The sequence below is a fragment of the Cottoperca gobio genome, chromosome 21 (genome assembly GCF_900634415.1).
Source record: "Cottoperca gobio chromosome 21, fCotGob3.1, whole genome shotgun sequence".
Taxonomy (NCBI): domain Eukaryota; kingdom Metazoa; phylum Chordata; class Actinopteri; order Perciformes; family Bovichtidae; genus Cottoperca; species Cottoperca gobio.
Window position 1 is genome coordinate 14,503,494 of NC_041375.1, and position 144,179 is coordinate 14,647,672.

Here is a 144,179-nt window from a genome sequence, read left to right on the forward strand (position 1 = left end):
GTCACAACAGCAGTCTATATAAAGCAGGAGTGTATTAGAAAGCTGTGAGCTGAGGGCAGTAGGAATTGAGAAAGGTTATCTGTTTGCAAGTGATGAATCCTGACATTACATGTATTGCTGTTGCCTGAGTCTGGCCTCGGTAATGTATGGCCCATATAAAGGCTCCTCATCATGTGGCTGACAGACACTTATTCAAAATTCCCTGACCTGTACTTCTGTGCACAAATATATTCTTCAGGGTTTTTTCCATATCAGCTGCTACAGTCTCTAACCAGCTCAACATCTATAAATATTAGGGTCTAAAGCTTCTCAGCATGCAGCAGGAAGCCTCCCAGGAGCGCAACATGTTTCCCCGCATCGTGTTCACCTTCCTGCTCGTCCACCTCTTCCATTGTTTTGTTTTATTCATGTCTCATATTGAATTTCCTCCCATCATCCAGAGATAACCTAAACCTGTGATTGCTGCTTGACTGCAGCATCTAACACCTTTGTGTCAGACCCAGAGTTAGCTGCACTAATTTTGTTTCAGTTCTTGTTTTTTTTCTCTCTCTCTCTCTCTCTCTCTCTCTCTCTCTCTCTCTCTCTCTCTCTCTCTCTCTCTCTCTCTCTTATCCACCTGTTTCTGTCCAGTGCTTTCCCCTGAGGTGAAGAAGATGTTGTCTCCCATCTGGCTGACTTCACAGCAGACTGACAGTCCTCTTGTGACTCCCTTGTGTATAGTGTTCAGCCCACTGCCGAGAGCCCCACTGAATTATTCCAGGCAACCACTGACACGCACCTAGTAACATTTTGAGGAAGAAAATACTTTGTTGCATTGAAAAGAGGTTCTATTCATTGTGGTATATGAAACAGCATATTGCATGCTGACTGTTTTTGAATAGACCATTTTATTAAGTGTCTGGGATAATGAAAAATGTTAACTGAGTGTTCAGTGCAGTGTTTTCCCTTTGAATCATCTCGTGTGCTTAATCGCTTTTTAGCGTCAGTGACTGCGGGGAAGAAATGTGACACTGATATTACCCCATTGAGATAATATTCTCTTCAAATCTGTGCCTACATTTAATTTGTTTGCCCCCACCACCCCGCAACATCACATTGGGATCCACAGTTTTACAAGTGTTTCTGAAATCCTGTGACTAATAGCTGAGCATAGCATATAGCAGTAGTAAATGTTTTCCCTCAAATATTCTTAAAATGCATGTTTTCTTTTAAATTTGTTGTGTTGTTGCCATGATCCAATTAAGAGGATTGCAAAATTAGATATATTTAGTATGAGCGTAGATTATGTTGAACAGTTTCAGGTCAAAATATTAATAGTAGATTCAGGATAATAAGGCTACTTTGAAATGCAACCCTGCAGTATGTCTTAATTAGCCATTATGAGGCACATATCCTGGACCCGGACATGCCTCGTGTTAATGAGCCACCTCAGCTGTCCACTGTGGTTACTTTCAAGACCATGTGGTTCTCTTTGGGCGAGGATAAAATGGAAACGAGAAAGCATGAGTCAGCAGTGAGAATTTGCAACGAGGTGATTAAAGGTAGTAGTGCAGTCCCTTTCTGGGAGCAAAAGATTAAGATGATGTTACGTTCTCATCTTCCTCAAAGCCAGAGTCATTTGATGTGGTCCCTACAGGCTGCTCGTCCAGATCCAGCATTTCTTGGCAGCCGATCACAAAAGAAAATACACATATTCAAATGTGTTTTGATGAGAGTGGCTATCATTAGACGATAAATTGAAAGATTGGCCTGGCACATCACAGAGTGCATTTTAAATTCCTTCTGCTGAGGATCTGGCGACAGAGAACATTTTATGTGTCCGAAGCCAAATATTTGCAAATATATAATGTACAATAGTTCCTCTGACACTGGTGTATAAGACATGTGTTTAATATGTGCATTTATTACTCCAGTGAACAGTGAATGGTGAAAACATATAATTACAGCTTAAATGATAAGTTTTAATCAATCATTTCAGTCATATAGCAACAATGTCAAATACTCTTTTGTTCCAGTCCTTTTAAATGAGAGGATTTGAAGCTTTTTTCTGTTTTAAGGAATTATGTATGCACTTTAGCCTTAATGTTATTGTTTTGTATTGCATTTTCAATCCTTTTAAAAAATATATATATACTAACAAGGCTGACAATGTCCTAGCAACATGATTTATATTTCCCTGGAGGATTGACAATGTCCTCTACCCATTCACATACAGAAAACTACTCTTTGTTGAAAACCTGTGGACATAAAAGCAAAACAACTTAAAGTTAAAATGTTACATTTGTCTTAGAACATGCATAGTACAATTACATGCACAATGTTCTGAGTATTTCAACTTATTCTATAAATAACAATAGGACGCAGACCTGACTGAGACATTTAGTGGCCCTGTTAAAAGGCTGTAAATGAAGGAAGTTTTTCAAAAAAGCCTAAGGTTAATTAAGTGTAAAAAGAGACAGGAAGCAGGCGCAGAAAAGGGGCTGGTATACAACAAAGGTTCATGGCAGGAATATAACCAGGGGAATTGCAATTACATGGTATCTCTCTTAACCACTTGTCCAAAAGGCCATCCCTACTTTTTTCTATTTCATATCATCATTATCATATCATGGTATTTTTGGGGGGTTTTGAACTGTTGGTTGGACAAAAGAAGCCGTTTTAATACATTGCTCTCCGCTACGGGAACTTGTGCTCGGCATTCTTGACTTGGTTTATCTTTATTACACACTTCCTGGGGTGACAGACCTCAAACACTCAATTTTTCAACCCGTCTGTTGAAGGCCTTTTCCCTATATGGTGATAATGTGTACCGTATCAGAGGAAGGTCAGAGAAACTTACACAAGCAGCTTCCTGAGACGGCTTGTTTGTGGAATTCTGTTCCATTCTGGTTTTGTGATCATAAAATGCGTATGTACTTTGTGTGTACCATACAGTATGAGAGTGGGTGTACTGTATGTGTTGATTTGCATGTTTCATATTGAATGAGTGTATGAAAGAGCAAATGTGCCTGAAAAGCTTATTACATATTGCACTTCCATATGTGACTGATTTCTCAAGGGGATAATCTTATTAGAGTGAGTCACACTTGACTTCCCTTCGAGAGGATATAAATAGATAATAAATACTGTTGCAGTGTGGTCAAATTGCTGATGTTACATACATGTCATATGTACTGTATGTTTGGACGATAACATGTTGAAATTGTGGTGTCCTTTAATTTATGTAATTTATTTTAGAAGAAGAATTATTCATGGTCATTGACAATGTTTGAGGCGATGGAGCAAATGATTTAGATAAAAGGTTTTCATACAGCCACGGTCTCCCTCCTTCATTGCTTTCACTGATTTCCTGATGTAGAGATGGCCATTGTACTGTACCTAGATGATCCCATCAGCACAGATACATTAAACATGAGCCATGAGCCGGCACTGGAATAAAGTGGAACAGATGGTAAGCATATTTTGAGCTGAGCCAGAATTAATAATTTCCCCAACTGATGACACAGCAACGCCATCAACAGCTTTGAAAACTCCTAACTTGTTGTGTGCAAAGTTTTAGTTTGTATATCATAGTCATCTTTTTTTTGTCGCTATGTTACAAAACTTGGAATGACACATCTTGAGAGAATTTTTTTTTTTGACAAATCTTAAATGCAAAAACATGACAAAGTTCGAAACATATAATAAATAAAATACTATAAAAAATTAAGAATCCCAACACCCACAAACTTGTTCTTAAATATAATCCCTTACGTTTGCACTCCCCTTACTGTGATGCTCTTTGGTTTACCTTTGTAGACAAGCTGTTGCTGTGTGTGACATTCTGCTTTTACAGCAGCTTAGCTTTCCAGGTTCAGATGCTGGATGTTTGTCCTTGAGGGGACAGTTGCCCTCAGACCTACCTGTCAGTTTAAATAGGAGGTGGCAGAGGATGTTTCGGTACATTTCATGGGAGCACTCAGGGTATAATCCATTTCCAAAAGGTAATATGCCTTAATAGAATCTTTACTGCAAAGTGAGGTTAATGTTTTCATACATTTTTCATATAAAACCCTTTTTATTTATACCTGGCTTTGACAAATGACTTCTTCAGGGAGTCAGCAAAGTGTCAGTGACATAGTAAAGCATATTATGTGTTGGGTCAGATTTTTTCCACATCAGCTCACATGTTCAGCAAAGGCCCTGGTTTCAATCACTCCAGTCACTGACACATAAGGTTTTGACATTGAAATTTTAACCATTTGCTGTCCATACATTACACTTTAGTTCATGGCACTGGCGAGCATCAACATTAACTTCACCTAATTGCTCATTGTTCAAGTCTTGTTTTGTTTGCACAAGCTCACTTTTTTTTATTCCTTCTCAATGATGACGAGCTTTGACATTTGATGTTAAGGCAGCTGCACCAAACCAACATGGTCATTATTCCACCAGTTGCACATTTCTTTTGCAGCAAAGTTTTGTTTGACTGCATTATGCATTACAGTTGCTGAATGATTTATTCAGTCTGACAATTTGGCCATAATTGAATGTAGCCTTCAAACGCAATGCAGTGAAAGCTATCACATTCACCCACGTTCGACTTCATTGCCTCCAGGAAGCATACTCCCAATTCTATCCCAATTAAGATGGTTTTTCTGTGTTATTACTTTCAGTATAACTCTCGAATAATGGCATACGGGACACAAGAAGGGTCAAATGCAAATTTGAGCAAACCAATTAGGTGGTGTTTTTATGCAGCAACACTTCTCATAAGAGTTTTGGTCTATAATAGATGGGCAGGCAAGTCATTCAGTTGTCTGGACTCAAACAGATGAAGTGTTTGTTCCACTTCTGTGTGTTTGCAGAGACTCTACTCACCCTGACTGTGCAATAGAAACAATTATCCTCTTTAATCGGGAAACTATTGATGTGCTTAACAACAGTGTTTTACACCTCTGAAAGTTAAATTAAAACACTTTGTTGAATTATGTGAGGCAAGTTTTCATTTTCATGCACCTCACACACGTACAGATTTCTTTTTGTGTCGAAATTGACCTTACCTTCTTCCACCTTTCTCTATCTTCATTGTCCTAGTCACCTATTGATCTCACCAGTCCTTCAAAATAACAGCAGGGGAAGGAAATTAAGCTCCCTTGTGCTTACATGACCCCGACAAAAGAGTAAGACAGAGAGGGAAAGAAAACAGTGCTTCTTTCTGCAACATTTAGTCCAATCAGCTCCCTGAGGCTGAACGCCGACGGGAGGCTTGGATCCTGTGGTGAAAGAAAGTGGAGGCTGTGAGCATGCTCTATTTCTCTATTGCATCAAAAATGCATGCGTGTGAAGCACATGATGAATTACAGGAGTCTAACAAATCCATATAGTCTGTAAGCACTGACTGACTGGCATATTCATCATAAAGCATCCAGCGTGGATTAATAATGGTCTGAGTCTGATCAAAAATTCAAACCGAAGGGACAAAAAAATAGGACTTTTATTGTTATATACATGTTTGGTTGCTTGACAACAATGTATGCACAAGCAGAACAGGTTCTTCAAAATAGTGATTTCACATTGTTTGTGATTCCTGTATCTGTTCATCTGACATTCAGATATTATTATATAGTGTATAATATGTTGATATTTTAGCAAAATATCAACTGTGTGTAAAACCTTTGTTGTTACTGCAGTTAAAGAAATGGGTAAAGATGCCAACATCCTGTTGTAATTGCATATTAGCTAACGGCCAAGTGTTTGTGAACAGAGTTTTTTGGCAGTTTGTAAACACCTGGCTACCTGGGGAAGTGTCCAACACTGTTTACAACCAAGGATGTTACAAATAGAACGCAATGTAGACTGCTGAAATATTCATCCCACTGCCACAGCAGGCACTCAAATGGCAGAGAAAAGACAACGATGAAGTGAATGACCGTGGGACAGACGAGTGAAACCACCTTTGAGTTTTACTCCTGCTGCTCAAAATATAGAGAGCAAAGCCATGGATCAAAACACCTCCCTCATATAGCAAACATACAGTGCACATAATGAATCTACGTTTAAATAAAAATAATGTGAAGTCCTGACAACATGCGGATGCAATGTATTCTGGTTGCAGTTGCTAGGTAACAAGTGCTTCAGGGGGAAACCCTCATTATGAAGTATTTAAAACGTGTCATTAATTGCTAATTTGGAGATAATTGTATTTGAATACTTATCTTAAATACTAGTATCCACATCAGTAACAGCTTGTGTGCATTTAATTTCAATTTTGTACATCGTTCTAAAGCAAAGCATTGCTCTGGAATTGCATTTCTGAACATTTGATTTGTTTTTGGATGTGTACAAACGGCTGGATGGGATAATGTGTTGTACTGTAGCTGGATCAAAAGCCTTCATGTGCTGTATGTCACGCTTGCAGAGAAACAGAGGCACACAGTTATGTACAATCTCTTTCTCATAGCTCCACTCTTATCAAGCAGTTGCCTCCACAGCCAGAGCCGGGGATGCAGCCGAGAATCCGCAACCCTCGTCTGCAGGCTTATTTTTAGCAGGCATGGATTGTGAGAGAGCACTTGTTTTATTTCAATCCTACTGGCTCTGCCTGAAGCACCACAATTATTTGGTGCCCTTTGAGTATGAAGAGTCATTTTCCTCAAGCGCACATCCACCACATGGATGAACAAAAGGTGGTAGGATTTATGAAGGTTCACTGCAGCTCAGAGAAAAATTCCTCATGGCCATGGATGAGCCTGGTTTTTGCTCATTCTGTAATATTCCATCAGTAAGTTAATGATGAGGTAATTTGTCATAACTAGAATTTAACTACTTCACAAATGTATGTACAAAAAATGTATTCTTTCCGTTTAAATGCACAACACAAAAGGGAAATAAATCATTACACACAAGAAATTAGATTAAACCATAAATCATTCTTCTGTGCCAGATTACTATACTAATAAGTGTCAAATCATTTTCTGCTGAGGATCACATTCTCAACCGGATGACATGCAGTGACTTTCCATGGCTGGAAGAACATATAGATCCTGCGCTGCCTGTCTCAAAGAAATACTTTTGGAAAAAGGACGGCGACAGTTGCTTGCTGATCTTAAAGAAAACATGAAATGAAAGTGAACAGATAAAGCGAGCATCAGGCAAACAGGCTCAGTATTCAACAGAGAGAGTGGGCTCGGTGTGATGTGTCCTCCTCAGCTCTTTTTTCCCTGTGCTGTTGGCGACTAAACCAGAGATAGATTTTGACTCAGGTGCAAACTGAGCTGTTTTGCAGACGCCCACACCAACCCGTTATCGTACAAATACAATACACCAGAGACAAGGCATCTGTTGTGGCTGTGTGTGTGTGTGTGTGTGTGTGTGTGTGTGTGTGTGTGGTGTGTGTGTGTGTGTGTGTGTGTGTGCGTGGGTGTGTGTGTGTGTGTGTGTGTGTGTGTGTGTGTGTGCGTGTTAGGATGTAAAAGTATGCAGAGATGTGTTTTTTTGTGTCTGTGAGTATATTTAAAATGATAGATTTTTCTTATATCACTTTCAGTTACCATAATGATGCATTTCTAACAATGAAATGCAAAAATGAAATATAAAAACGAGGGATTGATCCCTGTGTAAACTTCAAAAGCATTGCTTTGTGTTGTCTTGATGGCAGTTGCATGAGGTGCAGCAGCTGTTTCCACACTGGATTGTCCAACCTATTTGCATTTTCAGGAGTAGAGCTAAGGGATGAAGATGGATACGTGTAAATGTAGAACAAGTCATGACAGAATCTGACAAGAGACAGACATTTTCTCTCCCCCCCTCTGGTGTTCTCTTTTACACTCCCTTAACCATTTTAATCTCCCCCTTAATACTATCCCTTCCAGACTCAACTTTGATCACTGTCATTTTGCAAACTTACAGGATTGGAAGGATTGAGACAAATGCATTATTCATCCCACACACCAATTTGGGTTTCCTCTGCTGTCTGTAATGCACTTCTTTCATCTCTCTGTCACTTTTTGTCTTTTGTTCTGTTTGCTCTGTCGGAGGACGGCACTGATCTTTGGGGATCTGTAATGGACTAAAAGTATAAACCAAAGGAAAATATAGTGGAATCACACCAGTTAAAAGAATATGAACAAATATTACAATTATAATGTGTTATCTTATATGTATTGGCTAGTGTATCTTAAAGATCACAGTGGTTGCATATTACTAGTGAATGCTTGTTTTAGTAAATATATCGCTTCACAGAATTTCTGAATTTCATTCTCAGCAGTATTACACATGTCTAGTAATGTGGCTTCAGTTTATGTTCAGTGTCAAAAGGCATGTCGAACAACAAACAATTATACCACCCTCGTATTTGTTTCATGGTGCAGATATTGTCTAACCACCATCATGATCGCCTTGAGCTGGAGTGAGCACTAAGAATCCCGACCCAACCTGCGCCTCAGTAAATCACACCCAGAGCTCATGAGTCAGGAGCCACTGCAATAAAAATGAATTGGAAATCACTACAGAGGCCTTGAAAGGTTGACTCACTCTTCAGTCTCCAACCAGGTGGACTAAAGACTAATCTTGACACTCAAAAAGTATGTGGCAGAGACTAAATCTGACTGTCAATTCAACAAGGTTACTTTTATATCCAAACAGCGGGGCTCATAGAAGATGACTGACTAATACTGCATTTTGTGATAAAACACAAACAATGATAAGGGTGGGAGGGTATCTGAATTCCCCATGGTGATGTTTGAGGGTGAAACAATCATTTTAAAGGAAACAAATCCGATAGTATACAAAAGATTCATCCATTAGTAGGGTGTAGTTTAAAGAAATAATCTAGGCACTCAATTGTCCCTTGACCCTTAGTTACTGTTGCTAGCCTACGCCTGTTAAGGTTGCTGTTCACACACAGCATGTAATTAATATTTTTCCAAACAATGGGACCTTGATTTCAGGCATAGATAGACAAAAGAAGGCTTCTCATTCTTAACCAGCAACTATCCATTTAGTCAGGTAAATGTGAGAAGCAAATAGTAGGCTATCAAGTGTAGCTAGCTAGCTACCGTAAATAAGCTAATATTAACTTCCTGAGTTGGTAGTAGCATATTACTGTCTTTGGCTAACTTTTTAATGTTGTCAACTGATTCCTTTTAAAACGAGAATCCTTTAACAGGGTCTTAAATATGCTCTTAATAGCTAATTACCCTATATTTTGGTAAATGACAGAGGCTAAAGGCGCTAGTAGGCCTATAGCCTACTCAATCCTTCTTGAGAGGTTGAAGAGCGTCTGAACCTAGAGGGGATAATAGGGGAGGCTGCAACCCAAGATTTATGTAACTTTGCGAAACTGTCAAATTGACATGCATGGCCACTTCATGCAGTAATGTGCAGTGGTGAGAAATTATGAGTTTTTTTCTCCTGTTTTTGCATCTATTTCTGTCACTTTTCATGTGTAAAACAGAGTGGAATACTTCCAGGAAAGACACAGGAAAGTGTGCATGGTTGTCCGCATATTCAAATAATTATTGTGTGCATCTCTCCCACGGCCGACTTTTCACTCCACCTTTTAGTGAAGCAGTTTGAAACAGCCTTTTTAATATGAATATTTTAAATTCATATTTAAATACAAGTGCTCTCTTATAAATGATGTACGCCAATGAATTTGACGTCCAGTGCATTGTGAAGTTTCTACTAAGAAGCCTTTTTAGAATTGAATGTGAAAAGAAACCAAGGACATGTCATATTGATTTTAGACGTCACCACCCAATGACTGCAATTAATGGACAAGATGTTGCGATTGCTGAGTCTTACAAGTATTTCGGCATCATAATTGACAAGAAGATGACCTTTGATAGGAATACAGATATGCTGAGTAAGAAAAGGCAGCAGTGTCTTTTTTGTCTGAGGAAGCCAGATAATTTCCAGGTTGACAAAGTCATCAGGGATGTGTCAAATCTTTTATAGTCAGTCTTCACTTTTTCATTTATTTGCTGTATTGCATCTCTCAACCTCAAAAACAAAAACTCATTACCAAGGGTGAGGGTGACAAAAGTAGGAAGCAAAATTATTGGCACTCTATCTAAAAATCTATCCAAAATGTACAACAAACATTTGTTAAAGAAGGCAGAATCCATTTTATCTGACGTTACCCACTCGCCTTAGAATGTAATGCCCTCTGGTTCCCGCCTCAGACAACAATTAGCCAAAATTAACAGATATGAATTATATTTTTACCCTCTGCTCAACTTTGCCACAGCAGGCAGGACCAATTTATGGTTTATGGTTCTTCTTTTTGGTATGTTCCACTTTTAACATTACAGGTGAAAAGCCTTTAAAGCTGTGTACTAACCAATGTGGCAAAATAATGTTATATCAGATAACAAGTTTGGTGTGAGTTGCTCAGTGCGGACTGTGAACTTCCAGGACTGAGCCGCTAACGTTAGTTGGTTAAGGAGAGGGAGAAACTAAAGTTACATTCACAGCTTGACAGGCCCGCTATACCCTAATATGGTGGCCCAGCTGATTGATTGATGATAGGCCAATAACTGTTTGTGGGGATAAACTGTCATTTGCCAATTAAAAAGCCTTTAATAAATATGGGCTAAATACCTTGTATGTCTGGAATTGGATAATTCATGCCACACCTTAAGAAGACTTTGTTTTCCCTTTTTAAAATGATATGATGATATGATATCATTCATATGCTGCATCTGAAATGGTAGACCAGGCTACGAGGGAAACACAGCAAACCCCCTGTAATGGTGGGAGGACATTTGTCTTGTTTCGCAGCATGTCATGCAGTGCAAAGTCGGCAACAGCTCGGTCTTATGTTGCACCATTCTTCATATGTGATGCGTCATGTATCATCTTGACAGTGACACATAGTGATGTGGTGCGAGAGGTGAAAGAAGTGTTCAAACAGTCGGCAGGCCATATTTAAATTTGGATTGCGTCACTTTTTTTTTTTACAACCACAAAGTAGTTATATAATTGCAAATGTCTAGCATGGAAAACTGTATTTCGGATAGATTTGATTGCAGGAATCATTTGGATTCAATCAAAGTTTTGAAGGGAAATAGAAAATGCTGATATTTCAGTGCAAAATTGTGTCTCATTTGTCCTGTAATCAGCAAGCAACGGCAGCTGTTTTTTTCTTTGCCACAGGCTGAGTCTGTGTCAGACATTATTTGTCAGGAAACCTGATTATGGAAATTATCAAAACATCTCTCAAAGAATTAAATTTTTTATGGAATACTAACAATATTTTATACTCTGAATAACCTGTTTCATGCCACCTACTACAATCCTCCCACGTCTTCCAAATACAATTGAGCCAATAATATTAGTATTTAAATGCTATTTCTGTAGACATTAATCGCCCTGCTGGAAAGACCTCACGCAACAAAAGACCCCAAAGTGACATCTACAGCAAAGATCTCCTTGGTGATAAAGGGCAATTGTTTTCTGGCAGAGTGCCTGCTGATTTAAGGTGGCCTTAAGGGGCTTTTCTCCCAAACTCCAAGGACTCAGAGGATAATGCCTTCAACAGTTTTGATATTCTGATCCATCCCATGGGTTTATTTGAGATATTCAGAAGAAAGGACTTTCTCAAGATAAAGACTTTACCCAACTGCCTGTGATACCAACAGTCATGGCACTGACTTTATCCCCACGAGTCCGATAAGGTATCTCTTGAAACACAGTTGTTACGTACACAACGTATTTGACAGCAACGAAGGGTTGTTCTGTGAAATATGAACAGCAGTAACGATTACACAGGGTACGATCAAAGCAATGAAAGCACAAGACTTCTTGCAGTGACACTGGCTCTGTGTCGATGTGGGATCCTTTATGTGGCACAGTTTTGCTCCAGATTTAGAAATAGATCACATCAATTTGCAGTCCTGCACGTGTTGTCAATAAGACAAATTAAACATACAAAAATAGATTGAATCCATTGAGAATCTAGTATTTGTTGTGTTTAAAAAAAATGTCTGCAGATTGTATCACTGACTCTAAAAAGATACAATTGTCTGTATCTCTGCCCCTGAGATGTTTGACAGGGTTTTGGTCCAGTTATCTACTAGAGCATATGTTCAGTATCAGTCAGCATAGAAATTTGTAGTTATCATCCAAGTATATAATTGTTACCGGGGTTTTTGTCTCCGTTCCTTAAATGTATGAAGAAGCATTGTTGCTTTCCAACAAAGAATTGTATCGTTTTGAAATTAGGAGGAGATGGATACCCAGCTGGTTAGCTTAGCTTAGTATAAACACTGGAAACAGGGGCAAACAGCTAGCTTGGCTGTGTCCAAAGATAACAAGATCGGCCAATGAGCATCTCTGAAGCTCCTTATGTTTGAACGATAACATAAAAAAAGGGGGTTATGTGTTGTTTTTAAACTTTGTTTTTTGTGCAGATTAAAACCATAAATAAGACATGCTGGGTTTTTTTTTCACCTTTGGACAGAGCCAGGCTAGCTGCTAATTTAAGCTAACTGGCTGCTTGCTGTATATACATATTTTTATCTGACTCTGATCAAGAAACAGTCAAAATTGTTCCGTGCACAGTGATTTGAAATGAGCTTCGGGCGAAGATCACACTTATTATACGTTGGTAGATGCACCTGCAGAGGCCTATGCCAGCTCTTTACATTGAGGTAATCTTGTTGTTGGTCTTCCATCATTTTGACCACCCCCTGTTGTAAGTTATATTAATAACATTTTATTGATTTGAACGGGTAAAGCATGCATTACATCTAGTCAAAGTAGCAAGATGCTAAACAGTTATGTTAGATCTTTATTCCTGAAGAGATTGGGTATCATACAATGTCTTTGATGCATTTAGAGAAAACCAGATTTCATGGCATGGATTCAGTAAACAGAATGAATATGGGGCTGTGGTAGACCCTGTGGCTATATAAAGATTATAGTCATTATAATATTATTGCTTTCATCACAGAGGAGGGAGATTATGGGCCCTTAAGACAAAGGTTATGATTTCCTTACAGGCCCACCTCTAAATGTAACCAGTAACACCTAAGTTGAAAATCTAATGGAGTGCCTTGCATGACCACACAGGCCTACTGAAGATTAAGTTGATTTAGTTATATAATGAAAAGAAATGATTGTTAAGTACTGAACTACTGTCTTAAGCAGTTGATTAATGACAAATTGCCCATACATGCTTTCTAATATCACAGGGTATTAAAAACTGATTGCTCTGTGCTTATCAACTAAAAGTATTGACTCTTTCAACTTAAGTGTTACTTTAATAAGCAAGTGGAAAATGTGTAGCATTGTGCCGGGTTCAGACAGGTCATATGATGGCAATAATGCATTTTCAAATGTAAAATGCATCATCTAGCAACATATTCTGTATTTGATCAACTAATAAAGTCATAAAATTGCACATGGTAAAATAGTCTATATATGAAATACCAAAAATCCAGCTGTGAACAAACATGAAAATGGAAACAAGGTAATATAGTTAAGGCTAAACATCTTTGTCTATTACCTTTGTATAGCTAAGTCAATAAGAGGAGCATGCAATCAACATAACGTTGCCACAATTTTACATTAAACAACAAAAGCAATCAACTCAAAACAAATGTATGTGCCTTTTGTCACCACAAATTAGAACCATGTAATGTAGGTTTTCCACGTCGTAAAATCATATGGCTTTGTGCAATTGTTCCACTGTCCACTAAATTCACTAAAGAAACTGTTTTTGTAAAATAATATATCAATAAATGTCATGCCAGAAATTATTGAGATTCTGTTCTACATGCGTTGTTTCTTACATGCCAGATTGTGCTAATTGTACATCATCCTAAAAAAAATATCAGAGGTCTTTCGTCATAGCATGTACATTTACATCCAGTGACAAGTGTGCTTAAATCCATCACCCTACTTTATATAAGGTATTTGTGCACATGTTCTACATTTCTTTTTATATAAGAATATTGTCCATTAATAAATTAGGGATAGTACAAGGACTTCAGGTAGGGAAATAAAGGTGGATGGCGTAAGTTAAAATATGTTGCCTGCTCTATGTAAAGCGATCGGAATTCATCTTTCTGAGTTTGGGCGGCAGGTGTCCGTCCATCCTGCCCCCTCCTCCCCCAGACAGTCGCTGCAGCTTGGGAGGTAAGTCCGCCACTGACTTACTCATGGTCTCTGTGATCTTGGAGGCCTTACCCATCAGCTTATCATCAGAGACACCGGGAACAGAGCTGATTCGCTGCAGCTTCATGGGCAGGTCTCCAAAGTTGTAAGTCATCTCTGAGGTGGTGGAGCTCATCCTTAATAGCTTCTTGGGCAGGCCTTCCCGCCCTGTGATCTTCTGGAGCTTGGTGGGCAGCTTGGTGGTGCTGTCATTGTCTTCCAGGGTCTCCAGGCAGTCCAGAGAGCTGTTCTTGTCTCCACTGTTGCACAGAGACGGAGCCATGAGGGGCGAGGAGAGGAGCAGAGCCTCTTCCTGCTCCTTCACGCTGTATGGAGGGGTGGGCACCTCGAATGTGGCGTGGAACTGAGAGTAGTCCACCTTAAAGAAGCCTTCCTCCAAGGAGATAACCGGGTAGAAGCGGTGTCCCCACAGAACCTCATCCTCGGTGTAAGACGTTCTCGCTTGGCAGGTCATCCCTGTCAAAAAGAAAAAACATGAAGAAAAGCCAATTGAGTGGATGCATTGTCTGATGTTTTTTCAAAAATGATGGGAAATGATGTGTCATTATTGCCACAGCCAAACCTTTGAATATGACTCTGGTCAATAACAGAGCCCTGATTTAATCATATGTTTGCCGCCATTCCATAAGAATCAACAACACGGTTTTCACCAGGATTCTTGACGTTTCACAAAGCAAACAATATTGCAAACAAAAATGCCTAAGTACTCAATAAGTACTTAATGTATTACAGAGCCAGCTGCCTAAAAAAAAAAGCATAATTGATTTCTTCAGTTTCCACACGGGATGTTTATCAGCAATTTCCAGCTTAAACTTAAAAGATCATTAAAAGTGAGTTATTTGCTGTGTACGTTTTGTAAGAATAGCTTATTATTTAATCATAAAAGACTTGATTCATTTTGACATTACTGTTCATAAAGAACTGCTAATGCACTTGTACATTTGATATCGATATACCTTTTTATAGTATTTAGTTATTTCTGTTTTGTTTACCTGAGATTTCACATTAATGCAAACAAAACAGGTCAAGCCCGACTGAAGACAGCAACAACAAAACAGCTTTTAGTAAAATTAAAATAAAAAAGGGCTCCTCCACCATCACCTCTTATGCTACTTAACAGTTCAGTCCACACTTTAAGCTTGGCTAGTAGCTCCAAAAGATAAAGGATTAATATAATCAAATTGCTGGAAACCCACAGGAATAACGGCTGCAAAGGCTTCAAGAGGTGTAGCTCACATTTAAGTTTCTTTGTAGCTTTCTGACACAAGAAAAGGAATCCAATTTAATCCAAAACACAAAAAGGCTACATGAAGTATCTGTTACATAACAATGTTCAGCTGGAGAAAAGCAAAAAAAACGTTTTAGGTAAAGCGTTGAATTATATAATTTGGAGAATACAAATGAAAAGAAAATATCCTATTTAGCATTTTCTTAATTTGTGTGTGTACCCGTTAACTATCAGCACGCGATAGCAGAATATGATACACTTAGAGCAAATGCTCCCTCACAGGGGACTCTGAATTAAATCCCTGCTTAAGAACTCCCCTCGCATCCTCGGAAACAAATTAATGCAATTAGCAAAATCATGAGCTTTGAATTAATGATCAACTATTTATTTGTTTCATGCAAAGTTATTGGATGCTTATTAGTGATTACTCATCGGCACTATTCAGCAGCTGCTATCATAACTGCCTGTGCATTATATCATACTACACTGCTCACAGCAAAGCCCCATTCATCTTGGCATAGTTAATATTCTGCTGAAAAAACAACTTTCATTTCTTACTATGAGTGAGCATAGAAAATCTATAATTAGGTTTACATCTGAAACAAAACACTAAATTGGTTATATCAGTCCAAAAAGCCCTTATTTTAGCATAGAGGAATGGCTGGGGGCACTCATGTTAAGACTTGTTGAAATCCATTAGGAAATCAGCGACGGCAGTAGGTTATTATCACATGTTTTAATTACCAGCTTAATATTGTTCTTGCAGCGACTGTTGGGTCCAAACTAAGACGAAGCGTTAGTTCACAGTGAGACACCGCTGCTGATTGCGAGGATGTCATCATCGAAACTGGAGGCATCTGTGATTCTGCCCGATTCCCAAGGTTATAAAATAATTCACTGATAACAGCTCTGTACACAATGGCAGATGTGCAAGAGTCTGAACATCAAGTGCGTTTGGGGTATTCAAAGTATTACTTCTGCACTATTGCTTCAGAGTCCCGGAGCCTTTGGGCATATGGAAGTGTGCTGCAGTGAAGCAGGCAAAGCTAATGAGAACTTTAGGGCTAAAGCGATTGAGAGTTAAGTGTGAATGGAAATCTTATTGCATTATGAGCCTTTTAAACCGCCTGCAGCTGAAACACAGTCACCATCAACAGGCTTACTGAGAAAACTGTGGTGTAAAATGCTCTCTGTTTTGATTTTATAACAGCTACTTCATCACCAGCAGAAGTCAGTCGTACCTGCTTTATTGAATAGTTGTTGATGCTGCGATGTTAACAGGACATCCATGCAGTAAATACAGGACTCGAACATCGAGAGCAACTTTAGCGGTGAAATGAAATTGTGCCTGAGGCAAAACAAGTTGCTACAGTAATACTCAAGTCCCAAATAGCTTCATCTTACATCTTTTAATAATGCTTGATTGTCCGTGCAGATGGTGTAGGAGTTACTGTAAGACCTCAATCTCTGGAAACACATGAATCCTGCATGCCTGGGGCTGAATCCCTCATTCTGGAGCCACTCAGCCCCATACAAAAGAAAGTAGAAGAAGAAATCTCACTGGTGTGGATGGTCTAATTAGCTATACCGTTCTTCAAAAACTAACTACGGCACTAGACTTAATCACGGACGTTAGTGCATTTAATTTCCATAAATTATTCAAGGAGTGATGCCTGAGCTGTTGCATAATTACAGACACAATTGGAACACATATGTACAATTGTGTGGATAAAGACCAGCTATTCTGCAACACCCACATTCATATGGCATGCAGCGCAACAGACAGCAACGGCAATGAACCGTGTGCCTTGACTTCACTCGGGACACGACACAGTTCTAATCGTGACGGAAACTGACATTATGTAGAGAAACATGTTAAAAAGAGACCTCAAGATCAAACAAAGAACAGTTAAACATCTAAAAATAGCACGAGTATAAAATAATAATAAACATATTTTTATATTTTGCCCAGCTACTGAATGTAATTCCTAAAAATAGGAATCCAGTCAAATTAGAATACCCATAGCGGTGTGTATTTCGTATTACTGGTAAAGGCTTATGTAACTCGAAAAATACACGCCTGCCTGGGACTCAGTGTTTCTATGGAAACAAAACTGTAGGAATGTGTGCATGCGACAGCCATAAACCTCTTCACTGCTGAGTTTGGTCAAAAGTAACAGTGACAACACAAAGCAAAAGTCTTTCTCTTAGATTACGACATCCAAACTGCTGAAAATTGATTTTCCATTTAGGGACGTGTCAAATCGTCTATATGTCTCCAGAGTCCGAGCAAAATGGTTTCACAGTCTCTGAAACAAGACGTTTTACAACACAAGAGGTAAATGATGTACTTTGATGACTTCTCATCAGTGAAAGCCGGAGCTCATATTACAAAATGTCATCTTTATTAAAGCAATAACAATTTTCTCTTTTTCTATTATCCATCACTCTCAACAGTATATTGTTTTATATCTGCGTCATCTTCATGGCACCACATTCAGTATCATATCAGCATTGCCTCATAAACACACACACACACACACACACACACACACACACACACACACACACACACACACACACACACACACACACATAGCAGGAGAAAAACAATGCTATCTAATCTCTGCTGCTGTTTGCCGCTGGGAACATGCAACTGTAGGACATCACAGCAGTGAGAAATAAATTCCGTCGGATGTGATGTGCAGTGTTTTCACAGCTAGTTAGAGGTGTCGGTAACATTAGTTAACATACAGTATGTCAAAAAAGTGAAACCAAACAAGCACACACACAGCTTCACAGTATTTTCCTGCACACACCTGGACTATATCATTTTCTTTTTGAGATTTTTCATGTTGTTTTGGCCTTTGGTGATATGTTTTCCTAGAATAGACCAGGAGAGCTGCAGTAACAATGTCTGCGTCTTTTACCACTCGACCACCAGGTCACTCCACACCTGTCTATATCCAGAATAATAGCAAATGACTATAACACAGCAGTATACTGGCCTGAAATGTCATCATAACATATGTCAACTTTCAAGCCATTTGGGTGCATTAAATCATTCACTTCTCTGAACAATTGAATCAATGATTTTTATTTGTTTATTGTCGGTTTCAGTTCTCAGTTTTTCTGCTTTTGTTATATTAGTGTTTGTCTGATAAAAAAACAAAACAATATGAATGTGTATGGAATATGTATTTGTGGTGGGACTAAAATATTTCTTTATATTTTATAAACCAAAAAGACTAATTGGTCTACAGAGGAAGTAATTGTCAGATCAATAGATGAATAAACCATCTTTTGTTGCAGCCCTAACCAGAATCAAACACAAACATCAATAACAAGCTAATGAACACATAAGCAGAATTATTAATTCTTCAAATTATTGACAACAAAGAAATACAGACACTAGCTTCTATTAAAGACGAGGGCAACAGGTCAAAACATCAGTCCAATCCAAGAGACAATTCCTCATTCAGCCCATTAGGATATAACGTCTGTGGATCCATTACACTTCTAATTTCAGTAAATGGTTATCTGTTCCCCTCTGTGACTCAGCATAAGCCAATACAATAAATCTCAAATGCTCAATGGAGTGGCCCTCCTCAATAATGTGATGGATCAAGATTATGTACCACGTCGTTACAGAATCTCTCTCAGGGTGAACATTAGTGTACTGCTTATTTTATCAATATTACAACATGTTATGTTTCATGGTCAAATAAACACACTGTTGTGAGTTATGTTGAGGGGCAGTTACTCTAACCTGAACACAGGACATCTTTTTAGCTCATTGTTTAGGTTTGACAGCATGCAAATGAACAATTTTGATTCACTCTAATCAGCGTCATTTCGAGCATCAACGGGAGCAAAAAAGCTCTGAAACACCTACAAACCCAAACCCAGCACAACACAGCAGACAAACACCGTTAGCAGCTAAAGAGCCAGATATTTCTCCTGAAGAGTTGCTGGAGAAAACATACATTCCCCAAGTGGCCAGAAACACTTTGACTGAATGCTAATGTTGCTCTGCGTCCGCTGAAGATATGATTAGCTAAATGCTTGCTGACACATTTGCTATATCAACTCTGTAAGGTGTAAATATAACAATGTTGTGTTTACAGCTTGTTCCGTTGCTCACAAATGCTCAACAACATCAATTAAAAACCACCATAAGTAACAGAAACAAGCATTAAAATATATGTTGGATTGTTGTATCAGAAGTCACACACTGCAGTTTTTACAAACATTATTTCTCCAATGTTGGGAATTGTCCTGCTTTCAGATGGATAAGGGTTTCTCATTTAACTTGAACGTTTCCTTTGTATCATATTTGTGACAAATTATTACAATTAAATCAAACAATAAAAGGGGAAGAAAAATATAGTTTTTTGGCAAAAACGAAAATTATACTAAACATGCTGTAGACAAACAAACATCTTAAATGCATGTAGTCTTAAAGTAAGGTTATGTAACGGCAACACAATTAGAAAATAAATGTTGCAAAATTGCTAATAATGTGACATGTCAGAGCTGTTCTGTGACATCCCCATCCAATCTTTCATAAAACCATGCCTTCAGTATAAAGGTTATGGGGTATATGATCTTTTCTGACTGGCCAGTGCAAATCTTAATCCTACACAAGTGTGAAATCCCTTCAGCAGTCCCTCGTCGCTGAATTTCACCAGGCAGTTTATTGCTTTCATACTGATTGCAGTATCCATGTGACAGCATGAGCGGCATTAGAATAATCCTCTGCTGAATCCACAAATTTAAGACGGATGAAAAAAAGCATCTCCTTAAAGGTAAAGCTCAGAAAATCAGATGTGTGCAGGTGTGCCACACGCTGAGATTTTTCTGCCATCTCAGCAACAATCTTGTTTTTAAATGAAATTTCAAGGCATAACCGGAAAATGAAAATGAAATGGAATAACTATACATCACTGAGATGGTCTGTCTGGAGATTACAGGTATCTGCAATGTACAGTATATTGTGCAATATTTCACTCCCAAATAATTATATTATGGACTAGGGGGGAAAAAAGGCAAAGAGGAAGGAAGTGTCAAGAATAAACTTTGAGATTTAAATGCCCAAAAGCCATCTCAGCTTGAGACTTTAAATAAATGCACTTTCCCTTGATAACACAGAGCTGGCTGCTTCTCTGGTCTAAGAAAGTGAAGCAGCCGTGCAGTCAGCAGAGTGACAGCGGAGATAAAATGGGTTCTTTGGGGGCTGGAATAGAAAGTACTGTAAACTCGAAGGCAGCCTGCCAGTGTTTCTTGATAGTAGCTGAAAGAAGCGCCAGCCTAAGTGGTATTCACAGACTCTCGTCTAAAAGAAGCTCATCCAGGTTGTTGAAGGATCATATCCGTTTGGTGCCTGGCTCAATCAGATTCTAAGCTGCAGATCTGCACTTGAAACGCTGAGGACAGAGTACAAAGTCAAGGGCCAGACCGGAGGGCACAGATCTATTTATTGCAGCTCTGTCAAAACAACTAGGCAGAGTCTCGATCAAGATCTTCTAGATCTTTTTTTTTGGGGGGGGGGGATCATTACTATTATATGAATCAACAACAGATCAAGCACCAAGCAAGTGACACTCAAAATTGACGGTGAAAATGAAGATTTATTCAAAGGACTTCTGTAGATGAACTCTCACAATGAGAGTCATTGAAAAATGAAGGTGGAGAGTCTTTCGCAAACCTCTTAATTAGTGACAATCCTCTCTCTCTTTCTGACTGCTTCTCTCTTTCACTAAGTCACTAAAATGGTCACACATACACACACACACACACACACACTCACTCACTCACGCAAACTAACTCATCAGTGCAGTGCTGTCAGCGAAGTCCCCTGACAGTCTATCACCGCTGTGGAAACAGCTCAAGTGTTATGTATGAGAAAAATGCTAGCAAAAACAAGCATGAGAATCTGGACGCTGCACACACAGAGCAACGCCACACAACGCCATCCAAGATTCACCCTGCTCTCATTGTCGGGCACGCTCTGCAGCCAAGGCTGTGCACAAAATGCCTTTGCTGCATCACTGGGTTGCGAGGAGCAGCAATTAATTTGAGACAATTATCCTGTTCTACATTTTTGTAAAACAGGAAGCAGAATTCCCCTTTGTCTTCTTTTAGGATCTGTGCTGAATGCAGTACTGGAAAGCTGAAGGAGAGGAGAATATAAGCACACTGGGTGGTGTGTGTTTAAGCTTACTGAAGAGAGGAAAGTTCAGTTCCTATCTAAATAATATGGCTTTTAGTAGTTTGGCTTTTTACAACTGGCCTCTCTTTTCAATGAAACCTAACAAAGGATAGAACAATTGTACCTATAATAGAATTTTAAAAATCTAATTTTGATACAGATACTGCTATTGTGGACAGAAGTCCTCTCTAATCATCTGTTTCTATGGTGACCACCATCAAGTGAGAAAGCGTAGAGAAATTCACAAGCATTCAGTGACCTGCTTTTCACAGTTTGACTTTTCAAAGATGAAAATAAGTCCCCTCTCTCCGTTAAATACTGTTTTCGTGGGTGATCAATTTGTGAAGGTGGCCTCCCAGTTGTTTGCAGCTCTGATGTGTATTCCACGCATACAGCACTGGCTGAGCAGTGACAACAAGGAGGAAGCTGATGGATGCATGGGAAGTGCACTGCTGTGGGGGAGGGGACAGCCTGGATGCTGAAGCAATTGCTTGAGTGTGGAGGCTCTTGGAAAGGGAAGGAAGGAAAGGGAATAGGAGCAGGGGCTGCCAACCATCTCCACACAAGGTGGGGTGTCGTGCAGGCTAGAGGAACATATGGCTGTAGGCTATTTACACAGCTAGGAGAGCACATATTACCAAGGGAAGGCAATCTCAATACTGTCGTAAAGGGAACCAATTGAGCAAAACGGCATTTGATGGATTTCTTTAAAGCCAAACAACCACTATAGGTCATATAGGAAAACTCCCTCTGGGAACGTGTCCAAACCAAATGGGGCTATGAATGATTTCCTCCTTATTATGTATTGAGCGCAGAAATTATCTTTCTTTTTATAAAACAGACACGAGTGAGAGCTGTAATCTCATATTGATCTCGCCTATTTGATCTACTTAAGTCATGAAGAGCTCCAGCTGACAGGGTGGGACACAAAAGAGAGATTTTAAGCCTAAAGAGATCTCAGGTGGTGCTAAGGAAGAATAACTCGCTGGTAAGAAAACATACGTATTGTTCTCCCAAATTCGTCACTTGAGTTTAAGAGCAGATTATTCCTGTACAATAAAGCATGTCTAAGTGACAAAAACAGAAAGAGAGGAGTCCCCGAGAAGGGTGTTGCTAAAAGACAAGCTTTAAGAACAACATATTCATGTGGTCTGTGTTTAGGCTGCAGGATTGATTTACCTGCACTTCAGGGACGGTCGCAGCCCCACCAATCAATGCTGCCAGTGACCAACACTGCAAGTGCATCACAACTTTCAACATTACCTCTTAAGACGAGTGGAGCGACAATATTATCTCAATTATGGACATGTGATAATCACCCCCGAGTGTCCATCCTGCAGCTAGACATGGAGGTCTACGCTTTGTTTTGATTACTGAAAAAGTGTACTCGTCACAACAGCACGTCTTCTGAGATGAAGGCGACCAATAGCAAGTCGATCATTTCTATTTCTTCTCAGCATGACGACGATAAGACTGAGGCATTGAGGGTGAATGCATTTCTGGTGCTTTTCATCAGTTCATCCCAGGTTTGTTACCACACCTCCTCTGCCAGTGATATATTGCCATCCAACATAGACTTGACAAATCCCTAAAGACACAATTACTGTGCTCCCCCTTGGGAAGCCAGCACAGTTCATCTAAAAGGGATAATGAATCCAGGATGTCATCGCTGGTTCGCTGCAATGCCCATTATGAGGAGTTCATCCCCAGTGCAATTACAATAGACATAAGAGGTCAATCTCACAGATGCGTTCCCAGATTACGCTTGTTTGTTTATCTAAAATTAGTAAAGCTAATTTCAAAATTATTCGATATAGCATGCGAGCTAAACCGGGCAGCCCTTGTGCTGGAGCATAATTAACGGTTCAACAGATGGCAATATAGAGGGGGTGGACAGAAAAACATGAACACCTTTATAATCAAATCCAACAGCCTTGCAACAAATCCTCGATGAAGCTTATAAAGTATATTTTAATTTCCTGACTATGTGAGGTATGGACTCGTCTCTATGGTGATTTTGAAGGTGATTTTTTTTCTTGTTGCTGTAATGAACTGGATTACATCGTCAATATAACCCCAATGTACAATATATGCAGTATAAAGCCTACTACAATGCTGTACAACAACACCGTAATTAAGACTCAGAAGTTGATTGACCCAACACCTCTGTGATTCTCCGACTCGTGAAAAGGAACATACGATAATATTGTAGGACTGTTGTAATAGATTGCATTAGATTATATCAAGCCTCATGCTCTGCCAAGCCTCTATCTATTCAATCTACCCATGCTACTTCTACCTAGAAATACAATCCTGGCACGTGTAAAAGCCTAGGGGTGGAAGAAGTATTCAGAAATATACCACAGTGTAAAAACACTCTATTACAAGTAATTACTTTAGACATCCTGTACTTTTCCAGGAAGATTAAATGGGAAGTGTATTAGCATATTATTCTATTCAGATCCAGACTTAATGTATCACTACACCTCTTCGTGACACTGCAAAAATTACCCATATTTCTTATGCTGAAATATTCAAGGCAGGTAGTTGAAAAATGTGTTGTTGATAAAGTCAAATGAAGCAAAAGCATGAAAAGCATTTTACCAAGAGAGCTGTAAGGTAAGGTACATCACGTGGCTTATCGCTACACAGGTGGAGCTCAGCAGGGACAGCCATTTCTCTCCTGAGTTCTCACCCTGAGCACATTAGATTTAATTGGAAACTCCCGCTCTCAGCGTTGACTCCCCCACTGAACCCACTTTAACCTTTTGACCCACAGGGCTGCAACAGGGAGCGCGACATCAGCATTAGAGAATGTGCCCTCGATGTAAGGACTCAGAATGAATTATGTTCAGTTTCTCCAGAGGAAGGCACAGTCTTGGTTCATATCCGGGGTTCACTTGCGCCGGTGTTTGCCTAAGCTCTGGGGCTTGTGATGTCAGGCGACCCCGGACGCCCGGAGCTACAGCCCCTTACTCATATGATTGAAACTATTAGGCCTCCGGTGCAACAGAAAGCTCTCCATTTTCATTTCAATTACTGCTGCTGATGATAAAATACAGATCGGGCCATGACATTGGCTGAGCTGCTAATCACTAGCAATATATGTTTCCAATTAATTATGCTGGCTTTACTACTAGACAGAGTCTGCATCAAAGTAATTTCATTTCTGAATATAAACTTTACGTTCATTTGTTGCACAACAGTAACTTAATTGAAGTGATTATTGTATTACAAAATTATTGTTAAGTCATGTAATTACTTTTTATATAACAGTCTCTCTAATGCCTTTTTATTAAGAATAAATAAATGTTTTTTTTTATCATATATCCATCTAGATGCATCAATGCATATACATTTCAATCATAATGTGTTATTTTATACTTTTATACGACACAGGTCTTGATACAGACTTCATGAAAAAGGGCACATTTGTACAGTTTTAAATATTGAGCACACAGGTAGGCGATTGATTATTCAAAGCTGTTCAGTCACATGCTGTACTGCATTTATGCACACATGAATAAACATTACCTGTTGATCCAGTCTATATGCAACTAACCCCTGCCACCCACACTTGTTTTTAAATGAGCAGATAGCTGAGATATGCTATTTTTTATTCTAAACCAGTGAATTAGAAGAAGGCAGTATGACAAAGAGGGGGCTGACAGATTTCTTCCAAAACAATCAAAATCAACGCAAGACTTTATCGAAGAGAGGACGTTTTTCATCTTTTTACCATCATTTGCTACATAACAAAATCAAGAGATGAAGTGCAACGCTGTGTTTCGTGTACATCACGCATTCAGTGGACAATCCTTTACAAATACGGGGAATTGTTAGTTAGTTCGGTAAGCACAGAGCATTCGCCTGCATTGTAAATGTGCTGTGTCACCAAAAGAGTGAAATAAAGTCTAACTCTCTGATCAAAAACAAACTTATTTGTAGCGTTTTATGCATTTCACAGGATGTGTAATGATTCACACATTTGCATGAAAGTCACATCACTCTAAAAAGAAAAGAGGTTTATGCTGATGATCCAGTTTACGCTCGTGAATTATTGTTTTTCGTAGCTGATGAGTGAATTTAAAAACACTTTGCGGAGCTTGTGAAGATCTGCTACCATGTCAGACCCCAATACTCCAACACATTTCAGGAATAGATTAATGTGCTCTCCAACCTCTTTCTGTTCTGTAATGAAAATGAGTTCCCCATGAAATAAATCATCCGCTTGTTTCTTATTTCTTATTTCTCTCATCTGCCTGGTTTTAGATTATATAAATACACATTAGATCTTCAGCACACAGGAGCTGCGGCATTCAGATAGGAGTGTTGTGGTGTAACTGCATCATGAGATGAATTTTAGTTGGAATACACTGATTAGTTTCATGGATGGAGGACCCTAAACGTCCGTTACTGGCAGATACAGTTTATTTTGAGTTCTCAAGAATCCGCTCCACTAATGAACAGATTGCCTAAGGCTTGGTTTTTAAGCCTTTGCAGTGTTGAAAAGCATTACTGGTGTTAATGGGACACTTAGCTAAATTTCTGATGTATTAAGACGGCATGTAGTAGTTCTGAATCAGCTGATGAGTCAAAGTCAGGTCATCGTCAAGCTCTGTAGTGGTACAGTGAAAAACATCACCATTGTGACTATGTCTTCATATCAAAATGTGTTTTTAAATTACTTTTCACACGTTCATGATAAACTTTATGTATTTATAAAAGGCCTTTTTCACAGGAGACATTTTGACATGTCACAGTAGGAAAAGCACAGGTGTAATGTATTGTAAAAACAAAATCCAACAAAGTGTGATGGAAACATACTTTGCATAAAAACATCAAGTCGTAAATGAAGCATGTGACTTAAAATTTCACTGAATCTTCAGACCCACGGAAGAGACAAATTTGGCGCTCTTTTAATTCTTGTTGCACCCTCTTCTACTGAAATGATTTAATGGCACCTGACAGTTTGGGAATCTTGTAGAGAGTTTTCTTCAGAGGAAACTTATTGTTGTCTGGGACTTGGCAAGATCAATCTCTATCACATCATGTTGCTCATCACATCCGCCCATCTACCTGTAATATCATTTCAAATGTGGAGCTCCAGGCTCCAGCCTTGTTATATATATATATTGTTTGCCCTCTCTATGGCCACAACACAGTGTGTTATAGGTGACATTATAGAGAGCTTATGGAGTCCTTACCCCTGAAATTATTTAGCATTTTTTGCACTTCCATTGTCTGTAAGTCAATGTTTGTTTGTTTTGCGGAACAAAACGTGTAAATATCATAAATGTGTGTTTGACACGAAGCTTCTTTTTCCTGCAATTATCCAAAATCTGATTGGCTGTTCAGAATACTAAAGCACTTTGGTTATTCCTGAGATTGTGTGTTTTTAGTCGCATGTTAATTACATTACAGGTAATTTAGCAGACACTCGCATCCAGAGCGACTTACATTGAACTAAGTATAGGGACGATCTCCCTGGAGCAACTCAGGGTTAAGCTCAGGGGTACAATGGTGGCAGCCTGGTATTGAACTCCCGACCTTCTAGTGTTTTGTTTGGAAGGCGTACCACTAAACATGTTGTATATTGTATTTAAAATTACTTTTGACTTTCCAATAAAATCCAAAGATCAAGTGCTTTAAGAGCTTAAACATGACCATAAAAAGTTTAATAACACCTTTGTCTTTAAGATCGGATATTATACCATATTGTTAGAGACGATATTGTGGTGTTAAAAAAATGACATGTGAATAGTTTGGGAAGCATTTCATTTCTTCCAAACATATTTGCTGTTGCAAATAAGTAGCATATTCAACATGATTTCTTTGTGCATATATAAACATATATCATATACATTTTAAAGAAACAATATTGAGATAACAAAATAGAAACTGTGATCATTTTGTCCTTCAGACTCCACCGACTGAGCAGATGTTACTGCACTGCAGAATGTGTACGCTTATTGTTCAACTGCAAAATCTGAGAGGTGCTTATTTCTTGTACACATTATATATATTATTAATTGGTATTAGCGCAATACACAACCAAGCATCATCAGCTAAACTGAAATCATTACTTGTTATTCACTCTAGCAGAGTTAAATTCATGCCTGCAATGCACAAAATAATGCAGGAGTAAATCTGGTGTTGTGCTGAGATTCACATAAACAAAGTAACAGGAGGAAGACACGCTCACACACAGAGCCTGACATGCACATTTGGTCGTCAATAAAATAACTCTATAACGATACTTGTTGGGAATTGATGCGGTTTGTGTTCCTTGTATTTATTGTTATTGTGTCAGACATTATCCCTGTTTGTGCTGTTAAATCAACCAAAACGTGTTACTACAGGCTCCTTGTTGGTGCCTTTCTTTCTTACAGCTCTCCTGTTTTGCAGGGCAAGCAGTCAGACGGCACATACACTACATTAATTTCAACGTGTTGTAAGGCCAATTCATCCTCAGCGGCAACAACATCTTCCCGCAGCCACATTAGAAAAGCAAACTCGATCCCGCAAAGCCACAACTGGCATTACTCCAGGAGAAAATCTGCTGCTACCAGACATCCTAGATGTCTCATTTGGAAAGTGCATGATACTGAGGTGGTGATTAAAGACACCTTGGGCTCCAATTCAAAAGGAATAAGGAATAGCTCAGGCCCTTTTATAGCATGTAGAGCTTGTCAGAGGTTACAGCTAAATGGAACAATTCTTAGCTCCTATGTGTTCCTGCTCTAAGATAGGTTCTTGTTCATTACCTTCAGTCAGTCCAAAATATCTTTTGTGGGATCCCAGAAAAAAGAAAAAAGGTCACAGTGTGTCAAAAGGGATACACTGTTGTGTCTGTTATTATCTAGTAGGAAGGACAAAACTTCAGTGATTGTGGAGCTTTAATCTGAAGTGGAGAGCATTCCAGACAAGGGTTTTCCACACACACACATAACAAACAACAGCATAGATCTGGGAAACTTCTTCACTAGTAAACAACAAGCCTTATAAATATTTCATCTTTTTCATTCTCTGCTGAAACACCTGTTCTAGCAACGCCTCCGTGTGCTCTTCATATTTCAGAAGAGATGCTCCTTAATACCAGGCGATGTTGTCAACAAAGTCATTTTCATTTCATGTTCAGCGTTGCATGTTTGCCTGTTTTATTACTGAAATTGTGTTATGATTCCTATACCATAGGAATCAAAAACCTAAGTTTAGGTGCAGTGCTGCAATCCTGAATACTCAAGGAGAGGTTGCCATGGAAACAGAGTTACATTGGCCAGAAATGAAAGCGTCTGAGGATTTAGACTTTCACTGTACATACATTTTTAACCACAGATTGTTTCTCATATTGATCGGCCTCCATGCGAAGAAAAATTGTCAAGTAAAAACAAGAGCATAACAATCCCAAAACATGAAGTCCAACCAGTTTAATTATAACTTAGATTTGAATATTATAAATGATACAATGACTCATGCGTCTGTGACTGTAATACTATTAATACCTGCTAATATATCAATGATAACACACTGAATATGTTCATACCCTAAAACCACAGCAGCAATATTATAATTACTCTCATAAACAACTTTAACATTTTGACACCGCGTGTTTACTGGTTATTGATTTAATTGTTCAATAATTAACTGAGAAGTAATAAAGAAAGAAATACCAGGCATTCAAACAGTGAGCAGCCCACATTATGTGCGATATACATTATCTAACACTATACCCAGACTGCACTGATACTCCATATTGTAATTAACATTTATGTGCACAATGCTTGAGAATATGTCAAGTCTCATCAAAATGACGTGAATGTTGCATGTCATAAACTGAAGAATATGGATGTCAGATACATCTCAGCTGCAGCGAGATGTATATAATAGCAACTGCACTAAATGATCTATTAGGAACGGAGTATCTTTGCTAATTGTTGCCTGCAGTGTCAGCCTCCCTGTCACATCTCCATATGCTGTTTTCCCTCAACCAACCTATAACAACTGCTCCTCTGTTCACTTTATAACACTGGAGGAGCTTTCCCCACACTACATCAGCTGTGTCAAATAAACTGTTGAATTCAAAATGACCACAGTGGAGAATTGTACTCGCTGCATAACTCATCTTGTGGAAATGGAATTCCCTAATTCCAAAGGGACCATATAAAGCAAATTAGTATCCCCTCTGAGAATAGCAGCCAAAAGGTAAGTGCTGTACGGGCACAAAGGCCAAGGAATGGAATTTGTTTAGGATGAGAAAAATAAAATATATATAGCGTAACATTGACCCTGCAGGAGTTTGAAAGTGTACAGCGGGTATGTAGCTTAAAACTTGGCTCAACTTCCCGAAAACCCAGAAGGTGTGTATGGATTAAAAGCAATCACGTATGATGGATTGTGCTAACCACTGCTATTATAAACTCGCCACAGTAAAAATCAATAAAATACAATAAATGGGTCAATAGTGAGTCTTTGGATGTCAGCTATTAACACTAATGATATAGCTCAATATTATTCATGAGATGTGTTGCAGAAATAGATATTGCAGCACTTCAAAAATATCTTCAGCTACTGTAGACCAGCATCTAACCTGCAGCCTCAACATGGAGCTCTCATTTCCAACAGCAGGCCTGTAATTAAAATTCATGTTTTGCAGTTACTCACCTGTAGTCTCTACTATTCCTTCTAGTATCACCACAATTTCAAACTGCTCTGTTTGCATGGACCTCTGGGAGAGTTCGAAGAAGGGGCTTTTGGTGTCAATCACATGGCAGATCGTGAGAGGTGAGACGAGGAAGAGCTGGTCTGCCCCAGTACTGAAACCCACGTCCAGCTCCAACTGATCCAGCGGAAGAAACTCGCCCTCAGGCGTCTGGCGAGACTAAGGAAGCGTACAGGAAGAGACAGAGACAGAGACAGAGATGTTTGGTGGGGGAAGGAAGGGGGAAGACAGACTTATCTACAGCACATCAAGAGCCTTTAACGGGAGCTTTTCACATTTCATATGCAATCAGAGTCACCAATCATCAGTCTCATCAGAAAAACAGCTATCCTTTTCTTAAATGAGGTTTAAAGAGGCATCTATTCTGCAAGAATAGTAATGTCAGCATGTTATTCGATACACACCTGGAACTTAAAATTGTGTCATGTTTTAAACGACTGCATCAAATCAACTGGTTTAAATGTCTGGATACTGTTGGATTCACCTGCCTTACACTCACCTGCAGTTTCAGGACATGGAAACTACAAATAATGCCAAATTGTCTTTATGAAAGAAAAAACATTTGAATAACTTGCTATGATGGATACGGTTGCAATGCATCTTTAGTCAAACTTACTGAGTGTATATCTACCTTCAACTTTACGGAAGCCTAGATTTAATCCCCTATAATATCACTGTATGTATAACCATGATAACTTTAAAACAGTTTTAAAAAATAAGGGATGTAGGGACATGAAGACCTCTTTGCAAACTTGATTGCTTACATTCCCCCATAAATGTGCAAAATGTGTCATTTGTGAAATACATAAAAGGACTTCTGTGCTATGGTTAAGTCTAACTAGTGGTCTTGGTGATTTATCTATTTGAATCATTGTAGTCTTTGAAGCTTTGTCTATTAAATGCACCATGACTTCATGTTGGAGTAGGCTTAAATGTCAGTGTGTAGGCCTGTCGGCATCAGTTTAAAAAACTGATAATAATACATGGACTTGGGCCATGACAAACAATGGGAATAGAATTACAATACTCGATACCTCCAGACTAAAAGTAGCATCACTTACTTTCAGCAATTTGCAGCGGATCTGTGCAGAGACCATATGGCTGTTACGCAGGTTGCCGACCCTGAACATGAGAGTTAGTTTTCCATCTCGCATAGAAATCACAGCATGTTCACTAAACATCAAAGTCTCGGCCCTTTTCTTGGGCTGAGACATCTTGATAAACATGCAGCCGATCAGAAAGGCATCGACGATCGATCCTAGGATCGACTGGAAAAGAAAGAGAATGATCCCCTCGGGACATTTGTCTGTGATGTATCTGTAGCCATATCCTATAGTGGCCTCGGTCTCTATGAAGAAGAGAAAGGCTGAGGGAAAGTTATAGACATTGGCCACACATGGCGTGTACTTGTCACTGTGGACTTTGTAGAGGTCTCCTCGGATGTATGCGATGCACCACCACATAGAGGCCATGAAGAGCCAAGCGACTGTGTAGGTGAGGATGAAAATAAATAGATTCCAGCGCCATTTCAAATCTACTAGTGTTGTGAATAAGTCTGAGAGGTATCTGCTGGTTTCACCACCCAGGTTCCCATGTTGGACGTTACATCGCCCGTTCTTGTCCACGAACCGCTGCCTCTTCCTCTTTTTCTCTGGGGGAGGCTGAATAAATCCAGACCCGCTAGATGAGGTGGTCACTACCTGATAATCGTCCCCAAATTTCTTTCGAAGTGCAGACATACTACGATGACAGCAGCGAAAGAAACAACAAAGGATTCAGTTATATAAAAAAAAAAGTCTGGGTTGTAGGCTAGTTGCTGCAGTCGTTAATGCCCGTGCGCAATGTCTCCTCTTTGGAAATAAAACGATAAAAGTGCGCTGTCTTCACCCCAGTTAGTCTTGCACCGTCCTCTTTCTCCACACGCTGCTGTTGCTACACTCTACAGCCATGAAATATCAATAGTGTATGAGTAGTTTACAAACCCAAAGACAGAAGCCATATGCAAAAAAAAATAGGCGACGCACAGGATAAGGTATCCAAACGCGCCAGTCGCAGTCCAGGCTTTACAGGTTTATCAGTTGCTGCGTCGTGGATTACTCATCGCCCGTGAAGGTTGGGGCTATATCGACCTGCTCAAAACTGTACTCACAGAGTAAGTTTTCATGCGAAAGTTCAAAATCATTGAACGGCCTATAAAACATCAATATCTCTGCGTAATTAGTCGCTGGAAAGGGTTTCCAGGATGAAACGTCTCTGTGCGCACTCGCGTCTGTGTTGGAGATTATTTGGTTTCCAGTCCTTCCTTTCTGATCTGTATACATAGGAGATGAATTGCATCCAAGCATATGAGTGTAAAAAATGACGAGATGGAGGAAGAAGATCACTGTCCCACTGTCGTCATTTTTGGCTGCGCGCATCGACGCTGTTTGCCAGGCTCTTTTCGGGCACCTATTCCCCTCTCTTAGAGAAATGTCGACTGGATTATCATGGTTCAGCGGTAGTGATCCACCAGATGCTCTTTTGGCTGCTTAGATCTTCTTCTTTCCCGTCGATTTCTCTGAGCGGCTCCTGCGCACTTCCACGTTTCCAGTGATACACTCACTGTTGCCTAGTGGTACTACAGTACAAAGACAGACAATTTGGAGGAGGAGAGAGGAGGGTTCGCCTGATTTGACAGTTTTGTTTTTTTCAAGTGATCAAATATGTGACACTGCAGCCAATATGTCATGATAACTTCCAAATAATCACACTGACCGCCACATTTAGCCTTAACAAGAGAACAAACAGGCATATTTGAAGCATTACCAAATAATATGATTATACAAATGGAAACAATGGAAATAACAGTATTTTAAACCTTTATCTCTATGTTGCAAAGCCACTGATATGACGATGAACACATATATTTCTATTGTTCACATAATTTTCGCTCCAATCTATCTTCAGTTCAAGTCCTCCCATCTGCAGTGGACATTTACAAATGCACCTTGTTTACCGGTTGTTCTTCTCGGTCACCTGTGCTAACAGCCACTGATGATGACCCCGCTCTCATCCCACGGGTGACTGCACCCACTTTAGGGAATGTCACACACAAAATATCTTAACAGAGTAACATGTTCTGCAGAAAAGCGGCTGACACTCGTAGGAAACTGTCTTAGATATCAGAGGGGACAAAGAGCTGCAACAAGGATGCATTGCAGAATTCACTCATCGCATTACCAAGATCATGGCCACAGAGGAATACACCCACACCATAGTTACCCAGGCTTACACGCTGTTGCTCATCCTGCCTCATGTGTAAACACACATGAGGCAGGATGAGCAACATACCACCACCTCTCACACACAGTTTACCTCTCCCCACACCTCTACCCTTTTATCTCCTTCTACATCAGATGTGTGATGTTGTGTTTGTCAGCATGTTCTCGCAGTATTTCTCCCTGTTAAGAGCACAATTACTGCATAATCAAGAAGTCACTCGCATGTGAATAGGACACACACTGTAGATCTTTTTTAAACTCTGCTGTCATGTCATGCAGTATCTGTTGTTCTATTATATGTCAAAATATACTGTAAATGTCTACAGCAGCTTGTTGATTTATTTTTCCCAATCATTTTTGGATCCATTGTCTGAGCTCACAGGGATCAATATGCAGTCGAGTCAGTCTGGTTCCAGGCAACATCTACCTCTCCTATTATCCTGCAGCTCCCTGTGGTTTATCGCATGATATTCCATGTTCAGTGAGCCCAGTGTGCCCTACTGTACAAATGGTAGCTTCTAAAAACAGCACTAAGGCCTGACATAACCGTTTCCAAATGAAGCGATTACATGGCAGCGCAGAGCAACGTTGATGTGCCTCCAAGTGTTGTCTGCGAGGCTCTGTGGTTCAGTCCTCTTGAGAGGGACAGACAGGGAAAGATCTCCCCATCACCAGACCGTCATAATTGCCAGGTGAACATTAGGTACAGCTTCAGCAGGACTCTGCTTTTATAACGAGTGCAGGGGGACACAGGTCACCCACCGTGCATTCTGGCCCTCATTAGGAGGAAAAGGCTATACACATATTTGCTGACCAAAAATAAGGCTATTAGTTTGGACTGGCCGTCAGCCAGCCAGACAGCGGCAGCTAAAACATTTTAATTGCTGTATTTCACAGATATACTCATCGAAACAAAAGTTTTCTCCACAACTCTTGTCAGATTGTCTGTCCTGCATTTAGAAAAAGCAATTAACTTCTAAGAATACAGTGCGGTGTTCGATGAAACTGCCTGCATTACTGTCTAGTTTTCTTGAGTGTTAAAGCCCCCAAAAAAACTTCAAATGAAAGTATTCCTCATTAACGATAAATATTTATGACTGAATATGCAACAATCAACGTTTGAAACAAACATCGTATTATTTATTAAGTGTTCAACACTCAAAATCTCAGCTAATTTGCTTCATCAGGACTGTGTGGATGTGATTACATTTGATTGACAGTGACCAAACAATCCATCAATTAGGATTCAAATGTTAATAAATCCTGATTGGTGCACGGTAAGTATGTGACATCACCTTTGTCTAATTAAGTCACGTCAACCCAGTAATAAGAGCGCATAGAAAAACAAATAAATGAATAACCAAAAATGTTCTAAATTTGCCAGAAGAATGTGTGCTCATGTAGGATCCAATCACTCACGTTAAGCAGTTGATTCAGAACACATTTTTCTCAGGGCCTTTAAGTGATACAACCGTAAAATGGATAATTATCACGTGCAGTTTCTTTTTCTTTTCAAACCTAGATGTTTTCATGTGTTCCAAATTAAAAGATACCATTACACAATAAAGCATGTCTCTAGAAGGATCAGCCATACGGCAGTCTATAGAAACCCTTATTTGAACCATTATTCACACACTCCCAACCCCCCAGTAACACTTTTCTATTTCTGCTCAACACACAGGCTTTGTCACTGACAGCGCAATACAAGAGGTTAAGGTCCGGGCTTGTTCTTGTCACACACCAGGCGGCAGCTGATGTGTAACACTGTGAACTAAATTGGAATATATGCAAATTAGTTCTTATTTTATAGCGGCCTAATTTGGAAGAGCTGTACACTTAGTTTTTACAAAGCAAAAAGGTTATCATCCCTGGAAACAATTGCTTTTTCCATAACGAAACACCATCTCCCATCATGACCAGCTTGTGGTTTGCACTTCTTGCACCGGCGCATGTCAAACTTCTGTTAGCCAATGAACAGAAATACTTTGATGATCTTCTGTAACCCATTTCATAAAAATAGACTGGGCAGAACCTGATGGGCGGGTGGGTGGGGATGGGATTGATTTATTAATCTAATCAGACCAATGTAGGGCATGAGATGCATTTGTCCTCCTCTCTGAATCAGCTCGGGTAGCACTTGAGGTCATCCTCCAAGAAGATCAGCCAATCACTTCAGACAATCTTCTCTAATTTTCCATCTTCCTTTATAATCTCTACAATCAGAGGCAGAGCAGGGAAAACCGCCTCAGCTTTGATGTTGGCTTTGATGCGTTTGTCCTTCTATTTTCCCTCCACAAATTGACAACTTCCTCCCAAAACATTTTTTCTCTGAAATCTAATTTTTCCGCTACAATATTGATTTCTTTAACTTTAAACGAACAATGTTCTCATGAAAGATTAAGATTAGGTTTATAACATGATACTCACTGGATTCTGAAGCACTAACAGGCTCTCGTCCATGCTTGGCATGTAATGTGAAGCGATGTGGTGTATAGGCAGAGCAGCATCTCTAAACCAGTGATTCCAAGTGGTTCATCAATTGGATCCAAATATGAAGCCTTCACAGGAGGTTGAGATTGTCAGCATCTTGTGGTAATCAACGGACATTACAGCTGTTCATGAGCGACTATAAGAAGCCGCAGCGTTAAACCACAGCATCTGATAATGACGAAGATACAGCCACACATAGTCATGTCAGATGAGGAATTATAACAGACACCCAGTACACTTAAAAATAAATGGAAGTATTGATCTGGTGTAGTCTGTAGTTTTCTTTCCACAGCTGAAGGAAATACCTTATTAGTTGTTGCTGTGGTCAAAAAACAGCATCCGAACAGGAGTGTTTTGTAGAAAAGCTCCTGGAGATTGATAATTGATGACTACACAATTACTGCTGAATGTAGCAGGGCCCCTGATCACTGCTTTCATCGCTAAAAGGAGATTATCACATAGAAGAAGCTTGTTAGAGGCACTTCCTCCCTGTAAATCAATGAAAATTGCTCAAGAAATTGCAAGCATACCGTGCCCTGCTACATTTAAATACAGGTACTGTATGTTATTCTGTGTGTAGATGTATGCCTCCTGCGTCAGTAGATCTGAACCCCACTGAGACACTGGCCTCAAACCATGTCTAATTAAAGCTGCTTTTCAATGCAGGCGCTCTGGAACTTCAGGTCGCCTCAACAATTAAGTGCAGGATTTCTCCTCTGGTCTCGAGCGAGAAGAAAAGGTAAAAAAAAGGTTTAGCTTTTTCTGAGTACAACAGCAGGTTGTCATGTTGCCTGGATTTACCCTTACCTTACCCTTTACCCTCGATGACTGGCATTTACCAAACACAAATCAGTCAGCACAAATGACCACAGACTACAGTACGGTACTTCAGTACAATTTTGAGGTTCTTGTACTTTACTTTATAATTTCCTTTATAAGCTACTCCACTACATTTATCTGATAGCTGTAGTAACTACTTTCCACAGGAAAACAGAAAAGAACACATGATAGGCGTATACAGTACAGTACAGTACAAAAGCCCTTACAAAAACACAGTCACCTTGTCACAGCGATACAATTTCAAAGAGTTGTTAGCATTTCCACCAAAAGGTGATTTCCCCTCAAAACTTAGTATTTTTATTTTATTTTTGTATTGGTAATTTCACTTAAAGTAATGGTTTTAAGTACTTATTCCAAAATAGGTAGTTGCGGTATAAAGCAACACTTAGAAATTCAATAGGCTTTTGTATGAATTGATTTTTAGTATCAGTGGAAAAGAAACAAGGAAATACGATTACATTTAATTTCAAAACCTGCATTAACTAATAAATAATAACCATGACTCATAACAACAGAAACACTATAACATTGTTAAAACAAATAGTTTGAGGAATAACTGTAGGGCTTAATTGAATAAAATAAGGGAATTATACAGCGTGTAATGGTTCTTAGTCTGTGAGGACCCGAGGTGTGTGTCACATAGCTACAATTAGACTTGTCCTGAGCTTGAATAAGATCCATGCTTTATTTAGTCAAGAACTGTGCAGCCTCCATGGTGGGAGGCTCTGACCGTATACTACCTTCAAGAGCCGCAGTCACCCGCAGTAGGCCACAGATAAGGCATCCATTAGGGCTGTTATTTTAAAGCATCTCACCCGTTAATGGACCCACTATCTTATCCTCTCAGGCCCAGTTTACCAGCCTGGGTTTGGCTTCCTACAGGTGTGAGACAGGGCCCCTGCTGAGAGTGTGGTGAGGCACTGATGTGTTGTCATCTCCACAACAACAACTATTAATGCCTCTCCAAGGGCTACCTTGGAGAGGTATTAATAGTAATATAGAATATTTATAAAAAAGCATTAATAAGGGAAATAAAAAAATAAACAATAATCATTATATATAGTTAGAGTTATTAAATCAAATCAAATCAAATGTAATTATATAGCCCAATATCACAAATTACACATTTGTCTCAGGGAACTTTACAGACTGTACAGGTTACGACACCCTCTGTCCTTAGACCCTCGTACCGCACAAGGAAAAACTCCCTTAAAGAAACCCCATAATTAACGAGGGGAAAATGGAAGAAACCTCAGGGAGAGCAGCTGAGGAGGGATCCCTCTCCCAGGACGGACAGACGTGCAATGGATGATGTGTGTACAGGATAGACAACATAGTAAAAATACAACATCCATGTGACAGAAATTATTGTGTGATTGAATAAAAAAAGATATTAACGTGGGCATCAGGACCAGGGCAGCAGGCCCAGCCACGATTCATGATCCAGACGTAAACTTTATCAGTGGCAACCTGTCACATGAGAGACACAGAAACTCCGGGGATGATGCCCCGGATGCTGAGTTAGTAACATGCATTTACATAAATGCATACAGACAGAGAGGGAGAGGAGTGAGGGAGGGGAGGAGAGAGGAAGATGAGGAGAGAGGAAGAGAAGGGGGAAAAAGGAGAGAGGTGTAAATCCCCCGGCAGTCTAAGCCTATAGCAGCATAACTAGGGGCTGGTCCAAGGAAAGTCTTTAGCCTGCTCTTAAATGTGGAGAGGGTGTCTGCCTCCGAACACAAACTGGAAGCTGGTTCCACTGGAGAGGAGCTTGATAGCTGAAGGCTCTGGATCCCATTGTACTCTTAGAGACTCTAGGAACCACAAGTAACCCTGCAGTCTGGGAGCGTAATGCTCTAGTTGGGTTATAAGGGACTATGAGAGCTTTAAAATAATCTGGAGCCTGACCATTAATTGCTTATAGGTCAGGAGAAGGATTTTGAATTCTATTCTGTATTTTACCGGGAGCCAGTGCAGAGCAGCTAATACAGGAGTAATATGATCCCGTTTCCTTGTTCTTGTCAATACACGAGCCGCTGCATTTTGGATCAACTGAAGAGTCTTAAGCGACTTTTTGGGACAACCTGATAACAATGAGTTGCAGTAATCCAGCCTTGAAGTAACAAATACATGGACTAGTTTTTACTGCATCATTTTGATCATCATATTTTGCATCATATTTTTGCAATGTTACGTAGATGAAAGAAGGCAGTCCTTGAAATTAGTTTTATGTGGGAGTTGAAAGACAGATCCTGATCAAAGATAACGCCAAGATTCCTTACGGTGGTGCTGGAGGCCAAATTAATGCCATCCGGAGCTTCTATGTCATTAGAAAAAGCGTTTCGGAGGCGTTTTGGGCCAAGTATAATAAATTCAGTTTTGTCTGTGTTTAATATCAAGAAGTTGCTAGAAGTTGCTAGACATCCAAGTGTTTATGTCCTAAAGACATGCTTGAAGTTTAGCTAATTGATTGGATTTCAACTGGTTTAATTGATAGATAGAATTGGGTATCATCCACATAACAATGAAACTTATAACATTACCCAAAGGAAGCATATATAAGGTGAATAGAATAGGACCAAGTACAGAACCTTGCGGGACTCCATGACTGAATTTTGCTGGCATCGAGGATTTATCATTAACACGTACAAACTGAGATCTCTCAGATAAATAGGACTTGAACCAGCTTAGTGCGGTTCCTTTTATACCAATATAATGTTCCAGTCTCTGTAATAAAATGACATGGTCAGCAGTGTCGAAAGCAGCACTGAGGTCTAACAAGACAAGAACAGAGACAAGTCCTTTGCCAGTAGTAAAATGTGTCATGTAGAATGTAAACTGCTTTTCTAAAAATGTTTATTTTAAACCAAAACCTTAAACCAATAAACGTATACTATATAATATCATATAATAATCAGTTTATAATGTTAAAATTATTAGTTGTCAAAGAAGTTTGACATTTTAGGAAATACGCTTAAACATCGTGTCGGAAGCTACAAGAAGCAGCTGGTTAGCTGAGCTTAGCATAAAGACTGGAAGGTGTTTTCACACTTTGGTTTTAGAAAGGGTAAAGCAAATAACATAAAACGTGTTAATTAGTGATTATTTGAGGTGCTGGTAGGCCAATTATTTATACCTTTCTACAGAGGCTAGCTGTTTCAACCTGTTTGCAATCTTTATGCTTTTTTGCTAAGCTAGTCTATCCACTTGCAGCTTGTAGCTTAACATTTAGCGTACAGACATTTAAATGGTATAACCTTGTCGTCTAGCTCTCAGTAAGAAAGTGTATTTCTCTAAATGTCAAATTGTTCCTTTAATTAATCATACATAGAGAGCAATTAATCAACACGTTTGAGGAATGGCTGAAATAATTTTCCAAGAAAAAAGGCTAAACATTTGTTGGTTCCATTCTCAAATGTGCGAATTTGTTATTTTTGCCTGTCTTATATCACTACAATATTTGGGTTTTGGACTTTTGGTTGGACAAAAGTATAGAGCAGGTAGTGTACTAATCACAGGTTTGGCAGTCCGTTCCCTACCTCCTCCTGTCCACATGTCCATATGTCCCCGGGCAACACACTGAACCCCAAATTGCTCCCGATGGTCAGGCCAGTGATATGCGTCTTAGCTTCCTGCCATTGGTGTGTGAGAGTGCCTGAATGGGTGAACGAGCTGCAAAAACCTTGTAAATGGCTTTGGATAAGAGCACTTTATAGATGTAAACAAAACAAGCCATTCATAAGATGTCAGCCTAAGCTGGAGGCCTGTCAGTCTTTCAGCATGGTGCACACTGTATGGGACCTGCAAGTCCTACAGCAGATATCCTCAAAGTTCAGAAGGGTATCGTATTTTTTGCTTTTCCGAAGCCAAAAGCGGAACAGGAAAAATGGCGTAAAAATTGACTAAACAGTGTGGAAGACCTCTCACAGGTGAATCCTTCGAAGATCAACAAAAAGTCCCTTGTTTGCTCCAAGGTAAGATGCTGACTAATGATAGTTAGTTAAGCATGTTAGCAAACGAAGATGGTTGAATATTAATTATTAATCACTTATGAGATCCAGTGTATCAAGCCCACGATGTGCGAGCAATATCCTGGCAAGGTTTAAAACAAATGGAAAAGCGGGATAAGTTAGTTTTGCAAGGCAAAAGGGCTAAAACATATATTAGATAAGGAAGGCTATAGAGAGTCATAACTAAACGTTAGCTTAAATATAAAACAATGTATTGACTGACCCTGTTGTGCAAGACCATTGTTGTTCCTGTGTATGTTTATCTTTCTCAGTGTCAGCTGGATATTCCTCGTTCTTCCTCTCCCTCTATTGACCCGAGCGCTCCTTTTATCTGTGTCCCATTCAGGATGAATTTTGCCTCTCAGGTTTGAACAAAGCCAGAATCACACAAAAGGTCAAGCTTTCCTCGCTTTCCTTGTACAGAATAATGTGTCAGAAGTGCCTTCATCAATGGCCGGCGCCTTTACGGATACTGGACAAAAGAGGAAGGTAGCATCCATTACATTTAGTTCTTCTAAAACCCTGTTGTGTGGATGTTGTCCTCTAACAGTCACCATGGAGGAGATGCTGCAATTTACCACCTTTAAAAGCCCACACACTGAACCCTGGTAATGAGATGTACGGGGTCTTAAAAGCTTCAAGAACAAGGTTTATTAAACAACTGATGTATTTAGTGTGATGCGTTTGCTTGACACTGAAATGAATGCAAAATATATGTTCAGTCAAAGTTTTTTTTTTCTTCTACAAAATAAAGGTACAAACAGGTAACATCACTTTGCAACCAGTACATTGAAACATTACATTCCTATTTTAACACCATGCACTTTGAGATAATGAAAAACAATAAATGTATGTGCATAATATGAAAGAAATGATTGAATTTTAGTCTGAATGCCAAGCAGGCACTTGGCAAGGACTCAGTATTCAAGCAGCATTGATAGTATTTCCCCATTAGTTGCTCCCTTATGTGCGCTCGCTTGAGGCCCTTCAGGTGGTCTGAGAATTGGTTTTGTGGGGCCGATGATGAATTCCAAAACACACCGCAATTTCAAAATCCAAGGTAAGCACTGGTTTTTATTACCACGATTCCACATAAAACACTGCAATACCTTGTGATCTTTATACCATTCAATGTCTTTTTTCTCAGAGGAGTGTTCAAGTTTTACAGCATCTTAGAAAAATAATTAGTTCTGTATGTACAACAAACAACAATGGTGATAGAAACATGTTAACAACATTATGTACAATAACATTTGTTGCCTGATCCTGATCAACAATGTAGTAAAAAGTACCTGTCACAGTTGCATGGGTGATGGGTGAGTGTTGATATACTGAATGTTGACTTTACTGTAACTAAATGTTTGATCAAGCATTAATATGACGGTGACATACTCATGAGATATGACAATTAATTTAATATCAATATGCAATGTGTTTGCAAAGATTTAACATTCTTCTTTTTCAACACCAAAATAAATCCACCATTTTCTAAAAACAATGAACCAAATACAAAACAACTTTCTAAAGGCACACGAAACTATCCAGCGCCAAGACGTCATGACTTCTCAAGATATCGGTGGCAGGAATCTGAAAACTTGCAGAAACTTGAGTAATAACACTATCAGATAGCCGTGATGACAGTGCAGTTTCATCATTTAGGGAAAACTTACATTCATTCAAAATCAATTATATCTACTAATAGCAGAGTCTTGATTACTGCACTCTGAGCTGCCTCACATTTTCATATAATTCCTGTTTCACTAATATGGAACATTATGCGATTAATCTGGGAGGATGTTATAGCTACACTATTTTATTTTTCTCATAAAGATCCTAAAGTAGCTGCCTCTTACTGTCTGTTTTACACCGTGTTGCCAGAATGATGACAGAAAAATTCCATTTCATGTAATGTAATGGACAACAAAGTTTTATCTTCACAACCAGAGCCCGACCAATAAATCGGGCCACATATGCTAATCATGGATGCATTATTATCTGCCTATATGTCAGCTGAAAATTACCAAAAGAAATTGCGGTAAAGAAATTCCAAAAATATGTTTGAGGTATTTTAGAAATAGTTTGTCCACCAGAGAGAACTGATAATCTTTAGTCAAACAGAATGAACAATTCAGTATCAGCTCACAACAGCATTATCAGATGTCATAATCCCTCCAATATCAACATCAGTATCGCCCTCACAAATCCAGTATTGGTCGGGCTCTATTAACGTCATCACTTCCTGTTATTTGAATGTAACTCAGACACTGATATGGAGAGAGGATGAGCAGCAGTCATGAAAACAACAGTCTTGTTTTAGATTGTACCTACAGTGGACACCAGTGCACTGCATGAACACAGCACAAGGAAGGTCGTTTACACTGCAGACCATCGCAGAGACGTGCCTTGCAATATTCTTGTTATAGTTGCTCTTATGTTTAATCGTTTGTCCAGCAGCTAAGCGGCGATCTGAGCAGCACAGTGGATGCACGGTTAGCAGAGTGAGTGCTTTGATTTCTCAAAAGCACAGACCTCACACATCGTTCTTCCTGTTCGGACAAGGCCAGGTCCCCAAAGCCACAGCTTGTCGTGTCGCCTTAACGGCAGGTGCAGCTTCTCTAACACCTGTGGCGAGCTGTAAAAGGAGATGCCATAATGGAAGATAAGCTGCTGCTGCCTGGATCTCTGTATTTGTTGTTACAGGGAGAGGCATATGGTGTGCTGTGGTAGGAACCACCTGGCGTGGGTGTGGAGGGCCCGGGCTGGTTAGGATGAGGACAGAGTGTGGGGGGGAGAGAGGTGAGACGAGGGATCAGACGCTCAGGGTCATATTTCGAAGCAGCCACTGCTGAGCGTGGCTGCCGTTGCAGTCTCTCAGGGTGGGGACCATCTTGTCCTCCTCAGACGGCATGTCCAAACACTGGTTGCTGTTCACATGCAGCAGGGTGAGTCGCTGGAGAGAGAAGGACGAAGATGTAAACACGCACACATTAACGTATAAACACACACTATGTTCTGTCTCTTTTGAGAGTTATTTATTGCTGAAGTTTTTCAGTTATCATTTTCCCTCAACCTGGCTTATTGACAGTACTTCACTTCTTCTCTGGAGAAAGTTGAATCCACCTGGATGACTAACATGAACCCGCACAGACACACCTCCAAATATTGATTTCCCATATTTCACAAAAAAGCCCTTTGACCCAAGTAAATGGCCTGAGTTACTGAACTCTGTAACTGTGGCAAGAAAAAAACAATAGGCAGGTTGTTCTGGTCGAGAAAAAGTGAGAGTTGTGCACAACATGCACTGAGGATGCTCGGAGAATTGAGGCTCTTGTCATTGGGGACACTGTTGTCATGGCTACTTTACAGGAAGGATTTCTCTGTGTGTGACTGTTGAGCGTCAGAAGTTGTCAAAAAAAGAGAAAACCAGCATTACGTAATATTTTGGACATTTCGAATGTGTCAAATGAGTTGTAGTCATTTAAATGGTTGCTAGTAGCGCCGATACCACTGATAGTCAACACCTCAGTCTGCAGCTCATAGTGGTGTTCTGTTGCTGTTTGGCTCAAAGTTTTAGTTTGGAGTTGGCAGGTCAAACAGAGAATACAATGCCAGCTGAGATTGGACACAGAGGTGCAGTCAGGTGGTGGGACAGAAGACTACAGTAGGAGCAGGCCAAATGTCCAAGTAGCTAAAAATATTAGACAGAACATATCAGACCAAGATGAACAGGACAATTTAACAGACATGTTCTAATCTTAACTCTGCAACAACTGATGTGTTGGACGCTTGTATTGTATTTAGATTTAAATGCTTGTGACCTCAAACATTCCCGTTCTTTTTGGCATTTACTCAGCAGTATACCACGTTCTCTCAAATGTATCTCACTCACTCTACACATTGTCCCCTCCCCCGTCAGTCCTGTCTGTTTACTCTTCTATCACATAAACCAGAAAAGGCAGAACAAGCTTTTTTAATGTCCGGAGTGGAAAAACACACCTGTCGTGATAAACTGAACTCAATCTGTGCTCAAAAGGCTCCAGAGATAACAGCCCCACTAACAACTGGAAGAGAACCCTCAATGGTCTTGATTAACCATTTATGTTCATTCCCTCAATTTTACACCTCACTTGAGTTGCTTTTCTCATCCTAATGATCGCATCCAAAAAAGTAGAGAAGCTGAAGTTTTTTTTAAGAAGAAGCAGAGGCTCTGCTGAGGAAAACAATAGCATAAGAGAAATTATGTTACAGAATAACATGTTAGGTGCTACTGAGACACCATTACGCTTTGTTATGTCTGTAAATGAAGGGATCTAAAAGAAAACTTGACCTCAGTTTCACTAGTCTGCACCCATTTGTCTTGGGAGTCATTTTCAAACTAAACAGCACAGCATGAAAGAAAATCCATGTGAACATCTCTAAACACAGTCTGCATGTGGCATTAAAACATGATTTATCTTGCGGTTGAAGTTAATTCTTTATTAAAACAAGATTGTGCTTTGACTGTTGACAGAGGATATTCAAACTAATGAGCACACAGAGACGCTCAGGCCATGTTTGATCTAAAGCTATAAAACAAAAGGGCCGGACATTTTCTGCCTGGTTACAAAGAAGTGCACACTCACACACACACACACACACTTACATCTTTCCTGAAATACACATCTCAGACTGCCCTGCAGGACACATTTGTTCAAACAGAAGAAGAACAAAGAGAGCAGGTGGCGTTCGACCTTACACACCTGCCAAAAAAACTAAGGGAAGGAACAACAAGGTAGCGCTACACTTCAGACTTTTCAATTAGTTTTTACGATTTTAACAGCGGCTAATTTTAAGAATAGGTAAAGAAAATCAGAAAAGTTCTCTAAATGTTTTGCCAATGACAAGCAGTATAATCAACAAATAAATCTGTAAAGACCTTTTCACACATGGAGGTAGATCTCATCTATAAATCATAAGAATCTGACAAAGGCAATAATGAGAATCAGATTTTTTTCTTTTCATTCAAAGATCCAAAGCAACTCTAGTCGCAGCGATGACAGAAGAGGAGTGGAACGGAGGAGGGTGGAAAAAAACGTTCCACAATTATTGAAAATACTAGAAATGTGGAAGTCTTGTCTTATACTCATAATTATTGTATGCCTCCTTGGGGGTAGAGAAAGCTCCCATCTCAGCCTCCCAACACACCAGCCATCCTCTCCGGAGCAAGTCGCTGAGTGTGTGCACAGCTGAGACCGGCTAATTAAATGGGGACAGTTTCTAACCGTAAGCCCTGATTGAGGAACATCCTCCTCTTTGTCACCAAGCAGCGCAGTGTACATGCTGAAAGGCAGAAGAGTTCCTGTTTGACGTGATGGTGAGCTGACTGAGAGGGGTGGGCTGCTTTTATTTTTTGTGAGAAATAAAAAAAACAACGGATTCCTTCAAGGCAGAGTCAGGCAACAGTCTCATTTGCTCTAATAGTGCCCTGCTCTTGTGTACGTGCTGTCCTCTGGTGCTTGCGAAACCAAGAGGACCATAGAGTGTAAACAGCAAATCAGGCCATCTAACAGCAGGTCTCTTTACTGCTGCAACTCTGACACACACCAGCAGCCGTGGGAGCTCCTTACCCAATTTACCCTGCTTGCACACAAAAACTGTGGCATGCTACAGTGAAATTGCTCTTTAGCTTTTTGAGAGATACAACAGTACAAGACTCTGAGGTGCAAACACCATTTACCTCCGCAGAACAGACGAGGCTACAGAGAAAATGACGGACTGGAAAAAGCAGGAAAAGCAGAACCCTGAAACGGACAGAAATGCTGAGCCAAACAAAATGTCCTTACAACAGTATGTAAATAAGCAGGCCGAGTGGTGAAAAGCACTGATAATTGGAATTCATTGGTTTTATAAATGTGTACATGGCACACAGTGTACACAGCTGCTTCAGGCCAATAGATGAGTGTCCTGAGAGGCCAGGGCCATGAAAGGCAGGTTCACAATGAAGGATCACTTCAAAAGAACTTATAAACAATGGTGAGGCCATTTCAATCAGCCCTGCATGCAGATAATTTGCTAAAAATAAACCTCCTCCATCTCAGGCACCATTCACCGAACGCAGGCAGGCCAGCGGACAGCCGGTGGATTTTCACATCAAAATAAAATATTTACGTTGGAAAATAAATGTCAAATGAGATCTAATTTAGCATGAAGACCGGCTAAAGGTCTTGTTGATAGCACATTATACACAGAACCATCTTTATGGGACATCTGTCATTCCTTGATGTGCGTCCGCCCCTGTCTTCAAACGGTCCCCCCTGAAAGGTCACCGGTAAAAGCTACGTAATGCTTCCTAAAACAATTTCCATGCACATTCTGACTAATACCTGAAACATGACAACAAGCTCTGCATTCATCTGCCCTTACTTACAAAAACAAGAAAAAATATATATTTTTAAAACAGAGACAACAATCAGCTACAAAAGGTGTCTATTAAAGCCCCAACAGGACAAACTAATCTACTTCTAACAATGCTAATGACAAACTACATCCCTACGCAGCAGCTAAAAGGACCAGCAGCTTGCCTCATTTGTACTAACCTGCTCACCTCATGCCCTACAGCTTAGAGAAAATAATCAGTGGGACTGAAGTAAAGGTGTCGAGCGACTTCCAGACGTGTGTAGTTGTGGAGGATCCAGGCCTGTAAGGGACTGTTGTTACAGTACTCCACTGTGGGGCCAAAGGTGCCGTCCTCCAGACGGCTGATGGTCAGACATGATTGGGTGATGATGTGGAGGAAGGTGTGCTTCTGCGGCGAGCCGGGAGTGAAAGGGACAGATGGTAGTGAAGGTAAGTCTGAGCGTCATCAGTTATTGTTAAATGAATCCATCTGTTCGTCACTGTGAACCTTTCCAGTTTAATAAGAGCTGATTTGTTTTCAATGACAGTTAATCAAAATGAAAAGGGTGTGTTGTTTATTTGAGGTGTTTAAAACCAGAGGCCTGTTTAATATACCCAGGATATCTTTGTGTTATCTGCTATCTTAACTAACCCTAACATCCGCGATCCCGCTAAACGGTCCTACGACGGTGGTCATCAACTCGGTAAGTGAACCCAGGGCTCTGAGCGCGTTCACATAGTAGGGGCGGGGTTTGCAGCGTATGACGAGTCAAAAACGGGGACACATGTGCTGTCAGCAGAGCGTCATATTTCACAAATGAAGAGTAAACGCATATATTAGACGAATACGAAGAAGTTTAACACATAATCCAGGCTAAAAGTGTCATCGTTTAAACTGCGAAATGCAGGAAGGTGAATGTGTAAGTTAATAGATACAGTTAGGGCCATAAATATTTGGACATTGACACAATGTTCATAATTTTGGCTCTGTACACGACCACAATGGACTTGAAATTACACACTCAATATGTGCTTTAAGTGCAGACTTTCAGCTTTAATTTGAGGGTATGGTAATGGTGGCGGAATTACAACACATTGTATACGTAGTATCCCCTTTTTAAGGGACCAAAAGTAATTGGACAATTGGCTGTTCAGCTGTTCCATAGCCAGGTGTGTGTTATTTCCTCGTTAGTTCATTTACAAGGAGCAGATAAAAGGTCTAGAGTTCATTTCAAGTGTTGTATTTGCTTTTGGAATGTGTTGAGGTCAACTCTCAATATGAAGTCTAAAGAGCTGTCACTATCAGTGAAGCAAGCCATCGTTAGGCTGAACCATCAAAACAAACCCATCAGAGAAACAGCAAAAACATTAAGTGTGGCCAAATCAACTGTTTGGTACATTCTTAAAAAGAAAGAACGCACTGGTGAGCTCAGCAACACCAAAATGTCTTGAAGACCACAGAAGACGACTGTGGTGGGTGACAGAAGAATTCTTCTCCTGGTGAAGAGAAACCCCTTCACAACAGTTGGCCAGATCAAGAACTCTCTCCAGGAGGTACAGTCGGTGTATCTGTGTCAAAGTCAACAATCAAGAGAAGACTTCACCAGAGTAAATACAGAGGGTTCACCACACCATGTAAACCATTGGTGAGCCTCAAAAACAGGAAGACCAGATTAGAGTTTGCTAAAACGCATCTAAAAAAGTCTGTAAAGTTCTGGATCAACATCCTGTGGACAGATGAGACAAAGATCAACTTGTACCAGAATGATGGAAGAGAAGAGTATGGAGAAGGGAAGGAACTGCTCATGATCCAGAGCACACCACCTCATCAGTGAAGCATGGTGGTGGTCGTGTTATGGCGTGGGCATGTATGGCTGCCAATGGAGCTGGTTCCCTTGTATTTATTGATGATGTGTCCGTTGACAAAAGCAGCAGGATGAACTCTAAAGTGTTTCGGGCAATATTATCTGCTCATATTCAGCCAAATGCTTCAGAACTCATTGGACGGCGCTTCATAGTGCAGATGGACAATGACCCAAAGCACACTGCGAAAGCAACCAAAGAGTTTTTTAAGACAAAGAAGTGGAATGTTCTGCAATGGCCAAGTCAGTCACCTGACCTGATTCCAATTGAGCATTTCATTTGCTGAAGACAACACTGAAGGGAAACTGCCCAAAGAACAAGCAGGAAGTGAAGACAGCTGCAGTAAAGGCCTGGCAGAGCCTCACCAGGGACCAAACCCAGCGTCTGGTGATGTCTATGGGTTCCAGACTTCAGGCTGTCATTGACTGCAAAGGATTTGCAACCAAATATTAAAAGTGACAATTTGATTTATGATTATCTTACTTTGTCCAATTACTTTTGGTCCCTTAAAAAGGGGATAGCACGTATAAAATGTGTTGTAATTCCTCCACCATTTATCTGATTAGGATGTAAATAGCCTCAAATTAAAGCTGAAAGTCTGCACTTATTGATTGCTTAAGATTGTTTTAAGTCCATTGTGGTCGTGTACAGAGCCAAAATGATAAACATTGTGTCAATGTTTCAGCTGCAACCCCAGAGGCGTAAAACGGACTTGGGAGCAAATAAAAAACTATATAAAATCATCATTCATGGTGGTAAGCAGAGTGGCTATCACATATTGATAATCACCCAGAGCATAGGCCTACATTACATGTTGACACAAAGTGAATATGATATACATTATAACTACACAGATAAGTTAATATTTGATATGATTTGATATACAGTGTTGTGTTGTGTGCTTACAATCCCACAGACTGCCAAGCGTTACTTTGCTTCTTTTTATGTATGCTGTAGGTGTTAATTAGATATGAACGTAAACCTATTGATCGCTTTGAATTATGTACTTTTATTTATTTATTTATTGCTCCCAAGTCTGTTTCACCCCATCGGCGATGCAGCTGAAAGATAAGACAAAAATATTGTCATTCACGCCATAAGAATATTTTACATCTAAGCAACACATTAATTGAACAGAATAGACACATGTAATTACAGTGAGATGAACGCCCTATATGAGGCAGTAATATTAAAAGCCTGTTAATTGACGCATTCACACAATCGGAGATTGTTTGCCAGCTCTGCATTTGGCAGTTTAAACTGTGTTGCTTTTAGCCTGGATTATGACTTTATACAGCCTATAACTTCTTTGTTTTATCTTACAATCTTACCGAGCTGTGATTGGTCAGCAGACGGAGCTTTTACACAAGATAAACTCTTATCTCGCACTTAACCTCCGGAGCAGATTAGGTGTGCAGCATAAGTTAGCATGACGATCTACCCGGCAGGGTTAACCCTGACGTTACCTCGCTAAGCCCCAAATCCTGCTTTGTAGTAATGGCCTCTAGAACTGACAGCACTTAGTTTATAAGAGACATAATGTTTTGACCATGCATGCATCAAATTCACAGTATGAAACAACATATGTTAAAACTTAAGCCACAGGATGTAATAATTAATCGAAAAGGGGACGCAAATATCAAAACATCTGAGCCACATTTAACCTGAAACAATTACTGTCAATCATTGATACAACATCCTTTAAATAAGACAATGTCTTTTAAAATATGTGAAATACATAATCAATAGATTTTATTATACTATAAAAGATAAGATGGGTTTTTTCATTGGTTAGTAGTTATTGTCTAATCTGCCTCCGTTACCCCCTTTTTTTGACATATATCGTTTGTCTCATTTAAGGACATTTTTATCAATAGGTGATGTGATACTGAGGTGAAATTTAGTTCAGATGTTTCAATTTGAGCTTCCCCTTTTGATTGGTTGATACAACCTGTGGCTTAATATCTCGCTCATGTCATATCGGAGTTATTGGAATCACGAGTTTCCAACTTGTTAATGCTTGCAAGTCGTAAACATGTAAATCTTTCCCATCTCTGAAAGTGACATGAGGATAAAGTTGTTGTTACATATTGTGAATTTGATGGCTAACGAAGGTCCCCGATGAAAACATGATGTCTCTAATAAACCCAGTGCTGCTGACAGATTGCAGGAATCAACATTTTTTCCCCACATGATTAAATGTTCTCTACACACCTGTCTAAGGTGTGAATTAGATCAAAATGAATAACATAGTTCAGCTGACCTATCTTTATTTGTAACTTTAACTCTCTGTGAGAGATTAGGGAAATCATTGTACCTGCCTCAATGTATATTCATGTGTGATTGTTGGACAAAGCAGAGTGAACACAGCTCATGAGAGAAAGAAGGAAGGAGGTCTGTCATGGTTGTGAATGAATACAGCAGGAATATGGTAGAGTCAGGTACTCCTGTGAAAGTGAACCTGATGAGCAGATGAAATGTTAATGGTACTGTAGTCACAAAGGATTCGGTCCCTGTCCATCAAGCTTGGGCTTAAAATAACCGCGGCCACTGACAGCGGTGAAACCCCAATGCTGTTTACAACAGAGACCAGTTCTCTTGAGTTTATGAATTATTAAATTTTTTTTCCATATTAAGAATGCACTCAAAGAACAAAGTGTAATGAAAGGATCTCTCCAAGGGTTTGTTCAGTGCTTGATGGAAAGGCCTCTGGGCCTCCTCACCTTGTCATTTCTACATGTCAGCGATAGGACATCTCAATCACTGATAGATAGCACTGTATTCAGCACAATCTTTTCTAATGGCTTAAAAGAGAATGCATAAATTGTTAATATAAAAGTTGCTTTTTGTGTGTGTTGTATAATCCATAATGGACTTGGAGTTCTGAGTCAACAGGGCTTAAAGGGGAATATGTTTGTTCTCCTATGAGATTCAAAATGTCTCTCTGTTTTCCATTTAAGAGCCTGCAACATCTGTTTCTGCGTTGTATTAACTATTAAGATAGTAAGAATATTACAGCTTGCATAAACAGGAATAATAAGTACAATTATTTTTGATAATTTTAACAGCAGAGGGTGCTGTTTAAAATGCAGTTCTTTTGGCTTTGTCATTCATCTAATCTTTGTTTTCATTTGATGCTACTATAAATAAACTGTGACTCACTCACTCTTGTGTATGTTGTGTAAATACAATAGTGTCTTGTCTGAGTGTGTCTTACAGGCCATAAGGTATGCAATGCATTAGGTTTATTTTTCAAACTGGCAGATGTTTCTTCCCATTTATTTTAATTAGGATTGATTAAATAGCAGAAACACTTTTATGTGTAATTAAATACAGTTCAACAGGACTAAAAACTCTAGAATGACCACACAGTTGATTGTATTATACTGCATTCATTTTAGTTACATGCACCTGCCTGAGTGTATTTGCTTTGCTAAATTTAGTGTGATGAAGTAAATAAATATAATTAATTTTAAAGAATATATTAAGATAGATTCGACTTGACTCCTCTGCCAAAAAAGGTAAACCATAAATCATCTACTCTAATAACCACCGACACTTACACACACAGTTATGGGATAAATCACAACACTCGAAGCACAGTACTCAAACTACGGGGCAATATTCAGGAGCGATGACTTGAACAGCTTACCTTGAAATCATATTCCCACTTGCCAACATACTAAGTAAAAAGGAGAGAACATGACAGGAGAGACACAGCTGCAGGGGTGGAAAAAGCAACTCAACTTCTGTAAAGAAACTGACATACAGCGCCATCTGGTGGCAGCAAACAGGTACTCCTTTTCCCACTTTGCACTACCCAAATCTTCCCCAATGACACAGGCAAACACATTCAATCAGCATTTCATCAAAGTCATTTTCTAAAACATCAGACATCAGGAAGCAATAACGGCCTGGTTATGGATTATTTGTCTGAAAAGGAATCTTACCTCGGCATCGTACTCGAACATCTGATTGCCCTTCATGTGGTGACACTTGAGCATGACGACAGGTCCGTTGAGGCGGGAGACGTCCAGACAGAGGTCGTCTGTCCTAATTTCTTTATCCGCCGTGTAAGAGAACACCTGGAAAACCAGATGTCTCTCTCATCAGATGAAGCATCAACATCATCACTAAGCTTTTAGAAATGTATACAATCATGTCTTTGATGAGAGATGTGAATGACTTGCACATATTTATTCATGAATTTATTTAGATTTGCAGCCTTCATTGTGTTTGTGGTTCCAAACCTGATTTAGAGTCTGCACTGTACACAATGAGGGACGTTTTAGTGCTTTCTACCCACTTTTCTATATTTGTTGGTCTCATGCAGTGCAGCTACACACACTATCCCATAATGAGAGTTGCAAGGACAGAGGGAACAATGATTAGACAAAAATACAATCACATTCACAGCACAAACCGTGCTAAAATGCCAAAGACTTCACAATGACCCACAGCATTGAACCAAATCAACAAAGGACTTTAGAAACAAGAAAGAAAAAACTTGGCAAAAACCCAACTTGTATTGTATTGAAAATCTGTGGATTGACTTAAATGTTGGCAATTCACACACACTTTGCCTCCAACCTGATTGAGCTCAAGCTTTCGAGCAAAGACGAAATCCCAAAGCTCATGTTTCCAGGATAAAGAAGTATCAAAGGCTCGGCTTTTCAATCTTAATCTAAAAGAGATTTATTCTGCGTTCCACTCACAACACTTAGAAATACCTCTAAAAGGCATACTTCCAGTTAGTGGGACATTGTGTGTAGTTTTAAAAAGAGATACAAACAAACAATAAATATGTTATCTAAATGTACTTGTGTCATTTACCTGGTTTCCACCCATGCCGTGACAGTTGAAAAAGCCAACTTTCTCGTTCTCCTTTCTTCCCATGTTGTCCACACACTGGTTGGTCTCAACGTTTCTGATCTACAGGCGGGAAATCATAAAAAAAATTATCATTAGAAGTTACCCTTACTCTAATGTGAAAGGAACTTTCTGTCTGTAGTCTCTGTCTCTAATTTCATACTTATTAGTAACTTAACCAAACAGAAGCCGTTCAGGTCCTGCTCAATATTTCTCATTAAAAATGAATCATCTTTTCTACACCCTTTTTTTATCTCCTGTGAGTGTTCATGAATGTCCTCTTCTTTATTGCTACTGTTTCAGTTTTAGTGCCTTGGATTGTTTTAGTGTTACACTCAGATCGTATATTATTTATGATTTTAGATTAGATAGGATTTTCTGTTTCTGTTGCTCTGTTTAAGAAGGGAAAGAGCAGCTTTATCTGAGGTCTTCTGGAGTGCAGGGCACTCCTTAAGACCTTCTTTGACTCTATGGTGGTATCATGCTATTTTTTATGGAGTGGTCTGCTGGGGCGGCAGCATCTCGGCTGCTGACAGGAAGAGACTGAACAGACTGGTGAAGAAGGCCAGCTCTGTCCTGGGGAGCCCTCTGGACACTGTGGAGGTGATGGGAGACAGGAGAATGACGGCCAAGCTGTCATCTCTACTGGACAACATGTCCCGTCCCCTCCAGGACACTTTGTCCGCACTGTGCAGCTCCTTCAGTGACAGGACTGCTTCACCCGCGGTGTCTCACGGAGAGATATTGTAGGTCCTTTCTTCCTGCAGCAGTCAGACTGTACCATCACCACGGCCCCTGGTACACCACCACACCAACACAGACTATTCCACCACTGTGTGCAATATCACTGCCATGTGCAATATTCACTTTTACAACTTTTTATCAACCACTTTGTACTTATATTACTTTTACTCTATTTTATTCTATTTAACTATTGTGTACTCGCCACTTTACTTTCTTGTTCTTTTGCTGAAACAAGGTCAATTCTTGGGTTTTGGACTGTTGGTCCGACAAATAAGACATTTGAAGACGCTGCCTAAGGCTCTGGGACATTTTTCATTATTTCTTTATCATTATCAGACATTTTATAGGTACAATTATGAAATCATCAAAATAGTCAACATTAAATGATGAAAATAATTGTTAGTTGAAGCCCTAACATCCTCTATATAACAGATATTGTGTGACCAAGTTATCCAAATTCTACTCATTATCTTCTTTTAAAGCTGAGATAAGTGATCTAACTGCACAATTGACTTTACAGCCAACTCAGCATTCTAATAAACTCATACATTCACAGAGCTAAAGCTGAGCTGGCTCTATATGTTGCCTTAGCGCCTTAATATGGCTATCATGCAGGAACAGAATGGCGTTCATAATTAAGTGATATAAAACCTAATGGTTCCAGCTGTTAAAGAAAGGCTGACTGTGTGTTATGGAGGATGAGAATCAGTCGGGAGAGGTCTGGTTTAGAGGAAGATGGGAGCTGAGGTGCTGCAGTAGCTAAAGAGAGAGAGAGAGAGAATCTGGTTGTACTGCAGCACAGCAGAGTGGCACAGATATAAAAATCCTCTCATCCTCAACTGTATGAATGTTGGAGGATTACAAGCTCATTTCACCACGAGTTCTTCAACTGACATTACTTTTAAATGGCTCCCATCTATCGCACAGACAGCGCACTGCATGTCAGCGCCGACTTTACCCCAGTGCGCTGCTGTCGACGAGAACCCACGGGCATCAAGAGGCAAATTCAGGTCACCTAAAAAACTTTTCTGTGTGAGGGGGAACTAACGAATCAAACAAACTAAAACTTCTATTATCTCAAAAACAATTAACCATGAATTCTCACAGCTTAGCTGCAAATTATCGCACAGTTCCCACAATCCCCTTCCTCATTTCTAAGGAGCTACTTTGTATGTTCCGTTTCTGCTTATTATAGTAATCATCTGATGAACAATTCTCCGTTTTTTCAGATTTGCAGAAAAGGGGAAGAAATGTCATAACAAACCTGCTGGTTAACAATGTACAACCCTGTCTGAGACAGATTCTGACTTTGCGTTATTTTGCCTTTAATAATTCCTTTTTGTTCAGTGCAACACAAAACTGTGCCATGAGATTGTGTAAAACGTATAAATGAGCCTTATCTCAGCTACCCAGCATTCATAGCAGAACTGTGTATGTGACTGGGATCAATAGTGCCTGCGCGAACATCCCCTTGTTTGTGAGTCCAAGGCATTCAATACGAACAGCTGCGGATGCATCTGTTGCATTAAGGGAGATCAAAGTACAAAGAAGCTCATACTTCACCAAGCGAGTAGTATCTTCTTGGGATCTGGGAGTCTGGGTAGATGTTCTCTAGATACCAGGAAAACGGTTTGCACTTCAAGGCCTCGCGGAGGTCTTTACGGGAAGAAACGTCTCCGTAGTCCACACGCATCACACCTGGAGACAAAATGCCAAAACAAGGATTCATATGTATAGACAGGATGGGGTTACATACATACAGTAAGTATCACTGAACATCACCAGCCAGCGTTAACCTTAGTATTTACATTTTTTGAAATCAAATAATCTTATTTTCTTGCACTACCAAGACTTAACACCAGAGGGACTCTTTATTTATTAAAAAATAAAACAAATACAAAATAGAACACCTTGGCTGTGTGGGTGGTCATGGGAGGATTTTCCATGACACATGAATCACCTAATTTCTAAAAAGAGGGCATGTGAAGAAACTAAGTGAAATCCTATTTCTACACTCTAAATTTCTAAATAAGGCACCTCCTTAGGAAATGCACAAATGCAACAATTGTGGAATACCGTTTGTCTTGATTTATGTTATTTTATCTAGAATGGGGACTGAATGATGCAACTGAAGTCTGAAGGATGATTGGACAGCGACTGGCTTCTCTTCAGAGTGCCTCTTGAGGACTCATATCTTGCATTTAGAAAGACTAGGGTGGTAATTTATCATGAAAGAGTGTGATTGCAATATAACAGAATACAATATACAACACCAGCCATCATGTTAAGACCTACAGAGTTGTGTATTTATCCATCAAACACGAGCAGGACGATGCAAACATCCCCTTCTGTAACACCAACAAGGTCTTACACTTTAATCTGGGAAATAGAAATTTCAAGTCGGCAGATAAAAGCTAAGACCTGAAGGCCACTCTTCCTCCCCTGGCTCTCTATTTCCATCTCTCTCTGTATGTCGGGTCTGAGCATCACATGTTGCAGATGATGAATAGCCTCTTTGATCTTGAAATCACCAGTGCAGAGGAGGGAGATGCACTTTTAATAGGATCACTAGATGCCACTCCCAAACTCAGCCTGAGCAACATACTGTGTTCCTCTGTGCCAATAAGTGAGGTCTGGCAGCAGCATGACCCAGATCATTCTCCCTAATGTCCTGGAGGAACAGACGGTCATTGTGGGGCCACAACTCGTGGAAAGACTCATCCATCACAACTGCAGCTCTATCTGCACACCTGCCTGTAGGAGAATCCTGCCCGACTGTGTGGAGGAGAAGGTCACAATTTGAGCCATAAAATCGGCAGATTACAGATGATCCCTTTTACTGTCGGTTGGCTGGCATCTCAAACTCTTAACCAGAGATTTCCGGGACGCTCTTGTCTGCTAAAGGGTAATCACATTACTAAAGCCACAGATGGAGGGGTACTCGTCTCTCAATCTGTACTCTCCTATTCTTCTAGTTTGTCCATGTGTGTGTTAGAGAGAAGTCTGTGTTGGACAGGAGACCATCTTTGAAAAAGGAGCACTAAAAAAATGTGTCTGAAAGTAGGAATAAATGAATCCTAGTTTGGGATAAAAGCAGCATTCAATTCAAATGTGAGCCAGAGTACAAAGAGAAATATAAATTCTTAAATGAGCAAGATAATAAAGTACCATGCAAGAGAATCAAATAATAAAAGGGAGCAGATGAGTCTTTCCTTTTCACACCAAATTGCTAAATGTAATATCAGCGAGCACACGAGTTGCAAAGAGGAGTCTGTTAATGAGGATTGTTCATATGTGCGTCTGCGTGGCGGTGCACAATAAATAAAACATCTAATATATCCCTGAATGAACTATACATTCTAAAACTTGAAAGAAAACATGCAGAATTCATGTAATTTCAACATAGAAGGAATGGCTTTTATCATTTGGCTTTTTCTTAACTGTTAGTATTTATTATAAGTATTTAAATAATGTTATTCTGTTTCAGATCTTGACCCTGTTTTGGTTTCTTATTAGCAGTGGTGGGAGAAGTGCTCAGGTCATCTACTTAAGTAAAAGTAGTAATACTACAGTGGATAAAAGTCCTGCATTCAAAATGTAATAGTAAAACTACAGAAGTGAAAAATGAAGCACCAAAAGTAAAAGTTCTGAATGGCCCATTTCAGAATAATATATATTACATTATATTATTGAATTATAATTATCACTGCATTAATTTGTTCATCGCTTGGTATTAACATAACATAACATTTTAATTGTTGGTAATCCGAATCTGAATCTGTAAATTAACTTATTTATCCAAAATGTAATGTGGTATGTAGTGGAGTAAAAGTATAAAGAAGAAAAAGAATGGAAATAAGTAAAGTCCCTCAAAATTCTACTTAGGTACAGTACTTGAGTAACTAACCAACTTTCCACCACATCTTCTCAGCTGTATTTTAGTTTTTATTATAAAGCACTTAGGAAAAGGTACTATATTATTAAAGTCATTATTATTATTGTTACTATTCCAGTGGCAGAAAGATGCAGTCAGAGAGTGGCTCCACAGCTCTGTACCTGGTGATATGATATAGAAGAAATCTTTGAAATCGTCCATCCAGACTTCAGCCAGGCGCCTGTTGTTCTTGTTGATGACTTGGCCCGTTCCTCCGGGGAAACTGTACGGGGTGGCCTTCCGAAAAACATGGCCCACGTGGGAACATGTTACAATTTCTAACGAGCCACCGCACTGCCAGATCTGCAGACACAAACACACAGTGTAGCTTTATATAGCCTGTAGCATGAAAAGCAGACAAATGCATTTAATAACAACGGATACAACATTGTGTAAATGCCAGTTCCCTTATTTGAACGTTCCTCACTCCGCGATCCTCAGGTAACATAGAAAAGGATTAAATCTGTCATCAATAAGAACATTACAATGCTCTTAATTCTGAAAGCAACGAGGCTTAAGCAACATGTACTTATGATAATACTGGATGTGTGTCCACTGTAGACCCGATTAAGAAAGAACGCATAAAACGGTGATGTCAGCTATTAATAACATCTTTTCCTTTTTTTCCTTAAAACATTAGAACATAAGACATTCTCATCAGAACGTGTATTACTAAATAATCTTTTTGTTGAGGGGGAAGGATATCTCATTTCACTAAACATGTATTTCCATGCATGAATTCTACTTTCCTTTGCATATTTTCCTTGAGCCTCAACCTTGAATTTTAATTTCGAAAGACGCAGGTGAGGGAAACGTAGATACAATAAAGGGAATTTGTTGACATCAAGCAACTCTGGTGACATGATAACATCAAGATAACATCCTCCCCGATCTGTCACTCACTCGAAAAGACATTTCCAGGTTCTCTCCGCCCCAGATATCCATCCCTGGATCGTAGCTTCCTATTTCTTCAAAGTATGTTTTGTCTATAGAGAATAATCCTCCTGCCATGGTGGGAGTCCTGCAAGAGAAGCATAAAAACAATAGTTTTGCGATATTGCTTCACTTCATGCTGTATTTATTAGTACCTCAGTGCAGCTCTGAGGACCGTTCAGAATACAACAAAAAACAATTTGTTTGACAATTGGAAACAAAGCCTTAGAGGGGTAATTACTTTTATCTTTTAATTCATTATATGTTAAAGTTGGCCCCTAATTAAGGATTTTGTTTGTTGCTGCGAATGATTTGCATACAGATGACAAATTGTGCCTAGCTTTGTGTAACCAAACAAAAAAAGCCAGCAGAGTTTTTGTTTTTCTATTTTTAAAATAAATGAGCTCATACATACTTGGTCTTCAACAGAGCGACACTATCAGGATGCTATTTAAGCAGTTGCTTTCATCAGTGGGATACACAATGTAAAAAAAATCACCTATTTCTATCTGCAGGATAAAAATGGCACAAGAGGAGTTTGTGTGAAGAAGTCTAACTATCCATGTCTTCTCTGTAGCCTGATGCCGTCTCTCAACTCAGAACTAACATCTGCTTGATCTGGTTTTTTTTGTAGAATTTGACCTCCTCTCTTTCAATTCTTAATCTAAATACAATAGTGAAAAGTCACTCACACATTCCCGAGAAAAATAATCTAGATTTAGCTTCACAGAGAGACGTTTTCTTTGTGTACCTGACAGGCAGTGTTCTGTCCCCCTTGCGTCGATCCATCTCCCGCTGCGGAACAGGGTACCAGCGGAAATTCAGCTTCCAGTTGAATCCACCGTAGGTCATATCTGAGCCTGCCATGTATTCAAACGTCTCGTCGCTGATGACATCGATGATAGGGCACACCACTGCTGTCCTGAAAGACACAAAAGAAATACAGTGTAAGATTCAATGCTGAGATAAATCATACAGTAAAAGCTGAAGATTCCCAAAAATATAATATATGTGAGAAAAAGAAAGCAAATCAAGTAATGCTTGGTCTTTTAACACACTGCAATATATCTGTAGATCTGTTATTAATCATAATGGATTAAATCCTCACATTTCAGAGACGGAAGCCAACTAATATTAGGCTTTTATTTTACGTATTCTTTTAAGATTTAATTTTTTTACTTTGTTAGATTGTACAAATAGATTGACAGAAAAGGGGGAAAGAGAGGCACCGACCTGCAGCACAGGGCCGTGGATCAGATTTGAACTGGTGCCGCTGCAGTAAGGACTCAGCCTTGGTACATGGGTGTCCGCTCTACCAGGTGAGATACCTGGGCACCCATATTAGACTGGACATATTACGTAAAGGAGTTTGGATGCTCTAGCATCAATAAAAAAGAAATCTGCATTTTCTTGCTGAGGACCGCATTATTAAAACAGCTTAAAAAGTCTTAATTATTGTTGTACACTGATTATCACAAACAAAGCTAACATTGTATTACTAGTAGAGAAGTAACAATACCACAAGTTGTATTTGTAAGCAATGCTGTATTATTTGCTGTACTGTAGGTTGGGAACTGGCAAATAGATAGCAATATATAAAAGTAACGGTTGTCCTTTGTCATAGTGCACATGACCTTTGAAAGTTAAAAGTTAAAAAGTCTAACGAGCACTTTTACTCACCTTTGCATTAGGAACATATTTCAACATCATTTTATATTGAATTTCAAGAGTAGTTGTATCATATTCCTTTTCATCTAGAAAAATTAGTTATTGGATTGCAAAAATGCAAAAACGCAAAACAGTGAACACATTGTTCACCCAACACACTGTCACAGCGTCTACTAGCTCAAGCTTTAGCAGAGTTAACACAAAAATAAAGCTACAGCAATTGGAGCTAGCTATTCCTCTGAGCCAGCCGCAGAAGCAGACGATGCAAAATGATTATCTTCTCCTATCAGCAGCGTCAGGCTCAAACAGTGTATTCATAACTGATAGTTTGCTGTCCCATCAATATTCAGCAAGGGCTCAAGCACCCGATGGTGTAACTGAAATGTGATAATGTTGTTATTATTAAGCATGTTTCAGAACTGAACAGGCAAAAGATTAACGTGATTGATGATGAGAAGCTCATAAGCACCGTAGCGACTGCTCCTAAAACAAGCCTACCTGTCGTCTTTGATGCGCGCCAGCAGGGGCTCCAGCCAGCCGACAGTGCACTCGCAGTGAGCGTCCAGGAAGGTGATGACCTGACCTTTGGTGGCTGCTGCCCCCCTCAACCGGGCTCTGATTAGACCGGAACGCTGCTCCATCCTCAGGATCCTGACTGGCACCTCCAGAGTACGCACATAGTTCTCCAGCTTCTTCTTCAGGAAGTCTGAAACAAAACAACAGACATTTCAGCAACGGCAGAGTAATGCAATTCAACAGAACTGAAAGAATTAGTCAATTTATTCATTAGTCATCAATTAAAAATGACTTAAATGATTAATTGATCTTCAGTATAGTTGTTGACTCCTTCTCTAATATGAATATTTGCTGGTTTTCAAAGTCTAAATAGAAAATCGTCAGGTTTGAACTATTGGACGGACAAAACAAGAAATCTAAATATGTTAACTTGGGAGCTGTGAAACTATTAAAACTATCGCTACTATCACTGTTTTCTGATATATGTTTGACCAAACGATTAACAAAACAAATGTTAGTTGAGGCACTACATCTCAATTCAGTTGGTGATGTCAGAGACATCTTATTGTAGTAAAAAGTGTGTTAATTGTTTCTTATATTAAAAATGTGGTGATCAACTGAGTTTTGTTCTTGGGGTTTTGTGTCACATATCCATAAACATGTGACTTTGTCAGATACTGTATACTAGCTACAGTGTAGACTACTAACCTCGCTCACTGGCATCATCGACTAGCACAACCTCTACAAGCAATTGCCTGGGAGAGCGGTTGATGACACTGTGAACTGTCCGCAGCAGTGTGCTCCACGCCTCGTTGTGAAACACGATGACAATGCTGGTGTTTGGCAGGTCATCTGGGTACAGCTTGGTCTTACAGCTGATGGAGCAAGAGTAAAAACAAAATGAGATCAGAAAAGTTAAATTGAACAAAGGAAAGTTAAACCATGTTTGAGTATCACTGGGCTACAGGTATGAGGAAGGTTAATAAAACGCCAGTCTACTTATGACTTCTCATGACAGGACGCATATCTACTGTATTCCTTTTGAGCCTGTGAGCAGTTGAGTTGAGATTACTTCATTTCAACAGTTTCTAGATGCCCGTAGAGGTAAAACTTTTCCAATTTTACAAAAAAATGGAAGAAGCAAAGATCCAGAAAATCACATCAAGTTTGTGGATTTTACATTACTGTAATTATTTCCTGTAATAAGCTGAGTAGAGAATGCCACTTCTCAGGTGCCTGGAGGGTTTTTAGGGAATTTTACTTCAGTATATATTGTATTTGTCTTTATTACATTACAGGTAATTTAGCAGACGCTCTTATCCAGAGCGACTTACATTAAACTAAGTAGAGGGACAGACTCCCTGGAGCAACTCAGGGGTACCTTATTTTTTATTTACCCTTTATATGTATATATAGAGTATATATAAACAAACAAGGGGACCTGTTCCTTTTTGAGGGTCCCAAACTTTAGATCACTGTTTAACTGTCTAATCATAACCAGCAGGGGTTACTCCGTCCCCCAGAAGCAAAAAGAGTGCAGGGTCAGAGGTGTTGCTTAGTTTAATATGTTTGTCTAGTCTGTCTGACTCATTGATCCTTTATCTGACTGAGGTTTTTGCAAGTTAGAATCTATGGCCCCGACCATGGCTCTGAAATAACTAACTGTGCTGTGTATTGATAAATCCATGGCGCTGTCTGTGGTGCTGAAGTTGCAGACGGATTTAGAATCACTAATTCTAAAATATAGCCGGTCTACATGTGTTTGTCTAAGACAACAGTGTTGTTTTCAAACTGCATTGCAAGTGGTCGTCTAGAGCTCGCAGCTCATTATATTATATGAAAAGTGTCTGAGAATAGAATCTGAATGTGTCCTGCTGCTATCCAATTCTGCCGTCAGTGCAAAAACGTTGTTATACGATATTCACTGACAAATATCTCCAAAGAAAGCAGAAAAAGTCAAACCCGTGTTGACGGCTATGTCAGCGCATCCTCGGCTTGATGGGCTGTCTGTCAAAGCCAAAGAGCGACAATCTGGCAAACTTGGGACGGCGCCGTCAAGGAAGATGTTGAATAAAGAAGGAGCTGCATTACAGGAGGGGAGGAGGTGGACGGCCAGGGCAGGAGGAGGGGTAGTGGGTGGTGATGGAGGGTGAAAGAAGCCATCGGAGCAGACAACATTGCTATTTCAGTCCTGTCGATTCAAAGTGACAGCACTGACTGACACAACTAGGCCAGGAGGTTGCCTTCAAGACAAAATGTTATTGCCGTTCAGAAGCAACGACTTGTAATTCTGCCTGGCTCTGGATCATTTTCACCACACAGCTGTAGACATTTTGCAAAGCTAAGCTCTGTTCTGTAATAAACCTGCTGTAATATTTATATTGAGAAAAGGATGGAGCTATAACAGACAGAAAAAAACTGTTGCAAACAGCTGAATGTTCAGTAATTTCTCTCAGTAATATAAGTCTTCTTTAACACTACGCACGCAAAATGAGCTGTATGTTTGCATCGCCACGTTGCAAAAAGTCTTAGAATTGGCATTTCCTTGGCATTGGCAAGAATAACATTAAAAACTTTGGAACGTAGGTGTGAAAAAAGAGATTATTGTGGCCTATTTCTCATGATGTATCTGACTGGAAGAGCCTTTTGCATCCACTTAATGAAAGTACTGTGGAGAACTTGTGTTCAGTTGGAATATTTAAACATGAATCACTTGGATAATGTTTCCACGAGAGGCGAATGCCGCTGCATATCAGCAGCCCAAGACGAATGTGCTCATGTTTCACATAAATTGCTCCTTGGATTTTCATTAAGTGCTCAAGTGGATTTTGAGTGACAGTAAACAAAACCTCACTCCCATTCAAATGTCAGGCCTAATGTACACACACTTGAGGGATCTGATGGATTCTGCATTGAAACAGTACCGGTAATTAACGATGCCTATTCGCATCAGATAAAAGTTATTAAGAGCAATAAAATCTAATGGACAAACAGTTTAAAAAATACTTTAAATCATCAGAATAACATTGTTTTGAGAGTTAAGAGAATTTTATCTGCATCGCTGTCTGAAACCCTGTTGAGACTCTTTTGACTAGAGAACGAATTCCCGCATTTGTCTGAATACAGAACAGTTTCCAGTGAACCTGGCAAACAAGTCTGCACACACTAATAAATAAAATCCCAAGATATAAAGACGAAAAAAGCAGAAACTCCCATCCAAATGTCAGCTTTTTGATAAAGAAACCACAGCGCCTTACAATGTGTGATGGGTATCAAATGTGCCAAAGTTTACAGGCAGCGGAGGAGCAGGTTGTGTAAGGCTGGTCTGTTGGATAAAGGATATACGAGTGTGTGGGTGTTAGAGGGTCAGTAGTGTGGGTCACAAAATGCATCTGGAAGAACAGCATACGCACCCATCCAACCTTACGTCCGGCAGACTCCTGTTGAGTGTGATCATGTCGCTGGCCATCAGATTGAACTGGTTAATCTTAAAGAGCTCCTTCATTTTCTCCTGGTCGTTCTTGGGGATGTTCACTGCCTTGCCCATCTCCCCTGGACCCTCATGGCTCCGAGATATCGCTGCTGTAAAACATAAGAGGCAAAACAAAAGCATATCTGATGAGAAATCAAACCACTTATTGTTTTATTCTCACTAAGGAGTTCATATCAAACCGCATTGTAAAATAAATTCCTTTGTATATACAGTCTATCCTCGATAAGGAAACAATATGAGAAGAACAACTACGTTTTAAAAGCCCCTCCACATCTCCTCTGTAAATGGGGCTGAGAGAAATAAGTACTGACGGGTCTCCCTGACCACAGTCTGTTGGCAGTGTGCCCTGTTCTAACCAATGGAGAGAGAAAGTTGTTGTGGTTTTTTAAGAACTCGTATAGGTCTGTCCTCGCGTAGAGAAATCCTTCACACGCTTTTGTCGACTAATGGATTAGTTGATTCAATCGACAGATCTGTAAAACTGAGTTTCTCCACAAAGAATCATGCAATAGCACCACTTTAAATCTTGTGTTTAGCAGAGATGTGCTCATAGGTTTCTAGGAAATAAGAGAGATTGGAAAAGTTGAATAAATACATTATAAATATAATGCTGTATAATAAATTAGGCTTCAATGAGGGAGAAGGATGTATATGAATCTGCTGTTGTGGGAAAAAAGTGGATCTCTAATCTTTTTTAATCTTAATTCCACGACAAAGGGAATGACCTACAGATACATTCTGAAAAATCCTTTTTGTATTGAAAGCATTGGGCAGGATTTATCATCCGTCTCTTCAGGCTGAGGAGAGTGCAGCAAAGCATGCTAGTTCTATCTCTGTACACTCTGTGCAGTCTCATTTTATACTGCATGGACTTAATTCTACAGCTCAATATGCATGTACCAAACATGTGTGTTTTAAGACCAATTCCTGTACTGGCAGCATGTACTGTATACAGGATGTTGTAGTCCCTTCAATGGCACTTATAACACTGCACATAAAGACAGTGTGATGGCAGGGTATTAAGCACTGCGCAGTCTGACAGCTATATTTAATTTTTATTTAATCTATTAGAAGGTCTTGAATTCAGAGATTTAGTAGAACATATTAATACAGTATATGAACAATTCATAAGAAAAATAAATCCTTTCTAGAGTTACTATTATTTCCTATTAGCTATATGCTGCTATAGTCAGATGCCTGCAGAACGACAGCATTGCTGTTGTTTGCTGCTGCTGCTGCTGCACAGAGCCTACTCCCGTCACCAAAGGTAAATAGCCACCCACGGATTTATGACTGTGCTCTCTTTAATAATCTCTTAGAGTAGAGACAGTGATTTCAATGGTCCAAGGTTAAGAGGATTCCCTACGACCACTCGAGGAGACGGACTCCCGGATTGTAAACCTCAACTGATCCTGCTCTTTTGTTTATGGTGCTGCTGACACTGTCCATTTAAAGACAGTCTTAAATCTGATGGACACAACTGACAGCTGAGCTGGATGATTGATGCTCAGCCTCTCCAACCCATCAGTCTATAGCTACGGAAAGACACAGGATGGGAATTTTCAGGAAACGTTTTATTTGCCTTTCTATGTTTGCCTTCACCCCAACATGGATGACTAATGACCTATAGATTATTAAGTGTGAAATTATATATACTGTATTTCACTCAGACCGTTAAGAGTGGATTACTGAATCATGTGTGGAACAGTGCTGTCTGATGTAAACAACTGCGGAGAGCAGAATACTCGAGAGGCAGTCCTCATGCCTTGAAATAACAAGACAAAGGTCATTCCCACTGTACCGCTACATTTATGTCTTGGTTACAACTTGCGTATGACTATATGAGTAACACCTATATGAGCCTCAGCCGTACATTGTGTTTAAAGCTAATTAGCCAATATTAGCATGCTAACACATCAAAACTAAATTACGATGGTGAGCATGCGAAACATTATATCTACTAGACATCAGCATGTTAGCATTGTTCTTCTGACCATGTTAGCCGGCCGATATTAGCATTTAGCTCAAAGCAGTAGGCCTACAGCCAGAGCCGCTAGCATAGCTGCAAGCTTTTAGCCTTGTTTCATATAAAACATGTCTTTCATGTCATAGTTGAAACAATTCAGTGAGGGAATAAATCAAAGATCTTCTACCTGCAAAGTAGGTTTTGTCTTCAAGCCTTTAACTTATTTTTATTACTATTGGTTTTACAGAGTTGTATTTATATAAATGCTGCATTAGGCAGCCAATTAAATGTTCTTGTAAAAGCTTATTACATCACGTTTGAAATCATTTATATGACTTATTGACATTTTTGCTCGCTCATTATGATTGTGAATCATCATTTCAGTTAAAGCAAAAATAAAGTCCAGAAACGCTTAAATAAATCTGGTTTTACACCGATCCGAGGAGCCTTAGGAAGCAAACTCTCTGTGGTATTTTTAAGCCTGACACACTCTCCACCTGACACCTGAGTGTTCATTATAAGAGATGACGGCGATCATCCGGGAAAAATACAGTCGCTCCGTCTGTCCTCGGGTCAATCAATCTAATTCAATGTCCCAGCCTCAAGCATTATCCCAAGCGATTACAGTGAAAAGGTTTTCCTCACTCTCACAGGTAATGAGTCTTCTGAGACACGATCACTCACATTTCATTGCTGAACAAAAATAGTTCAACGTGACTCTCTTGTCAACCTGTGCGTTATGCAATTAATCAGTTTGTAATTCTAAGAAATGTGCAATACATGTGCAACTCTAGACTCATCAAACAACATTTGCTACATATGGAACATGTTAACCTTCTCTTCTCTATGTCTTGTGAGAGCTCAGACTCTTTGATCCCAGATCCTCTTGTCAAGGTGGACTCAGACACTAATCTGCATATTGAAATATTGAGGTATTTGGTCAAAGATATCTTTATATTTCATTTTCTCAATATTGCCCTGCCCTAGTGGCAACATACTGTCTTTCTACAGGACTCAACAAAGATTCAAGGCCATTAGGGTCAGAAGTTTTGTATGACTTGTAATATCTGCAAAAGCACCTGGAAGGGAGGAAAAACTCTAAACAATCATTTACAGAGACAATTATATTTTTGTATTCTGAAAAACAGGTAAAAGTGTCATTCAGCATGTGGTGTCTTCTCACATCAGCCATTGCAACATTAATGCAATAGTATCCAAATTACATACAATACAGCTATCATTTCTATAAACAAGCTCAAATATATATCTATAAGACAGAAGGGTTATTTATTGGGCATAAGCATGAAAAATAAGTTAAATCTCTTCTATAAATGATGTACTTGATAAGAAAATGTTCTCAATGTCATTATTTTTGTCCTGGTAGTCGATGATTTTTTAATGTATGTGCTTCAACAACTCTTAAGGAAAAATACTGCATCTAAAGTTCAACTAAAAAGCCTGAACTTTAACGTGTTCGGGATGATAAATACTCCATGTAGCAACACTAAACATAGATGCAGTGATTTACAGTACAAATGCACTGCAATGAAGCGCCAACTGTCACTAAATTAAATTGGGAGCTTTGCCTTGTGGTGCTCCGCCTCTTCGAGGGGTTGATTGTGGTTACAAAATAGTTCTATTTTTTCATTATGTGTACACGTTGAAGGGATGTAATGCTCCAGCTGTTAAACACACCCTACCAATGTATAATGCTGAAAATAATGAAAATGTTCAATTCTATTTATTCTTTATAAAGCAATCAACTTTCAATCAATTGTTGAGTTGATAATCTTGTGACAATTTATTTCCCAATACAAAGGAACTGATTGTAGCTTTAAGGAAGTGAGTTTCATCATTAACAGTCATTTAACTTCTCCTTTCACCTCATAAATGACCATTAACTTTATGGAAGTGCATCATTAAATGAGTTACAATGTGGTACAAAAAGAACAGAGGACTGCACATATCTATGTCGCAGACCTGTGGTTACATGGGTCTATGGCTCCTTTACATATTAACAAACAGCACCACTCCAAACAACTTTGCCGTAGTACGTCAAGCTAAGGTAAAACCTTAAATAAACATAGTGGGCAGGAGCGACTGAAAAACACTGACATGAGCTAAGGGGTACCTGCACTAATCAGGAATTTAAGGCAGACATTTTTTAAAAGGTCATTATCTACCTGGTAATGATCAGTGTGGGATCGTTGGCCCCCCCCCTTGTCCAAGATGGATGTAATGGAGTAGAAACTACAAACCATCACGTCACACTATAGGCTTATGCAACTCATATTACTTTAATACTGTAATGTCGTAAATGCCGCACGTACAATTTGTCAGGTGGCCAGAAACATGTCTTAAAATTAAAGCTCATGTCACACATTCAGCGCTTCGTTTTCTGCATGTGTTAATAGAAAACTGTTTGAAAGCAGGTTAGCAATTACCAACCGTCACACTAAGGTTGTTTTTTCCCCCTACTGGCCAAATATTTAATAATGCAACTTTACGGATCCCATTCACTTTTGACTACACAAGCATTAACTGAACGGTAATGGTGTGACCTAACAGAAAGACTTGAGTAATAATCAATTTAGGGGAAAATGTATTCCAATCAAAAAGTGAACATGTGAATCAGTGCCAGATTAAGTGTAGGCTGTTCTGTTGTGTGCTGAATAAACAGGATTAAACAAAAACACCTGCAGTGTTTACGGAAAACCAGTGTCGGAAACACTCAGTTCAAATATTTAGCTAATCATCATATCATATTTAAGCTATTTCAGAGTAACTCCATGGTAACATTAGACGTGGGTATGGTAATCAGTCTCAGTCGCTGGCTGTTTGCCTCATTGTAACCCTACAAGCAGCTTAGTGAACCTCTTAGAACCCTGCTTACTGCAGGGCATGTGAGGAAACGAACTCTGCTAAAAAGGTGAGATAGTTTAGTTTGATCTCTGAAACGACCGCAAACGAACGTACACACGGAGATCGTTTCAAGCTTACGGTGCATGCTACATGACTCACAAGCAAACTCTCTGTGTTCTCTCTGATTAATCTGGTTGTTTTGTGATAATAGTCTTCAAGCCTATTCTATTTCACATCAGAAAGAAAGAAAAACTAAATCAAAATTCTAAATGAACATTAATGTAGTTGAGATAGTCTCAACACCAGGACAGAGATCTCACTTCATTTACTGCAGAACTCCTCGCTCATTGCTTTTGTACTAATTCCCTTCAAAACATCACAATCTCAATGTAAACTGCGTTGTCTCTAATACTCGTTTTATAAAGAAAAATAGAAAATCCTGAAAATCTACATCAAAATTTAAAGAGAAGGAACCAGGAGAGGGAATAAAGTGTCAAAGTCTATTCTGTGAATGAAAGGTCTAACAGCAGTGGTGTGGACTCACCTCTCAGGGCAGGGAGCAGCGAGCGGTCTTTCCTATCATCACATTTGTTACACTCGCTGAAGTAGAGCAGCAAGAACACATCCACCAGCACCCACACTAAAGAGGTGGTCAACACCACCTTACAGTAGACAAACCGTCGCATCACCTCCCCGGGACGTCAGCCTGGAAAGCCAAACAAGGGAGGCTCAGAGCTACAGCGAGTGCTCAGGAGCGCTCAGTCTGCTGACGAGGCGTTTGAACTCTGGAGACGGGGTGAGGAAACAGGGAGGAGACCGAGCAGGTTTGATCAAGAGCCGTCATCCTACGGGGGAGAGAGAAACACTATATGAGAAGGTGGAATTCTACATCTACTGACGACAGAAATAATGATCATTATTTTAGTCTCAAGGCTGTGATTCAGGAAGAAAGTCAATCCTGGCGATCTAAAACAATCAGGAAGAAACATGATGTCAGCTAAATCTGTGAGGGACCATATTTAAAGTGGATCAATATGTGTCTCTTGTAAAAGTGATTAGTAATCACTTCCTCTCAGACTTCATAGCTCTACACAAACAGATGAGATTACATAGCATTTTCCCATTTGTTTATTTCACTTTTTATATTTTATATTAGTGGAATGTCACATTAAAAACAGACAACACGTCAAAACAGATACTATGATACAGTGTGTTTTACAGAACAAAACAGTGGTTATGAGTTAGAGTTAGTACAGATTTGCAGTTGAGTATGTTAATTGTGGGGGAAAAGGATCTATACTGTCTATAGAGTCTATACTGTTTTTTAAAGCAGATACCGTACCAGCTATCTATTTGAGAGAGAACAATTCTGATAATGAGGTGCCGATTGGCTTAGGGGTTAAATTCTATTTAGCTGATCCGGTATCAGATGTAACAGCTCCACATTAAAAACGGTTGCTGTCATCATAAAATTCAGCATTTCCACTATTCATTATGTCATGGCGGGAGTCCAACTCAGTTTGTAGTGCCACAGCAATCCCTGGCATCATGTTACCTCACATAAAAATGATCCCAGTGAGTTTCACTGCAGGGAAGTAAACAGCTTTTACATTTTGGGAAAAAGACAGAACAGAAATCAGCCTCGGCGTTGAGGTATCAGAATCATATCAGGAGGTGAAAAAATTAGATCGGTGAGTCCTAGTTGTCACCAAAATATGTACTAAGTGGGGCAGTTTACAGTTTAGAGTGTATGTAATGGGGTCACTGTTTAGAAACTAACACAAGTGCTAGCGTACGTTTGGCATTTGGGTACTGCAGTTTCTTGTTAATTATTCCTCCACATACTGATATTATTGTGCAATTATCAAATAAAACCGGAAGATATATGGGCCATAATGATTTATCTGTAAAGCTCTAATACATACCTACACACTTCAACAATAATAATAATAACAATAATCATAATTATATTGCCAACAAGTTTGCAAAGGCTGGTAGCTCAGAAGACGGAGTCAGAGGCAGCCAGGCGTGAGCTCCACCACGTGTTTAATTTCTTCTTCTTTTTTTATAAAGGGGCTTTACGGGTGTAACTGCCTTCGGGCCCCTTTACGAGAGAGATGGCCCATTGGAGGTCACACCCAACTTCCAATATTGGATTGACCCTAACCCTCCACACTTTCCATTTGAGAGGATGAATGAATGCTCATTTCCCCCTTTACAGAGTTCTCCCACTTCATCAGTAGTGCTGCTCGGTCCATCTGGGAAGTTTTCACATCAGAGGCAATTTGTGGAGGTTAGATATCTCATTGGTGTGAAATGTAAGCCTCACAATATTTCTGATGAAAAACAACATCATTTTCTGTCAAACAGGATTTCTACTTGACTGAAATTATAGGCTTTTGTTGACTGAAAGCCAAGGCTTATGAAAGTATAATCAGAATGGAAATGCTTTCAGACATAGAAAATCAAATACCCAGTAGCCTTTCAGGCATTCATAACAGAAATATAGTCTACAATATATATCACACAGTGTACATGCTGTGTATCCTAAAGAGAGATTATCTAAGATGTTGTTGTACATGACATGCAATAAAGCCAACTGAGCCCCTGCACATGCTCAAAATGTAACATATACTTTATAAAAAAAATAGGTTTGTGCATATGAGTGTGCACTTAATTGCAAACGCATGTATGTATAACAACTTACCCCACCCTTTACTTGTACAACTAGAGGAAAATGCCTGCAGCATCTCCTGTGGGAATCTAACAGATTCTCTTATCTTTCACATGCAGCATGGTAATGATTTTGTACTCCACACACACACATTGTCCTCTCCGCTCCCTGTCTAAATGTCCATCACAGGGTCTGACACCGCTGCCCTGGGCTAACTCTTATCTCATTCAAAAACAAGGCAGCCTCCGTACGGCTGCATTAAGAGCTTCACTCAGATCACAGCGTGACGGAGGATTTCAGACAGAATTCACACAAAATTCACTGACTTATAACCCGAGTAGGTAGAAGCGATCTAGACTTCCAAATAACGAGTCTAATCAAGTCAAAAGTCTCAGTAAAACTCTGCTGAAATTCAAGTCTGTGTGTAGCATATCACCTCACATTGCAGACAGATCAATGATGATTCTTTCTGTTGATGTCTGTTTGCATCTCTCACCATCTGCTATGGTGTGTCAGTGGCAGTGACATGTTTGGGTTTGGTACCACCAACCGCACTGCCAGCAGCTTGCTGGAGTCTCGTCCGATGAAGTCTGAGTCAATTAGTCTAACCATCTGCACAGAGGAATATTTATTCTCTGCTTTACAAAGCACTAAGAATAGGTCCCTCCAGTCTTTACAGGCCACTTTTCCAGTATTTTCAAGACAAGTGTAAACCACAAGGCATTAATTGCTTCGTGAAGTGACAGTTAATTGTGCTGTTAGCAACTCCCTTTGTTGTGAAATGTCTGGTGCAGTCCTAAGAGCTAAATTACCAATTCCTCCTTCATTCAATAGGAGTGCTTGTACTGTATGCTACTGCCAGACTGTTAACTAATTGCTGTCCGTAGCAATATAACTGAACTCGAACATTGGAACCATGGCACTAATACAAGCAGCAAACAGTTGAAGACAAAGTGGGAAAAAAAGTGATCAAATCCTGCGGCAAGACAGTTTTTTCGCTGTGGACAATTAAGGTAGACTGGGATTTAAGGAGCATTCTCATGGGTACTTCAGAGAGAGCATTCATATGTTAAGACATATCAGGGTACAGATTCAACCTGTCTTCCAGTCATCCGCATTTCTATTGTCACAAGCAGAAAGTTTAGCAGTGTGTCGTACATCAATCGTTTTTGATTGCTGAACAAATTGTGTCTGTGGCATTAAGAACTGGAAAGACTTGAAAGTTGCCATTGACAGTCAACATGTATTATGAAAAATAAATACTGAGATTTTGCATATTTTAATACATGTAAAATCAATTTTAATATTGAAAAAAGTATTGTTATGCAACCAGCACTAAGTATCATATTAGCATTGGCAGCCGTATTGAAAAATGCCAATCTATACCCAGCCCTACCAGGAACAGCAGGTGATTATAGGAGTTGATCCCAATAAGCCCATTAGGCCAATGACTGCAGCTTCTTTAGAACCAAAACAACAGAAAAAGATTACATTTATCACTCTGGGGGTTTTATAGGTGTAACGTAAAAGCTATGTACACACACACACACACACACACACACACACACACACACACACACACACACTGGCCACATTTCACTCATGTGCATGTACATTTGCCTATATATTGATTATTATATTCATTGTTGAATGTGACAGGAGTGAGATGGAAAAAAACAACAGCAGTTTTAAGAGGCAGTGAACACTAATTCTCACTGATACAGAACATAACCTTGATTTAGTGTAATATCAAGTTATAGGCTAAGCATCAGTATTCAATCTACTCTACTGACATGTTGTGTAAAGCAATTAGAGCGCGACATGATTGCCTTATGGAAAATGGTGTGCACGCGACAGAAAATTATGATACTCTCTGCTTACCTAAATTATGGATGGAGTGAACCAGTGACCTGTTCCAGCCTCGCTCTCAGGCAACGTGTTGAACGCAGACAACATGACCCAATATACAGTAGCCTACAACTAGTGGCCAAATTGCACTGCGTGAATAGCTCCTGCAAACTGACGTCTCGAAACGACACCTAACTTACAGTCCATCTCAATACAGAGTAGTCCACAATGCAGTGTGATACTGTCCGTCCAGTAAAGCCTACCGTGGTACCGGTTTGGACTCCTTGATATGATTTGTCCCTAGTTGAGCCGCAGTAAACCAGTCTCCATTAATTTTCCAAATTCGTTTAAACGCTGATGCAGTCAATGTAACGTAACGCCTTAGCACGCACCTGTTCACCGACTGAATATTATAACGGTAAGAGGACAGGCGAGATAATATTCAGCTCAATCTAACCTCAGCTCAGACCGACCTTCAAAATATTTCTATTCTTCTCTGTGATTGGCTGAAAGCGACGTCGATCATGAAATCCTTTCGAAGTGGACTGTCACGGGCGTCTGGTAAATGTAGGCGCGTGCACCGAGCCACCGCAGCCATCATATAGCGGTTACTACTGCGATTTTAGTGTAAAACATGCAAAATTATATATTGTTCATTTAATTTTGAATTATGTTTTTGGTATTATGTCCAGATAGATGTCCAGGGGCTTTACATTTTTTTTGTAAGGGAAAAAGGGAATAGGAAACTTTCAGTATAATACACTATACATGGAATATTTAAGGTGTTTGTTGTTGTTGTTGTTGTTGTTGTTGTTTGTTTGTTTGTTTTGGCTTGGGATTGCTGAATGAAAAAAGACAAGTACTTTCTTGGCACTTGCCAGGAAATTAGCCATGTCTCAAAACAGGTTTTCAATTGAATCATACAAATTTTATTTCAGTTTTTATGTTTCAGAAATGTTTTGTTTTTAAGTTTACATTTTGTATTTTTGATTGACGTGGATGATATTAATCAAGTAGGACTAAATTAAAAGCATCTTAATCTTTACCAAGTATGTTTTGCTTGTCATGTATCTTAGGTCAACTAAAATACTCACTCAAACACTAACAGTCAAACACACACCTAGACTCAAAGGACCACAATGGAAAAAAGCTCTTGTCCTTTATTGTCCTTTTGACAAATATTAGCCTATACAAAGAGGCTGTGCATATGTATTTCTCTTTGCATTTATCTTTATTTCTCTAATATCCCTCTGACATCTCTATCTATCTATCTAAAAATCGTAGAGTAGTTTTTTATTAACTCAATGAATGTTCAGATTATCTCTACTTTACTTCCTGGTTTGAGATTTTAGTTTTGCCATCGTGTTGCATATAACAAACCCACAGGGCTTCTTCACAGTGTTGATGTTTGTTTTCACATGATGTACTAATAATGTGGTGATGGAGGCATGTGGTTGTTTTTCTTGGAAGGCCATTGTGTTAAACACGTGTTCTTCTGTTTTATTGTGAATTAAAACAATTAAATAATGTCGTATTTGAATCTGACTTTGAACAGCTGTTACCTGGGCTTGTTCTCTCTTTTAAAAGAGATGTTTGATTTCAATGGGACTGGTAAAATAAAGTTAAAAATGAATACATCAAAATATAATAACAGGGAGATTGTAGTACACTGTAAAGTAATTTACAATATACTACAACCTTTTTTACAGCAATTTTAAGGCATGCCTTCAGAAAAACATGTTGAACAATGCTGCCATCTGCTGCTATTGATGAAAGCCCTTCAGTGTTGCATTGGCCTCTGGGCAATGTAGTAGTTCATGTTAAACAGTTCATCATAACTCTAATGTACTCTCAATGATGTACTGTCATAGACTGTAAACTGCCTTTTTATTTGAAGCTCTCTGGTTATTTCATTTAAATCAACGATAATACAACAGCCGGCTTATACACTGTGGATGCATTGTGAGATAAATTGGACTAGCATTCATAATTGCATTTATGGCATGTAGATTTGTTTTGTTTTTTAAATAATGTGTCCACACCAGACTCAAAGTATCCACTAGATGTCAGTGCATGTCCTGTTTCCTCTTTGTTCCAGAGAGGGAGTAAGAGTTTATGTCATGAAGTATGTTTGACCATTTAAAAATAACATTTGAGTAATTGACACTTCCACTTGTTTTTATGTGTAAGACATTATTATGGGGTGAATTAATGTCTAATTGTGATATGTTTACCACCAACATCTAAATAAAGTCTTCTACCTCTGCTTGTTGGTTAGCTTTTGTTTTACTTCAGTATGGAAGAGAGCAGTTGTCATTTTTCAGAGAAGATATTTTGACATGTCACAGTAGGAGAAGCACATCTAAATAATGAAATCAATGATGGATGCATTCGATTTAGTTGCTTCTGTTTTAGGGTCCTGGTATTGTGCTGACTCACTGTCACAATGGCTTACTGAGACACAATACAAATTGTGTTTATTAATGAATAAAATGTAACACTTGAACATCATCAGTTTGCAAAAGAAAGCGTTTGATGAATAGTCTTGACTTTTTTTTTAACCAAAATCCAGAAAAAGTTTTAAAAAACAGAGAGTTCAGTTATCATTGGTGACAGCATCTAATTGCTGGATAACTGTACAGATTACTGATTTTACTAAATTATTGAAATATTTTGTGTATGCGTGTATGCCAATAATAATGCCAATAAAGGTATTTTGTTACATACGGGTTCAATACATATGGATAGATAGATAGATAGATAGATAGATAGATAGATAGATAGATAGATAGATAGATAGATAGATAGATAGATAGATAGATAGATAGATAGATAGATAGATAGATAGATAGATAGATAGATATATATATATAGATAGATAGAGATAGATAGATAGATAGATAGATAGATAGATAGATAGATAGATAGATACATACATACATACATACATACATACATACATACATACATACATACATACATACATACATACATACATACATACATACATACATAGATACATAGATACATACATAGATAGATAAACACGTATTCCTTGTAAAAGCTAATTGATAATTAATAATCTACAAGAAACTACAAAAGTCTAATAAAGACAGGATTTATTGCAGGCTACATATTGTTAATGTTTGTCTAAACACTGGTAACTAATAGGCTACATTCATGAATGTATGTAAACACACACACACACACGCACATACCAGAACAGAACAGACAGAACATAATGTACTACATAAAGTAATGCCTAGATGGACACTCATAAGTCACGTGCGCAGTCTGGTCGTATGGTGGCGCTCTTGCTGTGTCGACCTGCCACTAAAGCGTTTTAACGCAGGCAGCTACTGTCTGGCTATTTAACCGCGGGTTGGAGGATTCACTCTGCTCTGAAACTTGCTACAGACCACATGAAATCTCCAGTAATGCGATGTCAAAGTAGCTTGTTGAACTTCAAGAGAGCGCTATCTGATCCGACTGAACTTCTTCAATTCTGCGCCTCATCATCATCATCATCATCCTCATCCTCATCCTCACTTTTCACCTGATGACACGTTTCTCGGGGATTGTTCCAGGCGCCTTTCCCTCTCTGTCTCTCACGTCTCTGGCACTGAAAGTTTGATTATTGTTTTAAAAAAAAGTGGAAATGAATAACACCGGGTTCAACCAAACGGAGGGTGGACTGCTCAACAAGACTGAGGAGCTTTTCTGCTGCAACTTTTCCTCCGTGGTGACTGATAACGGCTTTGTGGCAGCTGCTCCGGATGAGAGGAGCCTCTTCGTCATGAGGGTGGTCCAGATAGCCGTCATGTGCGTTTTGTCCCTCACGGTGGTTTTTGGCATATTTTTCTTGGGTTGCAACCTTCTCATAAAGTCAGAGGGAATGATAAACTTTTTAGTAACGGACAGGAGACCGTCTAAAGAAACGGAGGCAGTTATTGTTGGAGCCTACTGACTGAAGACGACCTTTATATAATGATTTGAATCAGATCTGAAGTCTAGTGAAGACAGATGGAAGACAAAGCTATGATCCACAAACAAGCCCCTGTTTTCATATTGGTGTTTAGAGGTAACTAAACCCTGCTGGTGACTGCAGCTCACAGGTGTTCACCTAAGTTATTCCTTGTGGCTTTTTAACGCCAACAAAGACTCAACGATCTCCAAGGGGTATAGTGCGTGTTATGCCTCTTTGTTTATAAAGTATTCAATCAACCACTGTTGTACTTTCAGTAGTTGGAGCACCGTTTGTCAAGCAGCATCCTCGTGAAGTGTCGAAAAAAAGTCTTCGCATTTGCTGCTTTAAAATACCCTCTCATGTTGCTAATGCAATGGAGAGATTAATGTTTAAACATGTACTGTATGTTGTATGTGTTTTTGCATACAATATGCAATTCATTAATCGGTGTATTTCTCTGGATTCCTGTTGATGACTGTATGAGTGTCTGCGTTGGCAGTGGAGAAAAAAACCAACATGCCGTGTAAATTCTGTTAATTGGAATAAATTCGTTCTGTAATTAAAGTCTTCCTCTTAATTAAAGTCTATTTCTTCCACCATGAATATCGCCCTCGCCACGCCCTCTGCCAAAGTGATTTAGATTTCTAAAAGATTAAATTCAGAGACTAGGTATGTTGTGGTAATTGTAGAAAATAACGTTGACAAGACATAATGTAGGTTATTAATTGTTATTGAATTCGACAGGAAAATGGGTATATTATGATCATTTATTCATTCAAACTGGCATCAAGACATGTGTTTTCTTTGGCATACGTGTGAGGAGCATTGAATGGAAAATAAATGGATTAACACAAAAAGATTTTCCTCTCATTTGCTTTTTCTATTAATATTCAAAATATAAACGTTAATTTGATTCACTCAACCGAAAATTATTTTTTCTTTTATCTACTGGAAAAAAGTACTGCCAATATACAATCCTTCCCACTGAGGGTGTAAAAACGTACATTATCTGTCTGGGTCAGATTATGATCAATGCAGCGTTTTACATCCTTTCTCCTTCCTGTCAAAGCATCTGTTGTGCTGTGGCTCTGCTCCTGGCCCACCTGAACGCCAGCTCCCCAGGGTGAAACCAGCAGCTCCAGAAATTACTTGTCATGTAAACCCAGGGAGAACGAAGCCGTCGGGCAATATGCTGCTGTCAGACTGCCTGTGCTCCATATGCAGATTAAACTGTTTGAATCTTGATTTCCTTCACCTTAGTTCCTCCCTCCTTCTGTTCTGCCTTCCATGTGCCCCGCCTGTCAAGGCCTTATTCTGGTGATGGATGGCTGCAGCTTGTCAAGTAACACTGATCGCTGTCTCAGGCCGGACACTTGGTGTCCTCATGTAGGATTTAAAAAAATTGTATTGATAAAATGTTTTGCGAATTTAAATAGGATGTAATGTGTGTAAGAAGGCAGCTGTCCAAATTGAAGGAGACAAAAATGGAGGAAAAAAAGGAAATTAGTGGTTAATAATTGGATTTCCACAGTTTTTTAGGGGTTGGAGAAATCTTATACTGGGGGTGGATGCAATCCACCCCTGTTCAATATAATTGGATCCAGTACAGTAGCATTGGAATAAATACTACCGTTGTGAAGCTTATAATGTTGAGTTTCTTGAGGCCATAATACAGAGTTACACCGGATTGCAATTGTGTTTGCACGGAAAACTTTCAGATACATCTACAAAAAAAGTACAATTCAATACAACACCAATATCAATGGCTTCACAAATGACCACACTTATGACAAACAATACCTCTTTGGCACGGTCTGATCCGAAACTCAATATTACTCGATAACAAACATGGCACAGTATTTATTCCATGTCTACTGTACTGGATTACATTAGTTTTTTTTATCCTGTCTACCGCATGGACATTCAGCCAGCACATTATATATACTGTACATTTCTTACATTATTTTCAACCTTTAGTTGTCTTGCCTTTTTCAAACCTCTAATAGGAAAAAGGCTGTAGAGACGCATGATATCTACGCTTAGACAAGTCCTGTCACAGCTTAAAACAGATTAAAAATGGCAAATTAAATTGATTCTATACAAGTTTAAAATCATATTAAATACATTTGCACTCACCTCAATCTAAAGTAGCAGATACATTTAGTCTTTGTATGATAAACTCATAACTGTGCTATGAATGTTCCTCATTTTCACCTCTTAGGTTTCTGCATAGTAGAATAACACATTAACAATGCAACCAATGAATTTAAATTAAGACATTTATATAGATAGATAGATATGTAAATATATATAAATATAAATCTGATTACATGTTGCAGTGAGTATAGAAGAGTAAAAACAGCTTTAACACAATGCAAAACGGAGAATTACTTTCTATATGTCACACAGCGGGTTTCTCTCGGCTTTGTGTGATTGCCTTCATGAGAGAGGGCTGCGAATAGCTCCCAGGAAAATGTTGTGGCAGTTTAATATCCAGCAGAGAACAATCTTCTGTCTGCAGCTGAACAATTGTTTGTTCATCCTGTGGTTTCTCATACACGTTTATTCAGACTGGATTCTGATGGATTTCGGAGAGGTGAAAGTAAAGTTGGAGATTAAGTAAGTAAAAATCTGCAGGAATTTACTGTGGAGAGTCAGTGTCTTGATGGACATTTGGTACTGCCAACTCAAAGATTGAACACAGTTGTCTCACATCAATGCTCAGAGAGATTTAGGAGATATTAACAGAAAACATCTTTACCTCTGGCACTCTTACTGTCAACAAACTGATAGTCCTCTGCAGAGTTTATGACAACTTCTCCTCAGACATTTAGGAAAGTGCCGGGAACTTAACTCTGCAAAGAAAAATTGTTTGATTAAAATGATTGCCTGGTTTTTACATTATGTTCTCACATGTTCCTTTGTGTACCTGTAGTCTGCTTGAAGAAACTTATGTCAATCAGGAGATACTTCATTTGAAGTGAACAATTACATTTATTATACCGTGCAAAATAAGGTTAGAATTTTGGAGAGTTGACCCCATCGTGAGAGTCCAATTTAGGGGGGTGGTAATGCCATGGTTAGTACAGGAATATTACCCCATTAAAGAAATACATATACCGTATATATATATATATATATATATATATATATATATATATATATATATATATATATATATATATGTAGAAATACGCATATTCCTTATCTTACTGGACATCAGCGGATTTGTAAGCAAAAATAGAAAATAGAATAGGAAATGGGAGAAATGCATCGCAAAACAAAAGCAAATGTTATGCTTGCATGAGGTCATGCTTGACCATGAAGCAGTGAATGATGTAACGTTAGACAATGTGCAATGAGTACAAAACAAAAACAAAACAATATTATCAGATGATAAAAGCGGACAACAAAAATGAAAGGCAATAGTAGCATTGACAAACCTAAACTAGAAATATCGCCTCGTGGTGGTATGCCTGAGCTAACCAGTCAAGTTGCAATTTACATCCATGTCTGTCCAAAATGTCATCGCTTTTTCATTTGGTCCCATTAGTCATTTTTGGATGAATTCTTGAGTTATGGCCAAAACGTGATTTGTGAGGTCACAGTGAACTTGACCTTTGTCCACCAAAATCTAATCAATTCATCTTTCAATCCAAGTAGACGTTTTGCCAAATTTAAAGAATTTCACTCCAGGCATTCCTGAGATATTCCTGAGATATCACGCTCACGAGAACCCGAAAACATAATGCCTTTGGCCTAGGAGGGTATCTCCAGCATAGAGGCATAAAAACAAGGCACCACCACGAGCTATATGCAAGGCGTACCAAGAATTCAGGGCCTTAGGGAACTTTGTTTTGTGAGGACAGTATCGACGTCAGGGGAACGCAGGTGGTGTAGCCAGAGGATGACCAACAGCCCAGTTTGCAGGGAGGTAGATGAAATGCTGTGGATGGCAGCGTAAATAGCTGCGCCTATCCTAAAAGAATGACCTGAATAATGCTAATGCAATGTATGTAACACCACTTACCAGATAAATGTGTCAGGACAATGATGCAATGTATTGCATAAAAATGTCAATGAATGCTTGTTTCCATCCACTACCTTTATGCGAGTATTTGAAGTTGATTCATCAAGATAAGAAGTAGGTGACGTCAATTCTCTAGTCGGAAACCACTATACAATTGCAGAAGATGACGTAATTAAAAGAGCACAAGTGCCTCTGAAATAGTTAAATAGCAGCCTGAACCAAAAACCATAATATCATGCACCTCCATAAGCATGATCAGTTTATTTCGGAGTCTGAAGAAGACCTGTTCAAAGTTATTAATTGGAAATATAAGAAGTGGCTTGATGATTAAGGCACAAGTTCTGCAATATGATTCAGATCATGGGAGATCATGGCAATATCTGCTTGGTTTAACTAGTGAAAGTGAATGCCCATTGTCAACTTCATATCACGACTATAGTACGCAACAAAGAGCATCATCATACTTTATAACATGTCTACTGTAGGTAAGCTGTGTTCAACTGTGACAGCATCTGCAGGGTGTTGATTGTGGGCTAAAAGAGGCTTCGGGTCCTGGCTTGCTCTCATGTGATTGGCTGCCGAGTCGAGGTCCAGTCGATGATCTGGATAGTGACAAAGCTCCAAATAGCAGCAAGGCAGCCACAATCATCTCCCCTGTTTACGTCTATTCTCCCACAGCTCCTCATCCATCCTTCCTCTGCTCGCTTCTTACATTACTTCTGCTACTTTGTAGTTGAAGATACATATCTATTACTATGGTATATTGTTGTCATTACATTTACGTTTGGCTACACTTTTCATGACAATAATATTTGAAGCACACCATATTGATTTTCTTTTGTGGTTCCTTCAAAGCCAATGAATTAGATATTTTGCCCCAGTGGGAACTCCACTTTTAAAGGAGACTCAATCGATTTTATTTTTTTATTGAACGCAGGCTATAAAATGCTGACATTGCCATCAGCAGCAATGCCTATTCAGTCTGAACCAAGCTTTTGACAACGTCATGTGGCAACAGACAGCAGCAGCAGTAATTGTAGAAGTCAAGCTGTGTTAAATCCATGCAGACTGGTTTGAAGAATGATTCCATAAGTTGACATGTTTAATTCCAGTTATGCGATGAGTCATGGCTGGGTTGTACCACTGATTGTTTCACACTCAAACATCTCAGGGATTTAACATCTGAACAATCCTGTCACACTTTACTGTAATCCATTGTGTATGTATGTGCGTGTGTATGTATGTGCGTGTGTGTGTGTGTGTGTGTGTGTGTGTGTGTATGTGTGTGTGTCTGTGTGTGTGTGTCTGTGTGTGTCTGTGTGTGTGTGTGACAAAAAGCTAGGTCCCCACAATGTAAACCAAGGCTAAACCATTTACTGTGTTAAGATTGTTAAAATAAAGTCACACTAAATCCGCTGTACACTACACCACATGCCCATCACTAAATGGTAGAAAGACAAAGTTAGAGCCAGTGGACACATTGGAGTATCTAGCAACGTAAAGATCTAGGAGCCAGTTGCATTAGCTCTTCATAGGTTCAAACTTAGCCTCGTTATGACATGAGTGTTTAATGTGTGGAGACTTACACATCACTAAATTAAAACAGGCTGCACCAGACAAACAAGTTCTTACATTGATATTTCTTCTTACTTAGCATTTACACCCAGTACTGAACTAAATTACCTTCCTTAAGTTGGAATTGAATTAAGAGAATCCCTAGTTTGAAACTAGTAGTTATTAAGAACTTTAAGAACTAAGAAGGGATATACAAAACACAAACTTTGCAATGGATTCAGGAATAGTTGGTACAACCTAATTCAGAGTGGGAGGAGACCAAAATAGAATTAAAAGGAGACGTGATTATTGGAAATACGACTGCAAATTAATGTTTCATATTTTGATTGGCTCTAGTTTTCAAAAGTTAAACCCTTAAGTACCTCAACTAAGGAGAACTTAAGCCTTAAGTGTCATGCTTAATGAGTAAACTTAAGGTGTTTTGTGCAACCGGCCCAATTGCTGTGAAGAAAGCAGTGAAGGCGTAACGGGGCATAACGGGGCTGTGTTTGATGCCAATATAAGTGTGCACTCGTGGGTCAAGTGGAGGTTGACCTGTCACCCTCTAAAATTGCGATTCACTACAAAGTCACATGCAATGCAGATTTAAACTTTAGCTTCCTTTTATGCTTACTGTATTTGGTTAGCGTTGGAGTTGGGACAGTTACATTCAAATAAAATATATTTGTTATATCCTTCACATACTAAAGGCTTTGTGTGTGCTACTAAATCAACCAGAAGGCAAAACACAAAGATGTTACGAGCTATGGGGCAGAATACAAATAATTTTAGACTACCTCTCAGCATCGGTAACGTGTTCCACAATATTATGCTCACCCTAGCGTGGGGTTAAGCATTGTTATGAAAGTGAGGGCAAGACTCCAGGGAATGTAAGTGAAACTATTCAATTGACAGGTCAAGAAACAAATATACTTTTGTAATGAGAGGCTTCAGTAGATTTTTCTAAACTAAATCATTTCCTTTTTAAATAAACTTTGACTTTCTCTACATAAGTGGCACAATGTAGCATCATTATAGACGACGGGCAGGAACTCATTATTCATTGTCGTCATTGCAGTGTTGCTTGCTTTACAAATAATAGCTGCGATGATGTGATATTGACCCTGAAATCTATTTCAATTCTTGTGTGAGTGTGTTTCGGGCTTTATTGACCTTCTAATCATGCAGCTCATGGCAGCCACATCAGCTTTGGCACAGCCTTGTCTTTGTAAGCAAACTATTACTTTTGCTTTTGGAGGAAGGTTTCTCTATACACTATTACCACAAAAGTAATAACCTTTTCTAGAAAGCACTCAAAAGCAGAGATGGAGTTTCAAGTTTATTTTTTACAGCAAGAAAAACTTTCAAAGGAGCTTTCAAACTCACCGCTGAAGATTGTGAGGACTTCGCTATCATTTCTGATATAAATACAGTTTGAGTCAGTGCTTTCTGCAGAATGTTTTTGTCAGTGAAATCCTAATTGAAGTATTCATCAGTCACCGTTTTTTAAAGAGCTTAAATTGACGGTTAGTGCATTTTGTAACATTAACTCTGCAAGCATACTTTGCCACTATTCAGCTTAATGCCCTTGAGCCTAAGTTAAGACGCCATTAGCTGTCATTTTCTAAATCCACTTCGACTATGCAAATCACATTTTTTAACGCATAGCAGCCTGTTAGCTTAGGAATGGCCATCAATAATGTATTGCAGGTGTGAGGAGAAAATCTTTCTAATCATTCAGAAAGACGTTTAATAGAAATATGCATTATTTAGCCAACAGCTTGTCTCTGCACACATGACCCGTGTCTGGCTGCTGTTTATATCGTAGGTCATGCATGTTTGGTCGCTACTGTTCTCATTTCTCTAGCATCTATGCAACATAGTTAAGCTCGTCCAAGCCTCTTGTTGTGGCTGTATATGCTCAAATATTCAGTGGAACTGCTATAAAGCGTAGCATCACCAAATTCTATATGCATCTGTCTGTGTGTAACCTTTGGCCATTTTCTCCTGCTACAGTATTTCTGTTGTCAAGTTGACTTCAGCAGACCCACTGGCACTCCGCTTCCTTATATAGTTTTCTGCACCATATTTTCCTGACCTGTCACGATGACCTAAGTGTATATGAACATGTATTTTTCATCAACTGTTGAAAAGGTCTTGTGCCCAGAGCTCTTTGTGTTGAGCACTGACAGATGGTTTTAGTGGTCATGGAGACACCTCAAGACCTCAGCCTTACACCTGGCTCACACTGGCATCACAGATATTTACTCATTCTCAGGCCTAATGCCAGCATTACAAACATCATAAACATCACCATCCCTTGCTCCCATGGAACCGACAGATGTTGTTACTGACCGACAGAGAGAAGCTGTTACTGACTCACAAGTTTCACTATAGATGGAGAAAAATAGGGTTGGGTCTAAAGAAGAATAACACTAAACAATAAACTATAGGCTACTGCTAGATACTATCTTTACAAATGCAAGATTTGTTCATTTTGCTTACCACAAAATAAATCATTGGGTAAATCATAATCATCACAATGCAAAGTCCTTCCCAGTACTCTTGGCTGAGCAAAGATACACTGATGAAAAGCATTCCCTTCAGACCTGACTGTAGAAATCAGCGGTGACAGTTTGGACCTGCCTGCCAAGTACTAGTGTCCTGCCTGCCTTTGTTGCGCACTCCTGTGCCCCAGCTGTCAGCTGCACTCAGTCACTGTTCCAGTTATGAACCACCTTTGGCTAAGCCATCCTTTACCACTACATACAACATATCCTCTAATCCAGGGGTCGGGAACCTTTTTGGCTGGGAGAGCCATAAAAGCCAAACATTTTTAAATGTATTTCCTTGAGAGCTATATATTTAATAAAATTGAGTTTTAAGTATATCACGTCTCCAAGTACTAAAAGCGCTATCAGTGTTTCCCCTACCATTGTCTGTGCGCCGGTTTTGGTAGTTAAATCAATGCATGGCACAACCACGGGAAAAGACACATTTGAGGAAGTATCTAAATGTGTGCGAAATGAAACTGCCCCGGGACAAACTGATGGGACTGACGAAAGATGGAGCGCCTTAGATGCGCGGTGAAAGAGCGGATTAGTTGGATGCGGGAGAAGATGCAGCTGACGGTGTATCGATGCATCATACACCAGGAAGTGCTGTGTTGTAAAGCTCTGGAAATGGAACATTTAATAAGCACCGGACATGTATGATGCAGTGAGAGCTTTCCAAGCCAAGCTGCCTGTGAGAGACTCTGATGCAGCAAGGAAACTTTGGTCACTGCGTGTTTCCAAACACTGACAAACACCGACTGCGCATTTGCCACATGTGCACTTCCAAATGGAGCTGATTGACCTCCAGTGTAATGACACACTAAAGGCAAAGTATGACTCTGGGCGCTGCACAGTTTCCAACCTTCATGCCGCTCAGATGCTTTGCATGTTTAGAAGTACATACCTGTGTGAGCAGCTTTTCTCTGTGATGAACAAAACCCACACAGGAGTCTCACTGATGCACTGAGGGTTTCCACAGAACCCCAAACATTAAACTGGCAGCTAAGAAAAGATTCCAAACATCTGGTTCTGACATATGTGCATACTCGGAGAATGTAGCCTACCTAAATATGTTCCATATCTTTTTGCACTTTATCCAATATGTCTATCCTGTTCAATACATGTGGACCGTGTTTGGCCCTCGAGGTAGTCCCAGTTTTTCATTTTGGCCCTCTGTGATTGAGTTTGACACCCCTGGTCTACTGCTTGCTTTGCACAGTTTCTCCTCAGCTGTTTTCGCGAAGGGCAGGGCTCCGCCCCCTACACACACACACACACACACACACACACACACACACACACACAGAAGGGTGCACACAGTTACAGTCAGAGACAGAGCGGACTTGTATAATTACACAGTATAATTATTTATTACTTGTTAATCATGTTAAAAAATGTCAGCTCAAAACTGTCTGCAATCCATATCGCGTCATCGAAAGAGTCATATATGGCTCGCGAGCCATAGGTTCCCGACCCCTGCTCTAATCATACCATTTCTACACTTAAGTCACAGGATTTATGCATAATGACTTTTTCACAATTTTGTCCTGTAGGAGTTTTTAGCAGACTTCTTATCCAGAGTGACTTAACTACAGGGACAGTCACTCTCAGGGTTAAGCACCTTGCTCAGGGGCACAATGGTGGCAGACCTAGTACAACCATCTGGTGTTCTGTTTGGAAGGCGTACCACTAGACAACTAGGCCATCACCACCCATTTTACAGTGTATAGCAAACCTGAACACAGGAGCACTGAGTTCACAAACGAAAGGCCTACTCTTAACATACAGTATGAATGGTAATTTGATTGCTGAGTAGTGTCCCGTGTTTCATATGTGATGCTATACCTTAGGAATTCATGCCTACTAGTGCACCTCCTGCTTCTATCACAGCACATGAAAGTAAGCCCGAGTGCTATATGATAAAAGCTCTACAGGGCCATGACTTATTGAGCTTCCTCAAATTGCTTCTCACAATGCTGCGAGCTCTTTCTCCCTCAGGCCTGGCTCCATTATCGCCTGGCTCTGTCTGCAGGTGCTCTTCGGTCACATCACTGACTTCATCCATTTAAGCTATGCTGCAGCTTAGCTCCAGAGAAAACAACCATACTGCATGCTGATGATGATCTCCTAACAGGCACATCACCAATGGAAATACAAATACTGTCACAATAATTATAATAGGAGTAATAAAGTTGAATTGTGCCACTTCCAATAGCATATAGGCAAGGTAAGTACATAAAAAAGCGTAGCAACTAACTAACCAGAAATTCTTAATGATGATTCTACCTTTGTGAAATAGAACAATTACCACCTTGTATCATCATTTATAAAGACAGAATCCTTAAAGGCGAGACATGGTGAGCAAAGATAAGCAGTTGCATTGACAGAACAGATCTATCATAAAGCAGATGAGATACAGGGAGACAGAGAGAGAAAAAGTAAAGATTAGAAGGAGAAGGAAGTTAAATCAAATGAGTCAGAAAAGGAGGTGACTTATGAAAATGTTATTCTGTGACAATGATGTTATCTGAGTGCAGAAAAAGAGCGTCAATCACTGAGTGTCAGAATCATCCACTTCACTTCACAAGCAGTGTGTGACTTCACCGCCACTGAACAGGATGACATTTGAAAATGTCACTAATACAACACAGCCGATATATGGCCAGGCATGAGGAACCGACTGTTCTTTACAGTACCCATACAACTCTGTGGTTGTGTTATTTCACAGCTCTACGTGCCAAAGTAACAGTGAACAATCTCGGAAATAGATTTTGTTAACAACTACAACCACCCCAATAACATCTTCCTTTCAGGGTTCTTTTGTTATCTCTACGGTGTTGCGTGTGTGCTATGAGGGTCAGCATCACAGATGCAGGAGGGTTTCAGCGGTGTGCGTGAAAAGACTTCTCAACCTAGCAGAGCCACACCTTACAACACAACAGCTGTCCCAAAGGATCAGCATCCAGCCCGCCACACTGAGGGTGCCGCTTTCTAAAAGACCTCTGCTGCTCTGTTGTCCTCACTGTTTATTCTTACAAATGAAAGGTCAGCTGCATCACATGACCAATAAAGTCCTGCCTGTTTGAGTGTGTCAGTTTGCATCAGCTCAGGTTAGCAGTCCCACACCCCCACAAAGCTGTTATTCAAGGTATAATTTCCTGATAGGATGGTTACTATCCTTAGTTTCACGTCCCCAATGAATGCTTTTCTATAGTGATGAAACCAGTGCCCCTTGAACATATTCTGAAATCATTTTAATCAGTAATCACAAACATGGCATTTAGCCTTTAAGTAGCTCTTATTAAATGTCATAAATGAGCTACAAACCACAGCTCCTCTAAAGCACTCGTCACCCAATCAAGCATTTCAGATATGATTAGCCTATTTACAACTATCCTATGTGACCTCATGCCATTTACATTGGGACTTAGCTGTAGAACCACCCATTTACAAAACAAAGCCTGGCTGTAATATTGTGGATTACCCACACAGCTGCTCGAGTCGCCACATAAAAGGTTGGATCTCAGGGCTTTGCACCTGGCTAGTGTCAGAAATTCTTTGATCTATATTCTCTGCTTGTTTTCCCCGCTTTGCAACCATTAAACAGCTCTCTGGTCCCTGTGAGAGGAAATTGATTGTGATTACAAAAGGTAAGAGGAGAGAGGCGTCTTTGTGTCCAAACAGACTCCCAGTTGTGTGGGTGGCTTTTACAGTTCAAAGAGTAGCCATGTCTGTGACAGGGCGACAACTTCAATATTAAGCCAGCTAAATCTAGAAGTGTAGTTTAAGTGTAAAAGCGGCTCCATTTGCATTTTCCTTTTGTAAAAATCTCTATTCACATTCACGCTATGAATGTGAGGGAGTGCTAATGTGGACGTACTCGTAAAGTGTGGAAATAAGGGTGTTAGAGTGATAACAGGCTGCCACGCCGCTGCTGTGAGGTGTGAGGTGTGTGTCGCATTGGCTGTCATTAATCTAAGACCTGTAGTCCCAGCCGATCTCAGCAGCTGCAGCTGTTGTGCACCATTTTAGTCTGACTCTCTGACTCCGACTCTGACCTCCTCCCCTTCACCACTTGCAGACCTGATTACATCCCTTGACAACGCCTCAGGGCTTCACCTGACCGATGGTGCCTTTCACTACACCTCTCATCACACATTTACCTGTCAATGGAACTTGCTCTGGTGCCTGACACAGAGCATCTGTCCTGTCTGTGTCCTTTTCAAACCTGCTAAAGTCATAGCTGCTGAAGTTTTATTAGCTTGTTGACAACTTAAAATTACATGAAAATACATTTTCTTGGCACAGCTGTATTGTTCAATGTTGTTATAGGATCATGTCTGTGCAGTCAATACAAATCTACATTCATGAGATGGTTAGAGAAGCACAGATAATTAGTTACTACTACTACTAATACTACAAATTGCACTCAGTCTAGTTTTTAATATTCGTGTTTTGCTTGATATGAGTTGTATAATTGTCATTAACATCATCTATATATTTGATAACATGTCTGTCCATTCAGGGTACGTCCGCTTGTTCCTTGTTAAAGGTTTTTTTTGGGTGAGTTTTTCTTTACCCCAAGCGAGGGCCTAATAACAGAGGGTGTCATATGCTGTACATGCTTTGATCTATTTCTCTGCTTGTTTTCCCCGCTTTGCAACCAATAAACAGCTCTCTGCTCCCTGAGAGAAGAAATTGATTTGTGATTTACAAAAGGAAAGAGGAGAGAGGCGTCTTTGTGTCCAAACAGACTCCCAGTTGTGTGGGTGGCTTTTACAGTACAGGGAGTAGCCGTGTCTGTGACAGGGCGACGACGACAAGCCAGCTAAATCTAAAAGTGCTGTTTAAGTGTTAAAGTGGCCTTATTTTCACATTGCTTTTGTAAAAATCTTCATTTTATGTTCATGCTATAAATATGATGGAGCTCTAATGTGGACTCATAAAGTGTGGAAATAAAGGTGTTATGAGTGCTAACAGCCTGCATCGGCACTGTGGCTGTAAATTGTCAGGGGTCTAAGAACAGAGGCTGTCGTATGCTGTACAGATTGTAAAGCCCCCTTAGGAAAATGTGTGATTTGTGACATTGGGCTGTATACATAAAATGAACTGAACTGACTTTTACTGAATGTATTTTTTACAAAAAATCTGTAACAAATGTATTGTTGTAAAGTTTAAAACTCCAGTCACTTCCTGTTGTGATAGCTGGTTTCTGGATTCAAACTTCAGTTCACACACTGCTCAAACGAAGCTATGTCCCCCTCACGATGATCCCAGCAGTTTTCATGTATGAGATCAAATCAATGTGAATGAGCCCATTTGATTTTCCACTGCTGTGAACAGCAACCCACATCCTGTCACGGGTTTTGCTCAACTGAGAGCAGACAGGACTATTCACCAAATAACTGTCCAATTTGGTAGATTGATAACAACACAAAAAGTCTACCACTTACACTGGGAAGGACATTAATAAATCAGCAGCCAGCAAAGAAAACCTGCCAGGTAAGACCAGTTCAACATAAAGTCCCCCCAGCTGCCAGCCAGTAAAGGCTGAGCGGCTCCCTGTTGAAGCGACCCCAGGGCAAAGAGAGAGAAAGCAGCGCTCTGCTGCCCCCCACTTTCATCAGAGCGTCCCAAAACAGGCAGCCTCCTCGTCATATGTTAGACATAGACATTACTTTGTCTGGGTATTTGAAAGATAATTTGGAGAGGCAAATTAGTTTCCTAAAGGTTTTCTCAAAAACATAGCTCAGTCAGTGTGGTGTCCTGCCAAATGAGGTTATTTTTATACAGAAGATAGCACAGGGAGTGTTATGGCACACAATGGATGGAATGGTCTGAAAACATTGCCACCTCCTTTAATCTTTGCTAACTCAAAATGATATCAGTACACAGCAGTGGCTGTGGTGAAAGGACAAGAAAGAAATGCACTTTTATTCTCAGGCATGACATTGAATATCTGTTTTTAGGATTATTGCCCTCTGACAGCTAAGTGCCAACTTCAGGGCTTCAGGGTTGAAGCCCTGAAGCGATGGTCATATAGGGGTCACTAACTCTCAATACAAGCAACACACACATGCAATACATAAGTATATGCAATATCATACACTGTCGGAAGAGGTGATGGCTCCAACAAAGACTTCTGGGAGCGTATAACAATCTGCCTCCGTTACAGTCCTCTTCCACTGATCATTACATTACATTACACATTATTTAGCTGACGCTCCTATTCAGAGAAACTTACAGGGACAGTCTCCCTGGAGCAACTCAGGGTTAAGTGTCTTGCTCAGGGGCACAATGGTGGCAGCCCTGGTATTGAACTAACAACTTTCCGATGTTCTATTTGGAGGCCAAACCATTAGACCACATTTAGAAAAAACATTTAGAAAAATTGTTAATTTCATGATGAGCATGTAATAACAGGATATGTCAACAGCCAGATTTCTGACGTAGAAAGCATTTAAGCTTGTTTAAGCAGGAACATATAAGAACTTTATGATGAATGAAATGTGTCCCTCTCTTTTTCTGCATCTTTCTCTGTCTATCCTCTGGTTTGTCTTTAATAGTCTGCTCTCTACATCTTTCCATCTCTCTGTGAGTGTCTCTCTCCAGGGTCCTCAGTGTCCCTTTGCTTGCTTTCAGCCTGCATTTTGGTGACAGCAATGTCAAAACACATCAGCTTTATCCCAAGCAGAACAGGTTTCAGTGCCATCAGGCTTCACCACCTGGTTCTGTGAATGCAAATGAAAAATCTCTCACGGGGGTTACACATACCCTCATATTTCCCTAAAACCACAACATTAAAGTTGCACCCACACCTAACAAAAATAAATGCATTGTTTTTATAATCAGTACCTGACAGACTGCTCTAGGCTAAGAGGAACATAAATTGAACTCTAATAATACCCATAAATGTGATAATGTGTTTACTGAAGAATGATGGGTCTGTAGATAGCAATGTACATAGCAACAAGACCCCCGGGGACAAGAGCACGGAGAGATGTAAAAGGAACTGCCAAAGCAAACAGATACAGTGATTAACTTTGTCATTTACAAGCAGCACAGTTTTCTGGTGAACTTTCTTATTGCGTCTCATCGGAGAACAATGCAATCCTTTTGGTTTTTTCAAACAATTAAAAGTCTATCTGCAATAAATCATTCCCATTGTGAATATAAATACTCAGCTCAGGCCTCTGGTCAGAAATGTGACAAGTGTGCACTGCGGTCGAGTGTCTTAGTACCTGTTAGCCTCATAATCCTCATGTTATTTTGTGTCGTCTAATTTCAGAGGCACTTCTTAGAATACACTTTTGTAGGTACCGCTCTAATGGAGAGCTACAAGAAAGCATGTAAATAACATCATGTGGAGGAATATAGATACAGTAAATTACGTGTTGGTCTATAGCACAAGGGTTAAACGGTGAAGACAGAGCCTTTATTACAGGTGCAGATTCTGAGGTTGCTTGGATGAGCTTGAATAAGTCGCATTCAAATAATTAAAGCTAAACCTACATCAAAATAAATGGTGAGATATTACGTTTACGATTTACTCATAAGTGAGACCTTCGTTAACTCCTTATCTGTACACCTGCAAATATTTTGCACTTAAAGCTGCAATAATCAATATTTTCATGTTAAGAATGGATCAAAGAACTACGTGTTATCTGAAAGTGGTCGTTCATAGTCACAAACCGAAAATCATCACCTGACTCTTCTGTTTCCCCCAGCTCGGCAGAGCGGGTCAGCGTATCTGTGCTCTCATCAACCCTGTTTCCAGTCTCAGCTGGCAGATGTTTTCGCAAAAGCTGTGATAAACCCACTGTGTGTACCAGCCCTGCACCAAACAGCAGACAGACAACATTAGCAACTAGCTGGTCAACATCGTGGAATATTTAGCAGCAAAAGAGACCAAAACAGGAGACTGAATCTTGGACTTACATTCACATGTTGGGCATAAAGTGAAATAATATTGTTTACTACATGTGGAAACATGGAACACGGACTAGGACATGTAGTGTGCTTCACGAAAATCTGTCTCTTGTATTTGGGTGTATTGTGGGTGGTGATGGCCTAGTGGTCTAGTGGTACGCCTTCCACACAAAATGCTAGAAGGTCGGGAGTTTGCAATGTTTTGACTCAAACATTGAGAGCACAATACTCAGAGGGAAAAGAGAAAATAGTGCAGGAACCACAGCCCTGCACTGAAGGCAAACACTATTTATTTTTTATTCTAAACGTACTGTCGTACTTCTATCTCTCATGTTCAATCTTCCATCTTTCTTACTGTAAAATTCAGTGGGACAGCTACACTCTGAATACCAAATTGGTTTAAAATTGATAATCAGACCAATAGAACATCTTGTTGTAGAGACGGACACGGTCCCATTTTCCAACGGAGATACTATAAACAGCTGTGAGAAGTATTCTGTGTTTTCCTAGAGGGATGTAGGGGGTGAAATGCTGTATGAGTTTGACAACTGTCACATTGTATTAGTCTTTGGATGCAGGCTCTGATTACTGGCAGGTTGGACAGATTTGACAGAAGGCAAGTGACACTTTGAGATGATCCAGGACAATGGAGTGGAATCTGAGAGCTGGTGGGTAAATATTCAGCTGTGGCCTGTGTTTCTCTCAACTCTAGTTTTTGTCTGGTGAAAGCATCACATGCAGAGACAACACATTGCTCTTCAGATTGTTCTTTCCTTTCCGGTGCTTTATAACTGAATTAATATCCCCAGCTTCTGACCTTTACTTCTACGTTCAGGTCTAGAGATAATAAGCATCACATCCTTAAAATATTCTTATTATGGAAATGAGCATGTTAGTGGAGATTTAATAGGTGACTCTAACAAGTAGCAGCTGCCACTCAAACATTACACAATTACTGGTAACGCATGACATTTCAATCAGTACTTGAAACATACTTGTGTTAATCAGTTACTAACAGTCTCATGTTAAATGTCGGCATTGTTCAGTTAATCAGGTAAATACAACTGCCTCAGAAATGTGTTCTGATCTAGATGCCATTTTACATGAGAGAATGTATGTGGGCCTAAGACTCTTCTCTGGTTGTTTCTTGAGACACCAAAACTCAAAACATTCATACAGATGAAAAATAAAAACCAAAAACAGTATAGTAGTAGAGTATGTATGCTGTAGAACATCCCAAGTTGTACACACACAGCACTTATGGTCTAATTCCATTTGCTCTTTCGACTTATTGTGGAAAAACAGTGAGGAAACGAAAAAAAAACATTAACGGTGCAGTCAGACACATTCGCTGCACCGTTATAATTATACATTAAAAAACATAATACGATTTTTACTTTTCTCTTATTCATCAGTGTAGGTCTACAAAAACAGCATTTTGTGTAAATATTATTAAAGATTTCACTGTATTTATGTTTCTATAGTAGTTTACCTGCTATTGCAACATTGTTTATGTAAAATTGCAATAGTTGCATTCAAAAAGCCACGCTAGTTAGCGTAGCTAAATTAGTTCAACAGTGAATTACCTTGCTTAAATGTGGTTTCGGCATGTCTGACATATACACCAAGATATCTTTTGAGTGCACCTGTTTCCAGACTGCACTCAGTTTGTAATGGAGCTTAAAAAGATGGTATTTCGCTGATAGGCCATCTCTCCCTTGTGGCTGCTGTACTGATGACATCCCAAGACAGCAGGCTATTATTCTGTAAGGGAGCTGTGGTCCAGACACAGACATCCAGCAGTTCAACAGAAAATACGTAGGGAAGAAAAAATACAACTCCTTAAATTATGCTTTTGTAAACTCTTTGTAAAACAGTTGACTTGTCATAGCAGGAAAAGCACAGATGTTACTAATACTGTTAATGATGGTTGCATTTCATTTAAGTGTCACAGTGAGCCAGGCCAATTAGCGAGCATGCACAATACTTAAACCTTTGAACCATTGCATCTAAAATGTATTGCAGCCATCGTTAATCCTACTCCTGTGAAGAGCATCTCAAAATATCTGCTATGAAAAAGACCCATTAAATCGTAGTGATTACAAATCAGAATCTTAAAAAAAAAAAAGGTATTGCAAAAAAAGATACAAATTTAATATATAGTTTGGGCATTTCTCCTTTTAACTGTACCGAAACGTCACTAACCATTAGTTGTAATTATTTTATCCAACAGTTGATTATTTAAACCAGCTGCCTCACAGTCCGATATTGGACAGTCTGAAGAGCCGTGATGCATTTTGGGAAGGTTGAGTATATCCTGTAAACTCATTCTCAGAAATTCTTGCTAATCTAATAGTATGGGCTACATCCAGGCATTTCTCACATTCACAAAATCCACATATGTAATTGGAACGCACTAAAACTTTACGTCATACTTAGTATGAATAGTATGTTAGTATGCATTGTTGTAATGAAACATTTTCACAGGTAGTTATACACAAATATCATAGCAAAGAAGATTTCAACCACGTTTTTAAAGTGTTGCTGAATGTCAAAAGCAAAATAACTTTATACCATATCATATGTTCCTCCTCTGACTGAGCTGTTTACTGTCTTTATTTATGATGACATAATGGTGCTATCGGGTCATTACTCTCTGGAAACTACCTTTCAAGATGATACAGTATTTGTCTCTTTGTGGAAGGTATAGCAGATGTCTGTTTTGATACATAGTGTAGTCAACTTTAAGTGATGTTTGAGGTAGGTAATTATATGCCACAACTTTGAAATCAATACCTGTCAACATTTGCTTGATCACCAATTTGACAAAATGCAGTGTTGATTGGCGGATGCCCTCCCAAAACTTCCTACCTTTGTTTTAAACCAACAGTGTTTTTGTTTTAATTGCTAGAGGAGTAGCTCCCCCAAATTTAACAAATTAGTTTTTTTTTAGCTAAAACCATGATCTCTCCCCAACCCTAACCAAGTTGTTTATGTGCCTAAACCTAACCAAACCTGATCCGTCACGTTGTCAGATCATAATTACATTTTTAAGTGGCAATGTCATCTTGTCGGTAGTAGTGTCAGATCTTGCCAGGCAACAGAACTAATCAGTATACAGCATCACACATATCTTCAATTAGGGATTTGTTTTGTATTGTAATATACTGAGGTGCTGAAAAGAATAGCTGAAGGGAAATTAAGAATCTCAAGGTAACTTTGCGTTCAGGCCCATTCTGCCTGTGCCATCTAATTTGTGAGTGAAACAATGTAGTCAATCAAAGTAAATGACCAAGAGGAAATGGTATCACAGGAGACATTTTATTGTTTTTCTAAAATGTCTGTTTATACAATGAAAATCTCCATCAATGTTTTTCCTGGCAACCTAATTTCATTGACTTAATTTCAAGAAATCTCTGAAATATCCCCCAAATCATGTCATGTTTTTCCACCTTAGTTCACATTCAAAAGCAACTTTTAGTCATCATATATATTTGATTCAGAGACCATTCAAAAAAGGCCTAGAGGTTAATCTCTTTCTATCAAATGGATATCCCATTAAAAACATGAAATACCAAAAGTAAGTGCCTCAGATAGCTCTTGACCCAGTGAAGTGAGAGTGATATGGCTCAAGCCAAGACAGTGAAAAACAACTCAGCAATGGTCTTTTAATTAAATGCCTTTCTCAAGTCTGACAGGACAGACCTGTGGTAATGGTGCTTCTGAGAAAAAGCACAAAAGGATCGCTCCATGTGTGAAGTCAACAGAATTGCAGCAGCCTAAATGAGAGCCAGCGGAGAGATGGCTTCAGCCCAACTGTTTCCTAGAGATAAGAGGGAACAGAGCATTTGGGAATGAGCAAATTAAATAAGTCAGGCAAACAGAGAATTATAGTTTAACATGATATCTAATTAGCAATCAGGGATAGCCAGATGCAGACACATTCAGAAGTGTCCAATTTGGCTGAAATGTAGCACTGAGGAATTGTAAAATTCCCCAGATCAGTAGCAGCTATTTCTTATCGCAGCAAAAAATTATTCTAAGTAACTCTAACTAAAAGCTTGAAGTTTCTGAAGTTTTGAGGAGATTTATCCGTGAATATAAATAGATATATAAACTGTATGTAACTGCAGGTGCTAATGCAATTCTAAGTTCAAACAACAAAGTCAGGACAAAGGTAACAATGCACAAATGGCAATAAATACTTCATTTATTAACACATCTGGCTCTAGATATAGCTACAGACATTACGTATCTTATTTATTAATGTTTAAATATTATCTTTTAAACATATTCAATATATATATATACATATATATGTATATATATATATATATATCCCAATAAATCATACTCTGTGTTGAGATTCTAATGTGATTCTAATGTGAAAATGTAGGACCCTTACTGATAATGCTCTTTCACTACTTGGTGAGAAATTGCTTTGCAGGTTGGAATAATTATGAAAACAAACCTCAGAAGAGAGCAGCAGAGAACAACATGAAATCGGTTCATCACATTGCACTGGCGGCTTAAGGCATCAATTTAATGAAATATCAAATGTGTCAGCGAGATAAAGTGGTGGGGGATTTTTAAATGGAGCCACCCCACCTGAGCTTCAGACATGAAGTCATTATTTTTTTTCCCTGGGCTCACAGTTTCCATCAGGTTTTTGGCATTTGGTTCATGTGAAGCAAACTCTGCATACTCATTACAGATTGGGAGCAGGTGCTTTCAGCTAACTGAATATCATAATGCTATGTCACTCACACCACTTCTGGGGGTACAATGGGTCTGCCTGAATCATTGAGGGTCTCATGGGTCCCATGGAGGCTTTAAAATTGAGTATTCAATGTAGGTCAGAAAATATAGCTGCAAGAAAAAACTCCCTATAAATACATTTTAAATTAAGTAAGTTTGTCACGTAACCTAAGTTACGTACATGTAGAAGTTTAATACGTTACGTATGTAACATAAGTTACATAAGTAAGACACAGACAGCAGTCTCCTGGTTGAAAGGGATGTTTGTTTAACCCATTCATCCACTCCAACTTTGTTTACTGAATCATCCACCACAACCTCTTCCCTACGCAGACTTTGTCACTCTTTAAACTACGTCATTTAATCAGCATATAACAATTGAAGCGGGCGGTCTAACATAATGACACAGCAATATATATGTGACATTTAAAATAAAATCATAATTGTTGACTGTACATTTGAATGATTCACACAAGAGAGGCCACAAACACAATTACAACATTGTTCAATTTCCATTTATTGCTATTACTCTTACAATTTGATAATGTATATATGGATCTGGGAAAATCCAACGGGGATTAAAAAGTTGTTTATTTAAATAAATGTGTGGTTTGGAGTCAGTGTGCAGACCTTTCTCTTTACATCCACGCTGTTCTCCAAAAGCATGGCAGTTTCATGTGATGTAAAAAAAAAAGGAAACTAAGCGTGTTCAGCCATGCTATGCAGTATTTAGGCAGAGTGGCCAAGCAATTAGCATGCACATATTTGCTAATTAGCACTAAACACCAAGTAAAGCTGAGACTGAAAGTGTTAGCAATGACACGTTTGCAGGTATTTTGTGGTAAAGTAAATTATTGGACAAATAAAAATGTTGACCTCATGATGGTGCTAGATGAATGTCAGGGATCTCCAAAGCTATTACAATTCATCCTCTGGGGACCATGAATGGTTGTACCAAATTTCATGGCAATTTCTTCAATATTTGGCGTGCCATTTCACACAAAACCACAAATGTTAACCTCATGGTGGCGCAATCAAGGAAAGATTTCACAAAAGTCATTAGGATACATTGTCTGGGGACCATGAATGTCTGAACATAACTCCAAGGCAATCAATAAGGTTATTAAGATATTTCAGTCCGGTCCAAAGTGGTGGTTCGCTGACAGAACAACATTTGCCTCCCAAAAGCCACATCGCTAGTATGGCAAAAATAGATTTTGATCACTATTGACTCAACAGAAACATGCATCTTAAGGTATCTATATGTGTCTGTCAATTCAATACAGAAAGCTTACATATATTCAAATAATTAATCTAGGTAACTTCTCACAACATAATATCAAAACAAAATGTTCTGTTCTCTAGTGGACCCAAGTGATCAATCTTGCATGTCTAATTGGTATTGCCAGATGTTTGGAAGCATTCCAGCGTGTTACAGAATTAGTCCTCTTGCATAACAGATGTCAAATGGTTCCTTTGAATGAGCATTTTTCTTTTGGTTGTTTATGGGGGGGTTGTGAAGTACTGTGAGATGCAACAAGGTGTGGTGAACCTGCCATCGCGGCCCTATTTTACAGTACACTTCCCACAGCAGCCCACCTTTGGGATCTGAGTCTCATTCCACACCTGATGTTGGTTCACCACCTGATCTCAGCAGTCTCCCAAAATCAGCCACGCTCAGTTTCACAAACAGATGCCACATCAGACTTACAGACAGATCATATCTTTATCCTCTGATTGTTTGCGCTGTGCCGAGATGACACACACGCATATAGATTCATAAAGTTTAGTGAGCATCATTATCATTATGGAGTCACTCTGGAGTCTGATTGACAGGCAGGGTATTACACACAGACAAATGAGCACTGTAATAGCTAATTGACCGCTTATTCATGTCCTGAACACAATGTTCTGTAAAGAGGGGAGGGACTGTATAATAGCAATTGGAAGTCAATGTGTTTATTGATTTTGTATACTTGTTTCTGCCTTTGGGTAAGAAAGTCCAATGCTGTTCCTTGGAGATAGGACTACTAATATCAGATGGGTTTAAATGGGCTACTCTCTTGAAAGCTCTCTATAATTCAAAGTAATCTTGCAATAGCAGCGTGGTGAGTGTGGTTAAAAGCCATAGTTGAACCAAAGATTACACGGTAACCCACTCGCTCTTCGTCAAGATACAGTAAGCTTAAAAAATCCAGTGACTAAAATATTCATCCTGCGTTAGAGCGTAAATTCCCATGACTATTAGTATATGTGACGCTGCACTCACTTGGTGGAGTGTTTATGTTTTAATTAAACTTGTGGTGTTTAGTACAAAGCTGTAATATGTGGCTGCTTAATGCATGCATTCAAGTAAAGTGCCTTTCATATGATATACTTTACAGAGCTGCTAAACTGATTTAAAAGGCTGCACAGAAGGCATGAAAATTTGATTTATTCATAAAAATTATATGATAGAATAAACAAGCAAGTACCATATACTAAGGCTGAGTCCCTGTCGCAACGGCCGTGGTTTGAAACTGACCTCCTTTGCTGCATGTCGTCTCATCTTTCTCCCCCTTTCCTGTCTATCTGCCCCGACTGTCTAATAAAGAGAAAAGGCCAAAAAAAAATCAGCAAGCAAGCACAGACAGGCAATCTTTTACACTACATGGCTATATACAGTACAGTGTCATATATAGACAATTTCTACAGGCATTTTGTAAATTAAAATTAATTTAATTAAAATGAATTCCTGATTATATTATAGGTTGTTTTTGACAACTTTGGATATAATATGAGCTCATGGACATACCATTTGTTTTGTTGACTGTATTTATTTTGTAATCCTCAAAATACAGAGAAGGAATTTTAAAGAACATCACTAGTACAACACAGATGGCAATTTACCTGTAAATGTTCAGGCAAAACTAAGAACTAAGAAAAGCTCATTTGAACAGCAATAAAGAAGCCATCACAAACTGGCCTGATATGAATAGATCTCAAATAGTAGCAGCCATATTACATTCAGATATAACACCACTTGTAACACGTAATCCAAGTTTTTTTCTAGCAGCCAGCACAATCAAGAAAATACATTGCAGCAGCAGGATATTTTTTAGGAAATTTAAACGAAAGACATGGAGCATAAAGTCCCATTTCGTCGGCTGCTAATACACATGAATCCCCTGGCATCATCTTAGAGCTCCCGCTGCTACCCCCTTTTTCTCCAGCCATTCCTCTCATTGTAGGCCACAGACACAGTGAGTGCCCACAGCTGGACGTCATCACCTTCATTCCTACCTTTATGCATCAAACAAAAAACATATTTTATGCTATAGTCCAAAATGGAGCCAGCTAAAAATATTACACATACTGACTGATTACAACTTCAGTAACTTGGTTGCAATTGACATATTTGTGATCATGCCGTAAAATGCATTTTAGACCAGCAAAAACAAGGTTTATCACATGTCTGTAATGTGTGTCATTTGTGTGTCATTTAAATCAAAACTGGCACCAGGCATCAGCCCGAAGCGAGCGTGTGTGTGAGTGAGCATGTGTGTGACACTTTGTCTTTATGTCCGTCTCTCCTAAACACACACAGCCTTTTCTGAGTGACAAGCTGTCAGCAGAAGCCTGACCAATTCAGTTTCTGACAGATGACAATGCATCTCAGATCCTCTCAAAGTGCTCACATGGTCCTACGGAAGAACACATTCAGCAGAGGCTTACAAGTGCCGAACATAATGTCAGGTTTATCAGACAGGAGATATTCCTATCTGAGCCAGGGGATCTTCCCGAGTCGTCAAGAGTTGCTCAGAAGACAAATCTTTTTTAAAGATTTTATATTTAAAGTGTGAAAAGAAACGCAAACTATAGTGTTTGACATTTACTATGACATTCAGCAGGCATGTCTTACTTTTTTCCTCTGTGCTCTGACGTCATGCTCAAAGGTTTTTTTGTCATCTCAATCAGATAAGGCTGGAAAATGTGGTTTTATGGTGTGTCTGTGTGTGTGCGTCATTGGAAAGAAGAAGTACAGTAGACCCTTTGACCTAAACAACTGATATCTATGAAATCAGCAACCCTTTCAGAACAAGAGTCTGTGAGTAGCTGGTACTGCAATCAACAGCTTTGTGTGTTTCTGCATGATAATTACAACACAGAGAGGAATTTTACCAAAAATAGTTTCTTGACTCCTGATACAAATTTGCTATGCAGAGCTCAATTTAGCCGAAGTTCACATTTGTGATCCCAAGGTTTGATAGAAACCAGTGCCATGTAAAGTCGCAGATAAACCAGACTACATGTAACATGTAGTAAATGGATAATGTTTGATTTTTTTGCCTCAGAGGTCATGATTTCATTGATCATGTGGCGCAGTGGCCAATAATCACCCAGAGGACAATTATGCTTTTAGACAAAACATGTTACCTTCAAGCAACAAAATAGAGAAGAGGTGGACAATAACAATAATAATAAATTGTATTTATAAAGCGCCTTTCAAAGCTAAAAGCATTCTCAAGGCACGTCCAGATCACTACATGTTAAGCAATACAGACTACATCATTTTAAAGATAAACCACACATCGCAATGTGCGACTAAATCAGTGATCATATTCACCATTTGACTGTGGCTTAAGTTAGAGAGAGAGAATGATCTTAAGCCATGTAAACACCAACATTATTCATATCTGGTCTGCTCCTTTATTTTTAAAGGGGTTATGAAAAGGATGCTGCAAATCCTGTATTACTGTGTGTTGTTGATAGTTAATGTGACAGGAAGCCAATTGTTAGATGACAGAAGAGTGCCTGTAAGGCAGGTCAGCTGCATGCTGGACTCAAAGCTCACTGGGTAAAATGGCCAGAGGCAAACATTGACTACCTCTTATATTGTCAATCAATCCCACACACACCAATGAGGCACAGGCAAACTGTGTTAGGATGTATACACAGAACACTAAAGCATGCACACATACTGCATGTATCTGCAGTGTATGAAAACGGTTGAAAAATGGTTTCAGCATCGGATCAACATTAATCCTCTACAAGCAAATGAATGATAAATAAATGATGGTGGTTGGATCAATACAATTATGAATCCAAAAATTTAAGCCAGAGAGATATTTGATTTGTGTGAGACATATTTTATTGATTCCTGTTAGGAAAATCTTTTTCCACTAGTACTCTGCAGTGAGGTCTGGACATATTGTGAGCTGCAGCACAGCGCCCCTGCTGGTAGCAGGGTCTCGGTGTAAGGCTGCACCAGGCAGGCAGTTTTCAGTTTTATTTCTTTGTTTTTCATATCACATATTGACTTGTAAGGAGTTAAAAATGCCAGCAGTTCATATCATAAACAACATTTTCAACTATGGAAAATTCAAAATTCAAAATGAATTACAGTTATATCGATATATTTAAGATGTCCTTAGGTATGTTTTTTTTAATTTTCTATATAAAATGTCTGTTGTTGAGATCAGAACTGTAATTATTTACATTATGAAATAATGATAAAGTAAATATCATTTATGATATCAAACATTACATTTACATATAATATGAATAATACATTTTTACTATTATCAACAATTTAATTCCTAAAAATATGGTTTGTATGCAATCAAGAATGAGCATCTTACTACATCAACTGGAATTTCTTTTGAGTGAAAACTGAATTTCTTTTAAGGCTAAGCTAAAGCTCACCACATAATAATAATTCAATAATATAATAATAATAATAATAATAATAATAATAATAATAATAATAATAATAATAATAATAATAATAATAATAATAATAATACTCGTCGAGAGCATCAGGTTAAAAAGTCTAACTTTGACTAACATTTCAGCTTTTTCTCTAGTAGACCTAAGTTTAACATAGCTTTTAAATAATCTTTCTTTTTAATCATTCAGTCCAACCAAAAACGTTTGCAGCTACGCACCAGTGTTGCTTCATGACTTTCTTTATGTTTGATTGTTTCCCTGAAGAAATAAGTGATGCTCTGTGGTTGACTGACTTGCTTCATTACGTTGAAGCTCTATCCATCACTGCCCCTCACTGTCGCCTTGTTGTCTTTCTGGCTTGTTAAGAGAATGGATAGGGAATTCTCCTGCACTTGTCAGTAAATACATCAGAGTTTATTGCAGTCTACTTCGAGTGTGAGCTCATCTGTTTCCAAACTCTTTGTTGCATGCTTCACACTCCAATAGCACTCCGAATCCCAAGGACAACTCCACAGTAAACAACAACACCGAGCAGCATATAGGTGCACATCAAGTACATCTGTCGTTATTCATTTAAAAAAGATGAAAAAGAATACATACCCCGGTCTTTTAAAATGTTCAAGATGGTGCACATGGCTTCTCTACAGAATATCTACAGCAACAAATTAAAATCAATGTGTTTAAAGGCCATCAAGGTAATTTTCTGTTTGAATAACCTTCATAATGGGTTAGCTGCTGCTTAACCCAATCGTTTTGGGTGAAAAATATAGTGTATGAACATATTCCAGGAGCAAGAAGAACAGGAAACAAATGATGAACAAAGCCATGTGATGGAAATTAAAGAGGGATAAAAATAAGTGTGTAGACTGACCAATTTCTAATTTGTCACCGTAATTTGGAATCATTCCAGCCACATACTGCCAGGAGAACTGAAGACAATAATTGGAAAATCACAGCCACTTCTCCAAATAATCCCCAATACACCAAGGTAATTTTGCTGTGTCTGGACACCAGCTACTCTAGCTTCTGAAATGGACACCTGTGATAACAGCCTAAATTACCGGGGAGAAAATGATTAATCGTAACACAGTAAAGTATAACTACTTCTGCAGAGAATTCTGTATCATGAGCATGTACGTGCAGTGTAAGGGTGGGGAATAAGTGGAACCATAGAATGTAATTAAGGTCATAATGACTTTTTTAAAAATAGGCTACAATTTAGTGCTGTTTCACAATTATTATTACATTACAGGTCATTTAGCAGACACTCCTATCCAGAATGACTTACAGAGAACTGCAGGGACCGTCTCCCTGGAGCAACTCAGGGTTAAGTACCTTGCTCAGGGGCACAATGGTGACAGCCTGGTATTGAATTCATAACCATCCGGTGATCTGTTTGGAAACTGTATCACTAGACCACTAGGCCATCACCACCCATTATTTATGACACAGTACAAAACATCCCTTTAAATGACTGTAAGGAACGGCTGAGATGGGAAATTGTTAATACTGTAAGTCTGTGCAAACAGTTTATAAAACTACTGCATATACTTAATCTAGTAATAGTATACATATAAAGACATCTCTGTGAAGACAGTACATTGCCTTATTGTATTGCCCATTTAATATATATGTCAGTTTGTTTGTCTTTTTAAATTCAGGGAAGTTTCACTGCCTTGATCACATTCGCACAGTTACACACATTCACACCTGGAAGCTGCCCCGTACGACCACAGTCTGCTCTGATGGCCACTAAGCAGCTCCACCGTACTTTTTGACCATTCTATATGTATTGTATGCATTTTTTTTAAATCTAGTTCGGCTGTATATTTATTTAGCAGTATGTCTATGGTCATGCCTTGAAGAATAATTTAAACCTTCCTGAATACATAAATAAATATGGCTATGAAATAAATCCTGCAATAAATAAATGAGGGAATAAATATATAGTTCAATAAATACATAAATAAATAGGTTTTTATACAAATAAAATTGGACGTTTTTCATACGACTGCTTTTATTTAATTCAGGGGAATTTTTATTTCATTGTATTTTTTTTATTAACCCATACAGTCACAGGATTGCGCATCTTTGCACATTACTACCGCAGAATGACGCTACAGAGTGTTTACCTTTGACCTCTCTGCACGCGGAGGGAGTTGAACCAATCACATCGCTCGTTGTTGAGAGGTGCTCAAGTTTCTCGGAGGTCCATACCCTCTCGTCAACATGGTAAGTGCACCCATTCAAAAGAATAACTTATTTACTGTAAAGTAAAAGTCAGTAACTGTAAAACGTGTTCGTGTACTTTGTTGGCGTCAGGTTCATGACTCACCTTTTGTTTTCGTGATGCTATAATAATGTTTCACGTCCTTTAGCATCACAGGTTAGCATGTCGTGTTAGCGCTGAGCTAAGATAGCGGCACACACATATCGTCATGGTTCCGACTATGTCCTGGAACTGATTCTTATTATACAATAAAGGTGAAGACCACTAACATTCAGTTAGCTTCGGTTGCATATAATATTAGTAAATACGTCTAACGGTGTTCATAATCTTAAACTCAAGGCCGATAAAAAAGTGTTTAGCTTTGTGAATATTTGGCTAACTCGCTATCTAAACTCTCACGTTAGCTATACGTAAACCATTATTCTTCACCAGAGGTTAGACAGTCTGTAGTCATTCATTACAAGCAGCATTTTAGCAGTGACCTAGCAACTTAGCATTACTCAGATGCAATTTGAGATTTTTGATAATGCATGTAACGAATATTTGTTATCAATAAGAAATAACGTCAGGTAAAAAAGACTTCAGACAAACGAAAGAAACCTGCCTCTGGAGAGCCTGTCAATCACCGCTAACATTAAAGCTAGCGTTAAGTTGGTACTATAATTCATTAGTTTCTCTGTATCGTATAATGTTAGTTAACTTAATCTATGGTAAAGTCCGATATACCTTAATTAATGGAGTCCTCAGCAATATGAACTTGAATAATGTAACATTTTTATAGGACTTCTTTGCAAATTAATAAGTTAGTTCAGCCAGACTCGTACATATAAGTTATCTTTTAGGGGTGTTTTTAAACATTAAAACTATTTTAACATTCTGCAAAATGGCAGAAAATGCTCAGCTTCTCAAATATGGAGATTTCCTGCTTTTCTCTGTTTTATAACATATAAAACTGAATATCTTTGGGTTTTAGACATTTTTTACATTTAAAGACATCAACTTGGGTTTTGACAACTGGGATGGACATTTCCCACTATTTTCTGACATTTTATAGACCAAACGAAACGATTAATCTAGAAAATAAATGGCAGATTGGTTGCAACCCTAAACAAATGTTCTCTTTGGCTATATGTAAAGAATTGTTAAGTATGCAATGTTGTCTCTTGTTGTATGGCTGCGTAGAATTACATTGACGACCAAAGATTTCGGAGAACATTTGCATTCTGCAAGTCAGCCTTTGAGAGCGTGCAGGGTTTATAAGACCATAATTAGATTTGTGCAAAAGCAAGGCCAGAGTTGAGAACTTAACAGATGATTTGAGATGCAGTCATGCTCCACCTTGTTTTCTGTAATTGTGTGATCTCACCTGTCTCTCTTCTATATAGTTTCTGCATTTTACTAGAATATGCTCCACTCTCTTTTTCATGACTGGTCACAATTACCTGGATGTTTTCCCACAGTGAAAAGTGTATTGTTGCCTACTTTGGATACATTAATATTAATTTAGACAATTTATTTTGATCACTAGGACCCACATTTGATATTTTTCTCTTGCCTAACCATTCTTACATTTTTGAACACGAGCTCAGAAAGCCAATCCTGATGATTGCTTGCTGTCTTAATGTATGCGAGTGCTGATACAGAGTTACTACATATGAGTATTTTGACAAACCTTTATGAATGAGCAAGGCAACAGTAAGGGATCAATAAGTTTGTCAGAATGTGGCTGAACTTTAATCTATAGTGCATATCCACAAGCCCACAATAATTGAAAATGTAGGCTAAATGATAAATTATGTAAATCCCATATTGTCCTAAATAGTCATAATCACGTATTGCTCCTTTTATAGAGGAGCAATATATTCAAAGGCTGGCTTTTTTCCTTGTGTGAGTTTGAAAAAGGATAAGACTATCACATCCAGATAGGGATGTGTCTATTTGCAACTTGGTGTCACAAATGGTTGTCAAGAGACTTTTTGTAATCTGGAGAATATTTAGAGCTACTCAGAAAACAAGAGCTTCTCAGAAAAGAGCACATGCATGATCCAGACTGCACACTGAAATCTAATTTTGCTCTTACAAATCTGTGCCTGTGCACTCTCAAATGTTGCCTTGCCGTTTGTCTGAGTAGGAGTCAGAATTAGGTTTTTGGTTGTCAATATACTTCCATATACTGTAGGCACACCAAGCTAAAACAAAAACATTAAAGGCTAATACAATAGCTCTGCAATAAGTCATAAGTGATCTAATGCTGTAGTTTGTGGTGCTGTTCAATTGTTTCGCCTTATACTGACAGGTGGTCATTATATTTTGTCCACCCTCCTTTTGTATAAATATATTTGAATAATACTTTTCTAAACTAATAGTAATTAGATTTAGGTTGTGCATGTCATGATACAACATTATTATTGTCTTGACTACAGTATTAACTAAAATATTGGAGCAAGAAAATCTAATTTACCCACATTTTAAAAATGTAAGGACATATTTGGAGAAACCGCACTGGCTGTTGTGAGTTCACTAACTCTGTCTGGTGTTTCTTATTCATGACAGTCTTCATTGGACGCCAATAATGGCCCGAGCCAAGCGCCACCTTATCCAGGTGTACCGCCCTCAGGGATACCTCCCCCATTTGTAAGTCAGTGACAGATAAGTTTATGCTAATTAGCTCATACAGGGTTTAACGGAGAGTGGTAAATATTAAAGGTCTTCATTAATGTTTAATTTTTTCTAATGCATCTCTTCTCTCTCGTTATTCATTGGTCAAGATGGGACCACCTGGAATACCGCCTCATTACCCACCCATCGGAATGCCTCCTATGGGACAGCGACCACCCAGCATGACTCCTATGCCTCCTGGTATAATTCCCCCTGGAATAATGCCACCAATGGGTGCACCACCAATGGGACAGGTGAGTCTTGTAGGAAGCTTGTAGGTTTGTCTCTGTTTTGTAGGATTTATTAGTCCTAAAAGCTTGTTGGTCTGCTGCTCCTCTCACGGCACCTTTTATTACTCACTTTTAGCTAACATGTTGTTACTTTGCACTTTGGGTTTGAAAAAATAAATAATCTGCATTGGCTGCATATTGCCTATTAGAGACTCTCTCTACCCCTGTGCCACATGTTTAATATTTATTTAAGTTTTTGTCAACAAAGTCTGAAAGTCCATGTTATTGTTTTAGGTTGTGTGGTTTTATTTGATTAGTTTTATTTATTTAGGATATATTAATGTTTTTCACATTCCAATATCTCAATATTCTTAAGCCTTAGAAGTTAATTGCTCTTTAGAAGGATGCATTACTTGCATTATTATGCTATTTTATTATCATTAAATCAGTGGCATAGCATGATCACAACATGATAATATTATTGTTTTATCGTAATTATTTCTGGGACGATATATCCTCCATCAAAAGTAGTTATTGTGACAGGCCTACTCCTGACTTAAACAAGGACTGGCCAAGTTACACATCAGAACAGATAAATGAAAAAGCTAGATGGCAGGCGTTATTACTTTAATAAAGAGACAGTTGGGATGCTGTGTTTTTGGTTGACGTTTTCCAAACTACTGTACTGAAAGAAGAAATAACTTTGTATAACTGCCTGCCTGCCACAGACAAGTGGCTCTGCGACTTACAGCACTGAGAAGTGTAAGTTAGGACATGTTGGATAGTTTAATGATGCCCAAGTTGTAATGACAAATCATTTTCCTTTTAAGTTGCTCTGGTCATTGTTTTATGAGTGATGACAACGTTGTACTTATCAAAGTAATGGTGATATCGTAATGAGACGACATCACTAAAATATGGTCAGACTGGTCTTGACAAAAGGATGGTGAGACGAACAATCCTCCAGGTTACTCAAACCTTTTTGGAAAAGAACCAAAGGAAAATGCTTAACTTCTATCAGAGATTACATGCTGATTTCCTGGTTTAATTTTGACCCACTGCGTTGCTGTAGATGTGTGCACTTATAGATTTTCCAATGCAATGATGGATGATTAGCTACATTACGGTTAGTTCGCTTTTGGTTTACCTCAAATAAAGTGGCAGCTAAACACGCAAAATTCACATCTCGGCTTGTTTGCAACCCGTCTGATCATGACCAGTGTTTTTTGCTCTATTGGGGCAAAACAATCTTTTAGTAATGACGCTGTTTTGAGATCTCAGTAATTACTTTGGTGAGCACAATGTTATCATACCTGAAAGTCGATAGTCTGAAATAAACAAAAATACAACTCAAGTTATAATAAACTGAAGTTTCCTTTCAGCATAATCCTGTGTTGGTCATTAGAAAAGTTATTTATAACTTTCCTGTTTTCTTTAGCACTTATGCACAGAAGCTAATGTGTTGGTTGTGTGCTATATCATGTGGCACTCGCAGTCCTCTAAAGAGATGCCATTTAACGTGCGCATCTTTTTGAACATCTACCAATACTGCTGAGGTAGTCGCACTCTTTTTTTAATCAAAAATAGGTTTCATATAGAAAGCAAATATGGCCCTGTCATGCATATAAATAGGTGTGATATTGGGAGATGTTTGAAGAAGGTGCCAGCAACACAAGTCTAAAAAAGGTGGCAAGATGATGTAGTTTGATGTGTTGCTACTTCACAGATCGGAAGCTATGGCATCACACTATTAAAAAAAGCACCCCCCCCCCCCCCCCATTGCAAGCCGCCTTCCACACATGCACCAACACCCTGACTGTCTCACACTGTGTCTTAATACTTCTTCCTGCACTGGGTGATATGGAAATGCCAGATGAATATTTCATTATGCTTTTTTTTATTAGATGCCGAGCATGATGCCACCTATGATGCCAGGGATGATGATGCCCCCTCGCATGCCAGCTGCGGCTGTACAACCAACGGGACCGGTAACTCTCTTCCTTACCATCAGTGCACTGCTTCACACTTCTTATTGCAATCTGTGAAATGCTAAGTGAATCATTTGTGCTGCCAAGTAACACTGTTGGATATGAATTGATGTCATTCCATAAAAAAACCAAAACATAATTACATACAGTGGCTGATCAAAATTAAAATGAACACCTGCGTGCGATATGTCCCTGTTGTCTCTTTTGGTTTGGCTTTGGTTCAGCTGTGAATCACTTAACATTATGAAACACATGAGGCCCTCAATGTTGATGTTCTGTTAACTTTTCTTTTATACTGAGGGGTTAGCAAGTTATGCAAATGAGTCATCTGATATATTTGTTGTAACGACATCCAGACGGTTTTAGAGATCGTAAAACATCTACTTTATCATCACAATCCTATTTTGGATCTTGATGGTGTGGAGTTTTGTACTAATCAGGAAAGCTTTGTCACACACTGTGTATTGTGAACGATAGCGCTGTAATCCTAGCTGAATTCACCTTTCTGTCTTAGAGATGTGCAGACGGTAACTTTCAGATTTGTGAGTAATCCACTAATAAAATTGTCTTTTCCACAGCCTGGTGTTGACTCCGCAGGTAAGATTCTTATTTTGTTACTTTAATTGCAAATCATATTCTTGCATATTTTGTATTCATTGGAAGTACAGTGTCTGACAGAATTTGTATTTTTATGCTCACAGCTGCTGCACCTGGAACAGCTGTAAGTGCAACATCTTTTTTTCTTTATATGCCGTAATTGCAAGTTTACAATTTGACAATTTAGAGTTCTCACCATTAGCGCCACATACTTTGTTTTCTCAATAACTGCAGTCTGCCAGACTTTCATTTGTCCTTTAACCCTGCAGAGTACCACTAATGGATCTCCACAGGAAGATCAGCAAAAGAAGGTTTGTGCATATTGATAATGGATATGTATATGTATATGTATATATATATATATATATCTCACACACAGTACCAGTCAAAAATTTGGACACACAGTCTCATTCAATGTGAATGTGTGTCCAAACCTTTGACTGGTACTGTGTCCATCCATCCATCCATCCATCGTCTACCACTTATCTGGGGTCGGGTCGCGGGGGCAGCAGCTCCAGTAGGGAACCCCAAACTTCCCTTCTCCGGGCCAGCTCCGACTGGGGGATCCCGAGGCGTTCCCAGGCCAGTGAGGAGATATAATCTCTCCACCGAGTCCTGGGTCTTCCCCGGCGTCTCCTCCCAGCTGGATGTGCCAGGAACACCTCCCTAGGGAGGCGCCCAGGTGGCATCCTTACTAGATGCCCGAACCACCTCAACTGGCTCCTTTCAACGCAAAGGAGCAGCGGCTCTACTCCGAGTCTCTCACGGATGGCTGAGCTTCTCACCCTATCTCTAAGGAGACTCCAGCCATCTCGTTCTTTCTGTGTGTGTGTGTGTGTGTGTGTGTGTGTGTGTGTGTGTGATATATATATATATATATATATATATATATATATATATATATATATATATATATATATATTCACATTGAATGAGAATGTGTGGCCAAACCTTTGACTGGTACTGTGTGTGAAAAGCGTGACAATATCACAGCTCCTGGTTAGATATAAGAACCAATGTTAAGTGGTTTCTTGCTTTGTTTCTTTTTTTAAACACTGACAAATCTAACGTATTGTTTTTGTCTGCCTCAGAAGTCCCTGTGGACAGAACACAAGTCATTGGATGGGAAGACTTATTTTTACAATACAGAGACCAAGCAGTCCACATGGGAGAAACCAGAGGATCTCAAATCTCCTGCAGAGGTACAAACCTTCATCACTTACATTTACCTGTAACGTTCACCCAAGTAACCATTTGTTTACTCGCATATTCACATACTGTTTTCTATATAAAAATCATAACTTGTACCCTGTTTTACTCTTAGTTTAAATAAATAACAATTAGATTCATGGTGTATTTATATAATAAAATAGTTATAGAAGTAGTTAAATAATAATTTTCATATGGATAATATCATCACACTAGTTAACTTTGTGCATTGTATTTTGTTCTCTTTTAGCAAATGCTGTCTAAATGCCCTTGGAAGGAGTACAAGTCGGACACTGGGAAGCCTTATTATTACAACTCTCAGACGAAAGAGTCCAGATGGACCAAACCCAAAGACCTGGAGGATTTGGAAGGTAAAGAGCTGCTGTCTAATGATGCCAGACCTGTAGTTAGTAGGGCAGTGATTTTCCATGCTGCGCTCCATGGATGAGCTTTTAACAGCGTGAATGGTAGGCCGCTGGCTTGTTCGACAAATAACGGCATGGCTTAGAGGGGTTGTGGGCATCATTGATGTACAAACACAGAAAGCTCAAATACAGGAACACAAGAGTGCATTTATCTCTGTGCTGTTCTCTTATCTGCAGTATGCTTTGAAATGAAAACGAGTACCCTAACAGCTATCTCATTTTGTATTTTCCAGCTATGATCAAAGCAGAGGAGAATGGGTAAGAGCTTCCTGTTTACCTTCGCTTACACTTCACTGCTGCATTATGTAATGTAATACAGCGGTTATTGAACATTATTTCTCCCTCCATGATCAAAACCCTTTTTATTTTTATTATAAACCTACTTTATATTAGATTCCAGTCAGCTACTTTGTCCTGCTATGCATCCCATCGTGTGGTTTGACCCGTCATGATTTGGTTTCAGAACGGCCGAGGCAATGGCTCCTGGCACCGCAGCAGCTCCTGCACTGCAAGCAGATAATGCAGCCACTATGGCAACCGTTATGGAGGCGGAAACTGCGACAGCAGTCTCAGAGGAACTCCTGTCTCAGGTTGCTATGCATCACGCAGCTGAGGTCAAGACTGCGGATGCACCTGTGGCTCCCTCAGAGATCTCAGCTGCCACAGAGCCCACAGCCAGGTAATGAGTTATGTCTGATACAGACGGGTACTGTCTCCAGTACTCAGACATTGCACTTTAAACATCAAGCCAAACCTATAGTCATAATGATGCTGGCTTTATGTCCACAGTACTTTCAACTTAATGTATTCATGGATGAGGAGGTCTATTTTTGTGTCTCATAAATTCATTTAAGCCGATGTGATGAATGCTCAATGTCTTAAATGCTTCATGCAAACACGGCTAAGTTCATGCAATAACATCTTCCTTTGCACTCAGTATTGAAGTCGCAAAAGAAGAACGGCCAGAACTCCAGAAGAAAACTTACAAATGGAACACGAAAGAGGAGGCCAAGCAGGCCTTCAAAGAGCTGCTGAAGGAGAAGGTGAGCCGGGCTGTCAACATGTAGATGGACTAGAGAGCACACACTGTAGAGAGTGTAGAGGCTGGTCTCTGTCAGCCTGTAGTGCATCTTCACGTTACTTAACATTTATCAGATCAAATACAAAAAAAAAATTCTGCTTGTATCAGCGTGCTCACCTAGCCATACAATAGTATCGATTAATGTGCTTTTACTGTAGCTGTGACCAACATGGAGCACCATGAATACTTTACTTGTGCCATCGTAGCTTCAAAGACTGTAGGGCCGACTGCTCCATCACCTGGATTGGAGCTCTGTTTGGGATGCAAAATATCATCAATGTGACTGAAGTTTACTGTTGATTCAAAGATAGACTTCCGAAATAGAGATCGGATGGGACAAGTCCAAAACATTTGGGTGAGATTAGTTTGGTCAGTGCCAGGAGATGTGCAAGCTAGTTTGCTTTTAGACGACTTTGCATTTTAAGACCCCATGACGGTGACAAATAGATGACGTGTGGACATGTTTTAAAACCTCAGTCTCTTTCTATATATTGAGATCCTCGGACCAAATCGTGCATAGATTATCAGAGGGCGAAGGTTGGCGCGCAAAGAGACTTGTATAGCTTTTAAATGGTACCCTTTAGTTAAGGCTTGATTATGAAACCAGGTAGAAAGTGGAATAGCAGGGAAACCAGGGAAGTGAATACAAATGGATTGATTCTTAACACACCACCAGTGCAATATAGTTTGAGAGTTTGCAGCACAGTAGTAAAATATGAACTGAGGAATAGAGCGTGAAAGAACTGGTATGCATTGAAAGTCATTCATTTCTATACAAAATATCCTGCTAGAGCAAGAGACAGAAGTAAGAGAGACCAAAGTTGGAGATTAGAGAAATTACATTTTAACAAAACTTCCCAAATATGAGATGTCTTAAACTGCAATTTAGAAAGGGAATAGGCTGTAGCTGCAACATTAATGGCTGAAAGTTGTAGAAGGTTTGTTTATAAGGTGAAATGTTATCGCGTCAGTCTCTCTCGATGCCTGATGTGTTTACCAGCACATGCTTCCCAATTTGATCTGGATCTAATCCCCGTCCCTCCCTCTCCATGAGCCCCTGGGAGGTCTTAGCTCAATTGTTAAGCTTTCCCTCCTGCTGTGGGTGTGTTGTGTCACAAGGTGGCCCAGCACCACCCACCTTGAACGCGGCTATATTTAGGCTCTTTTTAATTTTGTGCACAAAGCCCTCCTCTGAGATTGCTTGCCATTTCCTGCAAGATCTTAATGGCTCTGTCTTTATGATTAGCTTTATTGGATCAAAGGCGAGGGGCTGCCTGGGATTAAAACAGTGAGAGAAAGTGGCATGCCTCAGTGAGTTAGAATAACTGACGATTTTACAAGACCGAGGCATGCGCTGGAATCAGTTCATAATGGATGGAGTCGCTCCCTGCGAGAGGCAAGTGGCAGCAAGGGCACTTACATAAGTCCTCAGTGGCACTTTGAATTATTGCCTCTCTACACCTCGTAACCAGGCATCTATCAGTAATTAAGAAAATGTGTTTACTTCTACGAGATAAAGCCGTACAGCTCAAACAATCTATTTTCACTGATCAGTAGTTTGAATATGATGGAACATTTTACATACAATTGAACTTGAATTGTATTCTCTTTTTCAGGGCGTGTCCTCAAACTCCTCTTGGGAACAGGCTATGAAAATGATTATCAACGATCCTCGCTACAGGTACACGAATCTCCTGGGATAAGTTCATCCTTTTCACAATGGCAGGTGATAACAATGCCCACCTGACCTCAAATTCTTACTTTTCTTTCTTCAACAAAGCGCACTTCCCAAACTGAGTGAGAAGAAACAGGCGTTCAATGCCTACAAAGTCCACACAGAGAAGGAAGAAAAAGAAGAGGCCCGAATTAAATACAAGGAGTCCAAAGAGACCTTTCAGAGGTTCTTGGAGAACCATGACAAGATGACATCTACCACCAGATACAAGTAAGTGCTGCAATGATCTCACAAAGTGTTTTTTTTGTATTGATTTGTGTTTCACTGAATTGTCAATATGATTATGCAGATGGGATCGGTGAAAGGTCACCTATGGGTCCTGCACTCCATCATGCAGTTACCGCACAGTTCACTTCCTCTTGAAATACTTAGAACCGTTGGCTCTTGTCACAATGTTTACATCAAATGATGTTGCTTGGTCACAAGTTAGAGAGTGAGTGGACTTAAGGAACATTGTGATTTGTTGATGTTGGGGCTCAGGTGCATACAGGCTAATAAATGCAACAGAGATGCTGGAAACTAGATATAGCATATTTGTTACTAAATAGTTACTAATTAATTTGGTTCAGGTGTGCTAACCTATAAACAAACACATGTGCTAAGGTGTTATGCATTAGACATTCTGCCAACAACATTTAAAATGTTTTGGTCCTTGGTCCTGCGTGAGTTCACCGGCAGTCTTTGGTTTGGTATTTGTGTGAAAGTCATCGTGACAGACAGAGGACGGACGTGTGACCTTGACAACAAGCCAGTTAACGGAGTTCTTCTGGGGCTGTAATCTGGGATGACACGCAGCTGGACTGGATAGCAGTGCTATCTGATTATGTGTGCGTCTCCTTCCATGTAATACCTTATTTCACAGTCAACCGCTTCTTCTGACTCATGTAACGAGTTTTAACTCTACAAAACTGTGCATCGGATGGCTTGCACTAAGCCTTAAAACCAATGTGTTGGAAGTAAATGTGGCCTGTGCTGCCCTCATGTGGGTTATTGTATGTTTCTGTTTCTACTTGCAATCCAGGAAAGCAGAACAGATGTTTAATGAGCTGGAGGTGTGGAGCTGTGTACCAGAGAGAGACCGGCTGGAGATCTATGAAGATGTTTTGTTCTACCTCGCTAAGAAAGAGAAGGTAAAACTCCCTCGGAGTCTGAAGACATTTTCAGTCTGCATGTTTATCATCATGATGTAGAGTTATTAAGATGGGGGCTATGGGAACACTGGCACAATTAACACTGTGGTTTTCTCCTCTACAAAATGTTTCCAGGAACAAGCCAAGCAGTTAAGAAAGAGGAACTGGGAAGCTCTCAAGAACATTTTGGACAACATGGCCAACGTCACATACCGCACCACCTGGTCTGAGGCCCAGCAGTACCTGCTAGACAACCCTACCTTTGCAGAGGATGAGGAGCTGCAGAGTATGAATATCTTTATTGACCTACTTTAGTTTAAACAGATGGTAGAAGTGAGAGGACAAAGTTTCTACCTCACTTTATTTCAAACAACCGTAGCTTCACTCAGATCTGTGTGTAAACTATTCTCAGTTCTCCCTGCTCATAGTGTCGTTTCCTGCTGACAGATATGGACAAAGAGGATGCCCTCATTTGTTTTGAGGAGCACATCCGGGCGCTGGAGAAGGAAGAGGAGGAGGAGAAACAGAAGACTCTTCTCAGGGAGAGGAGACGACAACGCAAGAACAGGGAGGCCTTCCAGGTGAGAGGGAATGGAGGGGCAAAACATGTGCATCTCAAAACACTTAAGATCTGGGAGTCACTAAGTCAGAGAAAGAAATACTGGCTTCATGTCCTACATTAACTTCTTACGAGTACGGCGCCCGTTCAAAAAGTGCATGTTCGAAACTGTCTGATTGCTTGGCCTCCTGTATTGCTGCCTGCAGCTTTCTCGAGAACCTCTCATCCAAACAACTTCACACTACGCTTCCTTAGGTCCTCGGACGTAGACCCGCCCCATGTGAAGTCGATCGGATAAACTTTGTATAACTGTTGCTCTCCTGAATTCATATTTTGTTGTTTTCTCTCAGAAATTCCTGGACGAGCTCCACGACCACGGTCATCTTCACTCCATGTCCGCCTGGATGGAGATGTACCCGACCCTGAGCTCAGACATCCGCTTTGCCAACATGCTGGGCCAGCCGGGTAGGACAGCAGGTCACTGCAGACGTAGCCTCACGTGTCCGCATGAGCTGAATGCTCTGAAGCACGTGGACGTGACATGTAGACAACAGCACATGACATGAACAGAGACATAAAGCATACACATTTCACTGACGTAGAATCATTTCTTACGCCATTCATTTTAGATACGTGTTTTAGTTTTTATATATTTTTAACAACATTCAGCACACACACATTCCTGCATAATTGTTATTGATATGGTTTTGTAACCTCGTGTTCGGTTTTATATATATTTTGGAGCATAAAACATATTGTCTACATCTTCTGACTTGTCCTTTGTATTCTGCAGGTTCCACTCCCCTAGACTTGTTCAAATTCTATGTGGAAGACTTGAAGGCGCGCTACCATGATGAAAAGAGGATCATCAAAGATATTCTTAAGGTAAGATCGTCATCATCTGCTCATATCAGTGCTTTCTGTTGTGATATTTTATGTTACGTCTTACACCTTGTTAACCTTCTGCTTCCTCTGTGCCGCCAGGACAAAGGCTTTCTGGTGGAGGTCAACACCAGCTTTGAAGACTTTGGATCAGTCATCAGCTCAGACAAGAGAGCCACCACACTGGATGCAGGAAACATAAAGCTGGCATTCAACAGTGTAAGACTCCCGAGTCCTGTCCTGCAGACGTTTTCCCTCACTAGCTTTTGTAATATCCTACATAGTTACCGAACACAGATGCGAGTAAACAATATTGACTGGAGAACATTTTTAAGAATGACATATTTTAGTTGGTACAATACATTTGAGCAAAGTTTCTGTGCGTTTTAATGTCGCGCTTAAAAGCTATGTTATGTTATGTTATGGCCTTTTCCTGTGTGTTCATACTTTAATTGTTTATATTTATTAGATTAACCCATTTTGAAACCTCTTCCTGCGTAGTTACTGGAGAAGGCGGAAGCCAGAGAGAGGGAGCGAGAGAAAGAGGAGGCCAGGAAGATGAAAAGGAAAGAAGCGGCCTTTAAAAACATGCTGAAGCTGGCCACACCACCTCTGGAGCCAGAGACTACATGGGAGGGGGTGCGCCTTTTTTTGCGAAACATTCTTTATGGTTTCAAAGCACCCGCTATTTTGTGTTTACAACTTCTAAAAGATTTGTAAAAGCAATACACGGTAGCTGGTCCTTTCCGTGTCTATTGTACTTAGTGTTTTGTGGTGATTTCAGATCAGAGATCGATTCTTAAAAGAATCTGCCTTTGAAGACGTGACGCTGGAGTCGGAGAGGAAACGGATATTCAAAGACTTTATGCACGTCTTAGAGGTAAGTCTGTCAGGACGGTGGGAATGGGCTGAATTTCTCAATTTAGTTGACGATGTTTAACATGGCATGTGTGTTGTTGTTTTACAGCATGAATGCCAACATCACCACTCCAAGACAAAGAAACACTCAAAGAAGTCCAAGAAGCACCACAGGAAACGATCCCGCTCTCGATCGGTGAGTCGTCCTCACCGCAGAGACGATGAGCAAACAATTTAGCTGTTAATAATGTGTAAGAATATCTCAGCACTTTCCCTCATGCCTCCACTTTAATGCTCTGACAGGGCTCAGAGTCTGAGGATGAGGAATACCACAAGAAGAAAAAGAGGTCGCAGTCCAAATCTCCATCCGAACGCTCTTCTAGTGGAGAATCTGGTGAGTGGCTTTCAAAGCTTCAGATCATTTATTTTATCGTCGTGTGGCAGAAGTGCAGCTCGATTGACATTTACTGACATTTTCTGCCTGAAACCAGAGAGGAGCTACAAAAAATCCAAGAAGCACAAGAAGAAGGGCAAAAAGAGACGTCACAAGTCTGTAAGTATACAGGAACCCCCCCCCCCCCCAAAAAAAAAGATTTGTGTGTGTGTATACATGCAATCTGAATGTGTGTGTTGTTTGTATGTGCACTGATGGTTAATATGACAACCAGGCATCGCCAGAATCTGACACTGAGAAGAAAGGAAGAGAGCGCGATGGAAAGCGTGAGAAGGACTTAGAGAAAGATAAAGAGAACGACAAGTCTCGGGGGAAATCTCGCTCAGACTCCAAACAGAAGTCTCCTAAAAGAAAAGCGGCAAAAGAGGAGGTTGGTTTTCTTTATTATTTTAACGGCTGTCGAGGTTAGCTGATGTTTAACTGGTGAAAGTTACCATGTAAAGCATGTTCTAGAAGTTTGTAATGGTCATTGTGAGAGGTGTTCACTATGATTTCGAGGCGCTCTTGTGATGACTCCATCTTTACGCCAGTCAAGTATTCATTCCTCCATATATTACCGAGTCTTTGTTTTGTGGTCAGGGCGGCTGGGATACGTCAGGCAGCGAGCTGAGTGAAGGAGAGCTGGAGAAGAGGAGAAGAACTTTACTGGAACAGCTGGATGCTCCTTGATGATCACACTTCCGCTGCCCTTTTATTGTATTTGTACACTTCTACAATATGCATTCCCCAAGCTCATCTGACTGTTCTGGGCGTACCAGCCTGAGCAGACTGAGAGATAACATCGGTCTCCGGTATTTATGGGGATGTGCGACACTGAGCTTACACACTTATTTGGTGACTAATTTGATATCGGGGAAACTGATCAGCTGATCAACCTTTAAATGTCAGGTTGTCTTTTTGTTGCTTTTGTTAGTATTTTTTAGTTGACTGTAGCTGTACATGTTTTCCATCGCCAATCATTTTTATATTCAATTTAAAGTACATCTTTAACGCCACACTGACCGTCTTTCGCCTGGAAAAGTAGTGCAAGAAGAAATAAGTTCCAGGACAACATATCTTTCATTATCTCTAGACACGTTCACATAATGAAACAATTTATTTTGATTTGGTCTCAACTGCAGCTGAATTCTTGAGGAATGATCCAAAAAGGTTTTAATTGGAGCATCTGTTAAAATGGAAATGTAGTGAAATGTAATAAAATACAGTTTCATTAGATTACGTCTGTCATTTCTTGACTTTAGAGAAGGTACCATCACTTAACCCTCCTGTGTGTCTGCAGTTAGTGAAGTCATTGAGTCATGTATTGGTAGCACATTTCACAAAGAGAAGAAAATGATTCCCAGGTAAACAGTTTTGTATTCAATGTAAATAGTTTATTTGATCATATTCGTTGAAAATCTCATATCACCTAATTGTTTTTAAAAAGCTTGTTATTTTTGTAATAAGCACAAACTGCCTAAAATACATTTCTGGTGAAAGTAAAAAAAAAAACATGCCAGTATTATCCAGTTAGAGAAATGTCACTATTACAGACGGTGAAGTAGAAAGAAAAAGGAGATGAACGGCAGCACGTGCTTCAGTGGAGATAACAGGAGGGCGTATCACTTCGCCACAAAACCAGATCAACTAATAGAAGCAAGTTTTATTACAAACAATTTGTAAGATTAAGAGTTTTAATCTGTTCCAATGTGCAAACAAAATGAGAACATTGAATGTTTTTGTAGCTGGTTTTGATGCACCTGTGACACAACAAGCAGAATCATCTGCTGCCTCCTGCCTGACCGTGAGACATGATTAAACACTACTATAGGGTCTGGCTGCATTTGGCTTAATTAAATATACAAAAAAAACTATAAGTTAAAATAACATTCAAGTTGTATAGCACAAAGCAATGAACTTTTGTTTAAACAATATGTACAATATTAACCATCTGGTAATGTGGATTAAGTAAAAAAAGAAAACATGGTTTGTAGCAAAATATCTGTACATTTACTTTTTGTTTTGTCATGTTTTTAATGACCGTGGACACATTAGATGAAAACATGAGCTTAAAAGAATCCATTCAGTGGTTAAATACTATACATTAAAATTACAATAAAGTGAGTAGACACAGTAGCCTGGAATAGAATTAATTTGTAAAAAAAAGAAACAGTTTACAGAGATGATGAAATGCAAAGTTATATCCAGTTTTGACAATTAGACAGTAAAGTTCAGCATCTTTCGTGCAGTTGCTATGTTTGGTATAAAATGTGTTTTATGTTGCTTTTACTCGTTTACTCCCAATTTGTTCCCAGAAACCAGACAAACTGCTGTGCTGCTACAGAAATGCAACATTTTAAATGGACGGTAGAGTTTTATGTGAACAGGTGGAGTACTTCTAGAGCTACAAATTCAGGTTCGAGCCATTCACTGAAGTAACCAATTCTGAAAGAAGTCGGCATGGAGAGAGGCCTGATACAATTCACATTAGCCTGGTGTTTTGTCTTTCGTTCATCCTTCATCACCCTTATACATACTTTAGTAAATAAAATGACCTTACTGATCACCTTCTTTATGCCTGATCAGCCCTTTTAGTTGTAAAACCTCATGAGGTGTAAAAACAAATAGTGCAGGTTGAGCACGTTTTTATAGTAAGGAATGGATAGGAGCACCGGAATGTACCGCGATACTACAGAGCGTCAAACTCAACACTAAAAGTTGTAATATTTGTAACCGCTACAGGGAACGCGTCCCATACATTCTACATTATGTTTCCAAGGAAGCATCTCTTCACGTGGCTCTTAAGGCCACCGCAAGTCCAGTTTTACACATCTTAAAATTAAAGCCAGGTCAAGTTGTATTGCTTGAAGTGGGGAATATTAAAAACAGTCATCAGACAAACGAGACGGCGTGACATAAGCTCACAAAAATAAGTTCAGGCACTTGGCTTGTCTAAGGTTTCTGTATCAACCTTTCAGACACTTTAAATTCAGTCTCATACATGTCCCAGTCCATCGTGAACAGCTGCTACTACACCAGACATGTAATAACGTGTATTCTTATGTAATATATATACACACACTCATCTCTATGGTTGCTACACTCGTTATCTTTCACTTATCATCCTTCACTCTGCATTGAACCTCTTCTCTCTCCCCTTCTTCAGACCCCCCCCCGCCCCACAGCACATGCACTGCTCCCTCGTCACACGACCACTTCGCCGTTGTTCAGCGGCCGCAGGTTCTGATCATCAAAGCGTCTCCTGACACTCCTCCGCACAGCGTCAGCTCGCCTGTATGGCTGATTCCTCAAATCTGAGAAGGGATGTGGGGGTTTGGGGATGAATAAAAGAGCAGTCAGTCATCTTGTTGAGGTGTTTTGATAAGCCCACATGCTCAGAGTGCTGGCAGACTGTCTTTCAAAGCAGCATGAGTTCTACACAGAAAAAAAAATGAAAAAGGAATCCTTGCAGGTCTCTTGGTTTTACGACAGACGGGCAACAAGGTTTTGACTTGTAAGAGGAAAACCTTCCATGCATCTTGTAAAACCAAGACGCACCCGTTCCCCAAAAAGAGGGAATTAACTACTTTTTATTGTTAGACATTCAAGTTTACTGTTATGAAGGAGATATAATGAAGGGAGAGGTAGGTCGACATTAAGTGGACCCTAAATGGGAAGACAGTGAAAGAGGAAGGGAGGTAATAAAGAGATGCTTGCCAGGTTTGGGACACATCCACCACTACAGGTGTGCTACTGGAGGAGTTCCTTACCCTCGAGTAGACATTGGGAAATTTAGTAATATTATTCTTCTTTAGGGCTAGATGAAGAGAAGACAAAGTGGAGGTTAAAAATGGAGGAAGAGGAGGCTGACCGGAGCATGTCAGCCAGACATATTTCACACTGGCTTTGCTAAGAGAGCACTGCGTGAGCAAAGCAAGGTGGCAGCAGGCTGCATGGGGGAAAGGCCAGAGGAGGATAAGGGCATGAGAGGAAACAGAGCTGGAGGATCAAAGCTTCTATAGTTTTTTTTTGTTTTTTTTCTGTGTTATAAACTCAGTCTGCTTTGCGGAGTGGCTACCAGCAGGACAGAAAAAGAGCCAGTTTCAAACTTCCAGTACAGAGCAATTGTGAACAGAAATAAAAACATGGTTCCAGGACAGGATTGTTACATTCAACAGCATCTTCACCAAAACCCAACCAAAGCATGCATGCATCCAGGGAAATTGATCGCTAATGAATTGCTTACTACAAAACAGGTGTAAACCTGGTTGCATGTTAGTAGCACAAGCACAGAGAATGCAACTGCAAAGGCAGGCTGCTGCAATGCAAGTGATTATTCATATGTGGACTTCATGCAGAATATTAGTTAGCCTGCAAAACTACAGACAGAGAGGTGAACTGTCAGCAGGAGCAGCACATGAGTTGCACCAGGGTTGCATTGTGGGAAAGCGTTCGAGATTAGATGAAGCAATCAGCATGCAAGAAGCTGCAGCAGTAATGACATGTGAAACACAGAAACATTAATTTTTCATTAAAACATTGAAAACACAGAAAAGCAAGTTATAATGCCACAGGCACTTACACAAATCAGTCATGCCTGCCATGTAGATGGTGGTGGCTGATAATGTAGTATATATGCATATATACATATATACTACATTAAGTTAAACAAGAATCTAATCAGTGATAAAACCCTAAAAGTATTTGATTCATGAGTCAGTATTTAGTTTCAATCCGTCACCACTAGATGGCAGCACGCAGCTTAACTTCTCTGCTCCAGTACTCGATGAGAAAAAGTACAATCAATTTTAATCTCCTGCAGATAAGAGTATGACCTTGCAGACGGTTTCCTCTGTGACATTATGGTTTGCTGTGGTTGATAAAAAATAATGATGATAAATGAGGGTGTCACACTTCATGCAGGTGGGCAGAGAAAAACCGTTACACCGATACCAAGTCATGCTCAGGAGGGAGAAAACATGTGGACACAAACGCACACACTCCGGCGTGTGTGCAAAAAACCATGAGATCGGGCGCAGTGCACACGCACAGGTCCGAAGGTGTGAGGGGGTTGAGTGTGACGGTTTAAAAAGGAGGGAAGTGTGAAGAGGCATGCAAGGATGGAGGAGAGAGAGACATAAAGAAGATAACGTTTTGTTCCAGCAACCTTAGAGAAGAGAGAGAGTTCTACAAGCTTAGTAATGGTACTCCTCATTGAGAGCGGGCTCGCAGAAGAACCGAGAACCACGCTTGGCTGTGCGGGCGGTAAAGGGCACTGTCTTCAGCACTGCATTGAGAACAACAAGGACAACAGCCGGGACAAGACAAACAGAGTATAAGAAAAGCAGACTCCTACAGGGGTTTAGCACTGGTTAGCGCTAAGCAAATATTCAACAACAGCATCAGGAGGGGCCAGGGCAAAATGTCTTTAAGAGTAAATGCAGTTAATGTTCTACTGAAGGACCTGATAAACATTTTTAATTTAACTATAAACTCTTTCTGACTTTCTTTGTTAGAATATAGCAAAGTTACAGAGATCTGGATAAAAAAACACTTTATTTTCTAGGTTTTTAACACTAGAAAAACATTTACATTATTCCTGTGGTGGAACAAATATTCAGAAGCTTTACTTCAGTAAAAGCAGCAATAAGAAGTACATAAGTATTAACACCAAAATGTATTCCTAGTATTAAGGAAAGCACTAATTATGCATTAATGTTTTATCATATATTATTATTATTATTATTATTGTTATTATTATTTATGGGCTATGGTATGTAGTGGAGTAAACGTAGAAAAAGTGAAAAGTGTATAAAATAGCATCAAATATTTAATATACTTATAATATATAAAGTACAACTGTACAAGTGCATTTGAGTAAATGTAAATATATTAAATATAAATTCCACCACTGCCCATGTTAAGTTTAATCGCCCTTCAGTAAACAGAAGTATTATTATTTCAATTAATTATTATTCTAGAATCTAGTCACAACCCGGCCCCGTCTACGTACAGATGGTGTTACAAAGCAATGACAAAGCAGACAAGATAAGCAATGATCATCGAACACATTTGAGCTGACTGTGACTGGATTAGCTGAACTGTCATGTGCATGTTTGTACTCATTAGGTTAAACCTTTAGTCCTCAAACATCTGACAGAGTCGTCGTGTTAGTAGGTTTAGATTACATTTGTTAAAGACTGAATGTATAGCATCGGAGAGGACCTTCATGCAGAGCGTCCTGTACTGTGTGTGTGTGTGTGTGCGTGTGCGTGTGCGTGTAGGTGTGTAACAAGAGACTGCAACCAGGCCCAGTTGACGTTACCCGTGATGATGTCCTCTATCGCTCCATCTTTCCCTTCGTAGACATGGCGGCTGTCTTTCACCTGTTTCTTCCTGAGCTCCTGGATCAGCTCTTGCTGCTGCCGCTTGTTCTTATGAGATGGAGACTGAGGAGACAGACACACACGCACGCACACACACACACACACACACACACACACACACACACACACACACACACACACACACACACACACACACACACACACACACACACACACACACACACACACACACACACACACACACACACACACACACACACACACACACCAAGACCTTGTTTAACATTTATTAATAAGTCATACTCTCAGTCATGATTCCAATATAATCTACAAAGGATCTACCACTCTTTAAGCTCAAATATGCTTTTGCGCCACACATTGTTTTGTGAGTTTGTGCACTTCTGAGAGGATTAAAACATTTAGGAAGAATAACGGCTGATCCTGAGTAGGTGGGATGTGGCTCAGCAGGGTGTCAGACTGTAGAAGCAGATATAACTACACCGGCAGGCACTCGGTGCTCGACTAATCCTGTGATCAGGAGTCTGGAGGAAGGGAGGAGGAAGTGGAACCGGCTTACCTTCTGGTCGGCGTGATCTACTGAAGCCTCCTGTCCTAAAAAGTAGGGGGGAGGGTACAGGGAGCAAGGGGAGAAGGGAAAAATAGTTGGGGGGTGACTTACCTTCTGGTCATCCACCATCATGGCCTGCTGTTCTAGAAGTTTCTCCATCAAAATCTGCTCCTGTCTCTTTTTCTGCTCGTTGTCCTCTTCCGCTTGCTGAGATTACATAGAAATGTCACACAGTTACAAACTGTTTAAATATATTACTGTGTACATAGAGAACACTGTGCTGTTAACTGGATATAAGAAACTCTCATTTAAAAAGACATTTAATAGTTTCACCCCATGTGCTGCGCTTCTATTTCACTATCATGAAATGTGATGAATGGAGTCATTAATGTGGTTTGGAGCACAAGTGCAGTAACACTTGGTGTGATGGGTTTCTGTTTGTAGAGGTACTGTAGTACATGAAGCTCACAATGTGCTCATTTATATGTAAAATTATTTTAAATTAGTTTTGTCACGGAAGAAAACACTGTGCTGTAGTGTATGCTTCTACACATGGGGAGTACTACTGCATATGTGAAAAGAAAAAGCTTGTTGTGGCTACAAAGAGGGCTAAAGGAGCTATAGTGATGAAAGAATAATTATTTTTTTGTTTTTTAAAGACGATATCTCTCGTTCTGCTGCAGCGATGTTAATCCCTTTTGATTCATTTCCATCAAGAGTCCGATGTTATCGAAGTGCAAAGCTAAATCAGTGGAGGGCTGTTACAAGTCCTTAGTCTAACAGCTGTGTTATTTTGACTAGTTTTGTGTGATCCTGTGAGAGATGATCGTCCAACTCACCCTGTAAGCCTTAACAAATCGCACAAACACAGGGAAGAAGACGGAGGGTGGCGTTGTTTTGGAGTTCTCCCCGAAGAATTTCACCGCCTCGTCAAAGGCATCCTTTCAAAGACGGACAGTGGACTTAAGTTAGAAAACATTTACATGACTTTATTTAAAATCCTGTCGCAACAACAACAACAACAACAACAACAACAAAGAAGCTATAGAGCAATTACAAAGCGAGGAGTGTTACCTGTGCAATCTTGGCATCATCCTGCAGCTTCTTCAGCTTGCTCTCATTGTGTGTGATGAAGTCTTTGAGCATGGTGTTGTGTCCGTGCATGCTGTACTCTCTTTTGGTCAGCTCCATGCCTCTCTGCAGCTCCTTAACATCCAGCAGGACGTTCTCCAACGACACTGTGAACGAGAGCGGCTTTATATGAGTTCACATGCAACCCTGCAACTGTAAAACTTCAGATGAGAGTGCTCGGCGCAGCAGCAAACACATCTGCACTGTGCGACTCACCCGCTGCAGCTTTCTCCACGTAGTGCAGCTCATTGTAGAAGAGAGAAACTTGTGAGTATTTCTCCTTTACCACATTGGCGATGTAGTGCAACAGCGTTAGCTTACGGTCCGTCGATTTGGTATCAAGTAGCTGTGGAGAAAGTAAAAGAGAAAACACAAAACATTGGAAAACATTTGGAAAGAAAAAGTTTTTAAAAAAGCCTTAAAGTCAGAGGGAGGCAATTTACCAAGTCTAAACTTTGCAGCTTGAATCCGTACACCGCTCCTCTTTTGCTGCTGTTCATGTAGTTTCCAAGTGCCAAGATAATCTGACGAACAAGAAGGAACAACAATGTGAAAAAGATAAAACATTATAACATTACGTTTAGTCCAGACACAAATGATTGAATTACCTCTAGAATTTTCTTTAGCTTCTGGGATGATTTGATGGACACAGACGCTGCGATTACTGCATGAATTTGCTGCGAGGGAAACAAAGAGGACGACACGAGAAGATGTCGAATGTCATTTGTTATGGTCACAGCATCCCATATAAACTGCCCCTAATCATGTCCAGTCTTTTAGTTTTAGAATATAACACAAAAGAGATCCCAGTTCTCACCGGCGTGAGCATCTGCACGCTCTCACAGAAGTTGCTGATGAAGGCCATGATGGTCATCTTCTGCATGAGCCGCTCGATTTTACTAAACTGCATCATGAAGCGGTCCTCGCCCGTCAGGCTCTCCAGCGGTTTGCGCTCCTTCTCAAACTGCCGCATGACTTTAATCTCGTTCTCTGTGGGCTGGAAGCGCATCAGACACTCAACGAAGTCCACCGGCAGAGTTCGCAGGTCAAAGCTGAAAGACGGGGGAGGGGAGAGATACACAAAATATGTTACATACTGGAAAAGTAAAGTGAAAGACACAGACCACTTGATGCTATGTGGGGTTGGAAAAAAAAGACTGATGATGGGAAAATAAAGTAAAAACAAAATAGGAAAGCGATCAGCAAGTTAAAGACTTTCACTTAAAGAAAGCATTCATCCATTGCCAGCATACATTCAAAACAATCACATGTCTCATTCAGGTAAAGTACTACAATCAAAGAAAGCACGTAGGACCCCAGAAGGTTTGAGATCTTTTGTTGCATTTCTTTTAAGGGTCTTACATCTGAATGGCCTTGCAGATCTCCTCGGGAGACTTGCCCACTTTCCTCAGTGTGATGGCCAGGTTCTTTGCTCTGTTGGAGTCCAACAGCGTCACCTTGTTGGGCCCCTTCTGGATGACCTTCTGCTTGCTCGTGGTGAGGTCGATAGCCGGGCCCTGGGCTTTCGTCTTAAACATCTCCTCGAACTCGTCCACATTCAGGTCCTTAAAGACGGAGAGAAGGAACCCGTTAATGTTCCGTTATCAGGAAAATGAGGCCGGATGTGGATGTAACCGAGAGCAGACTCTTACCTCGAGTATCCTCTCGTCATCAATCTCATTGAAGACAGTCCCGTTGATCTGGTTCGGCTTCAGGGCGACCCAGTTGAAGACGGGCATACGGAACTTTGTCTTGATGGGTTTCTTGATCTTAACAGCTACACAGCAAACAGAAGAGTTAGCACAGCGTCTCAGTTTACTGTTAGAGTACACACACACACACACATTCACACACGTGCAGGTGAAAGGGTAGACAAGTATCTATTTTATTTATTTGAAAGAATGCTTCCTTCCTTTAAACTAAACTAAAAAAGATACTTCGTCACACTTGAAGCATTATGAAGCCTGTTAGCCTCTGGTACACAAAAGGTACATCCTGTACAGTAAATGGATATCCTGCCTGGCACGGAGACTATTTATCAGGCAGATTATGGCTATTTGTGGCCACCTGGGCTGATTCACTGAAGCTGAACATCGAGGTGGCGCCCTGCTTAGCCACAGACGAGGTGTCAGCAGGGACAGAAAGATAAGGCTGTCACGAGAAAGGTAAACAGCATTCCAGCTCTGCATAATGCCTATTACTTTCCATCATCTGCGTGCCACAGCAGGTCACTGTGTGTCAGCATGCAAACAACACTCTGAGAGGTGGTGATACTTAATTCATACAAAACACACAAATACACACACACACACACACATACAAAACTACGGCAAGGTGTGAAGGTAAACCATGCAGAATTTTGAAATTTGGTATTTTCTCTGTTTAAAATCATCTAAATGTTTCACAGAAATAATCAATAAAGTCACAGTTCACATGTAATGTGTGGTTTTATATGCTTCCAAGCTCATTTTAGAAGTGGCAAAAAGAAATTAAAAAGAAAATGTGCTCGAGAAAACTTGAAAACGTTTGTTTTCCTTTAGGGATTCAGAGACTGAAAATACCATTTTTCAAAAACGTGTGATAAAGGAACGGGAACAGTGAGAGGGACAAACACCAAACATGACAAGCAGAACCTACAGAAAAGTTTGATGGGTCCCTCTGGTTGGCAAAAAAAAACAATTTAAAAGATAAAATCGTTAAGAAATTGGCAGAGTTAGTGAGAAAGCTTACACATGCACGTCTCAAACACACAAGGTACAGAAAAGGATCTATGCGTTTAAAATCAAACTTAAAAAAGGGGTTTCCACTTTGTAATGACTGGCTGGCATCACTGTATTTTCAAACTTCTCGGGGAGAGGGGGGTTGAGCTTAGACATGCAGGAATACCCAGGAATATGCCCCCACGTCTACATACAGTGCAGTACAGAAAAGTATAATTCATTAAGTCACATGATGTTACTTATCAATACTCATAATCTGAGCAGGAGCATGCCTGATAGTAAGTTTGATATGTTATGCTGATTTGGTAGCATAACTCCACTCTGATATTAAACCTTAGTTCAAACTCTTCAAATATACAAAAATTACAGCATTTGGCTAAAATCTATAGCTTTGTCGCAGAAAATGTTTAAAAGAATCAAATGTTTCAACAACGTTAATACTAGATAATATTATAATATTGATAGTATTTAATCCAATTATTATTTAGTAATATATTGTCCTGGTGTGTCAATTAATAAAACATACAAATACATATATAGACTAACTGCAAAAAGCTTATTAATGACTGTACATCCCACGCGTGCAGCTGCTGCACAGTAAAAGTCTTCCAGCACCGCCTCCAGCCTCCAGCCTATGCTTTTATCACATTCCCAGCAATGTTAAAGCTTTTACTATAAAGAAGCTGCAGCAAGTATTAAGGTTGTATTAACTTTACATTTTGCAACGGAGGAAAGCAGTTGAAATACAAGTTTAATACAACCGGGGGGAAAAAAGAAGCTATGGCGATATAGACACAAACCTGCATCAATGTGTGTCTTATTTCCCCATTTGATGACCTTACCTGCTAACCCAGAGTTCATGATGACAGTGGGTGTCCCACAGCCGGGCAGTGGGGGCGCTACAGGAGGAGGCGGAGGAGGCAGAGGTGCTGAGATCTGTGAGGCTGGGCCCGGTGGAGGAGGCGGCGGTGGGGGAGGAGGAGGGGGAGGTGGAGGAGCTGCTGCTGCAGGAATGACTGATGATGGTCCGTTTGACACTGGGAGAGAGGAGAGACGCTCAATATTTATATCATTTATTATCTGAGATGCAAACAGTGTATTTTCTCCCATCTTTTGTCTTCTCTCCACATTTCATGGTCAACAGTTTACGTGCTAATAAACTGGACTAATTGTAAACCTACATGTGCCGTTCACTGGCAGTGGAGGGGGTGGCGGAGGTGGTGGTGGAGTGCCCACTACGACTCCCATATGATTTGGACTGACAGCTGCACAGTTTCCTCCCATCACGGCACCCGGCAAGCCCTCCACGCTGGAGAGTGGGGAGGGCAGGATGGAGATGTCTCCGTCTCCCTTCTTGTAGATCTTGATGGTGCCTTGTTTTTCCAGTTCGTGGATCTTCTTCTCCAGGTTACTCTGTCGCTGGATGGCCTCGTCCTTCTCCTTCAACATCTGCCGCAGTGTGTGTACCTGCGAGCTGGTGTCTCTGTAGACTTCCTGTGTGGGAGAGACACAGACACAGGGAGTTAAGATTGTGTGGAAACCAGTTGGAGTAAAACGTTCTATTTGTTTTTGGTGGTTATTGTATGAATGTGAAGGTTCAGAGTTGGAGACTGACCCTGATCGATTCAAGATCCTTGTTCCTTTGCATCAGCTGCTTCTCCAGCTCAACGATCTTGGACATGGCCTCGTTCTCCGTGTCCAGCAGCTTCTCTGTGATCTACAAGAACAATCGTCGGGAGGTGACATGAAGTCATTGCAACGGCAGCAACTAACTCAATATGTCAACAAAGACATCCAGTCGAGCGCTTGAGGCAATTCACATTTATATCTTTTTTTTTTACTGGACTAAAACATATTGTGAGGACTTAAAAGTTCTGAATGTGTTTGTCCATATATAGTGTGCCCTGTTTTCATGGTGGCTGACAGTTAAGGGAAAGCATGAGATCATAGATAAATCCCACGTTGACATTCAGGAATTTAATACATAGCCTTTTGCGAGAGAAGATAAATGAGAATAAAGGAGGCAGTTTAATGGATTTTCAGAGCGTAAACTCAAACAGTCTAGGGCTCTCACATGTGACATGTTCTCCTCCAGCTCCTCCACACGCTCCAGGGCGGCGTTCTTGGTCTCCGCATCCTCCAGAAGGGCTCCCACATCAAACACGTTATCCAGGTAGGCCTGGATCTGAACCTGCAGCTTATCGCTCTCTGTATGCTTTAGTTTCTGCAAGAAAATGCAGACAAAAAGAAATACCGTGATGATAAGAGTGACGCAGTCAGGGAGAAATGTACTATTTCAGTTCACTGCACGAGGCCGACATCTCAGAGGCAGGATACGAGGATTTAAAGAACTGACAGATTCTTCTTCTGAGGTAATGGAAAAAACATTATTGACTGCTATTCTGTGGTTGCTGTCTCGGGGGTGCTGTAATGACGACCTGTGCTCTGTCTGGACTGAGCTGAATATCAAGAGCGGGAGTGTATGGTCTGTCTGTGAATTTTTCCGGCAGCATTATGTCTCAACTCACGTCTAAGTAGTCGTCCAGACACAGCTTGGTGAAGTCATACTGTAGGTGAACTCTAAAGTTCATGTCCTCCACTGAGTGCACCACTATGTTGATGAACTGCATGCAGGCCACCTGAGGAATACAAACAGAGAAGATACATTTAGTGAACTGGACAGAAACGGTAGGCTTTCTCAAGGCTTTTAAAACCCTGCATATAATGTGTGTCAATGACACTGCAAAGTAAAAATGTGTTCAGAGAAAACTTTACAACAGGTTTTAGGTTTTTGTACATCAGCCAGGTACTTATGTGAAATGGTTTTATGCTCATTATCACATCTAATTCCTTTAAATATGGCTTCCACTGATTATTGTGCCTGCTTGGCTGGCAGAGTAGCTTATCTGGCAAAACAAATGAACTAAAAAAAAGCCAGTTCAACTCCATCGGCTGCCTTATGGGAGTCTGTGGAAGCAGATCATGTGGGACCCTAACCCTAACCCTTTTTCTCACCCTGACACTTGCTTAATGAACTTCCGGTAAGATGCTCAGTGGTCTCGATGCGACATGGCAGCTTTGACAAAGTCTGTTTGCTTTAGTGCTGCTGTCAGACGACGGCCTACCGAGGGACTGTGAGCGGACTTGTGACAGAAGTCCTATTCAAACACAGCACTGGATAAAATACTGTCCAAATCGGCACTTTCTTCACAGCGTCTTTTAATCTTATCTGCCAGGCTAATTAGCTGTACTCGGCCTGGAAATGACAGACATGGCACGGTCTCCTCGCTTAGGGCCGCTGCAGTTTGATGTATTGCACCACGCATCTGTGGTTAGGGCTGTGATGGAAAAAATGACAGGGCTGGCACTAAAACTGATAGCCCTCCGAGTGTGTAGCCCTGACATATCAGGACATATGTTCAGTAGTGTTTAAAATATCTACATTTCTAATCAGCTGAAAAATGCGCTAGTTGCTCAACAAAACGCTGCCTAAAGGCTCGACACTGATGAAAAGAATGATCACGGCTTCTTTAGCTCTAAAACATTCACAAACCATTTGTGGTTTAATTTGCGATGTGGGATTTTTACGGGTTTGTAGTGTGATCAATAATCAATAATCATTAAGTGTGTGTGTGTGTGTGTGTGTGTGTGTGTGTGTGTGTGTGTGTGAGTGTGTGTGTGTGTGTGTGTGAACATACCATGAAGTCAATGTTGTTGTCCTCGTTTTTGAAATACTCCATTAGCCTCTCAAACCGCTGCGTCTCTATACACACCTGCAAAACAAACCACATCTTACTTATTGGATTTATTGAATTCTAGGTGTAAAGAGCAACATAAAGTGAGTAATGCAACCAATCACTGCCTGAGACAAAAGCTCTCCTGATTTCACCTTTAACTTCTGTGATGGCCACACAGAGACACTAGCGATGAACGCTTTTTCTGGGACTGTTACATCATGAACCTTTTTTACCATACATTTTAATTGATATTACCATTCCCCGTCAGACAACCAGAGGTTATCAACATTATTTGGTGAAGCAAATGCTGCTAAATACGTCACAACTTGCCATGACCTCAGTTATTTACCAACTGCTGCTGAATGTACACAGTGAATCAGTGTTCAATATTTATTTCGGTACAACTTTTACCACAGCAGTTTCTTGTCCTGCCTGTCTGCACTAGAGTTCTGGAGATAGAAAAAAAAAGAGAGATGCTCTGCAGTTCAGACAGTTCATCTGGAGGGCAATGAAGGAGATGGAGCATGATGAAGAATTGAGAAGGAAGAGGAGGGGTGTGTATCCAAAAACCTCTGAACAATGTTTGAGTCTCAGACTGCAGCCTCTTCATCAAACACAAGATATCATAGTCTATAATGAATACCATACCGTAATCTACCTTCACAACACTGCAATAAGACACAGAAATGTGAGCGAGTCCTCAAATGCTTCCAGCACTATCATGACACTAACTTTCATCTCATTAGAAGAGCAGATTTCTCCCTAAGCCTTATTCTAATGCCGATGCCACTGAGAGCAACACTCAATATTTCATTCAGGGGTGTAAATATTGCATTAACTGCAGTCGGCCCATTTTTGCGGATGGTATACTACAAAATGGGGCTGCTGTTAGCGCCCACTCCATCATATACCTCCCACCCTTTTCTCCAGCAGACAGAATACCTTATCCAGACAGACGAGGGTCAGCAAAGGCTGTCTGTTGAGCCTTTTTCTCTTTTGCTATTTTGAGCTTTGATGCGTCTGCCAAATGTAGTTTACACACTTGTAACTTTTTTCTCTGGAAGTAGGTCCTGTTGGGTTAAGCAGCTAAAGCAGTGTATGTGATCTGTTGACAACGAGCTCATTCCTAGATACTATATTGAGGAATCTGCCCGTCTCACATCTGCCGGCGGAGCATTCCTCCAGGACTGAGTCACCATTTGAAATTGCACATTTGAAATGTAATGACATATTCGTCTCCTCAGACCCCACTTCCTGTCTCCGTGTAGCTCGTACCTCCTTAAAGTTGTCGAACGCAGAGAGAATAATTTCGTGGCCTCCTCTCACGAGACAAACTGCCGCCAGGAGCTCCAAGACCAGAGCTTTAGTTCTGTAAAACAAGGAGAGAATAAAGGCGGTAATGGTTAGTAAATGACAAGTGCCAGCGCTGTGGCAAACCTGTACTTAAACATGGAGCAAACAAGTGGAACACCGTGTAATTTAGCATCCTGCCAATGCTGAAACCTCTGTTTAGAATGGATTTACATTGTGGTAATTAAAAATAACGTTTTTATTTTATATTATAGATACTTCTAAATATTAATCAACTTCAACAAACTTTAAATTACTTTTAAAAAAGTTGTTATGTCACAACTTGAGAGGGAACAAATATAAGAGCTCCACATTTTTATCTTATCCTCTGGATTAAAAAGGCAGGTATAAAATATGAATACTTCAGGCCCAGTGTGTGTGTGTGTGTGTGTGTGTGTGTGTGTGTGTGTGTGTGTGTGTGTGTGTGTGTGTGTGTGTGTGTGTGTGTGTGTGTGTGTGTGTGTGTGTGTGTCCAGTCTCTAGTTCATTCATGCGGGATTTCTCTGCCTGGATGAGACGATATGTGACAGGTGATGCGGAGTGGTTTCACATCCACTTTTGAGAAAATCCTTTAGCCTCTAGGCACAAAGTGAAAACACACCCACACACAGAAGTGAGTCCTTCTGTTTGCAGTCTCAGTGAACAGCTGCCAGTGTAGTGTAGAGGACTGTGCCAGAGGTGCCCTGACCCGTCTGTCGAGATGAATGTGTCCCTGAGCGTCAAAGACACTTTCACTTTCACTCTGGACTGTGCAGGTGCACTGAGGCTAACGTTGGACTCTGAATGTTCCATTATGAGTTTGGGTCTGTTGGCAAAATATCTGGATTTGTTGAGCTCCAAATGTACCGCATCTCTCTTCAATTTAATCTTAGTCTTTGTATCCAAGCAAAGAGCAACGTAAAAACATTCAGGTAGATAAATAGCAAATAAATAATAATGGAAAAGCTTTTTAACTTACCTTGGGTTTTTATTGTTGAGACTTAGTGCAATTTCATTCACAGCATGTGGGTGGGACATGACCATGTTGAAGCCATACTAGGAGATGAAACGCAAATGAGGGAGAAAGACAGAGACAAATAAGCTAATTAACAGAGAAGAAGAGCCACTGAATAAGCAAGAGGTGCATTCCTCTGCATAATACATTAAACAAGATAAGTAGCAGTGGAACAAATTGAATTTGGCTTCAGTTAGGTAAGTGTGCTTTAGTCCAGAGGGACATGCAGTCTGTGTTGACGTCCTCTGATAAGTGCAAAGGGCTAACCTGGTAATTCATGATGGCACGCAGGCACATGATGCAGACGTGGACATCATCTTTCTTGCAGACCAGTCTGGAGTTTTTCAGAGTTCTCCGGCTCGGCAGAGTGTTGGAGCTAAAAAACAAAAGAGAGAAAAGACAATTCAGTGATGATAGGAAACTATTTTTCCAAAACAAGTGTGAGTCTATGAGCTTCTGAACACAAACAACAGTGCACGAGGACCGGATAAATAAGAAAACAGATGCTATTTGTGAATGACCCTCCTTCACACAGGGAGGTTGTCAAACTGCCACACCACCTTACATTAACACACACAAAAGCTATATAATCTACAGCAGGGGTCGGGAACCTATGGCTCGCGAGCCATATATGGCTCTTTCGATAACGCAATATGGCTCGCAGACAATTTTGAGCTGACATTTAACATGATTAACAGGTAATAAATAATTATATTGTGTCATTTTAAAGTAAAACATTTAGCGGCGGATTTGTTTTTAGTTCTCCCCTCTCCTTTCCTCCGCTCTGTCTCTGACTGCAGGTGAAGGTGTGTTCACACGTGTGTGCGTAGGGGGCGGAGCCCCGCCCGTCGCGAAACCGAGCAGAGGAGAAACTGCACAAAGCAAGCAGTAGACCGGGGGGGTCAAACTCAATCACAGAGGGCCAACATTAAAAACTGGGACTACGTCGAGGGCCAAACACGGTCCACATTTATTGAACAGGATACACATATTGGATAAAAGTGCAAAAAGATACGGAACATATTTAAGTCAACTGCAAACGGATTGCTGAGCAGTTCAATTTAAATTTCTGAGCGGCAAAGTCGGCAAATGGTCTCAGTTGATCAGCAGAATGCTGTCGGGAACACAGCGGGGGAGATGTTTGTCAGTGTTTGGAAACACGCAGTGACCAAAGTTTCCTTCTGCATCAGAGTCTCCCACAGGCAGCTCGGCTTGGAAAGCTCTCACTGCATCACACATGTCCGTGATCACACGGCCCTGAAGCTGCAGGTTTAACAGTGAGATGCTTCGTTATGTCGCACAAACAGTCCAGCTCACATCGTCCCAGAGATCTGTGGTGTGTTTCCCTTTGCTTCCAAAAACTTTCATTTCATTCACATATTTAGTTACTTCCTCGAATGTCTTTTCCCGTGGTTGTGCCATGCATTGATTTACCAAAACCGGCGGGCCAGTTATGACAGATATGATATTTTCTCGCGGGCCGGATATAATTGCCTTGACTTTGACACCCGTGCAGTAAACACTGAAACGTGCACATAAATGAGATAAATAACGTAAGCGTTTAGTTTATTTAATAAAAGAGCACGTGTTCAATGCAACACTGATACCGCTATTAGTACTCGGAGACGTGTTATTCTTAAAAAATGCACGCATAAAGTTGCATTCAAATCTATTAAATATATGGCTCTCAAGGAAATACATAAAAAAATATTTGGCTTTTATGGCTCTCCCAGCCAAAAAGGTTCCCGACCCCTGATCTACAGCCTCGCCAGGGGCCACGAGATGCCCTGTTTCAATTGTTTTAATTTTATGTCCTTCACAAAGATATCAATTACAGCTAACACAATAGAAGCCAGTCATTTGCATGCAGCACAGTGATTGTGCAGCTTTATGTGGACAAAAACAAGCCTTTTTCTCCTGGTGCAGCTCTCACAATAAAACGACAAATGATGGAGCAGCAGCATTCGTGAATAATATGCAGAGCCAGTCGGAGCAAAGAGTTTATTTTCAGACTTTTGTCACGAGGCTCAATTACCGGCCCGAGTTCTGGGGGGGAAGATGCGTCTTCAGGCTACTGATCGACACGCCGATTCGTGTCAGCTCCCATATCTGAAGGCATTACTCCTCTGTGAGTCACAACATGGTGTGTTTGTGTGTGTGTGTGTGTGTGTGTATGTATGTATGTATGTATGTATGGATGTGTGTGTGTGTGTGTGTGTCTCCCACTCTCTCTTTTCAAGGAAGAGTCAGCAGTTTTAAGACAATTACCAAACTATTCTTTAATTAGGTAAGTTTATATTAAATAAACCATAAAACAGTTGATCCTGCCTCGTAAAGGTTGTGTATATCTGACATTTACGATGTGAGTTTGTGTGTCTTTGTAATAGTAAGCATTCTAAATGTTGTGTTCCAACAGGATGTGGTGCCGGCCGGATGCAAAACAAGTCCGTTGACATAAGTGCAGTCGATTCAGGAGCAGCCAAAATCTTGAAAAAAGGATTTCATCCAGGCCTTTACCTCTCCTGGTTAATCAACATCCAAACTGAGGCGTGGCAACATTGGGAGGAAATGAGCAACAATCTTTCTTAATCTCAAATTAAATTTGATGATGAATGATTATGCAATACCAGCGAAATGTAATACCTTCACCTGCATTGACTTGTCTGAAATGACTCAACTAAACTTTATATTACAAACTTCAAGTTGAATATGACTGAAGGAATAAGAGAGATGAGGGGACAGATTTATTCTCCTCAAGCAGGAGAAAATTCAGAGCCGTCCCGGATTTAATGTCCTGGTTACAAAACATGAATGCAAAGAATTCCTGAGCACGACAACAACAAATAACACCACAGAACAACATCAAAACACTACAGATACAACTATAAGCACTGACACAGCTACATATTTCTAGCACATTCCATACCGTCTTATTTGGGAGCACTTTGGACAGCTCAGTGTGCTCGGTGTCCTTTAAGATGGCATTTTAAAGAAGAGATATACAAATCTTAATTTGACACCCAGTTGATCTTCTTACATTATTTTAAATGTAAGCTAATCTACAGAGAGCTAAAAGCAATTAAAAAAGGGACAAAGATTCTGTATAATGGACAATTAAGAATTTATAAAACCACCAGAGCAAAATTTGTGTGACATCTCTTATTAACCAGGAGATGAAAAATGTATCCAAAATACAGAAGATGTTTAGAGGCTACCTAAGCAAAAAACAAAAGCCCTGTAAAAGCAAAGGCTTTTACAGGGCTTTTGTAAAAAAAAACAACTAGGCTAGCTTCTGCACAGAATGGCATTTAGGGAGCCACACAAGCAGCACACAGACACAGAGACATGAACAATGAGTGCAGAAAAACCCATTTGCTCCAAGGAAAAGAGAATTCAGTCTGGAGCGCAGGAGGGGAGGCTGGCAGTACAAATAATTCACATCCCCGACACAGACAGCGGGACAAATAAACTGGGCAGTGCTAGCAGGGAGGTATAAAGTACAATGAGGCAGGGGGAATTTGTGTGTGTGTGTGTGTCCTGGGAGGTAGCAGGGATGCAGGGTTAAAGCTGCAGAAGGCTCACTGAGAGCCAGCAAAGTGAGAGACCTGCCTGCTGTCGAAGACTGGCAGACAGAGGAGCAGATGACTATGGAGGAACACCAGGACAGAACAGAACAGACAGTCAGCCTCACCGAAGACGCTGTTGCACACACTGTACATGCAGGATACATCTAGAGGCGAAAGTCAGTTATAGGCCAATATTGATATTATAGGCGTACCAATGAAATAACCGCCCATGAGTAATGATGAAACAAGCCATGATTATCTGGTGATTGTTGCATATTACAAAATGTTATGGTTGGTTTAATAGCATAATGGGTGTGGCTTTATGAACAGGACACAATTTTCTTTCTATGACCGTCTATGACTGACCTAATTTAATGTAATACAGGAGAGCAAAATAGAAGAAAAGGCCTGCCAGTATGACACATTTATTTATTTCACATGCATTATTTGAAGTACTTTTGAGACAACGGAAAACAACTGACTTGATTATCATGGAAGGATAATATTAAAGAGGCATGTGCCTCATTGAATCAATAGCGCTCTTTGTGTACGATGTGTTCAAGTTAACCTCGTCAAACTAAAGGATTAGAGGTCACAGAAGTCAGGGCGGGTGCTGTACTGAAACATCAATGGCATGACAGGGAGGATTAGAGAAATAATGCACAAATGAATGGAATTTATGCTTCAGAGCATATATTAGGATGGGCTTATAAATGAACGGCTGGGAAATCCTCTGTACGCAGGATTTGGAGTTAAAATGGCTTGTTTGGTATTCATGAAAAACAAAACAGACTTCGTCCATAAAAGAGATATTTCCTTCTGCTGCATCGTCTGTCGCATAAATAACTGCAGTCAATTGTGTGTCATGTTCAAAACCAGCCTGTGTTTGTCAATCCTAAAAATCCAGAAAGATGGTATTTGCCTCATGCTGCAGAAATGTTAACCATCAATGAGTGTGCGTATTATACCGTATCGTGGAATGTCGCCCAGCTCGTGTGATGCCGTTCCCAGTGACGGATGACGGCAGGGTGCTTCCTCCATGCAGGTCTTCTATAGAGCGGCTCCAGGGCTTAGACTTATCCATAGCAGCCTCAGGGTTGTTCTCCACACTGTCTCCATCAAACCTGTCGCAAAACAACACATAAAATAAGAAACCAACACTGTAAGAACTTACTTGCTATTATTTGAAGACTGATTGATATTGTCATTTAAAAAACTATAAACTTATAAACTTTATTTAAAAACATAATGAAATATTCAACGCAGAAACCAGCTAACAATGTCTGGATAACATCCCTCTATAAAAAGGCACATGCTACTTGAGCTAGCAAAAAGTACCTTACCGTCAACCAATGGTCAAGCTAACAAACCTAGCTAAGACAGATAACTAGCTAAGCTAAGCAGCAAATAAACCCCCTGGGTTAAACCAAACAAACACAGTTAGCAGGCCACTTAGCATTCACTTTTGTCAATAACATCAGCAGCTAACATAGTTAAATATAAAATGTATATAAAAAGCTACATATAAGTCCCATATAGGCCTACTGTATATTCTATATTGGCCAAGAACTAATGAGTGCTGGCACAGGTGAAAATGTGCTCAACTCTAGTGCTAATGCTAGCATTTCAGGTTTTTGATTTAGACATAATAGGTAGGCTAAGCAGAGTGTCTCATGTTTTGTTGCACTTGGCAGACACCTTGGAAAGAGCTGGTAGTTACAGCGTAGCCTACCTGTTATGATCTATTTCAGTTTTTAGACTGGTCGTTTCCATGACTTTTATATGCTGCAGCGGTGGTACTGAGGGTAAACACACTTTTACGGCTAACCATTCATAATGTGGACAGACCATAATAACATATGGTGAAGTGAGGAGGGTGAATTAAAAATTTAACTGCAAGGCTCTTTGGCCCTGAACAGGAACCTTGTGACTGACTAATAATCACACAATCAATCTATGAATAGAAGCCTATGGTTGGTATAATACACAGTGCCAATGTGTCAGCAATGGGCCTCGAGTGACTCAGTGTTTCTAACGACCAGCAGCAGCATTAGTGGTGGTGGCGCTGCATCAGCGGCTGTGCAGAATAGCAGCATTGTGCAGGTTGTCAATTCTGCATATAGACTATAGTGATATAGGGAAAGAGCTGGTAGTGACTTACGTGACGGCATACTGTGCAAAAGAAAGATACTCCACCAGCACGTCCAGACCTTTGTTATCTTCATTTAAGAATTCTCGCACCCACCTGAAGAGAAATGGAAACATTTATCTCAACAAAAGTTGATCAGCACACAAACTCTGATTAAAATAAGTTGTAGAAAGTGTACACTTTAAAATACACCTGGTCAGCAATTAAACACGCTTTTATAGAGAAACTTGAAGAATTTGATATTATTTAGTCTCTTATCACTGATTCTTGAGAATTTGGATAAAACAGGTTTTAAATTTGAAAAAAAATAAATATATATTGTTAAGAAATCTAAACGTGTTATATATGTATGTGTTTATAGAACAAGGTCTCAGCAATTGAGCAATATTTCTGGGCAACCTCCTGATTTTGTAATGTTTTCATAAATGATG

At 39.8% G+C, this 144,179-nt stretch overlaps 5 protein-coding genes across 16 annotated transcripts in view; 2 read left to right on the forward strand and 3 right to left on the reverse strand.

The window, feature by feature from the left end:
* Positions 1–12,757: 12,757 nt before the first annotated feature.
* On the reverse strand, positions 12,758–32,908 carry kcnj3a (potassium inwardly rectifying channel subfamily J member 3a). Its single transcript, XM_029459501.1, has 3 exons — positions 31,386–32,908; positions 30,267–30,483; positions 12,758–14,619 (listed from the first exon to the last, which is right to left on the reverse strand). The coding sequence occupies exons 1-3, from the start codon at positions 32,061–32,063 to the stop codon at positions 14,027–14,029; spliced, it is 1,488 nt and encodes a 495-aa protein (XP_029315361.1). The 5' UTR covers positions 32,064–32,908; the 3' UTR covers positions 12,758–14,026.
* A 9,070-nt stretch (positions 32,909–41,978) lies between these two features.
* Positions 41,979–75,113, reverse strand: galnt13 (polypeptide N-acetylgalactosaminyltransferase 13). 6 transcript variants are annotated; one of them, XM_029459613.1, is made up of 13 exons: positions 74,703–75,113; positions 70,692–70,992; positions 65,240–65,408; positions 62,535–62,701; positions 61,809–62,016; positions 60,394–60,564; positions 59,613–59,730; positions 58,832–59,012; positions 56,334–56,473; positions 53,996–54,094; positions 53,113–53,247; positions 52,815–52,844; positions 41,979–43,874 (listed from the first exon to the last, which is right to left on the reverse strand). In XM_029459613.1, exons 2-13 carry the CDS (start codon positions 70,831–70,833, stop codon positions 43,734–43,736), a joined length of 1,701 nt encoding a protein of 566 aa, XP_029315473.1. In that variant the 5' UTR covers positions 70,834–70,992; positions 74,703–75,113; the 3' UTR covers positions 41,979–43,733. The 6 variants fall into 6 exon arrangements, with proteins under 6 accessions (XP_029315473.1, XP_029315475.1, XP_029315474.1 ...); XM_029459612.1 differs by lacking the exon at positions 52,815–52,844 and adding an exon at positions 47,500–47,708 and having other exon boundaries at positions 43,740–43,874; XM_029459615.1 differs by lacking the exon at positions 52,815–52,844 and having other exon boundaries at positions 65,240–65,405.
* A 2,961-nt stretch (positions 75,114–78,074) lies between these two features.
* rprma (reprimo, TP53 dependent G2 arrest mediator candidate a) lies at positions 78,075–79,454 on the forward strand. Its single transcript, XM_029459338.1, has one exon. It carries the CDS (start codon positions 78,328–78,330, stop codon positions 78,634–78,636), a length of 309 nt encoding a protein of 102 aa, XP_029315198.1. The 5' UTR covers positions 78,075–78,327; the 3' UTR covers positions 78,637–79,454.
* A 27,823-nt stretch (positions 79,455–107,277) lies between these two features.
* prpf40a (PRP40 pre-mRNA processing factor 40 homolog A) lies at positions 107,278–122,422 on the forward strand. Of its 2 annotated transcripts, XM_029458494.1 has the most exons (27): positions 107,278–107,403; positions 109,955–110,035; positions 110,170–110,313; positions 112,194–112,277; positions 112,856–112,874; positions 112,979–112,998; positions 113,144–113,185; positions 113,966–114,076; positions 114,334–114,454; positions 114,742–114,766; positions 114,972–115,187; positions 115,446–115,551; positions 117,206–117,270; positions 117,370–117,534; positions 118,346–118,454; positions 118,590–118,740; positions 118,902–119,035; positions 119,364–119,478; positions 119,807–119,898; positions 119,998–120,114; positions 120,397–120,534; positions 120,680–120,775; positions 120,863–120,949; positions 121,057–121,147; positions 121,245–121,306; positions 121,422–121,577; positions 121,787–122,422. In XM_029458494.1, exons 1-27 carry the CDS (start codon positions 107,401–107,403, stop codon positions 121,874–121,876), a joined length of 2,640 nt encoding a protein of 879 aa, XP_029314354.1. In that variant the 5' UTR covers positions 107,278–107,400; the 3' UTR covers positions 121,877–122,422. The 2 variants fall into 2 exon arrangements, with proteins under 2 accessions (XP_029314354.1, XP_029314355.1); XM_029458495.1 differs by lacking the exon at positions 109,955–110,035 and having other exon boundaries at positions 107,304–107,403.
* Positions 122,423–122,564: 142 nt separating this feature from the next.
* Positions 122,565–144,179, reverse strand: part of fmnl2a (formin-like 2a) — a 50,678-nt gene continuing 29,063 nt past the window's right edge. Inside the window, exons 5-28 of one of the 6 annotated variants that reach the window (XM_029458488.1) lie at positions 143,761–143,844; positions 142,568–142,723; positions 138,301–138,409; positions 137,998–138,074; positions 136,965–137,058; positions 135,651–135,725; positions 134,481–134,591; positions 134,027–134,176; positions 133,568–133,669; positions 133,134–133,446; positions 132,795–132,989; positions 131,870–131,890; positions 130,885–131,009; positions 130,595–130,797; positions 130,050–130,284; positions 129,841–129,909; positions 129,676–129,756; positions 129,449–129,578; positions 129,176–129,339; positions 128,941–129,042; positions 128,213–128,308; positions 127,512–127,635; positions 124,904–125,003; positions 122,565–124,500 (exon numbers count right to left, since the gene is read on the reverse strand). In XM_029458488.1, the coding sequence (XP_029314348.1) occupies position 124,500; positions 124,904–125,003; positions 127,512–127,635; positions 128,213–128,308; positions 128,941–129,042; positions 129,176–129,339; positions 129,449–129,578; positions 129,676–129,756; positions 129,841–129,909; positions 130,050–130,284; positions 130,595–130,797; positions 130,885–131,009; positions 131,870–131,890; positions 132,795–132,989; positions 133,134–133,446; positions 133,568–133,669; positions 134,027–134,176; positions 134,481–134,591; positions 135,651–135,725; positions 136,965–137,058; positions 137,998–138,074; positions 138,301–138,409; positions 142,568–142,723; positions 143,761–143,844 (2,917 nt within the window). In that variant the 3' untranslated portion in view covers positions 122,565–124,499. Of the gene's footprint in view, positions 124,501–124,903; positions 125,004–126,353; positions 126,474–127,511; positions 127,636–128,212; positions 128,309–128,940; positions 129,043–129,175; positions 129,340–129,448; positions 129,579–129,675; positions 129,757–129,840; positions 129,910–130,049; positions 130,285–130,594; positions 130,798–130,884; positions 131,010–131,869; positions 131,891–132,794; positions 132,990–133,133; positions 133,447–133,567; positions 133,670–134,026; positions 134,177–134,480; positions 134,592–135,650; positions 135,726–136,964; positions 137,059–137,997; positions 138,075–138,300; positions 138,410–142,567; positions 142,724–143,760; positions 143,845–144,179 lie in introns of all 6 variants that reach the window. The other 5 variants (XM_029458489.1, XM_029458487.1, XM_029458492.1 and 2 more) reach the window with 5 other exon arrangements.

Coding starts and splice junctions, on each gene's coding strand:
- kcnj3a (XM_029459501.1), bottom strand. CDS start 32,063: ATGTCTGCACTTCGAAAGAAATTTGGGGACGATTATCAGGTAGTGACC. Junction 30,484..31,385: donor TCCGCTGCAAATTGCTGAAA/GTAAGTGATGCT, acceptor ACGCTTCCTTAG/TCTCGCCAGACGCCTGAGGG. Junction 14,620..30,266: donor AGGAATAGTAGAGACTACAG/GTGAGTAACTGC, acceptor TCTTTTTGACAG/GGATGACCTGCCAAGCGAGA.
- prpf40a (XM_029458494.1), top strand. Junction 110,036..110,169: donor CAGGGATACCTCCCCCATTT/GTAAGTCAGTGA, acceptor TCATTGGTCAAG/ATGGGACCACCTGGAATACC. Junction 120,950..121,056: donor AACGATCCCGCTCTCGATCG/GTGAGTCGTCCT, acceptor ATGCTCTGACAG/GGCTCAGAGTCTGAGGATGA.
- rprma (XM_029459338.1), top strand. CDS start 78,328: ATGAATAACACCGGGTTCAACCAAACGGAGGGTGGACTGCTCAACAAG.
- galnt13 (XM_029459612.1), bottom strand. CDS start 70,833: ATGCGACGGTTTGTCTACTGTAAGGTGGTGTTGACCACCTCTTTAGTG. Junction 62,017..62,534: donor CGATGATGCCAGTGAGCGAG/GTTAGTAGTCTA, acceptor GTTTTGTTTCAG/ACTTCCTGAAGAAGAAGCTG. Junction 59,013..59,612: donor ACCTGGAAATGTCTTTTCGA/GTGAGTGACAGA, acceptor TTGTGTCTGCAG/ATCTGGCAGTGCGGTGGCTC.